Below are 123,403 nucleotides of genomic sequence, written 5' to 3'. Positions count from 1 at the left end.
CCCTTTGAGACCTCCCGATTTTTATTCATATCATTGGCTCTCCCCCCCCCCAATGCAGAGCGTATCCCTTGGGCCTCATTAGCCCCATTGCCTTTAAGGGCTGTTACTCACTTTCCCATTCTCCATCACCTCCTGCCGGGCTCCTCCTGCTGAGGGATCAGGCTCTTCCATAGGTTTCAAGCTAATACCTGCTCCCTCCGTGACACTGAGGCTTCTGGGAGCCCCATGAGTAAATCCATCCAACCTCTGTGTTTCAGCACCCAGCAGAATGAATGAGCGCCGATCCCCCAGTGTCACGGCCTGTGATTCACCCAGAGGAGCGGCAGCCCTGCCAGTCATTCAGCCGCACAATTACAGGCTTCCCGGGTGTTATTGCACTAACCCACGACTTATACTATGTCTCAGTGCTAATCCCTGCAGCGAAAGTAAACAGAGCAACTACAGGGAAAGTACTTAAAGGGAAAGTATGCCCAGTATAACATATTGGATAATGAAAGTCAATTTTATTCTAAGCAACTTTACACATTAATCAAGTATTTTAATGGCTGCTGCCATTAAAATAGGATCTGTGCCACTGTGACAGAATGCTCTGTTATACAGATAGCTAGAATCTCAGCCATAAAGCAGGGCAGGACTGCTGCTTACAATGGGGGGATCAGATAGGATCTGTGCCACTGTGACAGAATGCTCTGTTATACAGATAGCTAGAATCTCAGCCATAAAGCAGGGCAGGACTGCTGCTTACAATGGAGGGATCAGATAGGATCTGTGCCACTGTGACAGAATGCTCTGTTATACAGATAGCTAGAATCTCAGCCATAAAGCAGGGCAGGACTGCTGCTTACAATGGGGGGGATCAGATAGGATCTGTGCCACTGTGACAGAATGCTCTGTTATACAGATAGCTAGAATCTCAGCCATAAAGCAGGGCAGGACTGCTGCTTACAATGGGGGGGATTAGATAGGATCTGTGCCACTGTGACAGAATGCTCTGTTATACAGATAGCTAGAATCTCAGCCATAAAGCAGGGCAGGACTGCTGCTTACAATGGGGGGATCAGATAGGATCTGTGCCACTGTGACAGAATGCTCTGTTATACAGATAGCTAGAATCTCAGCCATAAAGCAGGGCAGGACTGCTGCTTACAATGGGGGGATCAGATAGGATCTGTGCCACTGTGACAGAATGCTCTGTTATACAGATAGCTAGAATCTCAGCCATAAAGCAGGGCAGGACTGCTGCTTACAATGGGGGGATCAGATAGGATCTGTGCCACTGTGACAGAATGCTCTGTTATACAGATAGCTAGAATCTCAGCCATAAAGCAGGGCAGGACTGCTGCTTACAATGGGGGGATCAGATAGGATCTGTGCCACTGTGACAGAATGCTCTGTTATACAGATAGCTAGAATCTCAGCCGTAAAGCAGGGCAGGACTGCTGCTTACAATGTGGGGGGATCAGATAGGATCTGTGCCACTGTGACAGAATGCTCTGTTATACAGATAGCTAGAATCTCAGCCATAAAGCAGGGCAGGACTGCTGCTTACAATGGGGATCAGATCTGTGCCACAATGATATCTTTTTCTGGAGGCTTAGGGCGCTGACCCCAGCAACCAGATATAATTTGAAATTCCAGGTTACGAAAAAAAAAAGAAAAAAAAGACAAATAACTGTAAAACTGTAAGTGGAATCCGTGCCCCATGGGGAAGGGTTCCTATGCGCTGCTCCTAGCTGACCTTGTATAGTCAGGGCTCAGAACCTGCATGGAAAGACATTTCTATATTTTGCATCGTTGGTAAAACACAGGAAAGAAAATGTTCCCCCTCCATCAGCAGAGAATGAGCCGGGCTAGCGCCTTCGCAAATACTGTTCAGCAGGGGGTTTAAAGGGAAAGTAAACCTAAAATATAATTAGCTGCCAAGCATTTGTTAAGCTTAAAGCTTTTAACTGCTCTAAAATACTTTTTATTGTAAGTCAGCAGTCAGGCAAATCCATCCCTACAGCCTGGGGTGCAACTTCTTTGCAACTTATTGACCCCCTTACCTGTGAGTGCATGGGGGTGAGCTGGGATCCCTGTGTACCAGCAACCAATAGGGATTAGTTACTCCAATGCACATTCTAGTGTCCCCCCAACCCAGCTCTGGGTTGGGATTCAATATAGGTCCTGGCATTCCCAGTACCCAGAGGCCCAAACAGCCCCCCCAGCCCAATAAATAGTGACTGTCTGTGGCACCTTACAGCCCCCCTGGCATTCCCAGTACCCAGAGGCACAAACAGCCCCCCCAGCCCAATAAATAGTGACTGTCTGTGGCACCTTACAGTCCCCCTGGCATTCCCAGTACCCAGAGGAACAAACAGCCCCCCCAGCCCAATAAATAGTGACTGTCTGTGGTACCTTACAGCCCCCCTGGCATTCCCAGTACCCAGATGCACAAACAGCCCCCCCCCCCAGCCCAATAAATAGTGACTGTCTGTGGCACCTTACAGCCCCCCTGGCATTCCCAGTACCCAGAGGCACAAACAGCCCCCCCCAGCCCAATAAATAGTGACTGTCTGTGGCACCTTACAGCCCCCCCGGCATTCCCAGTACCCAGAGGCACAAACAGCCCCCTCCAGCCCAATAAATAGTGAGTGTCTGTGGCACCTTACAGCCCCCCTGGCATTCCCAGTACCCAGAAGCACAAACAGCCCCCCCAGCCCAATAAATAGTGAGTGTCTGTGGCACCTTACAGTCCCCCTGGCATTCCCAGTACCCAGAAGCACAAACAGCCCCCCCAGCCCAATAAATAGTGACTGTCTGTGGCACCTTACAGTCCCCCTGGCATTCCCAGTACCCAGAGGCACAAACAGCCCCCCCAGCCCAATAAATAGTGAGTGTCTGTGGCACCTTACAGTCCCCCTGGCATTCCCAGTACCCAGAGGCACAAACAGCCCCCCCAGCCCAATAAATAGTGAGTGTCTGTGGCACCTTACAGCCCCCCTGGCATTCCCAGTACCCAGAGGCACAAACAGCCCCCCCAGCCCAATAAATAGTGACTCTCTGTGGCACCTTACAGCCCACCTGGCATTCCCAGGGCCCAGAGGCACAAACAGCCCCCCCAGCCCAATAAATAGTGAGTGTCTGTGGCACCTTACAGCCCCCCTGGCATTCCCAGTACCCAGAGGCACAAACAGCCCCCCCAGCCCAATAAATAGTGACTGTCTGTGGCACCTTACAGCCCCCCTGGCATTCCCAGGGCCCAGAGGCACAAACAGCCCCCCCAGCCCAATAAATAGTGACTGTCTGTGGCACCTTACAGCCCCCCTGGCATTCCCAGTACCCAGAGGCACAAACAGCCCCCCCCAGCCCAATAAATAGTGACTGTCTGTGACACCTTACAGCCCCCCTGGCATTTGCCTGAACCCACAGATCCCCAGTCCATGCCTGCACCAATCACTCCCTCTGCTAGTGGGGGTTACAGTTATACTACTACAGTATCTAGTAACTAGAACATCTGATCTTATTTTATGGGTGTTAAAGCAATGACCCAGTAACGCGGAGTTGGAGCAGACAGGTGAATCCTTGTTCTCCCTTTAGATTAGACACCTGTAGTCCCAGATAAGGCAAGTCAGCCCCAAACAGCTGACCCTCAAAGGGGCAGGTTTAATCAGAAAGTGGGTGGAGTTTCAGGTCAGACAGTGTTATGATATAACTGGGTGTAGCCTGTTCGGGTGGATGGGTCCCACTTATTGATTAACACATGTCGGAAGGTTGGTATTAGATTATAGTGTGATTGGAGCAAACGTTGGGGATAATTCCCACATTCCCAGTGATCCCTGAGCTTCTCCTTGGCCCGTGACGGCCATTAGATCAGGGAAGTCTCGTATTTTGCTCCATGGGCAGAGTGTGAAGCATAACACGGGGGCAGAACTCCTCATCTTCTCTGGTTCTCACATTTCATGCTCAGAATCTGCTGGGGGCTGATAACCAGTTGCACTATTTTTGTTCTGTGTTTTTGTAATAAAGAAGATAAGACCCTTATTTATCCTGCTGGGTAGAGATGCTAGGGGAGATTAGGGGTGGGATGCGGGAGGCTTTCCTTGTCTGACCTTGGTACTGACTGGGATGGAAACCCATAAATACAATGTTGCCTAGTAAAGAAATGATCATTCTAAGCAACTTCCCAGTCTCTATTTGTTACACATTTTCACTGATTATATAGTTATGTGCCAATATCATTGCTACTGAAAGCAGTGTCTGTCTGTTCTTTTCTATTGCTGTAAACTTACATTTCCAATAAATATTTTTTTGGGGAATTACATCCCCTTTAATCAGGGCTGCTGATGGGGTGAGAGGGTGGGGTGAGAGAGAGGGTGCCGCTGCCTTTAATATTACACAGGGCCAGAGCTAGGGGTAGGTAAGGTAGGTATGTGCCTAGGGCAAAGCTGGGGGGCATTGATCAGCTAAACGATGTATTCCATTACAAACCTGTTTGGCCTGAGAGTAGCACAGCCATTAGGCTGACTGAAAGGCCATTAGTCACTTACCTGCATTGGCAGCTACAGATACCACCTCTGCTGGTAGCACTGCCCCTCCATATTGGTCTTACTAAGCTATAACACAAGCTTTCTTCCTTGCCCCCCCCCCCCCCACATTAGCCTATGGCATGGGAAGGAGAGCAGCACAGGAACAGGACGTACAGATTCTGGGATCAAGTTTGGTCATGCACATCAATATCGGTCACTGCTTCTCCAGACAAAAATTGTTTATTGGGTCCCCCCTGTTCCACACACTTGGTTGTGACCTATGATGAGGCTGCACTTGTGTGAGCTATAATCCTCCCCCTGCCTGTCCTCACCGGATTCCCACGCAGTCGAGGGGGCTGCTCCCCCTATAGTTACTGCCTTTGTCATTGTCCTCTGCTCAACAGTTTGGAGAAGGAGGCACCATGCCAGTACAGAGGTATATCTATTGGCAGTGTCACTGCTAAATGGTATATATTATTAATAATAATAATAATAAAAATAATATTAAACACACAGCTCAGCCATTTACACATAGCACTACTGATAAGTAAAGCTACTACCAATATACATGGCAGTTCCACGCTTTGGCTGCATTGACACCATTACTCATCATTACTTTCCCGCTGATTCCCTCTTTCCAAGCCTGGTTATTTTCCCAGCTGGAGGTGTCGGATGTGCCCCAGAAAGCCGAGCATTACAGATTTAGTTCTGCATCATAGATGGGGAGCTTCTATAGGTTAAATAAATAAATATATATATAATAAAACAATGTGAATGAGGTTATGGCCAGGGACATATTTTTCTCCATTCAGGGTTGAGCTGGATATGTACCAGTAATATTGTAACAAAATGATAACTAGTACCTGTATGTTAGAACCTCCCCCTAACAATATCCGACTGCATCTGTAAAGCATTTTTGGAAATATATGTATAGGTTAATTGTTTGGTCTTGTGTTTGTATCCCGTCACTCTGTAGAGCACCGCGTCAAATGAAATCACTATATAAATAGTAATAATAATATATGATGGCCTGAATGATATATATGGATATGGGTAACTTTGGGAATTGGGCAGGTTTGGCAATGTAACCCCTATGGTGGACATATCGTATGTATCTCCTTAAATACTCTCCAGCCTGTGTCCAGTTGACCATAGAGGGTAACAGATAAACCCTTGGGGGACCTTTAGGTCAGACATGAAGTTTTGTAGATGAGCACCCCCAGTGTGAACTCTTTGGTAATGTTTCAACATGGCTTCAGCCTTTACCAATGAGTTCTGCGCCTCCACAAGGTACCAGTCTGGTTCATACCCAGGGCTGGTATTCATGCAGATTCCTACACATAATTTCTAGATGAAATACCCAAGGTCTGTTTGTGATTTTGGTTTAATCCCAATGACAAGTCACTGCAGGGGGACTGCCAAGTGGTCAGTATAAATTATGCTTGATGCCAATGTTATTAATAGGGAAAAATGTAAAAATATAGGAAGTATTTTTTCCAGCAAAGGTGGCAACCCTAGAATGTAGTAACATGACAAAGTGCGCTGAAATGCCCTCCATAGACTTGCAAGCACTTGTGCCAGGGTTCTGATGCATTTCCAAGGATTTATGGCCTGACAAATGCAGTTGCAGGAGAATTCAGTGTTAGTCAATAGGAGACCGAGCGTCATGGCCGAGAGCACAGGCTGGATAGGTAGCCTGTGTACGTTGTATTTTCCAAATTGTGACGTGGTTGGTATTTATTCTATGGTAAACCCGATTGTTATAATTGCACTGATGAAGTTAACGAGCAGTCTGTAATTTAACTCTGTCTTTAAAGTTTTATTTAAGCAATTCAGGCGTCTGGTTATGCTTATTAAGGTGTGTATTATACTGTGTATGTTTTTTATTTCGCAAATTCTTGCACCTGCAGGTGTGGCTTTTTATTTACATTGGATTATAAGGGATGTTTGTGTGCACTGTATATATATATATATACTGTAATGCAGGGGCAGTGAGTAACTAGCTATGGCAAGGGAAGGGTTATACGCTACCCCCACCCATCAGCTTCTGTAATAGGAAAAGGTGTGAGGTATAATGTCAGGGGTGGGGGTGAGTCACACAGGGGTGCGTAAGGCTGTATTGGTGACGCAAACACTAACATGAATGGGGTACGGCCCGGGGACACGGCTCCTTGGCACACCTGAGATAAGGTGAGGGTGGGTCCTGGCTTCTCTGGGGGAAAGAATGTATATGTTTAATGCAGCAAGTGTGCAAGTGTTTTACTGACATGGATATCTCCCCCCCCCCCCCCAGCTGCTGCCATAACACAGCCACCTACCTCTGCCATAGGCACAACTTGAGCAATTCTACTTTCCAGCTGTTACACCTGCCTCCCCTTTTGTCTCACCCCCTCCTGTTAAGAAAGACTAAACAGAGTGCAAATTGGGTGCTATAAAGGCGCCGCTAGTAAATTCCTCACATGTATATGTAGGTGTGGGGGGGGGGCTGATCAGCACTAAATACCTGCCCCAAGGCTTTGATCAGGGATTAGTGATAATTTCTCCATTGACATCAATGGCTCTCTTATACTAAAACATTAACAGACCAAAAACCCTGAATTTTAGATATTTGGCACAAGGGAACAGAATCATGAATTATTATTAACATTTATTTATAAAGCACCAACATATTCTGCAGCGCTGTATGGCATATTTATCATACCATACCCCCCAACTGTCACGCTTTAAGCAGAACAGTCCCGCTTTCTATAGCTCGTTCCGCTGTCCCGGATAGTTCCCTGAATGTCCCGCATTTTCGTAATAGATTACGAAAATGCGGGACATTCATAGAAGGATCCGTGACAGCGGGATGAGCGCTCCGACTCCTTGCGCTGCTTCTCTCCTGTGGCTCCTTCGGCGGCGCTCCCTGGCCCTTTTATAAGGTTGCGCCCGTGCGTAATGACGTCACACGTACACACGGGGCGCAACCTTATAAAAGGGCCAGGGAGCGCCGCCGAAGGAGCCACAGGAGAGAAGCAGCGCAAGGAGTCGGAGCGCATATGGGGGCTCTGTGTATGGGGGCCTCTGTGTTTGGGGGGGGCCTCTGTGTTTGGGGGGCCTCTGTGTATAGGGGGCTCTGTGTATGGTGGGCACTGTGTTTGGGGGGGCACTGTATTTGGGGGGGCACTGTGTATGGGGGGCCTCTGTGTATGGGGGGCCTCTGTGTTTGGGGGGCCTCTGTGTATGGGGGGACTCTGTGTATGGTGGGCCTCTGTGTATGGGGGTCCTCTGTGTTTGGGGGGCCTCTGTGTATGGGGGGCCTCTGTGTATGGTGGGCCTCTGTGTATGGGGGGCTCTGTGTATGGGGGGCTCTGTGTTTAGGGGGCCTCTGTGTTTAGGGGGCCTCTGTGTTTGGGGGGCCTCTGTGTATGGGGGGGCACTGTGTTTGGGGGGGCACTGTGTATGGGGGGCTCTGTGTATGGGGGGGCCTCTGTGTTTGGGGGGCCTCTGTGTATGGGGGGGCACTGTGTATAAAGGGTACTGTGTATGGGGGGGCTCTGTATGAAGGGCACTGTGTATGGGGGGGCTCTGTGTATAAAGGGTATTGTATATAAAGGGTACTGTGTATGGGGGTACTGTATATGGGGGGGCTCTGTGTATAAAGGGTACTGTATATAAAGGGTACTGTGTATGGGGGGTACTGTATATGGGGGGGCTCTGTGTATAAAGGGTACTTTATATAAAGGGTACTGTGTATGGGGGGGTTCTGTGGGCTTCCTTAGGTAGTACAGTATGAGGGAATAGCACATTTGCATCTGATCCCACCATTTCAACTATATAAAACAAGTATTTTTAGAAATCAATGGGGTGTGTTAATTGGGGCGTGGTCACAAAAGTGGGCGTGGCCAAAAATTTGCTGCTCTTTGTTTTTCAAATGTTGGGAGGTATGATCATACTGTGTAAAAAGTGGAGTGAAGCATTACAGGTGATGTTGCCCATGGCATCCAATCAGCAATTAGATTACAACAGTTAGAAAACCAAAGCAAAGCATCTGATTGGCTGCTATGAGCAACCTCACTGGTAATGTTTTATTCCACTTTCTACACAGCATGATTAATATAAAGTTAGTTACATACATTGGACATACAGAGTAACATATGAAGCAACCAATAACCGATACAAGAGCCCTGCCCAATAGAGCTTACAATCTAAAAGAGAAAGGGTTGAGACACAAGGTGTGGGAATAAAAAGGAGGTAAATGCTGAGGGGGCAAAGTGTACTTTCATTCTTGCTGCTGACACATTCATTAGACTGCTAGTGCTTCCGTACAATCAGATTTCTATTAGATATCAGAAATACGTGTTAATAATAACCATCATCATCGCATCCTATAACCTGACGGGAAATTATCGATGCGCTCTGCGTTCCATTGCTTCCCCCTCGCTATACCGCTCCGTCCTTAGAAGATTGATGCGGAGATCCTTCGGCTGTCGATTAGCGTGGGCTGGCGACTGGTGACGTTTCGCGTTCCTACTGGCCGGCTAGCGCTTCCTGATTGGCTGTTGCTAGGACAGGCCGCAGAGCATTGTGGGAAGATGGAGGGAAGCGTGGGGAGGTTGGAAGTGGAAGCTTTGCGAAGGAAAGAGCGGCTGAAAGAGCTACGGAACAAACGGGTATGGAGGGCGAGTTATATTGAGGGAGCTGGGATATACTGGTGTGTACTGGTGTATAGGTATGGGGAGGGGTAAGGCCGGCCGGCCAGTGAAGCTGCGTTCCCTTCTCTCTGTGGGACTCGGATGTACATTATTCTGTTCCTCAGGGATGTACAGCGTGTAGCCCTCCGGCTGTGCCATTCTGCATGGGTAGGGCTGCTCTGTGTATGGGACTCACTCCCCCGCATTAGGGGTCCGGGAACTTCCGCTACTGGATGGGCTGTTACTGGCTTTCCCAGTGCTGGCAGGGCCCTGGCACCGGAACCTTTTATCTATCAACATTCTTATTGTAGCTTTATAGCTGTGAGACAGACACAACGGGGCTTAGACTGTTAGGGGGAACACACACTGGGCTACTTAGTAGCAGCTACTTTTTCCCCAACCTTTCTTACTCGGGAGCCACAGTCAAATGTAAAAAGACTTGGGGAGCAACACAAGCACCATAAAAGTTCATGGAGGAGCCAAATAAGGGCTGTGATTGCCTATTAGGCAGCCTCTATGCACCCTATCAGCTTACAGGGGCTTTATTTGGTAGGAAATCTTGTTTTTATTCAACCAAAACTTGCCCCCAAGTCAGGAATTCAAAAATAACTCCCTGGTTTGGGGGCACTGAGAGCAACATCCAAGGGGTTGGGGAGCAACATGTTGCCCCTGAGCCACTGGTTGGGGATCACTGCCATAGACAATACTGAGAATTGCCTCTTCTAAAACACACAGAGACAATTATCAGTAAATGATCAGCATTGTCTATTTTAGTAGCCGCGACAAGTAGCTGCTACTAATAGCTCTGTGTGTCTTCACCCTTAGAGGATGATGGGAGATGTAGGCCAGAGAGCTGGGCAGCTTTGATAGGAGACTCATTGTCTCAATGAAAAGTCTGTATTGCCCTCACTATACAGAAGCAGCTATCTTTGTGCCCTGACTAATGCCCTCCTACAGGGGGTGCTGTCCCTGCTGTATTACATTGTTACGGTGGCTATACATGGGCAGATATAAGCTGCCAGTTTGAGTCCTGTAGACATTTATGGCAGCTTATCTGTCAACTCCCCCCCCCCACGTCCCCCCGATCAATATCTGCCCGAAAACCAGCCAGGTGTTGATTGGGCAGGTCTGATTAGGGGAGCACATTGGCTCGTTGATGTGATCCTTGTTCCATGGGCTCCTATTCCTGTTGTTGTAATTCAGTTGTTTGGCCCTCGGGACCAAATGAGCCTGATATTGCCCAAATGAGCCTGATATTGCCCAAATGAGCGGATCTGAACATGTATGCTCGTTTTGGGTCATTTTCACAGGCGTGGGACATTTTGGCGCCATTTTCACAGGCATTGTGGGACATTTTGGCGCCATTTTCACAGGGATTATGGGTATTTAAGATTTGCACAAGTCACTATTTGTTACCCAATAAATTGAAAGGGCAGTAAATGACATCGTTATACTTTTAGTTTTAGTTGCCCTTGAATCAAAATATCCCCAAATGTAACCCTATGACTGCACACCATTATTCCCACAACTGCCCTGCTCCCCTATACCTGAACTGGAAAGTAACTTGCTGGCTGCCATGTTTGGCCACTTGGCTTCCTGTCACAGTAAATGGCAACCCCCCGGAGCATGTGTATTTAGAGCAGGGAACAGACCGGCTCCCAGCCCTCGTTCTTGTGGCCAGGGAGTGAGGGAGAGGAAATCAAGTGGCCAGACAGGGGACAGGGTGGCTACCAACCAGTGCAGAGCAGCTCTGCCTTTCCAGTGCATGTATGGGGGGGGGGGGCATTTGTGGGAAAGGGGGGGGGGGCAGTTTCCACCAGATTCTTTAGCCCATAGCAACTAAATGAGCCATGACCTCCCACTTATTCTACTTCTGTATTGTCAAATAGGAACTGCAGAGCAAGAATGGGAAGTCAGCAGCGAAAATATTTGTTTCCATAAAAGCATTTCCCCCCCCCCCCACCCCCGCAGGAATGCTGTTTATTTTGGAAACATTTGCACGTTTATGAGTGTTACAGAAATAATATATAAATAATACAGCTGGCTGGCACGCAGAGGGTAAAGCTGCCCCGGGTTATTACTGAATGAGGCTTTGTGTTGCTACACGTGGCACAGGGGGGGGGGGCTCTATTTATCCTCCCAGAGCCCTTGTGTTGCCTGTTTTGTGCCTGATTCTCATGTCCCACAATCCCCGTGTCCCACGGAAGCAGCTTGTGGCATTGTACAAGGGCATCAGATAGTGATCAGCCGGGTGTCACGTTACTCTGCTGCCCGCTTGTGTCATGGTGCAACACAAACCAGTTCTTGGGAATACAACGTGCGGCTCGTTTGCAGATGTAACGGCTCCTTATAACCCAGTGGGGTCAGTTATTAGTTATTGTGTGAGGTCCTGCAGGACTGAAGGGGTTAAAATACATACAGGCTTCACCCCAAGGACATTAGCCACTGGGGGACCCAGTCCCCCTTATTGATTCTTAGAGATCTAAGTTCTCTGTACTTTCTGCTCCTGAGCTGCTCAGAACTCTGGGCCCAAGTTCTGAATGGAAAATGGACTCAAGTACCCCAGGGTAGGGGTAGTTCCTGTCATACATCATACCATCATATTTATGTCCTAATGGTGCTTGTATATAGGGTTCAGTTACATCAATGAGTTAAATACCAGTGGTAGGTATCTGTGGAACAGTGCCATCTAGTGGCCAGGTGTATGTGCGACCGGTGGGAGAAGTAATGCTAAGCAGTTTCCTTTTATATGTGACTGATCAGAGATTTGGTATGAGTGTTTGTATGGAGTGAACCCATCACCCACTGAGCTACTGCCACGTATGGATCATTACACAGTGGATCCCATGTAGCACCCAGTGATGCTCCCTTACAGTTCATATACAACCAGCTCCCCTTTAGCCAGTAAGTCAGTCTATGGGGCTGTAACATTGTCTCCATTCCATTTGCAGCAGAAAGATGAAGGGGAGCCTGAGAATAAGATGCGCGTGGGAGAGGAGGAAGAACCACACAGGTAAGTACATTTCTCCCTCTCTAACCACTAACTGCCGCCGCTTGTTTTTCCAGGTGATTTCCATAGCCCCTGACTAAGTGCCCCAGGGCATGAAACGTGTAGGGGTTATGGAGAGGTTTTAATGTAACTTTGAATAAAGCCTGTATGCCCACAGTGATTGCTGATTCCCATAGGAACCAATGGAGGGTGATTATGGGTGCCTTGAAGCCATGTGGTTAGGCCACGTTAAATAAAAAACTTACTATCTCTGTGAGTGCCATTACCCATAAGTCTCTTGCCTGCCATGGTGTTAGATTGCACTTACCAAACCGGCTCTGTATCCGGTTTTGGATAAATACTGTCAGTAATTGATTTTGCACGGCCCCATGGGAATGTTTCACTGACTCCTCATTCAGCTCCCCTGCTAAGGGGGCAATTGCTTGCTCGTTAGTACAAACAAAGCGTAATTGACTTAACGTGGGGTGGATGTCACATGATAGTGCAGCGTGTATAATTTCCATGATCAGAGAACAATCAGTGGTATCTGTGTATAACCAGGAATGTGATGCACTACTCACTGTACTGTAACAGAATATATATAATATACTGTACTAATTGGCTTCTCTAGCAGTTTGTCGTTCCCTTTAATATGCATTGGGCACCGCAGGGCGTTGTTGTTTACTTTGCTGTGTTTGATGTGTTCCCCCCCAAGCAGCTGAGCCCATGAATGAGCCCCTCGGCAGTCATATTACAGTATGCCCCAATGATTGGGCCTAGGGATTGGTTGTATAGATGGGACACTGATAACCCCCAGGCACTGGAATATGAAATCCTTATCCCTGTTGTTCCTTAGGGAGCTGAAGCTGAGGAATTACACCCCCCAGGATGATGATCTGAAGGAGCGGCAGGTACCACAGGCCAAGCCAATCTCAGGTGGGTTATCTTTCCACTAAATCATATATATCCCACTGGGGGCTATACATGTATCATATTATGGATGATGGGCCAGAAGGTACTTTATTGTTATTGTCATTTAGCAGTGAATTGGCAAGTTGTGAGTGCAGCCCTATCTGCCCTTGGGTCCGGATCATTACCTGTGTAGGGAATACTGTCATGGGAAGCCATGTTTAAAAAAAAAAACAACCCATCAGTTAATAGAGCTTCTCCAGCAGAATCCTGCATTGTAATCTGTTTTTAGAAAGTACAGATGTTTTTATATTTAACTCTTTAAACACCTGCACAATTTCTCTCACTTTAGGGGCATTTCCTGGGGGGGGGGGTTGAGTTTACCTAGGAAAACCTTGTTGTCTTTGTTTTCTTTTTTCAGAAGACCTGGAGCTTTAAATCTGCCTGAGTTTTTGTGTATTTCCACTCCTGGAACAAGATTTAGAGCTCTAAATACAAAAGAAAAAGAAAACTGATATTTTTCATGATACAGAGATTTATGCCAGAAACATATTTTGTTTTATGGACTTAATTTCAACTGATTCAGAAAGCCTCATGTCTCCCAAACACGCCAATACCTGATATGTATCGTTTTATAGAGATTTCTGATCTTTAAAAGTACCCATTCTACCAAAACCAAAATGGGTAATAATGTCTTTTACCAAACAGCAATGCTTTTTTAAACTTAACGGTTTCTACAAAAATGTTTGAAAATTCTAGACCCCCCCCCCCCCGGGCAAATCAAAAATGGGCACCCATGTCTTTCTACTCCAAACTCCGGAGTCGCAATGCTTTCCAAAAATACCTGAAAATCGCCCCAAAGCTTCCAATTATCTCCCACAGAACATTAGGTACCAAGAAAAAACATCCTAAATATGAAAGCCAAGGGCCCACTGAACAGATTATCTAAGTACCTGGCATTTAGAGACCCCAGAAGGAAGTTGGTACATACATATTTCATGGCAGTATCCCTTTAAGACAGATAATAGCGTGACAGCATTGAAGTCTATAATATGCATTTTCCTAATCTAACCCTGTGTCATTGCACCCTCTAGTGGAAGAGAAGGTGAAGGAACAGCTTGAAGCAGCCAAGCCAGAACCAATCATTGAGGAAGTAGTAAGTACACTTTGTTTTGTCCTTGGGCAATAAGTTGTTCATTTCATCCCTAACGGCACAAAAGTTCAAAATCTCTGGAACCTAGAAGTTGTAGCTGCTTACTTCCACTGATATGACTACACCTTAGAGTGAAGACACACAGAGCTACTAGTAGCAGCTACTTGTCACAGCTACAGAAACAGACAATGCTGATAGTTTACTGATAATTGTGTGTTTTAGCAGAGGCAATTCTCAGTATTGTCTATGGCAGGGGATTTTCTGGCGTTTAGTAGGCGTGACAAGTAGCTGCTACTAAGTAGCTCCGTGTGTCTTCACCCTTAAGCTTGACTGGTCTTTGTTGTTTGGGGGTCTCACCTTTTTATGTTTTTATCTCTACAGGACTTGGCCAACTTAGCTCCCAGGAAACCAGACTGGTACGTACATGTCACGCTGCCACCTGATCTGCAGCATGGTATTTACTATTTTCCAAACACAGGGGTAGTATGGCAGCATTCGCACTGTCCCTCCTGCAGTGCTTAGTAAACTTCTACACTGTATTGCTGTATGCCCATTTTGATTAGTTGGCAGTGGTGCTATTTATATTTAAGGAAATTAATTTCTATATTTTATTGGGCATTCCAAAGAATGTAGGGTATAATTTGCCTTGAATAGACATTCTCCTTTTTATTCCCAGGGATCTTAAGAGAGATGTAGCCAAGAAGCTGGAAAAGCTGGAGAAAAGAACCCAAAGAGCCATTGCCGAGCTGATAAGTAAGTCCTGTGGGTTCAACCCTTAGTAACGCAGCCAGTCTCTGCTTGTTCACACGAGAGGCTTTTGCTAGTGGAACACAGTGAGCTGGGCAGTTGCCCCCATCAGGGATCCACTTGGGCTCATAGGGTCTTGTACAAAGTAGGACAATTTGTGCCTTGGATAACATAACTACATTTTGCTTCCCAGGGCCCCATGAATGGTTACAATGGCTGCTGGGGGCCATTTCTTTTTACATTTTACCCAGTATGTGGCCCAGGTTCCCTAGAGCCACTGGCTCTGTAAATATGCACCCTGGTCGCATTGCTTCATAGACATAGGGAGCCCGGGGGTGCCCAGTGGGTGGAAGGGACCCCTTCTCAGGTTTCTGCCTTATATGATGTTGGCCATTGAACATGTGTAATAACATGGCAGAGACAGATTGTTTCCTGCAGTGACATGACTGCGTCTATACAGGGATTCTGTTATGCACTACCTTAATGTATAAGTCTCCTAGACTGTGGCACTGCCTTCCACTCTCCTGTTTGGTATAATATGGAATCAGAACATCCCTGCCCTGAGCATTGCCTGGCCGTTGGCTTCTGGTTGGTCCCCATTGCAGAATATGGTGCTGAAGGTTCTATTCTGTCTTACAGGGGAGCGGTTAAAAGGACAGGAAGACGACTTGGCTACAGCGGTGGGATCAGCAAATCAAGAGGATGAAGATTCAGACTAAACCCCCCGTGTAGTGGAAAAAGGACTGAAGCACCTAATTTGTGGTACAAAGAGGTGCAAATGAGATTTCACTGAATCCAAGTACCACTCAGTACTTACCCCCCAGGTACAGGCCTCTGTACTGCAGTGCTGCTCTCTTTCCCATGGTCAGGTAGGGCTTCAAGTCTTGGTTCCAACTGACCATCTGGCAGAATGGTAGGTGCAAAGGAAAGCAGTGCACAGCTGGGTGTTAGCTCTTTGGGTGCTAGAGGGAACCATTGTCACCTTCAGTTGTGTGAGGAAGGAGTTGCATTTGTAGCCTTGAATGTGCCCCTTTCATTTTGAGCAATAGAGTTATTTGTATAATGTTTAAGGGGAAGGGAGATGTTTAAGATTTTCTTACATTTTTTAATAAACAGTTAAAAACCCACACAAACCTGCGTTCCGTCTCCCTTAGTATAGAGCAAGGGCTGAACGTTTTATTGTGAATTAGTATTAAAATAATAATATAATAATAATAATTGCAGATCAGAGTCCTATGATTTGTTACTATGGCACTGGTGGAGCTTTCTATTGGGCCCGAAACGTGGGGGAAACTGTGGCCTAGGGAAGTAATAAGTCCAACTTACATATATAAATACAAATGTACTGTGTGCATAGTAACCTGGGCTTCCTACTTAGGCACCAGTAAGTGGCGCCACGTTCATTAGTGAGCAACACCGCATTCCCATCTGCATTGCTGGGCGCTAGCCAGTACTAGGGACAGTCTGCCTGCAAGCGAGTGGCCAATCAGAGTGCCTTCTAGTTATTTGGGGGTGACATCCTATGGCCATCAGACATGGCTTATGCCCTGAGCATCACCACATGATTCGCTTCCCACAAAGCTTTGGAATATCGATGCCGTGAATGAGCCGGATCGGGGACTGGTCTTGCTCGGTCCCTGGGTCGGATACATTTTCCATCACTGGAGTGGTCCAAATCTGTAGGAGAGAGAGAGATACCGGTAAAGTCCGTTTTCTGTCTGTATAATGGATACGGCATTCTGGCCCCTTGTTTTGCTTCCTGCTGTCAGGGGGTCCAAACAGGGTCAACTCCCCAGGGCCCCATATGAAGTAGGAAAGTCTCCTGAGCAACCATGGTATGTAGTGCAGGGATTCCCACCATTCAGTGGATAAGTGGTACAAACCATTACAGATATTGTTGGCCCATGGTAGTGTCCCTTTAACTGGGCAACCTAAGGCATGTGGCACCTTCAGGCTGGACTACAACTCCCATCAGCCTCAGTTGGCTTGATCTAGGTGTCCTTATACATATACAACATTGCTACATGTAGATTCAGTTGCTATAGCAATTCTGGGAGATATGCACCTTGATGTTGCTTGGCTTGCCTCTCCCCAGCTGCAGGATCCCCCTCCTGTCTGCTGTGTGGCTTTTGTGCCCCGCTTCTGTGCGGGACCTGTTCCGCTTGGGGTAGACATTATGGCTGGGACTTGGAGCTGAGCTCAGAGTAGTGACGAGATCTTCCTTGAAAATCTTCCAGCGGTTCTGTTCCAGGAAGATCCGGCACAGCTCATTGTCACTGCAGGGGGGGGGGGGGAACATGAGTCACACAGGCAGAATGAGACCCCCTGCTGGGTCAATATATGAATATACCATTAAGCCTTCCTTAGTCGCTCAGGTCTGCATGCAATAAACAGCTCTGCTTAGCTGATCTGGGCAGCACTCTCATCACTGTTCTACTTCTAATTAAAACCTGCCCCCCCCCCCCCCCCCAAAAGCTTCTCCTAGTCACTAACACATGAACGACAGACTGTATTTATTTCCAATTATTGCCTTCTTGGCTATAAGTTATAGGTTCAGCTGTCTTAACCCACAAATCCTGTATAAAGGATAACCCTAATGCATGGAGCTGGGCAGCAGGACTGGATTTAGACAACTTGGGGCTAATGCAGCAGGGCAGGGGCCCCTCTGATGCTGGATTGGGCCGGGGCTAATGCTCTTTGCTTTGCGGCAAGTCTCTGATTAGCTAGAACCTACAGCAATGTTTTCATTAACCTTCATTAAGGGGGCCATAATAAATGCACCAAAGCAGGGGGACCATGTTATTGCCTGCCCTGTACAGACGAGATTGGCTCCTACTCACCTGGGATATGGGAGAATGTCCTCCTTCAGTTTCTTCAGGGTGACAAGGTCGCTCAGTTCTGAGAACTTGTCCAGTTTGACGCGAATCACCTCTGCCCCCTGGCTGATAATCACCATTGACCGGGGGTCTTTGTGATATAAGTTGGACAGGCACGTCAGGCTCTGTAATGGGATTATCAGTGATTTTATTATATTGATGATGTGTAACACCCTGGTTAATCATTATTCCCTATATACCTGCACTACATGCTCATTATTTACACACACATAGGGCCCCAGTACAAATGTAACCCCATGGCCCATAAGGCTTTAGTAAGGCCTAGTATGTTAGTGATTTATTTCCATTCGCCTCTGTCCCCCCCTGCTGCCATACTGCCGTACTCCTACGCTGCAACCATTCCTTATCCTTCTTCTTTCTACCCCATTTATCTCTCTGTACATATGGTACGTTCATGCTACATTTCAGGTCGGCTTGCTGTACCCTATACGGCTTTACTACTCACCGGTTCATGAATCGGCCGGCTGTCTCGCTCTAAACAGGATTCAATGTAATCCACATCCACTCCTCTCTGCAAAATGATATCTGACATTATAATAAATAATAGTAAAGCTCTCAGGCACCTTCAATCTCATGTCTAATTCCTAGTGTGATTCATTTCAGGCCCAGTAGTAGAAGACTATAGAGAGATAAACAGAGTAACTGGAATGGCAGCAGACAATGAACCTTACAAAATACTGGCCCGGGTGGATGGTATCAATACGCAGGTAGACTCCGGCCATAAGGCTTCTAGGTAAGTCCAGGTTCCCCGAGGCATCAGTAAGCACTCTGTGTATGGCTCTGTCCTCCATGGAAGGGGGTCTGTAATCAGATGGGAAATTCACTATTAACCAGACAGAATACAGTTGAAGAGGTTGGCAAGTGCCCAGGGCTCGTACAAACCAGGAAGTCAGAATGGGACTTACCTTTTTATTTCTAATTTTGTTCTGTTTAGGGCAAAAAGTATGTTCATTACAAGCCCCATTCATTGCACTCACGGTGAACAAGAGGCCACAGGAAGGTCAATCACTGGTAGCCTTTCAGGGAAGCAAGGAACCAATAAAGGATTTTTTATTAAAACCCAAAGGAAATAATTTCAGATGGTCCCTGGGGGACTCACCTCTTGTCTGAGATGTCTCCATTCTGTGCAGTGAGGTTTGGTTCTTCTCTCTGACTGAAGGAGGTTCCATGAAACCTGCTGCCTCGATGAGACTTCCCTGGAGTGAGAACAAGGAGATGTGTATTCCCATCCTCTGGGATCCAGTTAATGGCACTGTGGGTCCATTTACCAGTATATAACTCCCTCCAATGCATTCTGCATTCCCCCCTGTTGTTTTTTTTTTCCATGATTCTCCCCCTTTGTCTTTAACTCCACTTCCCTTACACCTTCTCTCCATTTCTCAGTAACTTGTCTATGGGATGGTTGTGCCCCAGTCCTTGGATCACTAAGTTGCCATTTTGTTGTTATCCAAATAATGGACAAGGCATTACAAATATGGAAGCTCTTGTTGACTGGTTTAAACAAAGGTTCTCTGGGGGCAGTAAACAATGTCCTCACACTGAATGTCAAAAATATCAGGGGTTTAAATGCCCCTTTATTTGTAAATCTCACCTATTTCACTGTGGTGGGGGCCCAGGATGGGTTTGCCAGTGTGAGCTTCGTGTTGCTTGATCCACTTCAGAAAGGAAGGGCATTGGCTGAGATGCACCAATCGCAGGACCTCGCAGCGCCCCTGGGTACAGAACACAAGGACTTCAGTACAATTCACAGAGTAAAGGCAAAGGCACATACTGTTCCTACCGAGCTGGTAACTGCCAACAAAGAACTGGCCAACTGAGCAAGCTGTATGGCATATGTCGGCCATTAGCATTGTTTGGCTGAGTAAGAGGCACGGATAGGACGAAATAGTGATTTTCAGCTGGGCTGTATTTTTATATAGACACCCAAGAGCCCGTGCCTAGGGAGGCAGGTTTAGGGGGTGGCCAACAGGTTCCTGCATAAAAAAAAACACTTGCCTTTATATGGCAGCAGAGATCAATGATTGGCGCAAACCATTTGGTAAAGGTAGAGGCAGGCAGTGGTCCAGTGTCTAGGGCAAAACCCTGATTTCCAGGATGTCCAGCTAGGCTATAGTCCTCTAATCTGACCAAGCTTCCTGACCAAACTGATTTCTGACCAATCAGTTGCATCCAACCTCAACAATTTCAAGTTGCCCTCAAAAATATCAGTGGCCAGCAAGCAGCTGGCTAACTCTGATTTCCATTTTGGCTAATCAATTACAATGCAGTTATCTGAAACTTTAGTTGGGTTCCTTGTACATTGGCTTATGGCCAATAATTTTAATCATGGTTGAATGAGCGTCCATTTGGCCAAGTTAAGAACCACGCATGGGAAATCCAGAAGAACCAAGAGGAGAGCTGATCTCTCAGCGTTGCTTCCTCTTGGGTGACTGGGCAAAAAGTTACCTTTGTGACAAAGATGATGTTTTTGGTCTCGTGTGTGTCTTTCACCATAACTTGGCTATGATGACATTCCTCGGCCTTGCAGTGATCGGCCAAGGTCTCTAGAGATTTATCGGACCAACTGGAAAACAGGTCCAGGGATCTAGGAGAAAAGGTTTCTTTGACACTTGGGTTTTGTAATAACCTGGGAGAAGAAAATCAAGGTTAACCTTCCCCTTTTGTCCCCCACTGGGACAGGTAAGTCAGTCTGCCTACTAGCGGAGTAGTTACCAAACACAGCGATGATTCTCTGACCTCCCTGTTCCTGGGCTGCTCAGGCAGTGGGTGTAGCTGTCACTTAAATGAGCTGCCTGGGTTTTCCCAATGAAGTGACCTCTGTAGGTCAGGGAAGGCTACCCCCATAAACACCCAATGAGGTTGGATCATAAAGCCCTGAATGCCAGCTGGGCGGCTCATCTACCTGAAGTGCTGGAACCTGTATTTTAGCTCCTTCTGAAGCTCTTGGTCCAGCTTGTTCTCGAAGAATTCCATCCTGTCCACCACCAGGAACTCGGTCTCCTCCATGCAGACCACTGTTGCGTTTCTCCTCAGGTCCTTCAGCAACGCTACTTCCTACAGAAATGCAGAGAGTATGGTGCTTAGCTTTCATGCTTCTCATAGGGCCACAGATGGGAGTGGCTGTATATTTACAGAGGTTAATGCTATATTCATACCCCAAAGCTGGCCCCCTTGTGAAGCAGGATGGGTTCTGGATCCAAAAGGGCGCTGCTGCCGTCCACGTCCTGGGTTACAGCAATGACCCCAGAAAACACAAAGTAGAAGCTGTCCCCTCGGTGTCCCTTTCGCACAATGACTCTGCCCCGTCCAAACCTAGAGAATCATGCAGGGTGTTGTTTTACAGGGTCTTTAAGCTTAAGGGTGAAGACACACAGAGCTACTAGTAGCAGCTACTTGTTGTGGCTACTAAAATAGGCAATGTTGATCATTTAAGGTCCCCATACATGGGCAGGTCCACTCGCTTGGCGATGTCGCCAAGTGAGCAGATCTTCTCCCGATATCCCCTACCTATGGTCCCCGATCCGACTAGATTTGCTAACCTGCCCTAACGAGATCTGCCCAATTTCAGGCCAGATATTGGTCGGGCAGGCCCATCGGTAGTGCCCATACACGGCCCGATTAGCTGCCGAAACGGTCTACGGGTCCCATATCGGCAGCTAGAAATGGCCCGTGTATGGGGACCTTTACTGATAACAGTCTTATTCTGTTTTAGCAGAGGCAATTCTCAGTATTGTCTATGGCAGGGGATTTTTTGGTGTTTAGTAGCCATGAAAAAGTAGCTGCTACTAGTTGCTCCGTGTGTCTTCACCCTAAGGGCACAGTGATTTGCTGAAATCGCCAAAGTTGCCTTGAGAGGAAACTTTTGCGATTTCGGCGCCGCGTATACCATCCCACCGGCGATTTACATTCTAGCCGGTGGGATGGCATTTCGGGGACATCGCCCGTGGCAAGGGAGATTTGACGCAGGCGACTAATCTCCCCGTCTGCCATGGCCCTAAAGGGTAAGTCTATATTTGATAACTGGACTAATTTGGCAGTTCCAAGATTCCTCCCAGCACAAAGCTCTTATCTTCGTTACTTTCGCCTCCCCCCTGTTGCTGCTCTCTTTCTCATGGTCTTCTTGCAAATGGGGCTGAAATGCAATGGAAAGAGCTGCCCCGGGTTTTCCCAATGCACTGATCTCTGGCTGCCTGGGGGCCTAAATTTCCATCAGCCTGCTTAAAACTCCCCACAAAGATGATTGCAATGGAATAGCCCTTCTTTCAGTGAATTAGTGTCGAACCAGCCTCTCCTTGACCATAGGAAAGAGAGCAGCCCAGAATCAGGAAGTACAGAGACATAAATGGAGGAGATTTCATTCAGTTACCCATTGGGGTAAGAATTACTTTGAAACACTGACTTGGATTTGTGGTAGAGGGAAGCACCATCGCTGTGGGTTATCGGTGCTGTCTGCACAGACATGGGGGATATTTATTATAGTGTTTAAGCCGACATCACCGGTGAAGTTGCCCATAGGAACCAATCAGATCTTTGCTTTCTAACTTTATGTGAATGTTCAAACCAAACTGCTGATTGGTTGCTACTGGCAATTGTACCCCATGGTGTATAACTCACTTCTAGTGCTGTAAAAGCCAATGCCACACAGAAACAGCCAATTACAGGCTCAGCACTTGGTGATGCTCAGTTATGGGGCAGATAAGTTGCCCGGCTCCGGTATTTACCTCCGGTAATAGACGACTCGTGCCAACATGAGCTGCATTTGGCTGCTGTATCTCCGGAAGCTGAGAATTCCCATCATCATGCTGCGGATAAAGCGAATGTCCTGCTCTGATCTCTGCTCCGGCCGGCGCAGCGCCACCTCTATGGCCTTTTCTGGGAAGGTGAACTGCATCAGAGGGAGGGTTAGTTCAGCAGCGCTGTCAGGGTGCAGTGTATGTATATCTTTATTTATAAAGTGCTACTTATGTACGCAGCGCTGTACAGTAGAATGGGCTATTACTGGCCGCCCACAGCCTGACTTCCATTGCTCACTGCTGCAGGTTAGTCAGCTGACATCAGGGAGCGCAGCCCGGGACTCACTGCAGGAGTGAGCAATTTGCAGCAGGAAAAATCATTTAATAAGTAAATTATATTTATTAAACATCCTTGGGCTTCTGGCTAAATATAAACAGTCTTTTATACAAACCTCATGGGATCAGTTGGTCTCGAATGTCTCACCTCATACTGGCTCTTAAAGAGACTGCTGTCAAACGATAGACTGCCCTTGTTCTTCCTCTTCCCCTTCTTGCTGGTCTCCTGCATGGGAACCCACAGTCTCTTTATATCTACAGATATTACTGTATAATCTGTCTGTCTGTATCTCTCTGTATGTCTGTCTGTATCTCTCTGTATGTCTGTCTGTATCTCTCTGTATGTCTGTCTGTATCTCTCTGTATGTCTGTCTGTATCTCTCTGTATGTCTGTCTGTATCTCTCTGTATGTCTGTCTGTATCTCTCTGTATGTCTGTCTGTATCTATCTGTATGTCTGTCTGTATCTATCTGTATGTCTGTCTGTATCTCTCTGTATGTCTGTCTTTATCTCTCTGTATGTCTGTCTGTATCTCTCTGTATGTCTGTCTGTCTGTATCTCTATCAGTCTCTCTGTATGTCTGTCTGTATCTCTTTGTATGTCTGTCTGTCTGTCTATCTGTATCTCTATCAGTCTCTCTGTATGTCTGTCTGTATCTCTATCAGTCTCTCTGTATGTCTGTCTGTATCTCTATCAGTCTCTCTGTATGTCTCTCTGTATCTCTATCAGTCTCTCTGTATGTCTCTCTGTATCTCTATCAGTCTCTCTGTATGTCTCTCTGTATCTCTATCAGTCTCTCTGTATGTCTCTCTGTATCTCTATCAGTCTCTCTGTATGTCTGTCTGTATGTCTATCAGTCTCTCTGTATGTGTATCTATTTATTATCTATCTCATACTAACCAATACTTTTTGTGGGACAGGCCTAATTTGCAGGCCAGAAAGTGGGTGGGTTGATACAAATGAGGGGCATATCTAGGCATGACTGGGTATGGGGGGGTGGAACAGGGCCATGGTCTAAAACTATCTGTTTCCTATAAAACCCAGATGTTGGGCGGGAAGTATAATTTATGGGGACAGATCTTACCTGTTCCTTCATTGCCTCTTCATTATAGGAAGCGTCTCCTGAGGCAAATCTGGGGACCCCCACGTCCCCCCAGAAGGTGCAGCCCAGCGCCTCCTCTGCCCTGTGTATGAAGCGCTTAGTGACGGCCTGTAGCAGCGCCACCCTATGCACCGCATTGCGGAACCTCTGGGTACAGGCGGGAGAGAGGGGGGAGAGTTAACGCATTCATACACACACACACAATTCCAAGCAACTTTTCACTTGGTCTTTATTATATATTTTGTATAGTTTTTGAATTATTTGCCTTCTTCAGACTCTTTCCATTTTTGAAATGGGGGTCACTGACCCCGTCAGCCAAAAACCTATTGCTCTGTGAGGCTCCAGTTTTATTTATTTAGGTCTTCCTCTATTCATATTCCTGTCTCTCTTTCAAACCACTGGTTGCTAGGTTAAATTGGACTCTAGCAACCGATAGCTCCTGAAATTCCACCCTGAACTGCTGAACAAAAAGTAAAATAATTCATAAACCGCAAATAATAAAAAATGAAGACTAATCGTATATTGTCCCAGACTGGCATACTCTGCATTATACTACTAGTTAATTTAAAGGTGAACTACCCCTTTAATAACCAGGGGAGACTGTGTTTGTGTTACAGATTGGGAACCGTTTGTAATGAGTAAGTATTTCCCCAATGAACCATAACGGATTAAAGGTATAGAATTGCCAGGTACTAGTCTCATAACTGATCGTGGTTACTCAGTGACCAAGCTGCGGCCCTGGTTGCCATGGATACGAGTGTCCCTCGGATTGAGAGAGCCTCTGGGCACTGCCTGCATCCCCTGCAATGTTTCCTCTCCGGCCCCATAGCAACCGACTACTGATTAACCCACAGCCGGGTCAGGGGACAGGCCAAGGTCACACTGACTCAGCTATCCAGGGAATCATCCTCAAGGGGAAGTGTAACCTTTGCCTGATTTTATTTTATTACAGACGGTGCCAGTGAGGGAAGGATATACAGACACACAGGTAGTGCCCTGGCAGGAACCAAACCCGGGACCCCAGCACCCCAGCACCATGCTCCTCGCTGAGCCCTCCTTACATACAGGTGACACTTGGGCTTCAGCACTTGTCTGACCACTAATGTTTTTGTATTGCTACAGGCAGTGGCGCATACCCTGTAATTAGGGGCAGCAGATTATGTGGATTCCCCATGTAGGCACCCTGCAGCCTTACAGCCATTACAGCCATTAATCTGTGTCCCAACGAGTCCCCGTCCTGTCATTAAGCCCTCAGCCCGCTGCGATGGTAACAAAGGGCTGTCAGGGAGCTAATTGATTACGATGACTGAGTCATTTTTAGATGATGTGACTGACCTGCCTTTCTGGGGCAGAGGACACCCAGAAAAAACCCGGTGGTCCCCAGCCCTTGGGGGGTCCCACTCGCCTAGGCACGCTCCCTGCTCTTTGGGCACTCTATCCCCCCACCAGGGTAGGAAAGGTGGAAGAGACATATGCCTAGGGCACAACCATGGGGGTGCTAAGCACATACCTCTTCCTTCATACCCATAATGTGGCCCCTCATTTCCCACTGGTGCTCCAGTGGGCGCTACCCCCACACCCCTACGGGGTCACCATGAGTGAAAGAGCCTGTGCAAGCGGTGGCACTACGGGGGGGGGGGGGTGTGCACTGGAGTGGCACCAGGCTGGCAGGTTGGCTAGGGCCCCTGGACAGCTTGGCCCCCACAAGGAAGAAGGAAGAGGTACAGTGCACGGGGTGGCGAGTGGGTTTGCCAAGTGAAGGGCAGAGTTCTCGACTTGGGTGGTGGCAGCCCCAGTGGGCCCTGGACAACTCACTCTGGCACTGTGTAAAGTACTGCGCTCCAACAGGGTGTCAGTGGGACAGGGATGGTGGAACCAATGTGGGTGCAATGTTAGGCTGTTGAATAAGCACATACAGTGCCTGTCAGTTACATAGTAAATGTCTAACTGGGTGTAGAACTGACCCAAAACTGAGTGTGCGCCAATGCTATTCCCAAAGGTACCTGCGCCTGTGCCAATGAGCCCCCCTCAGCCTGCTCTGGCAGATTGTGCCCATGGACACGACTGATTTGTGCCAAGAGATTTGGACACTAATGCCCAATACTGATGCCACATGTCACTGGCACAGCAGTGTCCCCATCCCTACCCTGAAACCGTGCTCTGTAAACTGTGATTTATTAAAGGCAGGCGTTAAATTGCACCAGTATTAGTGTCTCACAGATACTCATTGGGCCTCACAAATACTAATTGGGCCACACAGATACTCATTGGGCCACACAAATACTCATTGGGCCACACAGATACTCATTGGGCCACACAGATACTCATTGGGCCACACAGATACTCATTGGGCCACACAGATACTCATTGGGCCACACAGATACTCATTGGGCCACACAGATACTCATTGAGCCACACAGATACTCATTGGGCCTCACAGATACTCATTGGGCCACACAAATACTCATTGGGCCACACAGATACTCATTGGGCCACACAAATGCTCATTGGGCCACACAGATACTCATTGAGCCACACAGATACTCATTGAGCCACACAGATACTCATTGGGCCTCCCAGATACTCATTGGGCCTCACAGATACTCATTGGGCCACACAGATATTCATTGGGCCACACCAGTGGGTTCTGAGCCTATACACCACCCTCTATGGCAAAGGTAAATATAGAATAAATAATGGTATTTTCAATGGGAAGAAAAAGCAGGTTGGTTGGACCACCCGGCCCCTTACCTTGTGTGCCGCCCCTTGCGCCATAGTGTGGGCTCCGCTGAGTGATGTCCCAGGTAGTGACCCAGTAGCCTCCTGCTCACATTACTGACCTGCCTGCTGAATGAGGCTCGCACACTGCCTTGGAGAGTGAAACTGCCCCTTCAGGTCCCGCAGCCTGACACTTCCTGATCAGCCCAGCGCTCTCTCCTCTGCACAGATAGTAAGTGCCCACGAGGACTCCTCGTACCCAGCAATGTGTTTGTACTGCTCCAGCTTCACTGGTTCCATCTATAGCAACGTGACAATATCCACACACAGGGCAGGGCATTTTTTCAGCCAAATACATTCTGTATAGTACTGCGTGAATAAATATATGTCTAATGGCAATATTAAGAAACAAATATATCATTATTTTCCTTGTGCCTTATTTCCCTTTATTTTCTGTAAAAGTGTTACTAGCATGTTCAGTCTTACCTATACTGCCATTGTATCTCAGCCCCCCCGACCACAACCTTCTTTAGAACCTTCCACAGCCCTCCTCTTGTGTTACACTCCCCCTTAAGATGTCAGAATAAGTCATGGCATAGTGGCCCATGGGTGGGCCATAGAAGGGATTAAACAATTATTTTTCAACAATTATTTTTAATTCTACATCACGTTATGAGAAGGAAAGGTGGCCCCAGAAATAATGTTAGGGTATGTGCACTACCACTTCACTATTAACTACAAGAGAACTGGGGGACCCCAAGGTTCCTGTGCTCCTCTCCTTCCATTGCTCATGTGTGGGATGTGGGCATAGCTTCCATCGCATAGGCCACTTGGTCACAAACTGTTGGGCTCACCCCACGGGGTGCTTTGATAATCTGTTGGGGCGCTCAGCCTGAAGGCCAGTTAGGGGGGGATTTGGGGTGAGTGCTTATTTGTGCCCTGGGTACCCCTGGAACTATAGCGGGGTGACTGTTACCCCAATGTTTCTATATATCTGTAACCTTGTTATGAGCTAAGGGGGCCCAGCCTGAAGGCCAGTTAGGGGGGGATTTGGGGTGAGTGCTTATTTGTGCCCTGGGTACCCCTGGAACTATAGCAGGGTGACTGTTACCCCAATGTTTCTATATATCTGTAACCTTGTTATGGGCTAAGGGGGCCCAGCCTGAAGGCCAGTTAGGGGGGATTTGGGGTGAGTGCTTATTTGTGCCCTGGGTACCCCTGGAACTATAGCGGGGTGACTGTTACCCCAATGTTTCTATATATCTGTAACCTTGTTATGGGCTAAGGGGGCCCAGCCTGAAGGCCAGTTAGGGGGGGATTTGGGGTGAGTGCTTATTTGTGCCCTGGGTACCCCTGGAACTATAGCGGGGTGACTGTTACCCCAATGTTTCTACCTTATAAGCATTCTAATATCCTGGAAAGAAAAAGATAAACTCTCTAACTATATACATTATGTCCCCCTATACTAAAACATAATTCAGCAGGAACAGCCCCCTAAGTTTGCTCATAGCCTGTACAGAGAGATACCATAAAACTATGGCAGCATAGGGATTCCCCTGTACTAAGCACAATTCAGCAGGAACAGCCCCCTAAGTTTGCTCATAGCCTGTACAGAGAGATACCATAAAACTATGGCAGCATAGGGATTCCCTGTACTAAGCACAATTCAGCAGGAACAGCCCCCTAAGTTTGCCCATAGCCTGTACAGAGAGATACCATAAAACTATGGCAGGATAGGGATTCCCCTGTACTAAGCACAATTCAGCAGGAACAGCCCCCTAAGTTTGCTCATAGCCTGTACAGAGAGATACCAAAAAACTATGGCACATAGGGATTCCCCTGTACTAAGCACAATTCAGCAGGAACAGCCCCCTAAGTTTGCTCATAGCCTGTACAGAGAGATACCATAAAACTATGCCAGGTATTTATACAATGTTCAATTAGACAAAGTATTTAAGGGTACAGTTACTCTTGATTAGAGCACCAATACATTCAAAAGCTCTCCTACTGTTCTTATTTACATAGGGAACAATAAGCCTTCAGTGTATTGCAAAAGGCTAAGAGAGTAAATACAGGGTAATATAAATACCAAACACCTATGGGTCATTAGATCCATTCAGTACTTGGTGGAGATGCATTTTCCATTTAACTAATTACTGCCCGGCAGGAAAGCTTGTTTCTCAATACTTGTGCTCAACAATTATTTTTAATTCTACATCACGTTATGAGAAGGAAAGGTGGCCCCAGAAATAATGTTAGGGTATGTGCACTACCACTTCACTATTAACTACAAGAGAACTGGGAGACCCCAAGGTTCCTGTGCTCCTCTCCTTCCATTGCTCATGTGTGGGATGTGGGCATAGCTTCCATCGCATAGGCCACTTGGTCACAAACTGTTGGGCTCACCCCACGGGGTGCTTTGATAATCTGTGGGGGCGCTCAGCCTGAAGGCCAGTTAGGGGGGGATTTGGGGTGAGTGCTTATTTGTGCCCTGGGTACCCCTGGAACTATAGCAGGGTGACTGTTACCCCAATGTTTCTATATATCTGTAACCTTGTTATGGGCTAAGGGGGCCCAGCCTGAAGGCCAGTTAGGGGGGATTTGGGGTGAGTGCTTATTTGTGCCCTGGGAACCCCTGGAACTATAGCAGGGTGACTGTTACCCCAATGTTTCTATAAATCTGTAACCTTGTTATGGGCTAAGGGGGCCCAGCCTGAAGGCCAGTTAGGGGGGGATTTGGGGTGAGTGCTTATTTGTGCCCTGGGAACCCCTGGAACTATAGCAGGGTGACTGTTACCCCAATGTTTCTATAAATCTGTAACCTTGTTATGGGCTAAGGGGGCCCAGCCTGAAGGCCAGTTAGGGGGGATTTGGGGTGAGTGCTTATTTGTGCCCTGGGTACCCCTGGAACTATAGCGGGGTGACTGTTACCCCAATGTTTCTATATATCTGTAACCTTGTTATGGGCTAAGGGGGCCCAGCCTGAAGGCCAGTTAGGGGGAGATTTGGGGTGAGTGCTTATTTGTGCCCTGGGTACCCCTGGAACTATAGCAGGGTGACTGTTACCCCAATGTTTATATATATCTGTAACCTTGTTATGGGCTAAGGGGGCCCAGCCTGAAGGCCAGTTAGGGGGGGATTTGGGGTGAGTGCTTATTTGTGCCCTGGGTACCCCTGGAACTATAGGGGGGGTGACTGTTACCCCAATGTTTCTATATATCTGTAACCTTGTTATGGGCTAAGGGGGCCCAGCCTGAAGGCCAGTTAGGGGGGGATTTGGGGTGAGTGCTTATTTGTGCCCTGGGTACCCCTGGAACTATAGCGGGGTGACTGTTACCCCAATGTTTCTATATATCTGTAACCTTGTTATGGGCTAAGGGGGCCCAGCCTGAAGGCCAGTTAGGGGGGATTTGGGGTGAGTGCTTATTTGTGCCCTGGGTACCCCTGGAACTATAGCAGGGTGACTGTTACCCCAATGTTTCTATATATCTGTAACCCTGTTATGGGCTAAGGGGGTTGTCAAACAATACAATGGCACTCAGGGCTACAAAAGGGACTAGCCCTTAATTCCAATTTTTTATTGCGGTGTGACCTGTATAGGGTTATATCACCTTTAATATATTCTACTTTTGTTGTATGATGCAATTAACAAGTAACCAATTAATTATGGTGATTTCATTAATGGGTTGGGATTTAAAATGCTGTTCACTACACCGATTTGTATGCTTGATAAAGGGGTTGTGTTGCCCCGAAACGTTGCACTACCGCAATAAAAAATTGGAATTAAGGGCTAGTCCCTTTTGTAGCCCTGAGTGCCATTGTATTGTTTGACAATTCTGGATTTTTGGGAGGGTGCCGATCCCTCTGGCAGTGAGCACCGGGCGCTTAATTTATGGAGAGTTAAGGGTGTGCGAGAAAGGTCTCTGTTGTAGGCTACGTGAGTATTCGGCGTGACCCTCCCAGCACCCCGTTGATAGTATCTCCCTATCATGTCGTTTGCGGACATAGCTGCTACTACGGATCGGAAGGCAGAAACCTTCGGGTTTACGGAGACAGAGAGGAAGCGAATTATGAATGCAGCACAGGACTTGCCAATCGCTTCTGCACCGACTGATATTGAGGTGCTCCGTAAGCTGGAACAGCTAAAACGTCGGAACATCGCATGGGCCCTACATTCATCGGCCCTAGCTGAATATGCTAAATCTCAGCGAATACCGCGTGGCTTGAGGATTATGCTGCAGCCCGCACTGTTCAAAGAGGATCAGGATTTCGTGACCAAGTGGCGCTGTATACTAAATCGCTGCAGTCTGGACCTTATTGCGCTAACTATGCAGCAACTACAACTTAAAACTAAAGATTTAAAACAACAAATATACTCCACCGAGGAGGAGTACAAGGTGCTGTCGGGCGCTACGATAGGTAATTCGCTGCAAGAACTAGAACAACGATTGGAAAAGTTACAGCAGGAGATCCTCCAAACGAAGCTGCGGAAGTTTAAAAGAGATACTTATGATTATGAGAAGAACGAGATCTACACGTGGAAGGAAGGTAGACGGGCCTTCCGCAGACAGCGTTCTTCTTCCTCAGCGCACTTGGAGAAATCATCATTACGGTCATCGGAGCCTGAACAAGCCTCACCCGCCTCGTCACAAAGCTCTGCGGTTTCTTTTTTAGGATCAGGAAAACGCAGGGGAAACGAAAAGTACGGAGAGGTCGGGGGAGAAAGTTCAGCAACAGCAGGGAGCAGACGCCGGGGAGTTCGTCGGTATCGCAGGTAACAACGATTGTTAATCTTTCTTCATATGAACTTACGAAGAATGAACTCTCTGTGCTTGATAAGGGATTGAACTTTGTTCCAACGTGTGTATCTGAACCTTTTTCATTTACTATTGACTTGTTTAAATTTATTCGTTCCCTTAAATTACGGGCTTATTTTGATACGAAAGACAGTGCCTCCAAACCTGATAGTTTTTTGGTTGCTTTAAAGAATAAGTTGGGTAAAAAAAGTTCTTTTGTCCCCCCAGGTATCTTTACAGCCATTGACACCTTTGAGGCAGTAGTCGCGTTAGAAACAAATAAGGTTTCACATAAGAAGGATGCTTATTTAAAAAAGAGTGGTTCTAATATTTCTTATGCCGAAAGGCAGGCTTTGAAAGCTTTACAACAGAACACTACTATCACCATTACAAAGGCAGACAAGGGCGGAGGTACTGTAGTATTAAATAAATGTGATTATGAAGCAGAAGCACTCCGTCAGTTGGAGAATGAAACACATTACTGTAAGTTAGAAGGGGATCCTACAGTAAGGTATAAAAATGAACTTAATATCTTTCTTAATGCTGCAGTAATGGAAGGGGTAATTACTGAGGAAATATACCAACTAATATTTCTACAATTTCCTAAGATACCAAACATTTATTTTTTACCAAAGATTCATAAAAGTCTTATTAATCCACCAGGACGCCCAATTGTGTCTAATATAGGGTCACTATGGCAACCACCGGCAATATATGTTGATATGCATTTACAAGAGATATTACCCATTTTAGAGCCCTCTTTGAAGGATACTACTGATTTTTTGAATAGACTGAGTGACGTTAGCGTGCCATCTGGCGATTTTTTCCTCTGCTCATTGGACGTGAAGGATCTTTTCACGTCCATTCCCCATGAAGAAGGGATAGAATGTATACGACAATACTTAACAGCGGCAAACCTACACATGTATAAAGTGAATTTTATTTGCGATTTATTGCAGATGGTTTTGACGCGTAATTATTTCAAATTTAAAGATGAGTATTTTTTACAATTGCCCTGGGTACTGAGTGCTTATTTGTGCCCTGGGTACCCCTGGAACTATAGCGGGGTGACTGTTACTTAATGGGGTTGAACCTCAAAGAAGGAGTTAAATTGAAAAAAATCTGACAACAATTAACAAAGAGCTTTTAGGCTGATGCCACACCAGGCGTAGGGCTGATTTTTTCGGCAAGCGGAAAAACGCTTGCCGAAAATTCAGCCCTACGCCTGCTACTTGTGCCTGCACCCGAATGAATGGAATACGCTCGGGTGCAGGCACATGTAGCCGATATACGCACGAAAATGCGTGAGAATGCAAAAATCAGCCCTACGCCTGGTGTGGCATCAGCCTTATGGCCACTAACTCTTCTCCTTTAAATGTGGGAAAGGTGGCAAAACAGAAAGAGAGGGGGCAAAGGAGGAAAGAAGCACAGAAGGGGGGAAGATGGAGGAGAGGGGATCCCATTGCTAGTAGTGCAATTTAGCACCTATGTCTTTTAATTAGCCCCGGGTTCTGTATGGCCGTAACTGTCTTTTTGCATATATTTTGGCACAGGACCAAAGAGAAATGTCCCATTTACATTCCATGTGATTCTGACAGTTTCCAGGCACGCAGAGGGGATCAGTCAGTGTAAATGATAGAAACAGGGCAGAAATATAAACATAGGAACTAAATGAAAGCAACAAGTTCTAATGTGAATGCCCTGAAGCCCAAGCCAAGTGGCAGCTTAATGCGACTCTGACACGCAGTCCTTCAGTAAAAGGATATCACTTTAATCCTAACATTCCCCTCAGGGCATGGGGCTGCAACTTTCATTTTATTTCTGTATAAACATTGCTGGTAAATTCGGGGAGCCGGACAGAGCCTAGGGGCAGCATGATTCCAAGTGGCTGTATCTACACTGGGGTCTTTCTGAATCTCCTGCCCACCCAGTCCCTAGCGGTGTGTGTCAGTGTCGGTCTGGGCTGGTGGGGAACCGGGAAAAAACCCAGTGGGCCCTGCCGACCTAATCCCATACCTGCCAACCTTTTTGATAACAGAAAGAAAATATTTGTGACCACATCCCCATTTGACTAAATTTGGCAAGTTATTTAAAGGTTGAACACATTTCTGGGGGTTTTGGGGTCCTGTTTTATGTGTTATTACAGTTTTTCTGAAAAGGTGAAATTGCCCTTTAAGCTGCGAGTCTCAGTTCCTCCAAGAGACCTGTTTAGCTTAGTTACAATTGTATCTCAGTGCAGGGGGGGCTTTTTACCTTTCTCCCTGGTCTCTCTGCCAAAAGCTACTTATTTAATTAAAAAAAAGTGCAGGTGTCACACTTTAAGATTTCTGGGCTCTCTGCCAAAAGCTACTAATGTTAGACCAGGCGTATATTTTCGGCAAGCTAAAAACCGAAAATCCCGCCATACGCCTCCTACCTGAATGGAATACTCTCGGGTGCAGGCACATGTAGCCAATATCCGCATAAAAACAAGAGAGAATGCAAAGTCTTGCGTTTTTATGTGTATTTCGGCTACATGTGCCTGCACCCGAGCGTATTCCATTCAGGTAGGAGACATATGGCGGGATTTTCGGCAAGCGGGACAGTGGGCTGACCTGTAAAAGAGGGACTGTCCCGTGAAAACTGGGCCAGTTGGGAGGTATGTAGTCCCACTCCCAGGACTTCCATCATGGCTTAGTTATCAGCTACTATAATAATTAAGCCAGGTTGATAGAAAAAAATCTCAGTATTTAAATGTTTTTCATTTACTGTCCTGATCATTATTCAGGTTTCTCAAGGCTGAAAACCACATAGACAGTTGAGACCCAAACAGGCCTAATGAAAACAGAAAAAGCGGCTAACCCAGCTCACCCTATTTTTATTCCCCACATACAACCCAGCTCACCCTATTTTTATTCCCCACATACAACCCAGCTCACCCTATTTTTATTCCCCACATACAACCCAGCTCACCCGTTTATGCCCTACATACAACCCAGCTCACCCTTTTATGCCCTACATACAACCCAGCTCACCCCTTTATGCCCTACATACAACCCAGCTCCCCCCTTTATGCCCTACATACAACCCAGCTCACCCCTTTATGCCCTACATACAACCCAGCTCCCCCTTTATGCCCTACATACAACCCAGATCCCCCCTTTATACCCTACATACAACCCAGCTCCCCCCTTTATACCCTACATACAACCCAGCTCCCCCCTTTATGCGCTACATACAACCCAGCTCACCCTTTTATGCCCTTCATACAACCCAGCTCCCCCCTTTATGCCCTACATACAACCCAGCTCCCCCTTTATGCCCTACATACAACCCAGCTCCCCCCTTTATGCCCTACATACAACCCAGCTCCCCCTTTATGCCCTACATACAACCCAGCTCCCCCCTTTATGCCCTACATACAACCCAGCTCCCCCCTTTATACCCTACATACAACCCAGCTCCCCCCTTTATGCCCTACATACAACCCAGCTCCCCCCTTTATGCCCTACATACAACCCAGCTCCCCCTTTATGCCCTACATACAACCCAGCTCACCCCTTTATGCCCTACATACAACCCAGCTCCCCCCTTTATGCCCTACATACAACCCAGCTCACCCCTTTATGCCCTACATACAACCCAGCTCCCCCTTTATGCCCTACATACAACCCAGATCCCCCCTTTATACCCTACATACAACCCAGCTCCCCCCTTTATACCCTACATACAACCCAGCTCCCCCCTTTATGCGCTACATACAACCCAGCTCACCCTTTTATGCCCTTCATACAACCCAGCTCCCCCCTTTATGCCCTACATACAACCCAGCTCCCCCTTTATGCCCTACATACAACCCAGCTCCCCCCTTTATGCCCTACATACAACCCAGCTCCCCCTTTATGCCCTACATACAACCCAGCTCCCCCCTTTATGCCCTACATACAACCCAGCTCCCCCCTTTATACCCTACATACAACCCAGCTCCCCCCTTTATGCCCTACATACAACCCAGCTCCCCCCTTTATGCCCTACATACAACCCAGCTCCCCCTTTATGCCCTACATACAACCCAGCTCCCCCCTTTATGCCCTACATACAACCCAGCTCACCCTTTTATGCCCTTCATACAACCCAGCTCACCCTTTTATGCCCTACATACAACCCAGCTCACCCTTTTATGCCCTACATACAACACAGCTCCCCCCTTTATGCCCTACATACAACCCAGCTCCCCCCTTTATGCCCTACATACAACCCAGCTCCCCCCTTTATACCCTACATACAACCCAGCTCCCCCCTTTATGCCCTACATACAACCCAGCTCCCCCCTTTATGCCCTACATACAACCCAGCTCCCCCTTTATGCCCTACATACAACCCAGCTCCCCCCTTTATGCCCTACATACAACCCAGCTCACCCTTTTATGCCCTTCATACAACCCAGCTCACCCTTTTATGCCCTACATACAACCCAGCTCACCCTTTTATGCCCTACATACAACACAGCTCCCCCCTTTATGCCCTACATACAACCCAGCTCCCCCCTTTATACCCTACATACAACCCAGCTCCCCCCTTTATGCCCTACATACAACCCAGCTCCCCCCTTTATACCCTACATACAACCCAGCTCACCCCTTTATGCCCTACATACAACCCAGCTCCCCCCTTTATACCCTACATACAACCCAGCTCACCCCTTTATGCCCTACATACAACCCAGCTCCCCCCTTTATGCCCTACATACAACCCAGCTCCCCCCTTTATACCCTACATACAACCCAGCTCACCCCTTTATGCCCTACATACAACCCAGCTCCCCCCTTTATACCCTACATACAACCCAGCTCCCCCCTTTATACCCTACATACAACCCAGCTCCCCCCTTTATGCCCTACATACAACCCAGCTCCCCCCTTTATGCCCTACATACAACCCAGCTCCCCCCTTTATACCCTACATACAACACAGCTCACCCCTTTATACCCTACATACAACCCAGCTCCCCCTTTATACCCTACATACAACCCAGCTCCCCCCTTTATACCCTACATACAACCCAGCTCCCCCCTTTATACCCTACATACAACCCAGCTCCCCCTTTATACCCTACATACAACCCAGCTCCCCCTTTATGCCCTACATACAACCCAGCTCCCCCCTTTATACCCTACATACAACCCAGCTCCCCCCTTTATACCCTACATACAACCCAGCTCCCCCCTTTATACCCTACATACAACCCAGCTCCCCCCTTTATACCCTACATACAACCCAGCTCCCCCCTTTATGCGCTACATACAACACAGCTCACCCCTTTATACCCTACATACAACCCAGCTCCCCCTTTATACCCTACATACAACCCAGCTCCCCCCTTTATACCCTACATACAACCCAGCTCCCCTCAGATCCACTTTTGCCACTGCCCTCTCACCATAGGGTTTCTGTCACCCACTTGGGGCAAGTATCTCATTTTACCTCTAAATGCAGTTTTTGGATAGTAAGTTCTGGGGAACACAGCTCTCTCCACCTCTTGTACGTTATTTTAGTAATTGTCTGTATGTTCCATAGTGGGCTATATAGCCATCATTGGGTTGGGCAGAGCTGGCACACATGTTGGCGCTTTATGGATACGTAGCGCTACTAATCATAACAAGAAAGTGCAGCTTTGCGCTATTTTCATATTCAGTCTTTTCAGAAAACACATTGATAACGTTTTTCAGTGAAACGGCTCTTAAACAAGACAATAATAATTGCACACATCCCCTCTTACTCCTCCCTTCCCTGAACAAACATGGCGACCGATGCCTGTGTTTTTGCCATCACCCAATATGGCGCTCGGCCGGGTGCTATCCAATAGCCTTGAACTGCGGTAGTGACGTAGTTTGTGCGCTTCCGGCTTCCGCTTTCCTCTCTGGAGGTCAGAGTAAGCCGGCTGCGTGTTCCATGCTGCCAGTGTCGGTAAGATGGAGCGGGGAGCGATGCGCTTGTAGCCCTATAGCCTGTGCCTCCCTGGCAGCTGCCCAACTGCATCTCCCGCTTCTGCTGCGGGGAGTGATGGGAGTTGTAGTGTAGCAGCCGCAGGGCCGCACACTGAATATACCTGATAGGGTTATTATATCTGAGAAAATGGGGGTGGGGAAGGTAATATCACTTAGTTCTTACCTTCTGTTTTTCACATGGGTGGTTCACCTTCACTTTAGCTTTTAGTATGTTACAGAATGGCCTATTCTTAGCATCTTTTCACTTGGTCTTCATTTTTTATTCTCTATAGTTTTTCAATTATTTGCCTTTTTGCAGCTTTCAAATGGGGGTCACTGACCCCAGCGGCCAAAAAAACTGTTGCTCTGCAAGGTTACAATGTTATCGTTACTGTTTATTATCTCTTTATGTAGGCCCTCCTTTATCCATGTTCCTGTTTTCCAAGTCACTGCCTGGTTGCTAGGTTAGATTGGGCCCTAGAAACCAGAAATCTGCTGCATATCAAACTGCTAAATAATTCAAAAAACACAATGAGGACCAATAACAGATTGTCTCAGAATAGCAGCGTCTGCATCATACAGAAAGTAAGGGACCAAAGCTTCAAAGTTACAAATGTGGAAATAGAGAAGGGTCTCAACTTGGGTGCAGAGTAAGCAGGATAGTAGGGTGTTGCACCTTGGGCACCCAGGCATTAGTGCATGTAATTGCCATTAAAACAATGTATGTCCCCTGGTTCTGTCCCTTAAGTTGATGGGGAGACAAAACAATTAATCGCATCTCTGGGTCCCAGGCTGAAGCTTCAGGGCAAAGACACACTGAGCTACTTAGTAGCAGCTACTAAATGCCAGAAAATCCCCTGCCATAGACAATACTGAGAGTTGCCTCTGCTAAAACACACGTAGGGACAGTTATCAGTAAATGATCAGCATTGTCTGTTTCTGTTGCCGTGATAAGTGCTACTAGTAGCTCTGTGTGTCTTCACTAATACTAATAGCAGCCATGTCAAATTCAGTGTTGTATCTTTCATTGCAATCACTGGCCCAAACGGCTGCCACACAATACCTGCAGCACATGGGCCTGGCACCTGTCTAGTTGCCCAGGATAAAAAATAACTGCTGCAGACAATGTGAGTGTGTGGTGCCGACTCCTGAACCCCTTAAGTAATTAGGGGTGTCTGTGTTCTATGATTGCTGTATGTGTGTGGGAGGCAATAGGTGGGGATGCACCGAATCCAGGATTCAGTTTAGGATTTGGCTTTTTTTCAGCAGGATTCAGATTCAGGCAAATCCATTCTCCTAGCCTATGGGAATCCTTAAAATCACGTGACTTTTTGTCACATAAACACGGAAGGCGATCTTTAAGCCTTCAGTATCCTAGTTTACATATGTAATTTTGGATTTGGTTTGGTATTTGGCCGAATCCTTTACAAAGGATTCAGGGTTCGGCCGAATCCAAAAATAGTGGATTCAGTGCCCCCCTAGCAATAGGGGTCCCGGACACATTGGATGCATTCTCACATGCACCAGGGAAGGGATTTATGTTGCTCCTGTGCTGGGTTCTAATTCAGCCCCCAACAAACTGCCTGACCTGCTTCTTTTTGGCATTGGGTGGTCTCACTTCCCTTATGTGCAGTTTAATTACTGGGTTACTTAATTCTAACACTTTATTCTGTGTGCAGAGAGATGCAGAAGTGACCCCCTGTGTGCCCCGCTGGGTTACCAACAAGTAACATGGCAGCCCGACTCGTCCAGCGCTGTTCCCGCCTCCTGGCTGCCTCTACTGCCTATGCACCCGCTACTCACACTCACATCCATGAATGCATGAAAGTGTGCCATCCAGCCCAGCCGGTATTGCCATGCAGCTCCCTCCACAGCTCCAGCCTTTGCAGGCACAAAGACAAAGCCTTGACCAAAGAGCAGACAGTCAGTTCTGTGCCAGAGCATGGCAAGTTTGAATCCGTGCTGGAGTCGCTCTCGAGCGTAGAGGAGTTGCTGCAGCTGGGAGTGGATCGGGAGATCAGCGGCAATCAGGCAGCCATGATAATCACCCAGGTTTCCAAAGTACTGATGGAGTCCAAAGCCCAGGGGGGCAGCGTGGTGCAGGATGAGCGCTTCCAGCAGCTGCTAGTGCAGGCACATAACCAGGTACTATTGCTGCCTGTATCTCTGCATAGCGCAGCCTTGTCAAATTCAGTTGGGTCGCTTCCATGATCCCCACTGGCCCAAGTGGCTGCTACAGAACGTTTGCTGCTCATTGTGTCCCATGTCTCTTGCTGTGAGATATGAAGGCTCCATGGGCTGCTGACATTTTAAATGAACTCTAATCACCACTTCTCGTGGATTTCTATTGGTTTATTTCCCCTTGCCAAAACAGTAACACCAAAAAATTAGTGTTTAAAATAATTATTATTATTAACATTTATTTATAAAGTGCCAACATATCCTGCAGCGCTGTACAATAAGTGGGTTTCATACATTGGACATACAGAGTAACATATAAAGCAATCATTAACCGATACAAGAGGTGAAGAGGGCCCTGCCCAAAAGAGCTTACAATCTACAAAGAGCTTAATTAAAATATAATGCACTGGTACAACTGGGGTGTTTGCTTTAGAAACTTTACTATAGTTTATATAAATAGGTTGCTGTGTAGCCCCGGGGGCAGCCATTTAGGGCTCTGGCACACGGGGGAGATTAGTCGCCCGCGATTTAACTCCCTGTTCGCGGGCGACTAATCTCCCCGAGTTGCCTACCCCTGCCATCCCACCGGCGAACGTGTAAGTCGCCGTCGGGATGGCAGACGCGGCGGGGCGATTTGCGCGAAATCGCGCCGCCGCGTCTGCCATCCCGCCGGCGACTTACACGTTCGCCGGTGGGATGGCAGGGGTAGGCAACTCGGGGAGATTAGTCGCCCGCGAACAGGGAGTTAAATCGCGGGCGACTAATCTCCCCCGTGTGCCAGAGCCCTTAAGGAGAAAAAGGAGAAAAGGCACAGGTGACATACCAGATTAAACACCATTGTATTCTACAGGAATAGCAGATAATAGATAAGCTCTGTAGTATGCAATGGGGTTTTATCTGTTATCTGCTAAGTAGCCTGTGCCTTTTCTCCTTTGAATGGCTGCCCCCGGGGCTACACAGCGGGGTATTTATATAAACTATACTAGGGTTTCTGTAGCAAACACCCCAGCTGTACCAGTGCAGGAATGGCTGCCCCCGGGGCTAAACAGCAGGGTATTTATATAAACTATAGTAGGGTTTCTGTAGCAAACACCCCAGCTGTACCAGTGCAGGAATGGCTGCCCCCGGGGCTAAACAGCAGGGTATTTATATAAACTATAGTAGGGTTTCTGTAGCAAACACCCCAGCTGTACCAGTGCAGGAATGGCTGCCCCAGGGGCTACACAGCGGGGTATTTATATAAACTATAGTAGGGTTTCTGTAGCAAACACCCCAGCTGTACCAGTGCAGGGCAGTAATATATTATACTGTTATTACTTTTAGCATGAAGACACACAGAGCTACTAGTAGCAGCTACTTGTCACGGCTACTAAAACAGACAATGCTGACCATTTACTGATAATTGTCTCTGTGTTTTAGCAGAGGCAATTTGCAGTACTGTCTATGGCAGGTGATTTTCTCGTGTTTAGTAGCTGTGACAAGTAGCTGCTACTAGTAGCGCTGTGTATTTTCACCTTATACACATTTCATGTTTTTTAGGAAACCTAAAATGATATTATGGTTGCCTAAGTAGATAGGCAGACTGATACAGAATATCAATATTTAATAATCTTACATCCCTGTGTTCCCCTATTGCTCAGATCTCCACTATCTGGAACGGGAATCTGGTGTCACTGCTGAAGAGACTGTACATACTGGGCATAAGGGAAGACAACAAACAGTTGCAAGCGGTGGAGAATGAGGTCCGGTGGCGCTTGCGGAGGCTCAGCTTTAAGTCTCTCGTGCAACTGTCTGACCTGTACGTCACATTCACTCGCAGCCCCGAGCAGAAGCACCTGGTTAGTGACCTGGTGAAGAACTTGGAACTGCGGTGGACGGAGATTGAAGATGCAAAAAGCGTGGTTACTTTAATGACCCGGGTGGGCTTCATCTCGAAGGCCCTTATGGAAAAGCTGGAGGACAAGGTATGAGAGCTATGATATCTGGGGGTCCTTGACCAACGTCCTAATGTGCAGTTATTCACGGGGGTTCAGATAGGTCTAAAGGCTACATAGTTGTAGCTGCTTTTCCCAATCTATTCATGGGATGGGCTTTTAGGCAGGAACTTTATTGTAAGGCTGTTTCTCGACATCTCTGGGAAAGGAGATTCACTGTATCTGACACACTTTGTGTTGCAGGCTTTAGAATACGCAGAGCAATTCACCCCTGATGAGATGAGGAAGGTGGCGCTGGCTTTAGCAGCACAGAACCGACGCACAGTTCCCTTGCTCAGGGCCCTGTCTTATCATCTGGTACAGCGGCACATTGGCCTGAGTCCTGCTGTAGTGGTCGACTTGGCATTCGCCTATGGTAAGTCACTGCCAGAGGTTCTTGGAATATAATATATAGGCCACAGTATACCCCCAGGCATCTATTAAAGGCTGCAGTCTGAATAATACAGAGAGCTGAGTATTACTCGTGTATTATAAGGGATAATGTACCCCCTACTGTAAATGATAAGGATATTAGCAGTCACTGAGGGGTTCTGTGCCCATATAAAGGCACAAGGCTGCAGGCTGAGATATACAGGGAACTCTGAGTATCACTCATGTATTATAAGGGATAATGTACCCCCTACTGTAAATGATAAGGATATTAAAAGTCACTGAGGGGTTCTGTGCCCATATAAAGGCACAAGGCTGCAGGCTGAGTTATACAGGGAACTCTGAGTATCACTCATGTATTATAAGGGATAATGTACCCCCTACTGTAAATGATAAGGATATTAGCAGTCACTGAGGGGTTCTGTGCCCATATAAAGGCACAAGGCTGCAGGCTGAGTTATACAGGGAACTCTGAGTATCACTCATGTATTATAAGGGATAATGTACCCCCTACTGTAAATGATAAGGATATTAGCAGTCACTGAGGGGTTCTGTGCCCATATAAAGGCACAAGGCTGCAGGCTGAGTTATACAGGCGAGGGAACCTGCTATTTTAAGTAAATGAAGATATGTACAGATACTACTGTAATACAATGGTCATTTTGTAATTATCACCACTGTATTAAGAGAATGTGGGTGCTGTGTGCTAATGTGTGTGGCTTTAATCTTAGCAGCCAAGTCAAATTCAGTACTGCCTGCCCCCAGGCTACTACTGGCCCAAATGGCTGCAACATTAACTGTGGCTCATGGGCCTCGATTTCCTTTTTAATGTGGAAGTTGAGGATAATATGTGCTACAGACATGTATGTTTGTATCTAGGAACTGTACTGTTCTGCTACACAGGGAGTCTTGACCTGACCAATAGGCACTAGGGTGCCCGACATGCTGCACTATATGAAGGTGAAACAGGTCATGTTGGCCTTAAATTTATTCTGAAATAAAAATAAATGTTTCTCTCTCACTTGCCAGGAAAGCTGAACTTCCACCAGACACAGGTTTTTCAGAAGATGGCCAGTGACCTTCTGCCCAAGGTGCCAGAAATGAGTGCCAATGACATTGCCCGCTGCGTCAAGTCATTTGCCTACCTCAAGTGGTCCAACCTGCCTCTGTTTGAAGCCTTTGCACAGGTGAGTCCTACCTGGGGCCTTGTTAGCATAGCCCTTATTCTCTAACAAGTTAATATGGCACCCATTGCTGTATGAAACCATATTAAGTACAGATGCATAGCCTCCCAGAATGTGCTTAGCCTGGACATATGCCTATGTTGGTATAGTTTTTGGCATCTCTGTACAGGCTATGAGCAAACTTAGGGGGCTGTTCCTGCTGAATTGTGCTTAGTACAGGGGAATCCCTATGTTGCCATATTTTTATGGTATCTCTCTGTACAGGGTATGAGCAAACTTAGGAGGCTGTTCCTGCTGAATTGTGCTTAGTACAGGGGAATCCCTATGCTGCCATAGTTATATGGTATCTCTCTGTACAGGCTATGAGCAAACTTAGGGGGCTGTTCCTGCTGAATTGTGCTTAGTACAGGGGAATCCCTATGCTGCCATAGTTTTATGGTATCTCTCTGTACAGGCTATGAGCAAACTTAGGGGGCTGTTCCTGCTGAATTGTGCTTAGTACAGGGGAATCCCTATGCTGCCATAGTTTTATGGTATCTCTCTGTACAGGCTATGAGCAAACTTAGGGGGCTGTTCCTGCTGAATTGTGCTTTGTACATTACAATACATATGTTGGAAATGTTTTGCAGGCAAGCATCGACCAGTCGGAGAAGTTTACTGTACCTCAGCTGTGTAACCTTGTCCTGGCATTTGGCCGCCTGAACTTCCAGCCCAGCAAGCGGGAGGAGTTTTACAGCATGGTAACTGTCTCTCTTGTTATGAATGGGACCTGGGGATTGGGCCTTTCACGTTAGCTCTGCAGCCATGTCAAATTCAGCGTTGCCTTATCCCTGGCAGCTACTGGCCCAAGTGGCTGCAACAGCAACATGGTAGCTCATGGGCCTCGCTTTCCCTTGTAGCGGAATTCGAGGATAAAATTGTGCTACGGACAGATGTTTGTGTTGTGTTAGAGCCGCGTTTTAAAGGGTCAGTCCAGTTGGACTCATTTTCTCCTCACTTCTCTAGATGCACCAGAAGCTTCACGCCGAGCTGGACCTGCTGGATCCCTACCTCCTAGTGGACATCGTATGGTCCCTGTGTGTCCTGCGACAGGTCGACTCCTCCTATATAAGCAAAGTGCTAGAGCCGGGACTGTACAGCAGGTTCTTCAGTAAGTTTTATTGGATCTGCACTCCAGATGCCAGGGCTGGGTAATTAAAGGGAAAAAAATATGCTCCATATATAAGCAGGACTTTATGTTCTGGGTACCTGCACGTAGGAGACATTCTAATGTTGTTTATTTCTCTTTCCCATAGCCGACAGTTCCCCTAGATCTGCTAATTACAGGCTGAAGCTGGCGCACATTAATGCCACGGCGCTTCTGGAGCATCCGGAGTACACAGGCCCTCACCTCCCCAATGAGTCGATAAGCACAACCCATGCGGTTACTGCCAACAGGAAGTTGTCCCCTCTGCAGAGCGGCCTGCAGGAAGTGCTCCGAGAACTGTTCCCTGTGGAGGGGACGTGCCGCTGCGGAGTGAATACAGTGTATGGCTGGTATATTGGTGAGAGTCCTTGATACGTCTGTCAGTAGGTCTCAGCATGATGGGTGAACTGCGGGCAAAAATGCCAGCTTTGCAGGGGAGCACACAAATGCGCCAAACAGCTTTAATACTCAACCCTCATAATTTATTTGGCAATTATATGGTTTTAACTATAATGATTCAATGCAGCCTTGTCAAATTCAGCATCCCCTGAACAGTGGGCGATGCTGGCCAAAATGGCTGCTACAGAATCCCTTCAGCTCATGGGCCTCACTCCTTGATCAGGAGGCTGTGGGGATAAGTTTGCGCTGAAGACACTATGTGCTGTGAGTATGGTGCCCGTACTGACCTGGGCAGAACAGACACTGTGTGCTGTGAGTATGTTGCCCGTACTGACCTGGGCAGAACAGACACTATATGTGCTGTGAGTATGGTGCCCGTACTGACCTGGGCAGAACAGACACTGTGTGCTGTGAGTATGTTGCCCGTACTGACCTGGGCAGAACAGACACTATATGTGCTGTGAGTATGGTGCCCGTACTGACCTGAGCAGAACAGACACTGTGTGCTGTGAGTATGGTGCCCGTACTGACCTGGGCAGAACAGTATGGTGCCTGTACTGACCTGGGCAGAACAGACACTATATGTGCTGTGAGTATGGTGCCCGTACTGACCTGGGCAGAACAGACACTATATGTGCTGTGAGTATGGTGCCCGTACTGACCTGGGCAGAACAGACACTATATGTGCTGTGAGTATGGTGGAGAAGAACAAAAGATCCTACCCGCACACCCTAGCTCTCCAAAAATTTTTTTGCTCGGTGCACACTGCTTGGAGGGATCGGCACCCTCCCAATTCCAATAGCCACAAAAAAGCACTGGCACTCAAAGCTGCAAAAAAGGGACAAACCCTATAAAAATCTTTAATGCGGAGGCACCTCCGCATTAAAGATTTTTATAGGGTTTGTCCCTTTTTTGCAGCTTTGAGTGCCAGTGCTTTTTTGTGGCTGTGAGTATGGTGCCCGTACTGACCTGGGCAGAACAGACACTATATGTGCTGTGAGTATGGTGCCCGTACTGACCTGGGCAGAACAGTATGGTGCCTGTACTGACCTGGGCAGAACAGACTCTATATGTGCTGTGAGTATGGTGCCCGTACTGACCTGGGCAGAACAGACACTTTGTGCTGTGAGTATGGTGCCCGTACTGACCTGGGCAGAACAGACACTGTGTGCTGTGAGTATGGTGCCCGTACTGACCTGGGCAGAACAGACACTATATGTGCTGTGAGTATGGTGCCCGTACTGACCTGGGCAGAACAGACACTATATGTGCTGTGAGTATGGTGCCCGTATTGACCTGGGCAGAACAGACACTATATGTGCTGTGAGTATGGTGCCCGTACTGACCTGGGCAGAACAGACACTATATGTGCTGTGAGTATGGTGCCCGTACTGACCTGGGCAGAACAGACACTGTGTGCTGTGAGTATGGTGCCTGTACTGACCTGGGCAGAACAGACACTATATGTGCTGTGAGTATGGTGCCCATACTGACCTGGGCAGAACAGACACTATATGTGCTGTGAGTATGGTGCCCGTACTGACCTGGGCAGAACAGACACTATATGTGCTGTGAGTATGGTGCCCGTACTGACCTGGGCAGAACAGACACTATATGTGCTGTGAGTATGGTGCCCATACTGACCTAAAAGTTGCCCTTTAGTCGCCCCTAAACTATGCCAATAGTTACTTGGGACTGCTGGGAGTAGTAGTTGTGCAGCCCCATAGAACTTCTGTATAGTCTCACATTGATTTTTTACTTGTATTCAGTGGTTGCTATAGGCCACTAAATTCCTGGATATGTTTGTTCTTCCCCCAGACGGTGAGGTTGTTCTAGACAGTGACAACAAACCCCTATCCCTAATGGATCTAGAAGCACCGCACCTTCCGCACTCGCAGGGGAAGAAGCCTTTGCCGGAAGGAACCCGGAGGTACGTTGTTATGGATGGGAAATCAACTGCCCCTGTGTATTGCTGGCAGGGTGACGCCCACCCACAGAGGGGTATTAGTGAGGTACCAAATGGGCCCATTAGTCAGAAAACCTTGTGTCAATGTATAAAAGTCAACTGAAGGTGACTGAAACAGACACCCTATCTCTAGCATCATGTGACGCCCCCCCACCAATCAGCAAAGCAGGGAACAGCAGCACAGACCTCTCTAGGAATAAGTGTTTGCTGATTTGCATCATTTGAAATCATGGGGGATCATTTATAAACACAGGGCACCTAGCTAGTAATCCATAGCGACCAATCAATGATTAGCTTTTTTCAGCCAGCCGCAGGAAGAACAATGAAAGCAGGCATCTGATTGGTTGGCATGGGTTTCTGCCTAGAAACAAATTTGCCCAGTTTTATAAGTGCCCCCCACAGTTTCCCTGCATTTTTTTCCAGATATGTTAAACCAAACCAATATCTGCCAGCAGTGATAGAACATTCCAAATGGGCAGAATTTCCATAATTCCAGCCTATATTTGCCACAACCTTCATCCACCCCAGAAATCTACTTACCTGTTACATCACCAAGGGCAGTTGTTGTTACGCGGCTGCAGCACAGGATGTAAGGATTGCCGGCTTAGCTCCTTATATCTGCAGATTAGTCCCTGCGCCGCTCAGACGGGTCTCCTTGTTACTAACATCCTGCCCTGATTCTTGCTGCAGGCTGCACTGCGCAGTTTGTCTCACCCTCTGGCCTTTTCTATGTTGCTAGGTTTGCCTTTGTGGCCTGGGATTTCCCCAATTTTAACTCTCGCAGTAAAGATCTGCTGGGCCGCTTTGTGCTGACCCGACGACACCTGCAGGCTGCTGGCTTCTTGGTGGTGGAGGTGAGTACTGCTCTTGGTTCTGCTGCAGGGAAATTGTCCAACCCTGCAGCATCTCTTGACGCTTCTCTGCTCAGGTGTAGCCCCCACAGCTGAAGAACTGAGCAGACAAGTGCCTGGAGATGCTTCCTGCATCTGTAACTTGAGCTTTCTCCATTCAGCCTCTGCCAGGACAAAATGGGGCACTCCGGTTACACATTCATGCTATAAGCAGTGTATAGCGTACCCCTTTAAATAATGGCCGTACATTGAGCATCATTATTTAAGACTGATGCCAACTTTCAGTTTTGTCTCCATCTCTCTGTGCCATGCCTTACCCATCTGTACTTCTTGCCCCTGGGCTGCTCTCTCACCCAGTGGGCCCCACCGACCCAGACCCGAGATCCCGCCTGTCGCTTCCCTGTTGCCAGCACTCTGCTGCAGCCTTCTCTGGGGGCGGGGGTGGTCTGGGTTAGCAGCCTTGGTGGCCCCACTGCTAAAAAGATAGTCAAGAAGTTTATCTGTAGCATTGCGTTACATACACTTTATAGAGATACATGTGGTGGCACAACAGCACTTTCAATACAGGCCAAGCCACACCCTTTTTGTAACCATGGGAAAGAGAGCAGCCAGACAACTGTGATCAAGGGAAAGAGAGCAGCCCAACACCAGAGTATGTTGAATTTAGAGCTCGGTACTTTGGGGTAGGTTCCAGGTGGGCCCAATAAATGTTCCCAGGCTACATGCCAAACCCATGAGGGGAAATGGTTTTTAACCCTTTGAGTATCCAGCAGTATTTGATGACTCTCTGCCTCCCACAGGTGCCTTACTATGAATGGCTGGATCTGAAATCCGAGTGGCAGAAGTCGGCCTACTTGAAGGACAAGATAAACAAAGTGGTGGCTGAGGAGATGGCCAGATGAGCCCCACACAGGCCAGGAAGGATGTATTGTGTAAATATGGATGCCCTTGTACTGCCGGACACATTGGCCCCTTTCTGCCAGAGAGGCCCCCAAGGACTGGGACTGAAGGGCTGTATATATTTTAGCAGATTCTGTATTTTATTTGAGAGAGATTGTTGGTTCCTTTGTGGGAACGCGCGGCTGCCTGACATTCACAGCAGCTATGTACTAAAAAGAAAAAAAATACAAAAACGGTAAAAGAAAACAACTGCCCATTGGAGTCTTTACCTTCAACTGTTGTTGGGGGGGGGGGGGGAAGCTTGGAGCCAGAAGAGAGTGAAATCAATGTAAAGTGCAGAGCTGATTGCACGGCCTTGGGTTATGTGTAATGTACCCTGATAGGCCATTCACATCCCTGCTATGGGACCCCTCTCTGTGTGACTACTAATTGCTCCCTAATGCTAGCCCAGGGTTAATACTAGTAGCCCTGTCTCTTTCCCACTTGCTAAACAGGCAACCAGCCCTTCCTTGAAAGTGTCTTTTGTATCTGCCAACATCACTGCTTTTAAGATTTGTGGGGCCTGGGCTTTACCTGGTGGGCTTGGGGTATATTTGTACCCATAACCGTGCAAGATTGGGCAGCTGGGCACTAGGTACATACAGGTGCGGGGGCAGAATCTCCCCATTCAGACTGGCTCAGCACAGAGGCATCAGGCAGTACATAAGCAGGATAATATTGCACATATACGGTATGTATCTTCTATAAAGAAGCTCCCCATCAAGGTGCACCAGTTTTGGGGTGCCCAACATCAGTAGCAGCATGATCCCACTCTGGTTCTAAGGAAAGCAACATGGCAGCTCCTACTATCTCCTCCTACTGTGCTGTCAAAGGGAAATCATATGGCAGCTCCCAAAGGAAGCAAATGTTTTTAGAGATAACTTTCCCTTTAATAAAGGAATTGAATGCTCCATTTCACACAGCAGAGGTAGCGTCCCGCCCAGAACCGCTATTCTGAAGCCCTCAACTCCGACCCGCAACCTGCATTTTTACCCACTACCTGACCCGGACCTGACATGTATACCAAAAAACCTACCTGCAGGTTACCCACTTTTTGCGGGTACCCGACCCAGTGCAGGACTCTAACAGTGGGGTCCCTCCGAGCTGGGTGCTCCCACCCTCTTATTTCCCTGGCAGAATATTAATGGCTGCCCACGTTGGTGCTTTCTCGCCCGGTGCAAGAGGTTACACAGAGTTGCATCACTTCACTAGGCTCCCTGCTTATTCCTCGCCCTCGCTGCAGTCTAAAGGGTAAATAAGTACAACACCTTTTGTGCCCTGTGCCTGCTTAATGGGGCGGTTCTAAGTAAATTGGTCTTCATTATTTTTTTTTTTATAGTTTTCTAATTATTTGCCACCTTCTAAATCTTTGCAGCTTTCAAATGGGGGTCATTCACCCCGGCAGCCAAAAAACTATTAGCTCTGTGTGCCTGCAGTTTTGTTGTTGTTACTCTTTATAACTTCTTTTTCTATTCAGCCCCTCTCCTATTCATATACCAGCCTCTCATTCAAAACACTCCCTGGTTGCTAAGGTAATTTGGACCCTAGCTACCAGATAGCTGCTGAAACTCCAAACTGAAGAGATGCTGAACAAAGAGTGAAATACCTAATAAAAAAATGAAGACCAATTGCAAATTGAATATTACTCTCTATAGCACACTAAAAGTTAACAACCCCTTTAAAGGTATCCTTTCGAGTGGAAAGCAAGGGTTAAATTCCAGTGGTAGGAGGGCAGCAAAGCACTCAAAGCCCCTCTATAGGCGTCATAGTAACCCCCCCCCCCCCCAGCCCCTGTTGGTGCCTTAATCATCAATAATTGCTGGACCCACTTGCAACAGCATGGTCCAGGGGGTTATCATTTAAATAGAGGGGCAATTTGTGTGTCTGCTGAGCTGGAAATTACCCCCAGTGCCCTTGGCAGGAATGGATCAGCCCTGTACTATCATGTATAAAACTTATCCTAGAATTTAGTAATGGGGGTTAAACTTATATTTTTTTTGTGGGGGGGGGGGGGGGTGCTTTGACCTTCAATTCCAACACCTATAATATTTCCTAGTGCTCATCTGTTTGTCCCTACTTCCTCTCTGGCCAATAAACAGCAGCGCTTTTTGCTTTATGGCAGAGGGTTGGAAGATGCACCAAAGCTGCCCGTATGAGGGTGGATAAAAGCTGTTTACTTGCCCCTACAGGGCATTAGTGTATCGGCCCATGTGTGGGGCTTTCCTGCCTCACTGCCTTGTTAAGCATTTGGTTTCCATGGAGACAGCTAGAATGCTAGCAATTATTAAAAGATAATTACTTGGCTGATTAGTGAGTCAAACAGAAGTTATTTCTGGAGAATAAACCATTTCTGTTGCAGCCACATTGCTCCCAGCTTTTAAGGAAAAGGAGACGGGGGTAAATATTTCTCTGGTTTGTATACTTTTCCCCATTTCAAGGTATTCTAATCTGTGCGGGCTCAATTAAGGCTCTAATTAATGAGTTGTATCAATATATCTTGTAAGAATGGGGCAACTTACCAATGTTTTGGGGCCCAGTAATATCTAAGGGCAGATTATGGGGGCAGATTTGCTGAGAATCTGCCCTGTGTAACACTAGCCTAATCTAGTTACGCCGCTGAATAAATCACGACAAAGAACTAATGAGCCAACGTACAAAGGCGCTTGGCTAATGCCAGAGATTATTCTAATGCCTCACTTTAGACCCGGTGTCACCTATTAGACTCAAAAGGGCAAATTCAGGCATCTAAATATAATTTGCCCCTGGAAAGGGCACATCCAATACCATGTGACTGTCCCTGGTACCATTTGCCCCTGGGAAGAACTGATCACTTTATCACATGACCTTTCCTGGTGGTACCATTTGCCCGTAACTATTCGACTACCCTAGGAAGAACTTGCCCCAGGGAAGAATTAACCCATAACTACATGACTTTCCCTGGTACCACTTGCCCCAGGGAAGAATTAACCCCTAACTACATGACTTTCTCTGGAACCATTTGCCCCTAGGCAGAACTGACCATGTAACCATGTGACTGTCCATGGTACCATTTGCCCCTGGGAAGAACTGACCACTTTATCACATGACCTTCCCTGGTAGTATCATTTGCCCATAACTATTTGACTACCCTAGGAAGAACTTGCCCCAGGGAAGAATTAACCCATAACTACATGACTTTCCCTGGTACCACTTGCCCCAGGGAAGAATTAACCCATAACTACATGACTTTCCCTTGTACCACTTGCCCCAGGGAAGAATTAACCCATAACTACATGACTTTCCCTGGTACCACTTGCCCCAGGGAAGAATTAACCCATAACTACATGACTTTCCCTGGTACCACTTGCCCCAGGGAAGAATTAACCCATAACTACATGACTTTCCCTTGTACCACTTGCCCCAGGGAAGAATTGACCCGTAACTACATGACTTTCCCTGGTACCACTTGCCCCAGGGAAGAATTGACCCATAACTGCATGACTTTCCATGGTACCACTTGCCCCAGGGAAGAATTGACCCATAACTACATGACTTTCCCTGGTACCACTTGCCCCAGGGAAGAATTAACCCATAACTACATGACTTTCCCTGGTACCACTTGCCCCAGGGAAGAATTAACCCATAACTACATGACTTTCCCTGGTACCACTTGCCCCAGGGAAGAATTGACCCGTAACTGCATGACTTTCCCTGGTACCACTTGCCCCAGGGAAGAATTGACCCATAACTGCATGACTTTCCCTGGTACCACTTGCCCCAGGGAAGAATTAACCCCTAACTACATGACTTTCTCTGGAACCATTTGCCCCTAGGCAGAACTGACCATGTAACCATGTGACTGTCCATGGTACCATTTGCCCCTGGGAAGAACTGACCACTTTATCACATGACCTTCCCTGGTAGTATCATTTGCCCATAACTATTTGACTACCCTAGGAAGAACTTGCCCCAGGGAAGAATTAACCCATAACTACATGACTTTCCCTGGTACCACTTGCCCCAGGGAAGAATTAACCCATAACTACATGACTTTCCCTTGTACCACTTGCCCCAGGGAAGAATTAACCCATAACTACATGACTTTCCCTGGTACCACTTGCCCCAGGGAAGAATTAACCCATAACTACATGACTTTCCCTGGTACCACTTGCCCCAGGGAAGAATTAACCCATAACTACATGACTTTCCCTTGTACCACTTGCCCCAGGGAAGAATTGACCCGTAACTACATGACTTTCCCTGGTACCACTTGCCCCAGGGAAGAATTGACCCATAACTGCATGACTTTCCATGGTACCACTTGCCCCAGGGAAGAATTGACCCATAACTACATGACTTTCCCTGGTACCACTTGCCCCAGGGAAGAATTAACCCATAACTACATGACTTTCCCTGGTACCACTTGCCCCAGGGAAGAATTAACCCATAACTACATGACTTTCCCTGGTACCACTTGCCCCAGGGAAGAATTGACCCGTAACTGCATGACTTTCCCTGGTACCACTTGCCCCAGGGAAGAATTGACCCATAACTGCATGACTTTCCCTGGTACCACTTGCCCCAGGGAAGAATTGACCCATAACTACATGACTTTCCCTGGTACCACTTGCCCCAGGGAAGAATTAACCCATAACTACATGACTTTCCCTGGTACCACTTGCCCCAGGGAAGAATTAACCCATAACTACATGACTTTCCCTGGTACCACTTGCCCCAGGGAAGAATTAACCCATAACTACATGACTTTCCCTGGTACCACTTGCCCCAGGGAAGAATTGACCCATAACTACATGACTTTCCCTGGTACCACTTGCCCCAGGGAAGAATTGACCCATAACTACATGACTTTCCCTGGTACCACTTGCCCCAGGGAAGAATTGACCCATAACTACATGACTTTTTCTGGAACCATTTGCCCCAGGGAAGAATTGACCCGTAACTACATGACTTTCCCTGGTACCACTTGCCCCAGGGAAGAATTGACCCGTAACTACATGACTTTCCCTGGTACCACTTGCCCCAGGGAAGAATTGACCCATAACTACATGACTTTTTCTGGAACCATTTGCCCCAGGGAAGAATTGACCCGTAACTACATGACTTTCCCTGGTACCACTTGCCCCAGGGAAGAATTAACCCATAACTACATGACTTTCCCTGGTACCACTTGCCCCAGGGAAGAATTGACCCGTAACTACATGACTTTCCCTGGTACCACTTGCCCCAGGGAAGAATTAACCCATAACTACATGACTTTCCCTTGTACCACTTGCCCCAGGGAAGAATTGACCCGTAACTACATGACTTTCCCTGGTACCACTTGCCCCAGGGAAGAATTAACCCATAACTACATGACTTTTTCTGGAACCATTTGCCCCTGGGAAGAACTGACCACCTTATCACATGACCTTCCCTGGTGGTACCATTTGCTTCCAGGAAGAACTGGCTGCCCTTGGTACAGTCTGTGCCAGTGTGGGATGGGGACCCCAGGGGCCACCAGAAACCCCCAGACCAAGGGGCCACTCTCCCAACTATTTTTCATCCACTCCTCACTCAACCTCTTTATTTTCCTAGTTTTTTTTTCTTTAGGTACTATAATCTATTCTTCTTTATATTTAGTCTATTTGTTCCCATAGAGATATAGGAAATGCCCATGAATTAGGCCAAATGGTTAGAAGCAGGAGGGCCCCCCGGAAGTTTTCCTGGTCTCCCTGCGGGCCAGTCCAACACTGGGTCTTGGAGGGGGGGCAGCCATCAGAACATTATATTCTATACATTTCTCCTCACTTACAGTTTGGAGCAAAAACCCCCCAAGCGTGGTGGGGGGGCAGTTCCCAAAACCTGACAAGAAGGATTAACCCCTTTCCTGCCAGGAGAGTGGCACTTTATCCTGCAAACTTAGGGTTAAATAGAGATAACGTGAGTTTATTATGGGGTTCCCGCAGTGGCACACACCCTGCCCTGCCAGTGACATCACACTCCCTGCCCTGCCCGTAACGTCACAGCCTGGCAGCGCATCAGTCGGAGAAGCTGCGCTAATCCCTGGGAGGCCAGTGCGCAGGCGCGCCGCTCAGCGCAGGAGGGATGCGGGGATCCGGCTAATGCTGCCTGTCTCTCCCATCCTTGCAGCCTCCAGCGTTTTGTCTCCTCAGCCCCCGGGTACGGGCACCATGCCAGGGGAAGCCGCCCAAGGGGAAGGGGCGCCGCACAAAGACGCCAGGGCGCTGCTGCAAGCTGAAGCAGGTGAGATATGGGGGTGAGGGGGCAGTAAGTGGGGGTATTTATAGTGGGCTGTTGGGGTGGGGGGTCGGTTTGGGTATAGAGGAGTCAGGGGAAGCAGAGATGGAACAGGCTGGCCCCCTGGCACAGGCAGCTCTTTGTCAGGCTGGGGGGGGGGGGCACATGTGTCTGGGGCCCAGGGGATCACTTGGCTACATCTAAATACCCCCAGAACTCTACATCTGCCCCTCTTTCCCCAGTGCTTTATCATCTGAAACATCCACTTGCCCCCTCCTTATTGATTGGCCGCTTCCCTAGTCACATGCCAATGGCAACCTTCTCCTTCTGCGTAGTGCCAGCTGGGCACCCTGCCCATTCCCTGACCCACTGCCAGCTGGGCACCCTGCCCATTCCCTGCCCCACTGCCAGCTGGGCACCCTGCCCATTCCCTGCCCCACTGCCAGCTGGGCACCCTGCCCATTCCCTGCCCCACTGCCAGCTGGGCACCCTGCCCATTCCCTGCCCCACTGCCAGCTGGGCACCCTGCCCATTCCCTGCCCCAGTGCCATCTGGGCACCCTGCCCATTCCCTGCCCCACTGCCAACTGGACACGCTGCCCATTCCATGCCCCACTGCCAGCTGGGCACCCTGCCCATTCCATGCCCCTGTGCCAGCTGGGCACACTGCCCATTCCCTGCCCCACTGCCAGCTGGGCACCCTGCCCATTCCCTGCCCCACTGCCAGCTGGGCACGCTGCCCATTCCCTGCCCCACTGCCAGCTGGGCACCCTGCCCATTCCCTGCCCCACTGCCAGCTGGGCACGCTGCCCATTCTGTGCCCCAGTGCTGACACAGCAAGGCCCAACCATGATGCTCCATTAGACATGTGACCCCCCCAACTATTAGTGAACTACACCTCCCAGAATCCCCTGTAAGATCAGTACAACTGGCGGATGTGTGGGTTCACATCCCTGAGGAAGAACTATACAGATAGAATGAACTGTACCTTCCCGGCCGTTCCTTCCATACAGAGAAGTCTCATTTCATTTAATGCTGCAGAATATTCCTACATTTCCAAATCCTTTCCCAAAATCCCCCTCCGTTGCCAGGTTGCTATAGTGGGGAGCAGGGCTTGGGCTTGGGCTGGCTGCATGGAGTCGGGTATTTGTGCTGTGTCAGCCCCGAGCCTGACTGTGTTATGGCCGCCTTGCTCTTCCCTCTGGGTGACTTTGCGCAGGTCACCTGAACGCTGGGGCATAAATGGCATTTTTTGGTTTATATTAAATCCTATTAACCCTTGGTAGCACAAATAATATGCACTGAGTTGTGTGCTAACATGGCACTGCAGGGAACCGGATAGCCAGCCGGGCCAGGGTACGTGCTATATCCTCTGCAGTGAGAAACTCCAGTGCTGAAGGGGTTAAACACGGTGTTAGCAGGTGGCAGTGGCGCCAATGATCGCATGGCTATTGCAGGTGGGATAAGTGGTGCAAATGGTCACATGACTGCGATGCTGGGAGTATAGCAAAAGGGAAATTCATTAACTCCCCACTAAACAATATGAAACCATTAGGTGGGGGTGCAGGGAGGGGGGACCCTAACATTCATGCAAAGGCAAGAGAACTATAGATCTATAGGTAAACAAGGCAGGGATTGGTTGTCCATATACTACAAATACGCACGCTGGCCCACCCTGTCATGGGTGGGATGCTGGGAAGCGTCAGTGGGGCAAGTGATCACATGACTGATACAGGAGGAATGCTGTATGGTGGGCTAGTCACTGTTACTAGATCCCATTCTGTATCATGCACTGATTAGTGTTACTAGATCCTATTCTGTATCATGCACTGATTAGTGTAACTAGATCCCATTCTGTATCATGCACTGATTAGTGTAACTAGATCCTATTCTGCATCATGCACTGATTAGTGTAACTAGATCCCATTGTGTATCATGCACTGATTAGTGTAACTAGATCCTATTCTGTATCATGCACTGATTAGTGTAACTAGATCCCATTCTGTATCATGCACTGATTAGTGTAACTAGATCCTATTCTGCATCATGCACTGATTACTGTAACTAGATCCCATTCTGTATCATGCACTGATTAGTGTAACTAGATCCTATTCTGCATCATGCACTGATTAGTGTAACTAGATCCTATTCTGCATCATGCACTGATTAGTGTAACTAGATCCCATTCTGCATCATGCACTGATTAGTGTAACTAGATCCTATTCTGCATCATGCACTGATTAGTGTAACTAGATCCTATTCTGCATCATGCACTGATTAGTGTAACTAGATCCCATTCTGTATCATGCACTGATTAGTGTAACTAGATCCTATTCTGCATCATGCACTGATTAGTGTAACTAGATCCCATTCTGCATCATGCACTGATTAGTGTAACTAGATCCTATTCTGCATCATGCACTGATTAGTGTAACTAGATCCCATTCTGTATCATGCACTGATTAGTGTAACTAGATCCCATTCTGTATCATGCACTGATTAGTGTAACTAGATCCCATTCTGTATCATGCACTGATTAGTGTAACTAGTTCCCATTCTGTATCATGCACTGATTAGTGTAACTAGATCCTATTCTGCATCATGCACTGATTAGTGTAACTAGATCCTATTCTGCATCATGCACTGATTAGTGTAACTAGATCCTATTCTATATCATGCACTGATTAGTGTAACTAGATCCTATTCTGTATCATGCACTGATTAGTGTAACTAGATCCTATTCTGTATCATGCACTGATTAGTGTAACTAGATCCTATTCTATATCATGCACTGATTAGTGTAACTAGATCCTATTCTGCATCATGCACTGATTAGTGTAACTAGATCCCATTCTGCATCATGCGCTGATTAGTGTAACTAGATCCTATTTTGTATAATGCGCTGATTAGTGTAACTAGATCCCATTCTGCATCATGCACTGATTAGTGTTACTAGATCCTATTCTGTATCATTCACTGATTTGTGTAACTAGATCCCATTCTGTATCGTGCACTGATTAGTGTAACTAGATCCTATTCTGTATCATGCACTGATTAGTGTAACTAGATCCTATTCTGTATCATTCACTGATTAGTGTAACTAGATCCTATTCTGTTTCATGCACTGATTAGTGTAACTAGATCCTATTCTGTATCATTCACTGATTAGTGTAAGTGGTTCTAGTCACTGGATCACTTGCTGAATCATGCTCTTCACTGTTAGTTGATCCCATTTTTTAATCAGAGTTGCCCAGCCTCTTGCTCTTGCTGTAGCACACTATTGTCTTACTAAATACCTGTGTAATGCATTAGTCAGTGTTACTGGATCCCTGTCTGTATTATGTGTTTATCAGGGTCACTGGGCCTTTTTTATCTGGAACTGGATCCCTGTCTGTAGTAGACTATGGTTCACCTTTATATTATGCATTAAGTAGTGTAACTGGATTTCTCTGTGTACATCTTACTAATAGGTGTACCCTTCTGCCCCATTCTGTTATGTACTAATTAGTGTTACTGGATCCCTATTCTTGTCATAAGCTTATCATTGTCACTGGATCCCTCTGTAGCTGGCACTCAGCAGTGTTGCTGGATCGGTTGGTATATAAGGTGCTGTAACTGGGTATCCTGCTTTATCCTACCCTAATGCCGGTACTGGGCCTGCCTTACCCTCGGTACCATGTTCTGATCAGTGTTATTGGATCCCTCTGCATCATCCACTAATTACTGTAACTTGTTCATTGTCAGTGTTGTGCACTAATTAATATCACAAGATCCCATTCTGTATTGTGTACTAATCAGCATTACTGTATCTTGTATTTACACAATGTTACTTCTCTGTTAATGGATCAACCTGTATCAAGCAGTAATGGATCCATGTCTGGATCATATGCTAAGCAGGATTACCAGATCCCTCTCAGTGTCACTCATTAATTTGATTTCTGTTTGTAGACAACACAGAGTAAACTATTTATGTTACTGGTTCATGACCGGCATTGCCACTGATTCCCTCTGGGGAAGGATTCTGGATCCCAGTTACTGGTTCATGACCGGCATTGCCACTGATTCCCCCTGGGGAAGGATTCTGGATCCCAGTTACTGGTTCATGACCGGCATTGCTACTGATTCCCCCTGGGGAAGGATTCTGGATCCCAGTCTCCATGTAATGCTGCTCACCCATGAGATCATGCATTGCTAAGTATTACAGGATGTCCCTTTGTGTCACGCAGTAATCGGTAACTTGGTCTCTCTTGTGAATGGGATCACTTATAAGTACAGGATCCACTTTGTCAAAGTTACAGATCAATTGAAAAATCAGGGGATGTCTTGATAAATGTAATCAGTGATTATTGAATCAATGCTGTCCTGCTAGCTGGATTCTGATTTTTCACTTGATCTTGTTAGTTATTATAAATGAATCACTGAATTGGACCCTCCTCCTACTCTGTATCATGTACTAATGGGTGCCACTAGATCCCTTTCTGTATAATGCAATATTAAGCATTACAGTATCAATAACAGATCAATGCACCTGGGCAGTAACTCCAGGCAACCAATCAGATGATTGCTTTCAGTGTTCAACTTGCAGCTGGCTTGAAATATCTAACCAATGATTGGTTACCATGGGTCACTGCCCAGGTAAAAAATTGTCCAGTGTTTATAAATGGAACCCATCTGTCATGTACTAATGGGTGCTACTAGATCCCTTTCTGTATAATGCAATATTAAGCGTTTATGTATCAATAACAAATCAGTGTTACTCAGTCGGTGTGACTGGATCCCTTTCTGTATCGTGCATTAATCATTGCTACTGTACTATACATTAATTAGTGTGACTGGATCCCTTTCTGTATCGTGCATTAATCATTGCTACTGTACTAAACATTAATTAGTGGGACTGGATCCCTTTCTGTATCGTGCATTAATCATTGCTACTGTACTAAACATTAATTAGTGTGACTGGATCCCTTTCTGTATCGTGCATTAATCATTGCTACTGTACTAAACATTAATTAGTGTGACTGGATCCCTTTCTGTATCGTGCATTAATCATTGCTACTGTACTAAACATTAATTAGTGTGACTGGATCCCTTTCTGTATCGTGCATTAATCATAGCTACTGTACTAAACATTAATTAGTGTGACTGGATCCCTTTCTGTATCGTGCATTAATCATTGCTACTGTACTAAACATTAATTAGTGTGACTGGATCCCTTTCTGTATCGTGCATTAATCATTGCTACTGTACTAAACATTAATTAGTGTGACTGGATCCCTTTCTGTATCGTGCATTAATCATAGCTACTGTACTAAACATTAATTAGTGTGACTGGATCCCTTTCTGTATCATGCATTAATCAGTGCTACTGTACTATACATTAAATAGTGTGACTGGATCCCTTTCTGTATCGTGCATTAATCATTGCTACTGTACTACATTAATTAGTGTGACTGGATCCCTTTCTGTATCGTGCATTAATCATGGCTACTGTACTACATTAATTAGTGTGACTGGATCCCTTTCGGTATCGTGCATTAATCATGGCTACTGTACTACATTAATTAGTGTGACTGGATCCCTTTCTGTATCGTGCATTAATCATTGCTACTGTACTACATTAAATAGTGTGACTGGATCCCTTTCTGTATCGTACATTAATCATTGCTACTGTACTACATTAATTAGTGTGACTGGATCCCTTTCTGTATTGTGCATTAATCATGGCTACTGTACTACATTAATTAGTGTGACTGGATCCCTTTCTGTATCGTGCATTAATCATTGCTACTGTACTACATTAAATAGTGTGACTGGATCCCTTTCTGTATCGTACATTAATCATTGCTACTGTACTACATTAATTAGTGTGACTGGATCCCTTTCTGTATTGTGCATTAATCATAGCTACTGTACTAAACATTAATTAGTGTGACTGGATCCCTTTCTGTATCGTGCATTAATCATTGCTACTGTACTAAACATTAATTAGTGTGACTGGATCCCTTTCTGTATCGTGCATTAATCATTGCTACTGTACTAAACATTAATTAGTGTGACTGGATCCCTTTCTGTATCGTGCATTAATCATAGCTACTGTACTAAACATTAATTAGTGTGACTGGATCCCTTTCTGTATCATGCATTAATCAGTGCTACTGTACTATACATTAAATAGTGTGACTGGATCCCTTTCTGTATCGTGCATTAATCATTGCTACTGTACTACATTAATTAGTGTGACTGGATCCCTTTCTGTATCGTGCATTAATCATTGCTACTGTACTACATTAATTAGTGTGACTGGATCCCTTTCTGTATCGTGCATTAATCATGGCTACTGTACTACATTAATTAGTGTGACTGGATCCCTTTCGGTATCGTGCATTAATCATGGCTACTGTACTACATTAATTAGTGTGACTGGATCCCTTTCTGTATCGTGCATTAATCATTGCTACTGTACTACATTAAATAGTGTGACTGGATCCCTTTCTGTATCGTACATTAATCATTGCTACTGTACTACATTAATTAGTGTGACTGGATCCCTTTCTGTATTGTGCATTAATCATGGCTACTGTACTACATTAATTAGTGTGACTGGATCCCTTTCTGTATCGTGCATTAATCATTGCTACTGTACTACATTAAATAGTGTGACTGGATCCCTTTCTGTATCGTGCATTAATCATTGCTACTGTACTACATTAATTAGTGTGACTGGATCCCTTTCTGTATTGTGCATTAATCATTGCTACTGTACTACATTAATTAGTGTGACTGGATCCCTTTCTGTATCATGCATTAATCATTGCTACTGTACTATACATTAATTAGTGTGATTGGATCCCTTTCTGTATCGTGCATTAATCATTGCTACTGTACTACATTAATTAGTGTGACTGGATCCCTTTCTGTATTGTGCATTAATCATTGCTACTGTACTACATTAATTAGTGTGACTGGATCCCTTTCTGTATCGTGCATTAATCATTGCTACTGTACTACATTAAATAGTGTGACTGGATCCCTTTCTGTATCGTACATTAATCATTGCTACTGTACTAAACATTAATTAGTGTGACTGGATCCCTTTCTGTATCGTGCATTAATCACTGCTACTGTACTAAACATTAATTAGTGTGACTGGATCCCTTTCTGTATCGTGCATTAATCATTGCTACTGTACTAAACATTAATTAGTGTGACTGGATCCCTTTCTGTATCGTGCATTAATCATAGCTACTGTACTAAACATTAATTAGTGTGACTGGATCCCTTTCTGTATCGTGCATTAATCATTGCTACTGTACTAAACATTAATTAGTGTGACTGGATCCCTTTCTGTATCGTGCATTAATCATTGCTACTGTACTAAACATTAATTAGTGTGACTGGATCCCTTTCTGTATCGTGCATTAATCATAGCTACTGTACTAAACATTAATTAGTGTGACTGGATCCCTTTCTGTATCATGCATTAATCAGTGCTACTGTACTATACATTAAATAGTGTGACTGGATCCCTTTCTGTATCGTGCATTAATCATTGCTACTGTACTACATTAATTAGTGTGACTGGATCCCTTTCTGTATCGTGCATTAATCATTGCTACTGTACTACATTAATTAGTGTGACTGGATCCCTTTCTGTATCGTGCATTAATCATGGCTACTGTACTACATTAATTAGTGTGACTGGATCCCTTTCGGTATCGTGCATTAATCATGGCTACTGTACTACATTAATTAGTGTGACTGGATCCCTTTCTGTATCGTGCATTAATCATTGCTACTGTACTACATTAAATAGTGTGACTGGATCCCTTTCTGTATCGTACATTAATCATTGCTACTGTACTACATTAATTAGTGTGACTGGATCCCTTTCTGTATTGTGCATTAATCATGGCTACTGTACTACATTAATTAGTGTGACTGGATCCCTTTCTGTATCGTGCATTAATCATTGCTACTGTACTACATTAAATAGTGTGACTGGATCCCTTTCTGTATCGTGCATTAATCATTGCTACTGTACTACATTAATTAGTGTGACTGGATCCCTTTCTGTATTGTGCATTAATCATTGCTACTGTACTACATTAATTAGTGTGACTGGATCCCTTTCTGTATCATGCATTAATCATTGCTACTGTACTATACATTAATTAGTGTGATTGGATCCCTTTCTGTATCGTGCATTAATCATTGCTACTGTACTACATTAATTAGTGTGACTGGATCCCTTTCTGTATCATGCATTAATCATTGCTACTGTACTATACATTAATTAGTGTGATTGGATCCCTTTCTGTATCGTGCATTAATCGGCAGCAGGGTCTCCTCAAGTTTTGCTTTGCTGGTCATGGGAATCCTGACCATTTAGTTGTATGGGCCCTCAGATTTCTGATGGTGTCCCCATTATTAGATACTAGTTCAACTTTGTTCCGCCTGTCTGGATTAATAGATCTCCTCTATACTTTGTACCCAACAGTATGACTAGATCCCATCTGTACCAAAGACAAATATCAGTGTTACTCGATGGCCTCTATACTGTGAGACTGTCAGTGTAATTACTGTAGATCCTATAGTAGTAGTATTAGAGGCTTCCCTTGGGTACCATGAGTCTGTGTTACAGGCAGATTATGATGGAGGCCTGTGGAGGCTCCTCCCATTTATGGGCAATTTATAGAATAGGGTGCAGGGCTTTGGGAGGGAGACAAAGACCAAAAGGCCTGTAAAATGCTAGCCAGCTGGCAACCCCATTAGTGCAGCGTAAGCCTTCCAAGCCACTTAGAATACATACTAATTATAGCTTTAAATAGAGGGCCAATTTATCTGGGGGAGGGGGTAACAAAAAAAAACTATAAATGAAGACAGCAAAATCTTAGAAATCACCATTAATGTGACTAAAAATGACACCCATGTACAAATAATAAAGCATTGTATGAAAGCAGGCAAGCATTTAATCAGGGAATCCATTTTATAATCATATGATTGTGTAGAATATTTCCCGCTTATATCTGAGAGGAAAGGGTTGCAGTGCTGGGAGATGCCATTCACAGCCATTACTCAAACATAAGCAAAATGGCCGCCAAATACTTCACACCTCACATACTGAGTGGAAGAAGACCATTTTGAATTTGTTTGAATTGCCAGGCAGAGGAGAAAACATGCAGGATATGGCTTTCCCTTTATCTTGTGCCTTAGGGAGTTCTGGAAATGAATGAAAAGCCTACTAATGGTGATACAGCCTATCCTGCATCACTTCCTGTCAGGGGATCCACACAAAATGGTGGCTCAAGATGTAAAAGAGCAATATTTACTCATATGTATATGCCAGTTATATAAGGTTCTTATGATATAAATGATCTGTTGTTTAAGGCACAGTTTTCCTATAAAACCAGTAGGAACATTGGTATCATGAGTCAGCAGTGACAGCAATGTGATGGAAAATGGATTCAACCTACTCATTAGCAAAGCATTATGGGAGCTTTTGTTACCACATAGGCAGAAGGCAAATGCTTATAGAACCTGCATGTCCTTAGTCCTGTATCATTTCTATATTAAATATGCTCTAAAACATATACAAACAAACACAAAAAAAAGAAAGCAGTTAACCGTCGCATTGCCATGCATTGGAAAGAATACAATTGCACATGTACAGAGTGACTGCAGTATTATATCATTATTTTTTAGCTTTCCAAGGTCTCGTCCTTTCCCGTCCAGTCGAAGTCCTTTGATAATTGCATCTTTATGCTGTGCGTCACGCCATGATTTAGCATTGGCCTCAGCAAATGTAGCTAATCCTTTTGTGTATATCAAAGGCACTTGTCAGATACCAGGAAAAAGAATTAAAAGCATAAATAGACCTTATTGTTTGTTATCTGATTTGAAATTCTGTGTTTCTGTAGGTCTCTTATAATACATAGGTTCTTACCCCAGTCCTCGTGACTCAGCGGCAGTCAGTTGGATCGGTCCGTGGGTATAATGCTAATTCTCCGATACCACTATGGGATTATTCAGAACACACACATATAGGTAGATTTTAGCTTTAAAGGGATTTGGGCAGTGTCGGACTGGGACCCCAGGGGCCCACCAGAAAACCTTAGACCATAGGCCCACTCTCCAAACTATTTTCCCTCCTTTCCCCACCCAACCTCTTTATTCTCCTAGTCTCTTTTATTTACATGCTAGCATCTATTCTTCCATCTATTTCTCCTCTTTCTTCCCATTCAGAAATAGGGAATGACCATGAAACAGGCCAAATGGTCAGGAGCCTGGAGGGCCCACTGACACCTGGGCCCACCAGGAGTTTTCCTGGTATCCTGGTGGGCCAGTCCGACACTAGATTTGGGGCAGTGCCAACTGATGACACAGTACCTTAATAGCTCAGTATCTGCTTGAAAAGTCAAAGGCTGCCTCTTCCTATAATAGACTAATATATATCATTGTCCTTTGCCAACTAATGAGATTTTTGCTTGTTGTTTTTTTAAATGATAGGTTGATAGAACAATTAAAAATGAAAATAATTATTCTTACAGGGTTATCACCATCTGCTTCCACTGCCTCAACTCCTAGTGGTGACTCCGCAACACCCAAAGTGTTAAGCCCGATGCGAGATTGTCTGCTACTGAGCCCGGAACGTGATGCAGAAAGAGACCTGGATCCCACATATCTACAAGGCAAGGAGGTAGACAGGCCTCAGCCTGAAGGGGCAAGCAGCGAAACACCTCCAGGGGGCTCCACAGCTATTCAGCACCTGGCCTTCGAGGTGTCTAAAGAACCTGAAGAGCATGAGACTAAAGATATTCTCAGAGAACGAATCAGCACCAAGGTAGTAAAGCCGGACATTCTCGATACCAGAATTGTGATGGGTGAAGAGACTTCTTGTAACAGTGAGGAAACGGGCACTGTAAATAAACTGCTTAGCCTTATTAGTGAACGTGAACCTGTTTCGTCAGATACTTTGGAAGATGAGGTGATCTCATGTAATCCAAAAGCGGAACTTTCTGGACAGATTTTTGAGCAACTTGGCCTAAAACACATTTTTGTGTCTGATTCTTCTGAGGAAATGCACTCGGAATATAATGAGTCTAGAAAAGATTATGCTCTGAAGGAAAGTTTCTTTTCACAGGGTGAAGCAGTAACTGATGTGCCTTCATTATTCCCAGAACCCACCAAAGAGTCACCCTGCAGTTTGGCCGAGTGTGAGATGCAGTCTTCGCAATGTAGGCATGCATACAATTTAGATTCAGACAGATACACCACTGCTCCTTCCACTCCAATAAAAACCCTCTATTCACACCTCAAGCACCATCCATGTTCAAAAGACAGCCTTGGAGATGACCACAATGACCCAGAGAATGACAGTTTGTGCTCTCCTCCAACGTCCCCCTCTGGATCTTATATTACTGCTGAAGGTAGCAGCTGGGCTTCTTCAGCTGCGTCTGGTTCCCCATCATGTTCTCCAAATTTGATGGCTGAGGGAGAAACAATGGAAACTTCCACTGCTTATGCTGACCCATCAACTGCACATGAGGAAGGTATTTGTGAAGATCCATGCTGTATGTCTCCTGACATACTAGAAGAAGAAGATATCCCAGAATTCTATGATGATAATTTAGAAGCTGAAGACATGTATCCTGCCAACGAAGAGGTCAGTAATGGCGATCAAAGTGATGTTCAATGCAGTGAAGAAGACGAGGAAGATGAAGATGAATGGGAAACTGATTTTGCTCCATCTTTTACCAGTATTCCACTGTGTACAGAGTATGTTAACACAGTTGCTTCAGAATCTTTCTCACCAACGTCTTATGAACATGACCAGGAACCACTGTCAGTGGAAAGCTGCTCTTCAGAAACTCATGAATCCCTACAGGCATCGAACACAGATGAACTGCATTCTGAGATATCAGGTGTCATCCCACAGTGTGTTGAAAATGAGCACATGATTCCTGCTTTCATGCTACCATTTCATGGAAGTTTAATATTTGCTGCAGACTCAATGGAAATCACCTTGTTCCCTCAAGGAGAGTCAGCAGAGAGTGAGGTATTGTATGGAGAAGAGGATGATGACAGTACATCTGCCTCCTTTCTTCATTCATTGTCAGAGACATCTATAAATGAAGGGGTAGATGAATCCTTTGCTTATCAAGATGACACATCAGAGTCCTCAGATTCTGCATCTTATGATGGAGAAGAGGATGAGAAACGTTACAGCACAGAAGAGTATGCTGTGGCAAGTGATTCTGCCTCCCAAACGGCAGAGGGTCATATAGAGACCAAAAACAACTCTTCAGATTCTAGCTGTGAGAGTGAGATGGAGACATCTTCTGACCTGACTGATAATGATGGTGAAGGTGGAGTTCTTGGACTTGCCTTGGAAACTGAAGATGTTCAAAGAGGAAAAGAACACATGGTTAAATCCAGATTTGAGACTGCTAATGAAGTTTCAAATAGCAGTGAAGAAAAAGAAACAGATTCACAGTCAGACTCAAAAGAAGCCCCTGAGGAAGGTGCAAGTGAGACTAAAGACTCAGATACAAGCAACGTTAATGAGCACATTTCTGGCTCTCACATTAGTAGCTCTGTCCCTGAATCTCAGTTTATAAGTGCTACACAGCAAGAAGAAGAGAAGGAACTGAGGTCATGGTCTGAAAGCCCAATAGGACAACAGTCTTCATCATCATTGGGAACAGATGTCCCAAATGCTGGAATTGATAATGTTGGTGAATGCCTGATCGCATGTTTTGATACTGATGAAGAGCTGGATTCTTTACCCCCTCTCAACACAGTGGCACAGAGTATTAGGGAACACAGTCAGCAGCATGAGCAAAGTGGAAGACAGTCTTCACTGGCTATTAATGTGACTGAAGATGCATATCTGTTCGCAGCTGAGGATGAAGATGGTGGATCATTTGATAAAGGTGAATTACAAAGTAATGTGGATGTGGCAGATGCCTCCAAGACAGAAGCTACTTCAGTATCTTGTATTCTGGAGACAAATGACACAGGAAACCAAGACAGGGCCTTTTCAAAGGTAGAAAAAGCTTCTGAGCCAGAAAATATCTTGCCTCAAAATGCCCAAAAGAGCAGAGCAGAGGAACTGACTGAAGAAGAGTGTTTATTTGCCTGCTATGACTCTGGAGATGATCAAGAAGATGTCAGTTCTCTTGACCGGCAGGCTATACTTGCTCAGATATACAGACAGCAAACAGAAGTTGAAGTCAATTTTATCATTAACCAAACACCCTGTGTCTCAGATTCTATCATGTCTGCAGGTTTTGTGGAAGATACAATGGCAGGAAAATCCTACCAAGACCCCAAAGAGTTATTGGCAGAGCCAACTTCACTGGGTTATAGTCATGGCCTTTATAATTCTCAATCAGAATCAGATATGAAAATGGACATTCAAGCTTCTCCTATAGGTTTGCCCTGTGAGCTGACAGAGGAACAAATAAAATCCACATCTGGGACTGATGATAACATTACATTACAAAGCAAGCCTACATTCCCCAGTCACTCTCAGTCAGAGGAAAGCAGACCAGACATGAAAGGAAATATTGAGGTTTCCAGTGAAGAACAAAAAGCAGACTCTGAAGGTATACAGTCAACATCTACTGAGAAAGGTCCAACTAAATTAGAGGTTGAGCCATTAGATTCAACAACTATGTCAACAGAGCTCTGTGTAAGTAATGTAATATCTCCAAATAAAATGGACAAATGTCCTTATGCTTCTAAGACCGAAGAGTGTGGCAAATGTTCTGACCAACATTCTGAGGTCTGTCTAATTACCAGCTCCTTACATCAGCAGAATATATGCAATGAGAGAAAGGTACAATCTGAAAACAGGAGTCAAGCAGAACATAGAGCTGCGATTGTGGGTGTTGAACAGCATGTCTCCAAGAAACCCCCAGATCGAGAGTATGCTGAAAAAGCTATACCAGTGCATAGTGGTACTGATAGCTCAGTACTTATTCAGGATGATAATGTACCCACTTCACAAGTACCTCACAAACACCTTACTAGTACCTCACACGTAGGCAATGAAGTCTTACCTATATCTAATACTCATTTGGATTACAAAAAAGAAGAGGGTGATAAAGATACACAAAAGACTTGTTCCCTGGCCAGTCAGCCTTCATGTAGGGAAGTAAGGGGTAACATGGAAATGAATAAAGAGGATGGTCCTGAAGAACTGCCAGATATAAAGTTGGCTTCAGAGGATTGTGCTAGGAGTACAAGAGACACAAGCAGGACACTAGAAGATGAGAGTGTGTATAATCAACAGGGTGAAGAAGATGCTGATAACACTCACTCGTTCACAAGTAGTAATGCTTTACAGTTGGAAGATACTCATGATAATCCAGTAGATACCTATGTTAATGTTTCTAAAGGGTCAGAGGAACAGAGAACAAAGGAAGAAGACAGTTTAGGGTTAATGGTTGCAGATCAAACCCAGGAGGTAGACAAAAAAGTCTCTGTATCCTGTACCAGAGATTCTCAAAAGTGTTCAGGTGACTTCTTGGAGACAGCCGAAAAACTAGGAACAAAGCAAACAGAGCTGTTTAATGACATCCAAGAAATGGCACAATTACTGCAAGGGTCCTTTGGCAAACTGAACCCTCTGGATCTCAGTGTTAGGTCTGCCAGTACTGAAAAAAATATTCCAAAACCTAGAATCAGCTCTAAAGAAATGGATGCAAATGGCAAGTTAATGTCTGAGATACCAGTAGTCGAGCAGAGTCAGGGAGGAAAATGGCAGCCTTCAAAGGCAGTCCGTGTTTGTTCACAAGAAGGGGGATCTGAGGTGCAGAAGAACAAATGTCCATTGAGTGAGGAGGATAGCCTTGAGATGGCTTTAGCTGGTCCCACTAGTTCACAGAATACTTATCTTCTTCCATCTAATGGAGGTGAGGCATGGAAGGGTAAACGAGACAATGATGACGATCAAAGTACGTCAGTTGAAAACATGTCTTTGGAATTTAAAGACAAACCTGCCCAGTCCTGTGTATCGAGAAGCAACAAGGGCCCAAGTTATGGATCAACGGAGGAAGTGAAATCCACTTTCCTTAGTAGGACACAAGACGAGAAGGTTCGTTGTGAGATGCCGCACCCTGTTAGGTTGGTGGACTCTGAGCATAAGTATCATCATGGGAGCCCCAAGACTGAGTCTCTTACCCACAATCCTTCAAACAATAGTAAGCTTGCTGAGTATATCTGCTTTAGTAAAGTGCCTCCACCAATCTGCTCTATGCCTGACTACATCGCCCAGGAGAAGAAGAAAGCTGAACAGATGGCATCTTCCATGGACACCGCAAGGGAACCTGAAAAATTGTCCTCTGGAAAGGATCACAACAAACCCTTATCAGGTAACAGAACTGTTTGGTACTTTTTATTGTTTAGGGAGCAATGGGTCTTCATATAACCAGGTCTTGCGTTTCCAAACCTAACCTCCTTTTATTTAAATGTCATGCCAGTGCTAATCTACTTTAACCGATTTGGGGCAGAATGTACCAACTTTTTGTGCTCCATTCTGATTGGCCATTTCAGTTTAGTACTTACACCTGTATGTGTTGTTTCAGCTTTCCCTCAACCCAGTTGCAAGCCCACCGATATGATTACCAATAAGTGTCACGGAGGTAACTTTGAAGAGCCTGTGGGGAAGAAAAGCCTTCTCACTTTTCATCCATCTGATCCCAGCTCTTCTAGCGAGAGCGAGCTGACTTCCTGCGGGCCGGAGATGCACTCGCTCAGGGAAACGTCGGCAGTGACTCTCCTTGGGATCACCAAGCCAGGCCCCAGGCAGAGGGGCTGTGAGTCGCTTAGTCACAGAGGTAAATAAGGCCAGCAATTACATACCCAACCCATATAGACTTTGTTCAACTGAGAGGCAAAGGATACTAACTGGTATATCAAGTCATGACCTTATTCTTAAAGAAGTCAGTGGAGTAAGGAAAAGAGAAAGGATCTTATTAGATTTTATGGTAAGAAACATGGATCAGTTTTTCCTATCCATGGATGATATTCTTGGGAGTATTAACCCTAGTTGAAATTTAGGGTAAATAAACCACGTACGGGGGGACAGTTAACCTTCTCTTGCAAATGAATCCATTAGAGTAAAGGTTACAGGTTAAGCAGTGAGGATAGTGACGCTTATATCATAGCACAGGCAGAAGTTAGCACTAGTTTAGTGACCCCTAAAAGCCACTTAGCAATTTGCTTTAATGGGTCAAGTTTGATCAACCCCCATGTTATGCTGCTGGTAGATGTTCTGCTCTCTCCTCCCTTCCATTGGGTGTTCCTAGATGGGCATGGTTCTTTTTGGCAGTGTCACCCACTGGAAAGGAGACTTAAAGTCCCCATACATGGGCCGATAGTAGCTGCCAATATCAGTCCCTTTGAGCGATTCGGCAGCTTATCGGCCCGTGAAGGGCAGAAACAAGGGGCCTGCCTGACCGATATCTGGCCTAAAATTGGCCAGATATCGATCGGCCAGGTTAGAAAATTCAGTCGGATCAGGCACCTCATCGGCTCGTTGATGCGGTCCCCGAACCGGCTGCCCCGTTGACGCCAATATAATTCGATCGTTTTTCACCTACACGCTCCCCGATATTGCCCACCCGTAGGTGGGGATATCGGGTGAAGATCCGCTCACTTGGCGATCTTACAAAGCGAGCAGATCTCAACGTGTATGGGTGCCTTTACACCTTATCTTATCTTTCCTTATCTGAAGACTCAGGCTGGTTTTGCTAAATTCTGAAGAAGCAAGGACCAGCAATAAAACATTGTTGGTGTCTGCAACCAATAGCAGAACTGCTGTATTCTCTGATGATACTTGACTTGTCCCACTCAATGTCATGTTGGATTTGGCAGTTTTGCATGTTGCTACCATCTCAGCTGCTCCCATTGGTCATAAGAACCTGCTAATATTCTTGACAGGTTCCTGCAATGACACGGAGAGTAACGATGAATCTCTTCCGGAACTTGAGGAGCCAGATGTAACAGAGCCACGGACTTCATCCAGTCAGGTACTTTTATTCCTTGAATAACCAACCTGCATCTTCAATATTCCCTATAATTCCTAGCAGCACCAACAGTTTTTATCAGCAACAGCAGAGCAGGAGGGATCTGAGTTGCCTGCCTTGATTAGATTAGGTGAGTAGATAAAACATTCATTGGCTTCTCGGGAGACAGTTATTTGCTGGCGGGTGAGAAATTCATTGTCTTCCAGGGGTCTGTTCTTCTAGTGGGTGAGACATTCACTGACATTTGTAGAACCATTTATCTGTTTGTGAGTGAGACATTTTTCTGAGTTCTTTAAGTCGGCGAGACATTCTTTGATTCTGGGGATCTATCTAACTGCTAGCCTGTGAGACTTTTTGGGGAACCATCAAACTGCTAGAGGATAAGGCATTCATTCACTTCTGGGGAACCCTCTATCTGCTAGTGGGTGAGACCTTCTTTGACTTCTGGGGAACCACCTTTCTGCTAGTGGGTGAGACCTTCTTTGACTTCTGGGGAACCCTCTATCTGCTAGTGGGTGAGACATTCTTTGACTTCTGGGGAACCCTCTATCTGCTAGTGGGTGAGACCTTCTTTGACTTCTGGGGAACCCTCTATCTGCTAGTGGGTGAGACCTTCTTTGACTTCTGGGGAACCCTCTATCTGCTAGTGGGTGAGACCTTCTTTTACTTCTGGGGAACCCTCTATCTGCTAGCGGGTGAGACCTTCTTTGACTTCTGGGGAACCATCTATCTGCTAGTGGGTGAGACATTAATTCACTTCTGGAGAACATCTATTTGCTAGTGGGTGAGATATTATTTGACTTCTGGGATCTACCTGCCAGTGGGTGAGACCTTCTTTAACTTTTGTTCATTGACTGCTGAGGAACCATTTGTCTGCTAGTGGGCGAGGTGTTTATTGACTTCTGGGGAACATCTCTTAGCACCATCTACAACATATAACTGGCACAACTGAGTCTATGAATAAAATGCATTTAATCTTTCGGATACCTTTGGGCGTATGGCTGAATGCAATTGTTCATATATCTGTGAACTATAGGAAGGACCTTCCCTGTGCTCACTATACCTGGCTGCACTGAATGTACCGACGTTTCCCTCCCCCGCCCATTCTCCTGGTTTGCACAGATTTTAGATCTTATTTTGGATTTACTGTTGGCCTATTTATATTATGTTCTTCTCCTCCATCTGCTGAATGTGTATGAGACATACAGAGTCCTTGTGCCCTTAGCAATCCCCTGCTGCTCCATTTCTGCAGGCTCATACACAAACCCATGGCTTCATCTGCCGTTTGCTGGTGCCTCAGGATGCGGCCCCATCTGGGATATTATTTATTTATGATGTACTAACATGACCCTACAGTGTGGGAATGGGATAACAAAGCATCTGAGTGGACAAATGTAAATTTAAATGTGTAGATTTTTAGCTCATTATCTAAGGTGGGGGCGGGTTGCAGTATCTGCTCTGGTCTTGTGTGAATAGAGATCAGAGTTTTCTTGGTCTGGCTGTGAATGGCGGGGGGGTCTTCATGGAGGTATAGTAGGGAGAGATGGTGCCTATAGTAGCAGTGGGGGGATAATAGCCTCTGGGAAGAGACTGGGGCTGTGGGATAGCAGGTATAGTAGGGAGAGATGGTGCCTATAGTAGCAGTGGGGGGATAATAGCCTCTGGGAAGGGACTGGGGCTGTGGGATAGCAGGTATAGTAGGGAGAGATGGTGCCTATAGTAGCAGTGGGGGGATAATAGCCTCTGGGAAGGGACTGGGGCTGTGGGATAGCAGGTATAGTAGGGAGAGATGGTGCCTATAGTAGCAGTGGGGGGATAATAGCCTCTGGGAAGGGACTGGGGCTGTGGGATAGCAGGTATAGTAGGGAGAGATGGTGCCTATAGTAGCAGTGGGGGGATAATAGCCTCTGGGAAGGGACTGGGGCTGTGGGATAGCAGGTATAGTAGGGAGAGATGGTGCCTATAGTAGCAGTGGGGGGATAATAGCCTCTGGGAAGGGACTGGGGCTGTGGGATAGCAGGTATAGTAGGGAGAGATGGTGCCTATAGTAGCAGTGGGGGGATAATAGCCTCTGGGAAGGGACTGGGGCTGTGGGATAGCGGGTATAGTAGGGAGAGATGGTGCCTATAGTAGCAGTGGGGGGATAATAGCCTCTGGGAAGGGACTGGGGCTGTGGGATAGCAGGTATAGTAGGGAGAGATGGTGCCTATAGTAGCAGTGGGGGGATAATAGCCTCTGGGAAGGGACTGGGGCTGTGGGATAGCAGGTATAGTAGGGAGAGATGGTGCCTATAGTAGCAGTGGGGGGATAATAGCCTCTGTGAAGGGACTGGGGCTGTGGGATAGCAGGTATAGTAGGGAGAGATGGTGCCTATAGTAGCAGTGGGGGGATAATAGCCTCTGGGAAGGGACTGGGGCTGTGGGATAGCAGGTATAGTAGGGAGAGATGGTGCCTATAGTAGCAGTGGGGGGATAATAGCCTCTGGGAAGGGACTGGGGCTGTGGGATAGCAGGTATAGTAGGGAGAGATGGTGCCTATAGTAGCAGTGGGGGGATAATAGCCTCTGGGAAGGGACTGGGGCTGTGGGATAGCAGGTATAGTAGGGAGAGATGGTGCCTATAGTAACAGGTATAGTAGGGAGAGATGCTGGATCAGTACAATAGGAGATAATGGTCGGTATCCCGGAGAAGCAGTGTTATATAACAAAGAAGGCTGACGCTTTGCCAGGTGTAATGTAGTGGGTTAATCCTGACAGTGAATATAAAGCAGCTCCTTTTATGCACCAGCTCACAAAGAGGCGCTGTGTTGGCCCCTGTGGGCCCTATAAGCACTCAGCCAAAAAGTAATGGGAGCAGACAGCTAAGGCTGGGAGGAAGGAGGGCAGGCAGGCAGCGAGGGCTGGGAGGAAGGAGGGCAGGCAGGCAGCGAGGGCCGGGAGGAAGGAGGGCAGGCAGGCAGCGAGGGCCGGGAGGAAGGAGGGCAGGCATGCAGTGAGGGCTGGGAGGAAGGAGGGCAGGCAGGGAGGGCTGGGAGGAAGGAGGGCAGGCAGGGAGGGCTGGGAGGAAGGAGGGCAGGCAGGGAGGGCTGGGAGGAAGGAGGGCAGGCAGGCAGCGAGGGCTGGGGGGAAGGAGGGCAGGCAGGCAGGGGGGGCTGGGAGGAAGGAGGGCAGGCAGGCAGGGAGGGCTGGGAGGAAGGAGGGCAGGCAGTGAGGGCTAGGAGGAAGGAGGGCAGGCAGGCTGGGAGGAAGGAGGGCAGGCAGGCAGCGAGGGCTGGGAGGAAGGAGGGCAGGCAGGCAGGGAGGGCTGGGAGGAAGGAGGGCAGGCAGGCAGCGAGGGCCGGGAGGAAGGAGGGCAGACAGGGAGGGCTGGGAGGAAGGAGGGCAGGCAGGCAGGGAGGGCTGGGGGGAAGGAGGGCAGGCAGGGCTGGGAGGAAGGAGGGCAGGCAGGCAGCGAGGGCCGGGAGGAAGGAGGGCAGGCAGGCAGGGAGGGCTGGGGGGAAGGAGGGCAGGCAGGCAGGTAGGGCTGGGAGGAAGGAGCGCAGGCAGGCAGGGAGGGCTGGGAGGAAGGAGGGCAGGCAGGCAGCGAGGGCTGGGGGGAAGGAGGGCAGGCAGGCAGCGAGGGCTGGGAGGAAAGAGGGCAGGCAGGCAAGGAGGGCTGGGAGGAAGGAGGGCAGGCAGGCAGCGAGGGCCGGGAGGAAGGAGGGCAGGCAGGCAGCAAGGGCTGGGAGGAAGGAGGGCAGGCAGGCAGCGAGGGCCGGGAGGAAGGAGGGCAGGCAGCGAGGGCTGGGAGAAAGGAGGGCAGGCAGGCAGCGAGGGCCGGGAGGAAGGAGGGCAGGCAGGCAGCAAGGGCTGGGAGGAAGGAGGGCAGGCAGGCAGCAAGGGCTGGGAGGAAGGAGGGCAGGCAGGCAGCGAGGGCTGGGAGGAAGGAGGGCAGGCAGGCAGCGAGGGCCGGGAGGAAGGAGGGCAGGCAGGCAGCAAGGGCTGGGAGGAAGGAGGGCAGGCAGCAAGGGCTGGGAGGAAGGAGGGCAGGCAGGCAGCGAGGGCTGGGAGGAAGGAGGGCAGGCAGGCAGCGAGGGCCGGGAGGAAGGAGGGCAGGCAGGCAGCGAGGGCCGGGAGGAAGGAGGGCAGGCAGGCAGCAAGGGCTGGGAGGAAGGAGGGCAGGCAGCAAGGGCTGGGAGGAAGGAGGGCAGGCAGGCAGCGAGGGCTGGGAGGAAGGAGGGCAGGCAGGCAGCGAGGGCCGGGAGGAAGGAGGGCAGGTAGGCAGGGGGGGCTGGGAGGAAGGAGGGCAGGCAGCGAGGGCTGGGAGGAAGGAGGGCAGGCAGGCAGCGAGGGCTGGGAGGAAGGAGGGCAGGCAGGCAGCCAGGGCTGGGAGGAGGAGGGCAGGCAGCAAGGGCTGGGAGGAAGGAGGCAGGCAGGCAGCGAGGGCTGGGAGGAAGGAGGGCAGGCAGCAAGGGCTGGGAGGAAGGAGGGCAGGCAGGCAGCAAGGGCTGGGAGGAAGGAGGGCAGGCAGGCTGGGAGGGCTGGGAGGAAGGAGGGCAGGCAGGCAGCGAGGGCTGGGAGGAAGGAGGGCAGGCAGGCTGGGAGGGCTGGGAGGAAGGAGGGCAGGCAGGCAGCGAGGGCCGGGAGGAAGGAGGGCAGGCAGGCTGGGAGGGCTGGGAGGAAGGAAGGCAGGCAGGGGGGGCTGGGAGGAAGGAGGGCAGGCAGGCTGGGAGGGCTGAGAGGAAGGAGGGCAGGCAGGGGGCTGGGAGGAAGGAGGGCAGGCAGGGCAGTGAGGGCTGGGAGGAAGGAGGGCAGGCAGGGGGGGCTGGGAGGAAGGAGGGCAGGCAGGCTGGGAGGGCTGGGAGGAAGGAGGGCAGGCAGGGGGGGCTTGGGAGGAAGGAGGGCAGGCAGGGGGGCTGGGAGGAAGGAGGGCAGGCAGGCTGGGAGGGCCGGGAGGAAGGAGGGCAGGCAGGGGGGGCTGGGAGGAAGGAGGGCAGGCAGGGGGGGCTGGGAGGAAGGAGGGCAGGCAGGCTGGGAGGGCACAGGCTGATGCGGAGAAGCAAGTCAATGTCTTGCGATCATTCAAAGGGAAATTCACCCCTGAACAAGCTCTGCAGTTGAGATGAGAGGGATGTGGCAGCTTTGCAGTTATTTATTTCATACAATCCTGTCTCTCTATCATTGTGTTTGTGCCCGGCCGGTCTGTGCCACCGGGGCCCCAGGGATGCCCTCGCCCAGTAATTAGCGCCATACACGGCTATCCCAGGGGCTTGTACTGAGTATTGTTACTAGGGCTTATAGACTGGGGTAACCATTTCACTGCCATCAGTTAGGCTCAGGGTCAGAAATCATGGGGCCCCTGGCATTGTAGAATGGCCGGGACCCCACCTAGAGGGTAGAATAGTTAATGGAACCCTCCTGCCGTTGTTGAACTACATTGGCTATCCCTGGGACCGTACAGCTGTACTGTAGTCACTGATTAACTCTATTGATATTGCCCAGCAGCCACTGGGAATATTGGCAAATAGCCACTCGCTATCACTGGCACTACTGGCCAATAGTTATAGGTTATTACTGGGAATATTGCCCAATAACCACTGGCTATCACTGGCACTATTGGCCAATAGTTACTGGTTATCGCAGGGAATATTGGCCACTGGCTATCACTGGCACTATTGGCCAATAGTTACTGGTTATCGCTGGGAATATTGGCCACTGGCTATCACTGGCACTATTGGCCAATAGTTACTGGTTATCGCAGGGAATATTGGCCACTGGCTATCACTGGCACTATTGCCCAATAGTTACAGGTTATTACTGGGAATATTGGCCAATAACCACTGGCTATCACTGGCACTATCGGCCAATAGTTACTGGTTATCACAGGGAATATTGGCCAATAGCCACTGGCTATCACTGGCACTATCGGCCAATAGTTACTGGTTATCACAGGGAATATTGGCCACTGGTTATCACTGGCACTATTGCCCAATAGTTACAGGTTATTACTGGGAATATTGGCCAATAGCCACTGGCTATCACTGGCATTATTGCCCAATAGTTACAGGTTATTACTGGGAATATTGGCCAATAACCACTGGCTATCACTGGCACTATCGGCCAATAGTTACTGGTTATCACAGGGAATATTGGCCAATAGCCAATGGCTATCACTGGCACTATTGGCCAATAGTTACTGTTTATCACAGGGAATATTGGAAAATAGCCACTGGCTATCACTGGCACTGTTGGCCAATAGTTATTGGTTATCACAGGGAATATTGGCCAATAGCCACTGGCTATCACTGGCACTATTGGCCACTGATTATGATGAATGATACTGGCCCGTAGGCACTGATGACCAATGTTAATATTGGCCAGTATCCACTGGTATCACTGGAAATATCGACTCGCAGGTACCATATATCACTAAAATAATTGGCCAGCAGTCACAGTCCCTACCAGTGTTAGCCCATTTCAGTGGCCCAGTTGCCAGTGTGCAGTCTGTGAGTTACAGTGGAGATGCTGATGGGATGGGAGGCTGCAGATGGGGCGGCCATACTGCACCAATAGCCGGACAAGCCTAATCTGTCGATGTTGTTGCAGAACCAGCTGGCTCACTGTGTGGCCCCGGGGGAGGAATCGATCAGTAAAGCCAAGCAGAGCCGCAGTGAGAAGAAAGCCAGGAAGGTGAGTGAATAATACATGAGGGCTCTCTGTGCCCTGCAGCTGGCATGGGGGGGCGCCCAGCTCTGTGTGGCATCTCCTGGAACTGCATTGCGCCTACAGGCACGGGCCAGAATAATGGCTAAATACACTGAGGCTGAATGCCAAGCAGCCATATTGTGATACTCTGGGCCTAGCGGAACATGACTGGATGTTATTCACAATAGGAGGCTGTGTGTGTGCCATTGTTTCCCACTGTGGGTAATGCCATGTTGATCCTCCTTCCCCCAGGCCATGTCCAAGCTGGGCCTCCGGCAGATACACGGGGTCACGCGCATCACCATCAGGAAGTCCAAGAACATTCTTTTTGTCATCACGAAGCCCGACGTGTTCAAGAGTCCCGCGTCCGACATCTACATTGTGTTTGGGGAAGCCAAGGTGAGCCGCGCAGTGTTCCCTTTATGGCCACTTGGGGGAGCCTACTGGGAAATGTATTGCCCTTTATATGGAGCTGCCACTATGGCAAGGTGCCCACACAGTAGGAACAAGTGGGTGCCATTATGCCATGCTGCACAGATCTGATTGGTAGGTCTCAGTTTGCAAGTTGCCTAGTTAGCTCTGATTGGTAGGTCTCAGTTTGAAAGTTGCCTAGTTAGCTCTGATAGGTAGGTCTCAGTTTGCAAGTTGCCTAGTTAGCTCTGATTGGTGGGTCTCAGTTTGAAAGTTGCCTAGTTAGCTCTGATTGGTAGGTCTCAGTTTGCAAGTTGCCTAGTTAGCTCTGATTGGTGGGTCTCAGTTTGAAAGTTGCCTAGTTAGCTCTGATAGGTAGGTCTCAGTTTGCAAGTTGCTTAGTTAGCTCTGATTGGTAGGTCTCAGTTTGCAAGTTGCTTAGTTAGCTCTGATTGGTAGGTCTCAGTTTGCAAGTTGCCTAGTTAGCTCTGATTGGTAGGTCTCAGTTTGCAAGTTGCCTAGTTAGCTCTGATTGGTAGGTCTCAGTTTGCAAGTTGCCTAGTTAGCTCTGATTGGTGGGTCTCAGTTTGAAAGTTGCCTAGTTAGCTCTGATTGGTAGGTCTCAGTTTGCAAGTTGCCTAGTTAGCTCTGATTGGTGGGTCTCAGTTTGAAAGTTGCCTAGTTAGCTCTGATAGGTAGGTCTCAGTTTGCAAGTTGCTTAGTTAGCTCTGATTGGTAGGTCTCAGTTTGCAAGTTGCTTAGTTAGCTCTGATTGGTAGGTCTCAGTTTGCAAGTTGCCTAGTTAGCTCTGATTGGTAGGTCTCAGTTTGCAAGTTGCCTAGTTAGCTCTGATTGGTAGGTCTCAGTTTGCAAGTTGCTTAGTTAGCTCTGATTGGTAGGTCTCAGTTTGCAAGTTGCTTAGTTAGCTCTGATTGGTAGGTCTCAGTTTGAAAGTTGCCTAGTTAGCTCTGATTGGTAGGTCTCAGTTTGCAAGTTGCCTAGTTAGCTCTGATTGGTAGGTCTCAGTTTGCAAGTTGCTTAGTTAGCTCTGATAGGTAGGTCTCAGTTTGCAAGTTGCCTAGTTAGCTCTGATAGGTAGGTCTCAGTTTGAAAGTTGCCTAGTTAGCTCTGATTGGTGGGTCTCAGTTTGAAAGTTGCCTAGTTAGCTCTGATTGGTAGGTCTCAGTTTGCAAGTTGCCTAGTTAGCTCTGATTGGTAGGTCTCAGTTTGCAAGTTGCCTAGTTAGCTCTGATTGGTAGGTCTCAGTTTGAAAGTTGCCTAGTTAGCTCTGATAGGTAGGTCTCAGTTTGAAAGTTGCCTAGTTAGCTCTGATTGGTGGGTCTCAGTTTGAAAGTTGCCTAGTTAGCTCTGATAGGTAGGTCTCAGTTTGAAAGTTGCCTAGTTAGCTCTGATTGTAGGTCTCAGTTTGCAAGTTGCCTAGTTAGCTCTGATTGGTAGGTCTCAGTTTGAAAGTTGCCTAGTTAGCTCTGATAGGTAGGTCTCAGTTTGAAAGTTGCCTAGTTAGCTCTGATAGGTAGGTCTCAGTTTGAAAGTTGCCTAGTTAGCTCTGATTGGTAGGTCTCAGTTTGCAAGTTGCCTAGTTAGCTCTGATTGGTAGGTCTCAGTTTGAAAGTTGCCTAGTTAGCTCTGATAGGTAGGTCTCAGTTTGCAAGTTGCCTAGTTAGCTCTGATTGGTAGGTCTCAGTTTGAAAGTTGCCTAGTTAGCTCTGATAGGTAGGTCTCAGTTTGCAAGTTGCCTAGTTAGCTCTGATTGGTGGGTCTCAGTTTGAAAGTTGCCTAGTTAGCTCTGATTGGTAGGTCTCAGTTTGCAAGTTGCCTAGTTAGCTCTGATTGGTAGGTCTCAGTTTGCAAGTTGCCTAGTTAGCTCTGATTGGTAGGTCTCAGTTTGCAAGTTGCCTAGTTAGCTCTGATTGGTAGGTCTCAGTTTGCAAGTTGCCTAGTTAGCTCTGATTGGTAGGTCTCAGTTTGCAAGTTGCCTAGTTAGCTCTGATTGGTAGGTCTCAGTTTGCAAGTTGCCTAGTTAGCTCTGATTGGTGGGTCTCAGTTTGAAAGTTGCCTAGTTAGCTCTGATAGGTAGGTCTCAGTTTGCAAGTTGCTTAGTTAGCTCTGATTGGTAGGTCTCAGTTTGCAAGTTGCTTAGTTAGCTCTGATTGGTAGGTCTCAGTTTGCAAGTTGCCTAGTTAGCTCTGATTGGTAGGTCTCAGTTTGCAAGTTGCCTAGTTAGCTCTGATTGGTAGGTCTCAGTTTGCAAGTTGCTTAGTTAGCTCTGATTGGTAGGTCTCAGTTTGCAAGTTGCTTAGTTAGCTCTGATTGGTAGGTCTCAGTTTGAAAGTTGCCTAGTTAGCTCTGATTGGTAGGTCTCAGTTTGCAAGTTGCCTAGTTAGCTCTGATTGGTAGGTCTCAGTTTGCAAGTTGCTTAGTTAGCTCTGATAGGTAGGTCTCAGTTTGCAAGTTGCCTAGTTAGCTCTGATAGGTAGGTCTCAGTTTGAAAAGTTGCCTAGTTAGCTCTGATTGGTGGGTCTCAGTTTGAAAGTTGCCTAGTTAGCTCTGATTGGTAGGTCTCAGTTTGCAAGTTGCCTAGTTAGCTCTGATTGGTAGGTCTCAGTTTGCAAGTTGCCTAGTTAGCTCTGATTGGTAGGTCTCAGTTTGAAAGTTGCCTAGTTAGCTCTGATAGGTAGGTCTCAGTTTGAAAGTTGCCTAGTTAGCTCTGATAGGTAGGTCTCAGTTTGAAAGTTGCCTAGTTAGCTCTGATTGGTGGGTCTCAGTTTGAAAGTTGCCTAGTTAGCTCTGATAGGTAGGTCTCAGTTTGAAAGTTGCCTAGTTAGCTCTGATTGGTAGGTCTCAGTTTGCAAGTTGCCTAGTTAGCTCTGATTGGTAGGTCTCAGTTTGAAAGTTGCCTAGTTAGCTCTGATAGGTAGGTCTCAGTTTGCAAGTTGCCTAGTTAGCTCTGATTGGTAGGTCTCAGTTTGAAAGTTGCCTAGTTAGCTCTGATTGGTAGGTCTCAGTTTGAAAGTTGCCTAGTTAGCTCTGATTGGTAGGTCTCAGTTTGCAAGTTGCCTAGTTAGCTCTGATTGGTAGGTCTCAGTTTGAAAGTTGCCTAGTTAGCTCTGATAGGTAGGTCTCAGTTTGCAAGTTGCCTAGTTAGCTCTGATAGGTAGGTCTCAGTTTGCAAGTTGCCTAGTTAGCTCTGATTGGTAGGTCTCAGTTTGAAAGTTGCCTAGTTAGCTCTGATAGGTAGGTCTCAGTTTGAAACTTGCCTAGTTAGCTCTGATAGGTAGGTCTCAGTTTGCAAGTTGCCTAGTTAGCTCTGATTGGTAGGTCTCAGTTTGCAAGTTGCCTAGTTAGCTCTGATTGGGAGGGGTCAGTATTCCAGGCTGTCAAGCAAGATCTGTTTGGTAGATTCCTGGATGTCAACATACTCAATAGGTGCCACTATGCCAAGCTCCCTACACAGATCTGACTGGCGGATCCCTGAATGCCAGACTGTCCAGATCTGATTGGTAGTTACCAGTATGCCAAGCTATCAAGAAAGATCTGTTTGCCAGTTTCCAGTTTAACAGGTTACACAGACAAATCTGATTTGGAAAGCCAGTATGCCTGACTGGTGAGTGTCTGAATGCCAGGTTACCTGGACAGATCTTATTGGAAGGTGCCAAGCTCTCAAAAAATATCCTGCTTGCTAGTTTCCACAGACATATCTGATTTGAAGGTGCCCATATGCCAAGCTCCTTTACTTTATGCCAGGCTGACTGGAAAGATTCCAGTTTGCAAGGTTTTGGACAAACAGATCTGATTGGACGGTGCCAGTATTTCAGGCTCCCTGCACAGATCTGACTGGTGGGTGCCTAAATGCCATGCTGTCCGGACAGATCTGATTGGACGGTGCCAGTATTTCATGCTCCGTGCACAGATCTGGTGGGTGCCTAAATGCCATGCTGTCTGGACAGATCTGATTGGACGGTGCCAGTATTTCAGGCTCCGTGCACAGATCTGACTGGTGGGTGCCTAAATGCCACGCTGTCTGGACAGATCTGATTGGATGGTGCCAGTATTTCATGCGCCGTGCACAGATCTGACTGGTGGGTGCCTAAATGCCACGCTGTCCGGACAGATCTGATTGGATGGTGCCAGTATTTCATGCGCCGTGCACAGATCTGACTGGTGGGTGCCTAAATGCCACGCTGTCCGGACAGATCTGATTGGATGGTGCCAGTATTTCATGCTCCGTGCACAGATCTGACTGGTGGGTGCCTAAATGCCACGCTGTCCGGACAGATCTGATTGGTAGGTGCCAGGCAGCCTTTTCACAGTTCCCTTCTCTTACAGATCGAAGACTTATCCCAGCAAGTGCACAAGGCAGCGGCTGAGAAGTTTAAAGTCCCCATGGAACACTCCCCCCTTATCACGGAGACCACGCCCACCCTGACAATAAAAGAGGAGAGCGAGGAAGAAGAGGAGGTAAAATAAATAGACCTATATCACAACAAAAGGCCTTCTGATTGGTTACCTACAGCTGAGCAATCAGATCAGATGATTTAGCCACACACCCACAAATCGCATTGATCTGATTGGCTGGCACAAGGGGCCCCTGAGCAGGGAATGACAGCAGTTTGCCCATGTACCCTCCTTGGGTTCCTTATGGGTTTGTTTCTCTTCCCGGTAGAACCACAGGGCACTTTAACCCTGTGACCACCACTGACTGATGAAACTGTCTCGCTTTACTGCAGGTGGATGAGACCGGCTTGGAGGTGCGAGATATTGAACTGGTGATGGCGCAGGCCAACGTATCACGCGCCAAGGCCGTACGGGCGCTCAGGCACAACAACAACGACATTGTAAATGCCATCATGGTAAGGAGGCAAATTGTTAGTTGTTTTCATTTACACCCCTGGGGCAAGAAGGAGCATTAGTAGAATAAATCAGTATAGTCTGAGAGTGTGGCCCCGTGCTGTGCCCAGGCCTGAGGGGTGAGGAGCCCAATAACGGGGGCTCAGACTGTAACCATAAGAGCTGTTGTACCCCAGAAACTGCATCACTATACACTGCAAGCTGAACAGGCAAATCCTATTCTGGTTTATTGGGATGAATGTTTTATTTTGCCTTTAATGCCCCTGTGTTTGTATCCCCCCTGCAGGAACTGACCATGTAGCAGTCAGCGTGGCCGCAAGAGCTCGTGCCCTCCAGCTCCTCACTGTATAGTCGCACAGTTACCCATAAACTCCGGCTCCATGTTAGACCTGCATTTATTCCTACTAGGCTGCACCTACAGCGCTGCGCAATAAAACTGCCTGATAATCCCAAGGGCTTTGTGGCCTCTCATTCATGGAGAATTGTGTGGGAGGGGCATGATCCTTGGGCCCAGCACCTTGTGGGAGGGGCATTAGCCTGAAGCCCAGCACCTTGTGGGAGGGGCGTTATCCTTAGGCCCAGCACCTTGTGGGAGGGGCGTTATCCTTGGGCCCAGCACCTTGTGGGAGGGGCGTTATCCTTGGGCCCAGCACCTTGTGGGAGGGGCGTTATCCTTGGGCCCAGCACCTTGTGGGAGGGGCGTTATCCTTGGGCCCAGCACCTTGTGGGAGGGGCATGATCCTTGGGCCCAGCACCTTGTGGGAGGGGCATTAGCCTGAAGCCCAGCACCTTGTGGGAGGGGCGTTATCCTTGGGCCCAGCACCTTGTGGGAGGGGCGTTATCCTTGGGCCCAGCACCTTGTGGGAGGGGCGTTATCCTTGGGCCCAGCACCTTGTGGGAGGAGCGTTATCCTTGGGCCCAGCACCTTGTGGGATGGGTATTAGCCTGAGGCCCAGCACCTTGTGGGAGGGACGTTATCCTTGGGCCCAGCACCTTGTGGGAGGGGCGTTATCCTTGGGCCCAGCACCTTGTGGGAGGGGCGTTATCCTTGGGCCCAGCACCTTGTGGGAGGGGCGTTATCCTTGGGCCCAGCACCTTGTGGGAGGGGCGTTATCCTTGGGCCCAGCACCTTGTGGGAGGGGCGTTATCCTTGGGCCCAGCACCTTGTGGGAGGGGCGTTATCCTTGGGCCCAGCACCTTGTGGGAGGGGCGTTATCCTTGGGCCCAGCACCTTGTGGGAGGGCCGTTATCCTTGGGCCCAGCACCTTGTGGGAGGGGCGTTATCCTTGGGCCCAGCACCTTGTGGGAGGGGCGTTATCCTTGGGCCCAGCACCTTGTGGGAGGGGCATTAGCCTGAAGCCCAGCACCTTGTGGGAGGGGCGTTATCCTTGGGCCCAGCACCTTGTGGGAGGAGCGTTATCCTTGGGCCCAGCACCTTGTGGGAGGGGCGTTATCCTTGGGCCCAGCACCTTGTGGGAGGGGCGTTATCCTTGGGCCCAGCACCTTGTGGGAGGGGCGTTATCCTTGGGCCCAGCACCTTGTGGGAGGGGCGTTATCCTTGGGCCCAGCACCTTGTGGGAGGGGCGTTATCCTTGGGCCCAGCACCTTGTGGGAGGGGCGTTATCCTTGGGCCCAGCACCTTGTGGGAGGGGCGTTATCCTTGGGCCCAGCACCTTGTGGGAGGGCCGTTATCCTTGGGCCCAGCACCTTGTGGGAGGGGCGTTATCCTTGGGCCCAGCACCTTGTGGGAGGGGCATTAGCCTGAAGCCCAGCACCTTGTGGGAGGGGCATTATCCTTAGGCCCAGCACCTTGTGGGAGGGGCGTTATCCTTGGGCCCAGCACCTTGTGGGAGGGGCGTTATCCTTGGGCCCAGCACCTTGTGGGAAGGGCGTTATCCTTGGGCCCAGCACCTTGTGGGAGGGGCGTTATCCTTGGGCCCAGCACCTTGTGGGAGGGGCGTTATCCTTGGGCCCAGCACCTTGTGGGAGGGGCGTTATCCTTGGGCCCAGCACCTTGTGGGATGGGTATTAGCCTGAGGCCCAGCACCTTGTGGGAAGGGCGTTATCCTTGGGCCCAGCACCTTGTGGGAGGGGCGTTATCCTTGGCCCAGCACCTTCTGGGATGGGTATTAGCCTGAGGCCCAGCACCTTGTGGGAGGGGCGTTATCCTTGGGCCCAGCACCTTGTGGGATGGGTATTAGCCTGAGGCCCAGCACCTTGTGGGAGGGGCGTTATCCTTGGGCCCAGCACCTTGTGGGAGGGGTATTAGCCTGAGGCCCAGCACCTTGTGGGAGGGGCGTTATCCTTGGGCCCAGCACCTTGTGGGAGGGCCGTTATCCTTGGGCCCAGCACCTTGTGGGAGGGCCGTTATCCTTGGGCCCAGCACCTTGTGGGAGGGCCGTTATCCTTGGGCCCAGCACCTTGTGGGAGGGGCGTTATCCTTGGGCCCAGCACCTTGTGGGAGGGGCGTTATCCTTGGGCCCAGCACCTTGTGGGAGGGGCGTTATCCTTGGGCCCAGCACCTTGTGGGAGGGGCGTTATCCTTGGGCCCAGCACCTTGTGGGAGGGGCGTTATCCTTGGGCCCAGCACCTTGTGGGAGGGGCGTTATCCTTGGGCCCAGCACCTTGTGGGAGGGGCGTTATCCTTGGGCCCAGCACCTTGTGGGAGGGACGTTATCCTTGGGCCCAGCACCTTGTGGGAGGGACGTTATCTTTGGGCCCAGCACCTTGTAGAAAGGTTGTCATCCTGAGGCCCAGCACCTTGTGGAGGATTATCTTCCTAGAGCCCAGCACTGCGAGGTATAGGTGCTATTCTGAAGCTCAGGACTGTTATGTATGGTTAGCATCCTGGGTTAACCTGAGGCCCAGCACCCTGTGTGAGGGGCATTATCTTCAGGCCCAGCACCTCATGGGAGGGGTGTTACACTGAAGCAGAGAATCATATGATGGGTGCTACTTGAGGCATTGCACTGTGTGGGAAAGGCAGATTCTTGAGAACCAGCACCTTGTGGGAGGGGCATTATCCTGACAAATTATCACAGGAAAAACCCCACATATTTAAAATTTTGTAAAAATGGCAAATTCCCCAAACTTATGCACAAAAAGCAGCTGAAATGTTAGTAAATAGTGACTGCTCAAATGAGTGCTTTAGTGCATCACTAGGGGAGAGTAAGATAGAAACTCTCTCAGCCCACATTTCCGCTTGGCTCTCTTTCTATCACAGTGTCTGACAGCGGCTGTGCGGCCATATGTACGGCTCAGCTGGAGAAAGGGCTACCTGTGTGCAGGGCAAGTCTCTCTTGTATAAAGCTAATTGTAATTTCCAGTTTGTCCAGTAGGTTGCGGCAAGTATGGGAAATGTCAGTTGCTCAAGGGTAAATCATAGCAAAGTGTGCCCAGTGGATTCTATACCCAAATGGGACTCATCAGCTAAATCTGTCCCACACCAAGTGTAAGCAACTGCTGCAGGATACATGGCAGCTTCATTAGCAACTGCTGCAGGATACATGGTAGCTTCATTAGCAACTGCTGCAGGATACATGGCAGCTTTATTAGCAACTGCTGCAGGATACATGGCAGCTTCATCAGCAACTGCTGCAGGATACATGGTAGCTTCATTAGCAACTGCTGCAGGATACATGGCAGCTTTATTAGCAACTGCTGCAGGACACATGGCAGCTTCATTAGCAACTGCTGCAGGATACATGGCAGCTTCATTTGCAACTGCTGCAGGATACATGGCAGCTTCATTAGCAACTGCTGCAGGATACATGGTAGCTTCATTAGCAACTGCTGCAGGATACATGGCAGCTTCATTAGCAACTGCTGCAGGATACACGGCAGCTTCATTAGCAACTGCTGCAGGATACACGGCAGCTTCATTAGCAACTGCTGCAGGATACACGGCAGCTTCATTTACAATAGGGGAATCAGTGCAGAGTTCACCCATGGGTCTTGCACCCTGTAGGGAGAGCTGCTGGCAGGGTTCTACCCCCCCCCCCCCCAGGCAGAGAGACTTACATATTGCCCCATCCTTAGGAAATGTAGGCAGGAAAGCTCCAATCCACTGTAATTAATCCTCCTACCTCCACTAGGGGGTAGATGTTTGGGCTGTGCCCTGTTGCCCCCGCCTTACCCCCTGCATTTAGCAATGGGCAGAGTATTATGCAAGGGGCAGTTGCCCACACCTCCACTCCTTTCTCTTAGGGGTGGGGTTTCTGGGTTAGCTAGGGCTCCCTGTAGGGCTGGGGACTATATATTTTTTCTATATACTGCCCCCTGTCTGTAGCCAGGGGAGGGCGTGTAATTCTTCAGTTAAGTCTCTACTCCACACATGACATTACCGTTCCCTACAGCATAATGAATACAGTGCAGAGCCAAGGGCGCCCCCTACCCTTCAGTTAAGTAGAACCATCTCCCCCACTGAAGGAAGTGCCATAATGTTAATGGCTGGCCAGGATGCTTCAGATGCACCCACATATCTGTGCTCCACTTGGTACTTACCATAAACCCAGAACATGCTGTGTACCGAGGAGCTTGCAATCAAACAGGGAAGCCAGATTTGGGGGTACAAAAAACAAACACACAGAAGCCTTTAGATGCACGCATGTATTTACAGGTAAAAATACTACATACAAAAAGTATCCAATCATAAAGGGTAAACAGAAATGATGCACAAAGCTGCAAAAATAAAAAGACACGGCAATTCCTATTGGCTCCCGACACTCGCACAACTACACACACCCATCAGTAACACAGTCAGTGCGTCTCACAAATAAACCAAATTGCCCCACGGGTCTCCCCTGCTTCCTGCATGTCTGACCTTGTAACAGAATGGGGGGGGGGGGGGGGGACGGTGCAAAGGATTCTAGGACAGCAAAAACATCACTGCTGGACAATGCAAGGCCTGATGGGAAGATTATATTGTACTGTCCCGCAGTTACAGCCCCTTCCACTGCCACCCCCTCCCTGCCTTTAGTTAGTGCCCCCTACTCTGTGTTCTATAATGATACACACCATGCAGTTCTGTGACTTGATGCTATGCTCACAGTTCCATAGTTACAGTCCCCTCCCCAATTCTCTTCCTGACACCCCTACACACTGAACGCTGCAGCCCCTTCAAAGAGATGAGAACCAGCTGCAGAAATCAGATTCTTTACTTCCCCTTTAAACAGAACTGCTGCCATGGAAGGGGGTGATGCTAGTCCCAATTCATATATAAGCAGGGGCAATAAGAGAGGCCGTGGCCCCCCAGCTGGAAAGTCAGTAGGTATCTGCTTCCTCTGGAAGAGACCATAATACATATCCAGGGGTGGCTCTGCAATGGAAAGAGATACAGGTCTATCCCTAAATAAACAGGATACAGATGTAACAGGAGAACCCACGCGCCAGATGCACTCATAGCTGGAATGTGGGTGTGGCTGCCTGGGGCCGAGCCGGAGGGCTGCATTGCACCGCACCGAGAAGTCAGGGGATATAAATATCTATACAGTGACTGGGGGGCAATGGCAGGAAGTTGGGGCAGGCCTCGTACGCAGATAAAAACACTGCAACAAAATAATTATACAAAAATGAAAAATAAAACCTCGGTTCTGTAACACAAAATGTCTTGGCACTCCGGCGCGAGCAGCGTGTGGCAACACAATGCATTGTGGGTGTTACGTGTGTAGCAATCCATGGCGATGCCTGTAAACAGCTTGTGTTTCTATGCAAACCCCTCTGCCCATATAACATGGAGCCCAAGTAAAGATGGCCGCCTCCACGAAGGGCATTGGCTAACCTATCCCCTGTCCCTGGTGATCCAGGAATGTATTGGAACAGGGATTGGACACCTTTGGAGCAGCAGCTTCTGCCATATTACAACTCCCAGCACTCCCCTGGATCTAGGGGTTGTGTATCTGTGACAGACAGAATATAAAAATAGGTAATGATCCCCAGAAAAGAAGGGGCGGGGGGAGGGCAATTACCCCCAGTGAATATAAGCGCAAACCTTGGCCCCTAGGCCAGTGCTCCACATTGCTCAGGGCACATTTCCTGTGAGTGCCATGCCACCATCTTCCAGGATTTCCCAGGCAGCCCCTGCAGCTGCCAATGAATGACCTTTCACATTTGCAGTAAAGCAACAGCAGAAACGCACTTTCCTGCATTGCTGGCAAATCCTTAGAGATGGCGGCACGGCACAGAGAGGAAAAGAGCCAGAGAGATGCCCGCTGCTGTCTCCTGTGTGTTTGTTGTACAGCCCTCACTCGTATATCTGTACAGGATTAGTGTTGCCTTGATGGGAAGGAAGCCGCTGGGACCGTCACCGGGCGTTGGTCCAAACGCTTTCAGCGCTGCTCGCGGCTTTGTGTTCTTCACATTGTGGTAAATGTTGACTTCTATTGATGCATGAAAATAGTACGGTCCGAGTGTAACAACCGCCAGCCCAGAGATTGTACTGGTCCGTCCGCTGACGTACGAAATGTCCATCGTTTCCGTAGAAATGGCGGGAAACGCAGTTTAATTCCTGCTTTGGGTCACGTCGGAGGCAAGTCCACCTTGCGCTGAGCTTCGGCCCAACCAAAACTTGGGCACGTATGATGGCGCCAGTGCTTGGGGATACAATCTTGGCTTTACATAGAGAACGCGATAAAAAAATAGAACGACGTGGCAACTCGGCCGCCATCTTTTGCTTATTTGGTTCTTTATGCTGGTGAGGAAACCTGACCGGGTCCATGCCCAGCCAATCACGAATAGTTTACAGCGCCCCCGTGAGAAGGGTCTTGGTCCATGCAGCAGCCAAGGGCTTCAATGTCATTACTGATGTCAGAAATCATCCGGTCCCACTCGTCCCCTTCAGAGGGCCCCGACTGGTCATCCGAGCCCCCCGCTGCACCATTTCCATTGGTCGTGGAATGGGAGGTGGAACTCATTGTCCGCCTGTACCGCCCAAAGCTGTCTGTGATGATACCGCGCCCGTCTTTTACCCCTATGGTTTCTAGGAAGTTCTCAAAATGTTGGCTATCCTTCTCTGGGATGAAGGGGCGGAGCCCTGCATAAAAAAAAAAAAAACACACTGTCTGTTAACACTCATGAACCTCTATGGTATTTTTTTTTTTTACTTACACAGCACAGAATATTTATGTCACTTCCTCAGGCTGCTCTCCTCCCCGTGGTCAGGATGAGAAATGGGGCTTGGATCCAAATGAAAGAGGTGCCTAGTGTACATTGATCATTATAGCATGGCAGATAAAGAATGGACTTCCCCTAATGTTCAAACCGATCATTTACACGGGTCAATAAGAAAAGCATCCAGCCAAGCTCTGTTCCCAACTGACCACAGGAAAGAGAGCAGCCCAAAAGCAGTCAGTAAGCAAAGACAAAGCTTTGTACCATGACAAACTGAAGGCAAAATGAACAATATAAAAAATAAGTCCAAGTACATAGTAAGAAGCAAACATTTTTGCAGATGTGTGCCCCGCCCCCAGCGCCTCATTACCGAGCAGCAGAAACTTCCTGCTGTCCCCATACAGCTGCCGTAGGTTAATGCAGAACTCGTGAATTGAGGAGCCGTTGCGGTATTCGTGAAGCAGCATCGCAAACTGCTGGATCTCCTGCGACGAGAGCTTAGTCCTCAGCTGGAAATACAAGGAGAGAGGGGTGGGCAGTGGTGCACACAGTAGGGGGCGCTATTATGCTGCACACATACAGCGAGGCTTCTTACCGTCATCATGTAGTCCTGCAGCAGCTCGGCGGCAGTGGCACTCAGCTCACTCTCACTGGCCGTCTTGTTAGGGGAATGGAGATTGGAGAGGGAGGTTGGGGAATTACCATCGGCGTCCACAGACTCAGGGAAAGAACTGCAAAGGGAAAAAAGAAAAGCTACCAGTGTTATCCCTCTACAGGGCACACTAAACATAACTTCCTTCTAGAATGTTCTTTGGAAGTGGCTTTATTAACTCTGGGGACTGGCCAACTCTACTGCCCCTTTCTGCTCACTGTCAGCCGAGTGATAAATCTGAGCAGCAAAGCATCAGGAGGCACTACTCTACTCAGTAAGGATGAATGGCCAGCCAAGCAGAACAGCAGGGGGCGCGCAACTGCTTCATATTCTTTATTTCGCCATCTTGAACTCCCATTGCTTCCTAATGAAACCTTATGGCATGTGGGAGTTGTCAGCATCTGAAAAATACCGATTCCCGGAGATGACTTACAAGGTGCTGGCTTCCAGCTCATACGCTTCCTTCACATCCACTTTGGTGGAAGAGTCATCTGCAAAAACCAGAGAAAGCTCATTATTATCCTTTATTTATAAAAGAAAATATATATCCTTCATTTATATAGCACCGACACATTCCACAGAGAATATAAATCATTCCCATCAGTCCCTGCACCAATGGAGCTTACAATCTATCACCGTTGCATACACAATGGGGTCGATTCTATTGGAGCTAACCTGCCTGTATGTTTTTGGGGTGTATGAGGAAACCCACACAGGAAAAGAAACTCCTTGAAGAAATTGCCCTGGCTGGAATCAAACCTGCTACCCCAGCGACCCTGACCACTGAGCCACCGTACTGCCCAATGTCAGACATAAAACCTAACGTTTTATTATTACACGGAGCACAGACACATGAGAAGGTGATGCAGGATCTCCCTACTGGAGGGAGTCATTGGCGGAACTCCAGGCTTACCGCTGTGTAAGGACATGTGGCGCGTGGGAGTGGAGGCCCCGTCAAATATTGCTCGGTCTAGAAAATCTATGGTGGATTCCGTGTAAACGATCTGGAAGACTTGGCTCAGCAGTAAACATAGCTCCTCGGCAGCTGCCTGTAGGGAGGGGACAGCAGGACAATCAGAAGGGGGTTCCCAGAACTCCCCTCCCACCCATCGTACAGGGAAGCCCCCCCATACCTTGTTCTCTGTAGCCAAGATAACAAGGCAGCAAGCGTCCACCGGCACCGTCCCGCACTCGGACAGGGACCCCGATGTGATCCCTTTGGCGCTTTCTGCAGAGAGGCTTTGGCTTGGTGATATCCCAGGCTCCTGAGCTAAGAATGGAAAGGAAACACACAAGCTGACTGGCAGGTTCCATCACCAGGGCTCACAGAGAATGCCAGCGCCCCCTAGTGGCACCAGTGATAATGACCTGTTTTCAGGACCACCAAGTGCAGACAATCATCCCGGATGTAAGAGACGGCTGCGATGTCGTGGATTGGAACCCTGAGTATAATGTCCTCTCCGTCTCTCCATACCACCTTGACGTTGTAGGCGGACAGACTGATCAAGGCATCCTGCTCCGGGCTCAGCTGTGCTGGAAGCTGATGCAGCCTCTGTAGGTACAAGACACAAAGCACTGAGCTCCTCGGGGGGGGGGGGGGGGGGGGGGGGGAAGGGTTACAAAACAAAGCTAAAGGCTGCTGGGAGTTGTGGTTCCAGAACAGCTGCATTTGGGACTTAGATAGCCGCCCCCCCCATCACTGAGGGTCCCTAACCATGGCCATATGTTTAGCACATACCAACCTTCGCATTGTCCAACAGCTGGAGGATCTCTGTGCGGCTGGACGGGTTCAGGTAGCCAGGAATGGATGTCAGCTGCCCCAAATACTGTAGGAAAGAAGAAGAAATAAATGTACCCCCCTACAATAAGTTTAGGTCCTCCTTATACTTTACCCAAGTGTATATTTACTGTGCCATTTATCTACATATTCTAAAAGTGTATTGTTGCCCCCAGCAGCTCCCCATCTTGGATTTTGTTAGGCCCCATTTTATGTGCCAGTGGCACTGCACATGCTCAGTGGGCGCTTGGGCCGCTGCAGAGAAGCAGGGACGGGTCGTGGAAACTCATCAAATCTTTAGCAGAAAGCAAGGTTGCATCTGTCATAGAGGCTGATGCTACAGGGCTGATTGCAGACTGCGCTGGTTTCTGAGCTGCCATGTGAATATTACTATTACTAATCAGTATAGTGACATTTATACTGTATGTATGTACCATATGCTGGGAGTCAGCAGGAGAAAAGACAGGGAGCTACTGGGGGCAGCTTCAGGGGCACATACCATCCCAGCTAATGGGCAGTGCAGAAGACCAGAACATGGTGTAGCATTTCTAGCAATCTTTAGTTCTCCTTTAATCCAGAAGGAACAATCTAACAAATTACAAACTACCTCCCCCCCCCAGCCTACCTTTACTTCCTTCTCAATGTAGTCGTTCAAGAGCACGTCGGGCTCCACGCGGTGGTCGGCCTGCGACACGGACACCGTATGTAGCGGCCGCCTCTCCGTTACCTTCTCCTGCGCTTTCTTGTCCCGCCCTTTCTCTCCCTTCAGGAAAACACGCTTGAACGGCGACACAATTCCAGGCTGCTGGCGATTGAGACGGAGAGAGTAAAACAGGGGCCCCTGGGTAATAGGCCAGGCTGCTAGGGCCCTTCCACCAATACAGAACCCTGACTCAAAGGGTAAATGCACCTCGCCAGGTGTTTATGGTGCTGCACTCTATAGGCCACGTGAAGCAGTGTGGAAGAGAAAGAGTCCAAACCTCTACCAGCCTGCCTGGCAATAATCACACAGATGGGTGGGCACTGCCATACTGCATAATCTGTGCAAGGGCCACTCGTTAGTAAATCTCCCCCCTTACCCAAGGTTACAGTGTGGCCTTTACACAAACTTTCTCTTTAGATCTCAGACAGGTTGGTTTGTGGGGAGTCAGTCACTGCACCGCACCCAGGAAGTGGCACACACAGGGTGAACTGAGAGGCCCGGGTGCTGTGTAGGGGGCACAAAGGCACACAAGGTGCCTGGTTAACCCTTTCAGATACAAACCAATCCCACTCTGACCACTGGAAAGAGAGCAGCCCAGGAACAGGAAGTACAGAGAACCAAAGCTCCGCACTGGGAATAAATATAACTGACTCTAACTGGACAGGGCAGATGCAATGTGAGCCAATCAGAAGCAGCAGAGGAGAGGCGCTACATTGTTGAGCTGTCAGGGATACGAGCGCACTCCTACCTCTCCGTCCATCAGTGGGTCCAGCCTGCGAGAGCGTTGGGTGGGAAGGGTGGAACCATGCAGACGGATATATATAGTGCAAGAGTCTCAACATCTGTTGTTGTGCTGTTCCGACTGCCGACACACACTGGTTGCAAAACAGCGGGCGGAAGCCGAGGAACCACAACTTCCTCCTCAGCAACTGATGCGCATTCGCATGTGTAGCTGCAACTGATGCGCGGAGGGAGGGATGCTTCATACGCAGGTTAGTGGCCACGCAAGAGGTTTGGAAGCCACTCAGATTCTAACGGCATCATTAAAGGGGAACTTCACCCAAAACTGTTATTTTGCATGATGAAATATGTAGCTCTAAACAACTTTGAAATATACGTCTGACTGGCATCCATATACTCTGCACTGCTGATTCTGACTCCTGAAACTGGCCTGCAGGAGAACTGACAAATTCAGGAGTCAGAACTGTAGAACAGAAAGGGATAAATGTGGCTTTCAGTTGCTGAATGATTTTCCCTTTGCAAACTTAGTTTCCTGAGCCGCCGATTCCATTAAAAAAAAACAGTAAAACCCAGATCTAAACGTCAGACTCCTTCATTTATCCTCGCCAGGAAAAGCCTGGTGGAAAAACCGCTGCTTTCATAACTTACTGATATCCAGCCTTGCCCTAAGGATCTGTTTCCTGCGTGTGGGCTGAACCCCACCCACTATTCAGTTCAGAGGACCCAGCAGAACAGCATCTCAGGGAACAGATAAGGCTTTGCACTGCACCATGTTCATAATGGAGAGCTGGAGCAGCGCCACCTGCTGGACACACACAGGCACAGCAGCCAGATGGCACAATGTATCAGATACAGTGCTTGGTTATTAAGAGCTATCTGGGGCTGGCCAATGAACGGCTCCTGTGACCGTAGGAAAGAGAACAGCCTTGTAGCAGGAAGTAGAGAGCATGTGAGCTTTGTACCTGGATAAATACTGGGGTGGGGGGTGCAAGGAACCTAGAAACCTGCTTTTATGTATAGCAACCCCCAGACAAACGTTACTGAACTACAACTCCCAGCAGTCAGTGCTAGCTCAGCCCCAGTAGTGCTAACTGTTGGGGCCCTGGGTGTTACAAATCTCAGTGGGACTCAACAACCAAACACTGGACATAAAGGCATCTGGCAGCATTTCAAACCAACCAATCAGCTATCAGCCTTTTTTTTCAGCCAGCTTCAGGGAGTACAATAAAAGCAAGCAATTGATTGGTTGCCAAGGGTTACTGCCACCACCAGTGGGTGGTGGTGTTCATCTGGGGGGAAAAAAACCTGGACCCCAACATAATTAATCACAAGGAATAGGGATAATAGTATTACTTGGCCAGTACATAATGGGCCCTATTTGGGGCCGCAACACCACCCAGAATGAATGAGAGTGGTACCTACCATGATAGCCATGCAGCAGATGTTTAACCATGGCCGGCGCTTCCCATACTCTCCCACCTTGGCGCCGAGGGCAGGAATGCGGCCCCCCGATACAGAGAGGTTGGGCAGGAGCTGGGAGGTGAGAGGCTGCCCTGTCGCTCTCAGAGTAGGAAAAGCCCATTCCCAGGAACTGTGCAAAGCCTCAGGGAGTTGCCGGCAGGATTTGAAAGACAAATACACAGGGAGGCTCCACCCTGACAGGCAGAGGAAACCAAGCACCGGCTACAGACTGCACGGCAGGACTCGCTCAGCCTCAAACTTACCCTTTAATCCCACTACTAACAGACCCCCAGGGCATTGCCCAGGGGCTATAGGCTGCGTCCCACACAGTGCTTAAAGGGGATGGGACACCATAAACCTATGGCAGCATAGCAATTCCCCTGTACTAAGCACAATTCAGCAGGAACAGCCCCCTAAGTTTGCTCATAGCCTGTACAGAGAGATACCATAAACCTATGGCAGCATAGGGATTCCCCTGTACTAAGCACAATTAAGCAGGAACAGCCCCCTAAGTTTGCTCATAGCCTGTACAGAGAGATACCATAAACCTATGGCAGCATAGGGATTCCCCTGTACTAAGCACAATTAAGCAGGAACAGCCCCCTAAGTTTGCCCTTAGCCTGTACAGAGAGATACCATAAAACTATGGCAGCATAGGGATTCCCCTGTACTAAGCACAATTCAGCAGGAACAGCCCCCTAAGTTTGCTCATAGCCTGTACAGAGAGATACCATAAACCTATGGCAGCATAGGGATTCCCCTGTACTAAGCACAATTAAGCAGGAACAGCCCCCTAAGTTTGCCCATAGCCTGTACAGAGAGATACCATAAAACTATGGCACATAGGGATTCCCCTGTACTAAGCACAATTCAGCAGGAACAGCCCCCTAAGTTTGCTCATAGCCTGTACAGAGAGATACCATAAAACTATGGCAGCATGGGGATTCCCCTGTACTAAGCACAATTCAGCAGGAACAGCCCCCTAATTCTGTACAGATAAACAGAATACAATGTGTACCAGTAAGGGTATTTCTGTTCAAGCACATTACAACAAAAACAGCCCCTTACCTTATACCCTGAACAGGGGGATACCAAAAATCCGCAGTGCCGGACAAGGGCAGCACAGGTTCACAAAAGAACCTGACGTCAAATGTCTACCAAGTACCAGAGCCTGGCAAAATTATTTATACCAACCACGACTGGCCAATGAAAGCGACTACAGGCATGCGGGAATGCATACAGCTCTGCACTAAATCTCCGGGCAATGTCTGACGAGGAACAGAGATTTCTCTACATGTCGGTGGATTGTGCGGCAGCCATGCTGAACCCCCAGCGGGCCCAAACAACATACAGCAACCCACAGCATGCCGGGGTGCAGCATTCTACAGCATTAAAGGAGAAAGCACTGCCGACTGTGACATCTGTGTTCCCAGTGAATAAGGTAAGTATGATAAATGTATGTGACACGTCCCTGTAAATGGTTCTGTGTGACATGTACCCTATCACAGGGGGCTAACTTGCTTTGTGGGACACTAGCTTTACCATACCTGAGTAAACAGCCCTAGAAGCTCTCTGTTTAAGATAGCAGCAGCCATTTTAGCTTGGTCTGACTTCACTTCCTGCCTGCATCTATGGGCTCAGATTACAGCAGAGAGGGGAGGGAGAGAAAGGAGCAAACTGAGCAGCCTTGTGCTGTGCCCTGAAGTCTGACACAGAACATCACGGATACAGAATAGAAGGAAATAAATATTATGTTTCTTTTGATAGAGTATAGTGCAGTGTTTCTGTGAGTGCTTATGGCTGCATTTACACAGACCTTTTTGATAAAGCTTACCGAGTTTTTACCTTTCCTTCTCCTTTAAAGGAGAAAGAAAGGTAAAAACTATGTAAGCTTTATCAGAAAGGTCTATGTAAATGCAGCCATAAGCACTTACAGTAATGCTGCACTGAGTCCTCTGTGAAAAGATTTCTTGTGTCTGTAATTCATGTGCCACAGACACGCAGCTCTCTCCTTTCTCCCCTCTCCTGCTCCCCCCTCCCTCAAGAATGCTAAGAACTCACTCCCACCCCCCTTAGGAATGTGGATCTGAGCCAATCAGCAGGAAACTGACTCAGTCTAACTAACTGAACATTTACACTTGGTCTGGATGTCTGCGCAGGAGTGAGGCATTATGGGAATCCTCTTCACACAGCTCAGCGTTTTTTTCTTCCTGTTTGGCTTCTGATCATCTGAAGGGGAGAAATATGGGGAGACTTAAGGGCACTATTGAGACAACGGAAGGTATGCCTGCAGCTTGGGATTAACTCTTTACTAGCCTTTCCTTCTCCTTTAAGGCATTCTTTAGGGGGTAGAATATTTAGGCCAGGGCAGCTGGAAGCTGTGAGAGTGGGTATATGAGCTGTGCAAATACAGAACCTTTTTACAGGGAGGTGTCACACACATTTATCATACTTACCTTATTCAGACAAAGCTCACAGGCGTCAGTCTCAAACCCCGTCTCATGTGATTTCTCCAGATAAGTGATACAAGTTCTACTTTCCCTTTAACAATTATGGATCTTTACAAGTCATTTAAATCCGGATGCTCCATGAAGAGACCTGGAAACAGGCTGGGGATTACTGGGAGGTGTGAGGAGGAGGAGAGAGGAGGAGTTGGGCGCCCCCCGGCTGATTTGGCCGGTAGCAGGGCAGGTAGAGAAGAGCAGAGTTCCAGACGCACCATATTTCCCAGCTTCCTGTTTGGAAGGGTCTTGGCGTGGGCTCTGGAAAGAGGATTCTAAGGACACAGAAACAGCAGAACAATGGGAATCACCTGCCAGGAGTCCGTTAAAGGGGATATAAACCCCATATTAGCCAATTAGAAATCTAATTTTAAGCGACTTCCCAATACAGTCGGAAAAAAAACCATTTTGCTTGATTACTATCATTGTAAAATCAGAATAAAACTTTAATAAAAATAGCCTTTATCTGTCATTACCATTTCCTTATATTATAATAGATTGCTTTATTATCTGCCCCTAATTATTATTGTTATTAACATGTAGTTATAAAGTGCCAACATATTCTGCAGCGCTGTACAACCAGCAAAGCATCTTTGCTCCCGGCACAGGTATTTCCCTGTAATCAGCAAGTACACATTCAGGGTTTCAGTGCCCCTTTAAGCAAATCTCTCTGACAAATAAACAAGGCAGCCATTAAAGAACATACTTTCTGGGTTTGGAAAAGACATTACACAAGGCTGAGGTCTGAAAATAAATATTTATGTGAAGTCCTAGTTCTCGTAATACTCGGAGTTCCCTGTATAACTCAGCCTGCAGCCTTGTGCCTTTATATGGGCACAGAACCCCTCAGTGACTGCTAATATCCTTATCATTTACAGTAGGGGGTACATTATCCCTTATAATACATGAGTGATACTCAGAGTTCCCTGTATAACTCAGCCTGCAGCCTTGTGCCTTTATATGGGGGGCACAGAACCCCTCAGTGACTGCTAATATCCTTATCATTTACAGTAGGGGGTACATTATCCCTTATAATACATGAGTGATACTCAGAGTTCCCTGTATAACTCAGCCTGCAGCCTTGTGCCTTTATATGGGCACACGATCCCTCTAATATCCTTATAATTTACAGCCGGGGGTACTTTATTTGCTGGCTATGAATATCCAATAGCAGGTTATGTGTCATGATGCAAAATAATATTATGGCCGACTGGGTCCCCCCCCGTCACATTCCATATGGTGTGTGAGTGGGCAGATGGCCAGTGTCTGACACCATTATACACAAAGCAAAAGCCAGAGGAAGGGACTCATATTTCCCACAATGAATGAGACATCCCATAGAGACGGTTCAGTGACCAACACAAGGAAGCAGGTGTAAGGTTTCCAACCACAGATACAGAGAGGTGAAGGGGGTTTATTTGGCTGCAGGAAACTGCGCTGTTTTTATAAACAGAGTTTAGTGATGTCACTAAGTGCTTAGTGATGTAATCTGTCACATGCCTCACTGAAATGTGTATATTATAACTTATTGTACTCCTAGTTGTAAAACACGAGGATATTAGAAGTCTTATAATATAGGGGGGTACACTATTCACTATATATTGGGTATATTACTTGTAGATTGTAAGCTCTTTTGGGCAGTTCTCTCTTCACCTCTTGTATCGGTTATTGATTGCTTTATATGTTACTCTGTATGTCCAGTGTATGAAACCCACTTATTGTACAGCGCTGCGGGGTATGTTGGCGCTTTATAAATAAATGTTAATAATAATAATATTAACTGACTGTTAAGGCCACAGGGCTGAATTTAGAGAGAGATCCCACACCAATCAAAATAGCCAATAAAGCCCAGATTGATATTTTTGTTGCAAACACACAGATGAGAGCAGCGAGCCCTCGGCCACATAGGAAGGCTCTATGAAGCTGAGTGGCTGCTGGCAGGGGTATTTGGCTGAGGAGCTGAGCTTTAAGAAGGGGCCCTTTGATTCGGTGCCGAGGAGCACAGAGGGGAACTGTCAGAGTAGCGCTCGGCTTCGCTCCGCCACCTCCACAAGCCCAAGTTAAACAAACAGGGGCAGCCGGGAACCTTCCCGATCCGGCAATAATCTCTCCTCCCTACACATGAGCAGGACACGCGAGGGGGAAACGCAGAAACACATGAAAGAAAAAAAGGCGCTGAAATTCACTTTTAGGGACCCAATGCCCATTTGGAAAGAGAATTTATATGCGCGTTCCAGGTTCCACCAGCAGAACCTTTCTCCTCTTGATCCTCTGCAGTGACGCACAGGCGTGGCGCCCCACCCAGGGCCGGGCTAGAGGTGCATATGGGCTTCAAGTACCCAGCAGGGGTGCAAATGCAAGTACCCTGCTGCTTAAACGGGTGGTTTAAAAAGTTAACTTTTAGTATGTTAAAGAATACCCTATTCCTAGCAACTTTTCAATTGGTCTTCATTATTTATTTATTTTTTAAATCACTTGCCTTGTTCTGACTCTTTCCAGCTTTCAAATGGGGGGCCACTGACCCCAGCAGGCAAAAACTACTGCTCTGTGAGGCTCCAGTTACATTGTTACTTTTTATTTCTTATTTATGTAATCAGGCCCTCTTCTATTCATATTCCAGTCTCTCATTCAAACTACTCCCTGGTTGCTAAGGTAACTTGGACCCTAGCAACCAGATAGCAGGGTTGTTAATGCCAAGATGAACAAGCCCTTTAAGATAGAGATAAAGTCATGGAAGGCCCATGCCAAAGGAACCTGAAAGCACAGTGGGCACAGATTTGTGGCAAGGCATAGAGTGGTATGCTGCCCCCCAGGCACATTTGCCCTTAGGCCTGGGTGAGAGATTCTAGCCCAATGGGTTACAAGTTGGTCAGTACAACTGGGTGTGAGGGCTAATGGTTGCAAGCTGGGGAGGGAAGGCAGATGGGCCAATAGAAATGTGCCTCTGGTGGCCTTTGCAAGGTTTGGCCGGGCAGCCATCAGTGCAGTACAGCCCCTAACTGTACTGGAGTCACAATATAAGGTACATTCCTGATTGCTGCCCCAAGCAGGGGCTATATCGTATGCAGCAAAAGTCTGCTGGCCCCAAGGTGTGGCACAGTGGCCCCTATGCCTTCATCATGTCCTAATTAATGTCTAACAAAAGACCAACAATCTGTAAATCATCTTGTTGATTTGCAACAAATTAAAGGGGTTGTTCACCTTCAGGTTAACTTTTAGTATGTTACAGAAGGGTCTGTTAGAAAGTTTTCAACTGGTCTTCATTTTTTTATTTGCTATCATTTTTGAGTTATTACCTTCCTCTTCTGACTCTTTCCAGCATTGAAATGGGGGTCACTGACCCCGGCAGCCATAAACTATTACTCTGTATGTATGTATGTATGTATGTATGTATATACAGTGGAGGAAATAATTATTTGACCCCTCACTGATTTTGTAAGTTTGTCCAATGACAAAGAAATGAAAAGTCTCAGAACAGTATCATTTCAATGGTAGGTTTATTTTAACAGTGGCAGATAGCACATCAAAAGGAAAATCGAAAAAATAACTTTAAATAAAAGATAGCAACTGATTTGCATTTCATTGAGTGAAATAAGTTTTTGAACCCCTACCAACCATTAAGAGTTCTGGCTCCCACAGAGTGGTTAGACACTTCTACTCAATTAGTCAACCTCATTAAGGACACCTGTCTTAACTAGTCACCTGTATAAAAGACACCTGTCCACAGAATCAATCAATCAAGAAGACTCCAAACTCTCCAACATGGGAAAGACCAAAGAGCTGTCCAAGGATGTCAGAGACAAAATTGTAGACCTGCACAAGGCTGGAATGGGCTACAAAACCATTAGCAAGAAGCTGGGAGAGAAGGTGACAACTGTTGGTGCGATTGTTCGAAAATGGAAGGAGCACAAAATGACCATCAATCGACCTCGCTCTGGGGCTCCACGCAAGATCTCACCTCGTGGGGTGTCAATGATTCTGAGAAAGGTGAAAAAGCATCCTAGAACTACACGGGAGGAGTTAGTTAATGACCTCAAATTAGCAGGGACCAGAGTCACCAAGAAAACCATTGGAAACACATTACACCGCAATGGATTAAAATCCTGCAGGGCTCGCAAGGTCCCCCTGCTCAAGAAGGCACATGTGCAGGCCCGTCTGAAGTTTGCCAATGAACACCTGAATGATTCTGTGAGTGACTGGGAGAAGGTGCTGTGGTCTGATGAGACCAAAATAGAGCTCTTTGGCATTAACTCAACTCGCTGTGTTTGGAGGAAGAAAAATGCTGCCTATGACCCCCAAAACACCGTCCCCACCGTCAAGCATGGGGGTGGAAACATTTTGCTTTGGGGGTGTTTTTCTGCTAAGGGCACAGGACAACTTATTCACATTAACAGGAAAATGGACGGAGCCATGTATCGTGAAATCCTGAACGACAACCTCCTTCCCTCTGCCAGGAAACTGAAAATGGGTCGTGGATGGGTGTTCCAGCACGACAATGACCCAAAACATACAGCAAAGGCAACAAAGGAGTGGCTCAAGAAGAAGCACATTAAGGTCATGGAGTGGCCTAGTCAGTCTCCGGACCTTAATCCAATAGAAAACCTATGGAGGGAGCTCAAGCTCAGAGTTGCACAGAGACAGCCTCGAAACCTTAGGGATTTAGAGATGATCTGCAAAGAGGAGTGGGACCAACATTCCTCCTATGTGCGCAAACTTGCTCATCAATTACAAGAAACGTTTGGCCTCTGTGCTTGCAAACAAGGGTTTTTCCACTAAGTATTAAGTCTTTTTTTGTTAGAGGGTTCAAAAACTTATTTCACTCAATGAAATGCAAATCAGTTGCTATCTTTTATTTAAAGTTATTTTTTCGATTTTCCTTTTGATGTGCTATCTGCCACTGTTAAAATAAACCTACCATTGAAATGATACTGTTCTGAGACTTTTCATTTCTTTGTCATTGGACAAACTTACAAAATCAGTGAGGGGTCAAATAATTTCCTCCACTGTATTTATGTGAGGCTCCAATTGTATTGTTACTTTTTATTACTTATTTTTCTATTTAGGCCCTCCTCTGTTCATATTCCTGTCTCTCTTTCAAACCGCTGCCTGGTTGCTAGGTTAAATTGGACCCTAGCAACCAGACAGCTGCTGAAATCCCAAACTGGAGAGCTATTAAATAATGCTAAATAACATAAAACCCGCAAGTACTAAAAAATGAAAACCAAGTACAAACAGTCTCAGAATAGCAGCCTCTACACCATACTAAAAGTTAATTTAAAGGTGAACATCCCCTTTATCAGGCATTTAACGTCCCACCCAGGGGGGAATATATAAATTCAGGCTCGCCCCAGATAGAGGAGATAGGAACTAGGAAACAAGACCATAACTACTCCCTGAAACCTTGCGCTCTCGATGGAATGCAGAAAATGTGAAATCTCTCCATAAGTTAAATATGTAGGAATTACCCTGTGCAAACCCTACGGGGATCACAAGGGGGGTTTATTTAACTTTACATTATGAGTGTATTTAGCGAGCACTGCTTATGGCACACATGGCACATTCACTGCCCAAGCTACGCCCGGACGTGGTCGGCCAGCTTGTCATTTGTGTCAATTGAACCCACGTGCATGTGAGGGTCCCAGACCACCAATACAGAAAGCTCATTATACATGGAATCTGCTGAGTCACGCCTGTATAATGAGCCCCTCGCTATGCTACATATGTACTAACTATACATGGAAAGAACCAGCGAGCATAAATAACTGCTAAACAGAACTAAAGGGTTGTTGTGCACCTTTGAATTAACTTCAAGTATGAGGTAGAGAGTAATAATCCAAGATAATTTGCGATTGGTCTTCATTTTTTTATTATTTTTAGTCTTTTCTTTTCAGTTCAAGAGCTCTCTAGTTTGGAGTTTCGGCTGTTATTTGGTAGCTGGGGTCCAACTTACCTTAGCAACCAGGCAGTGGTTTGGATGAGAGACTGGTATATGACTAGGGCAGGGCCCGAATAGTAAAAAAAAAACGTACAAAAAGCAACAACAACAATAAAACTGTAGCCTCACAGAGCAATAGTTTATTGCCTGCCGGGGTCACTGACCCCCCCATTTAAAAACTGTAAAGAGTTGGAAGAAGTAGGCAAATAATTAAAAAAAAAATAACGAAGACCAATTGAAAAGTTGCTTAGAATTGGCCATTCTATAACATACTAATAGTTAACTTTAAAGGAACAGTAACACCAAAAAATGAAAGTGTATAAAAGTAACTAAAATATAATGTGCTGCTGCCCTGCACTGGTAAAAGTTGTGTGTTTACTTCAGAAAGTCTACTATAATTTATATAAATAAGCTGCTATGTAGCCATGGGGGCAGCCATTCAAAGGAGAAAAGGCACAGGCACATAGCAGATAACAGATAAAACACTATTGTATTCTACAGAGCTTATCTGTTATCTGCTATGTAACCTGTGCCTTTTCTCCTTTTTTCCAGCTTGAATGGCTGCCCCTGGGGCTACACAGCAGCTTATTATATAAATTATAGTAGTGTTACTGTAGCGAACACACCAGTTTTACCAGTGCAGGGCAACAGTGCATTATATTTTTATTACTTTAAAGCTCTTTCATTTTTTGGTGTTACTGTTTCTTTAAAGGAACAGTAACACCAAAAAATCAAAGTGTATAAAAGGAACTACAGTATAATGTACTGTTGCCCTGCACTGGTGCAACTGGTGTATTTGCTTTAGAACATTACTATAGTTTAGTAAATGAAGCTGCTGTGTAGCCATGGGGGCAGCCATTTAAAAGAGAAAAGGCACAGGTTACATAGCAGATAACAGATAAGTTCTGTACAATACAAGGGTGTTTTATCTGTTATCTGCTATGTAACCTGTGCCTTTTCTCCTTTTTCCAGCTTGAATGGCTGCCCCCATGGCTACACAGCAGCTTTTTATATAAACTATAGAAGTGTTTCTGAAGCAAATGTGCAAATTTTACCAGTGCAGAGCAACAGTGCATTGTATTATGATTACTTAAAAACATTTTTATTTTTTGGTGTTACTGTTCCTTTAAGGTGAACCATCCCTTTCAGCGCTGCCTGCAGAGTTCAGTGCAGTGATCTTTCCTGCCAAAGGGCTGCCGTACTCCCTGCCCAGTACAGCGGCCTTATGACAAAAGGATATTTATTTAAGGATATTTTTTTGCCACATTTGTACCATATGCTCTCCTTACTGGGCTCATGGGAAACCCACCGGGGAAGACCCTACACATGGACGAGTAAATGAGCTGCGTGTAAGGAATGCCACAAATGTTACTACATGCTGTGCGTACGTGCAAAAGTGTAGTTGCTGTGAAAAGCTTCCCACATGCTGTAACTATTTAAAAGGAGAAATAAACCCTATCATTTTTTTCCTATTTGGCGTAACTGCCGGGGAGGGTAAAATCAGATCTTACGCTGATAAAGATGGCACCATCCGCTAGAGAAGAGGTACAGGTATGGAACCGGTTACCCAGAATGCTCGGGACCTGGGTTTCTGGATAATAATTTGTATCTCCATACCTTACGTCTACTAAAAATATAATAAATAATAAATATTATATAAACCCAATAGGACTGTTCTGCCCCCAATAAGGGGTAATTATATCTTAGTTGGGATCAAGTACAGGTACTGTTTTATTATTACAGAGAAAAGGGAATCATTTAACCATTAAATAAACCCAATAGGGCTGTTCTGCCCCAATAAGGGGTAATTGTATCTTAGTTGGGATCAAGTACAGGTACTGTTTTATTATTACAGAGAAAATGGAATCATTTAACCATTAAATAAACCCAATAGGGCTGTTCTGCCCCCAATAAGGGGTAATTATATCTTAGTTGGGATCAAGTAGAGGTACTGTTTTATTATTACAGAGAAAAAGGATATCATTTTAAAAATCTGAATTATTTGATTAAAATGGGAGTCTATAGGAGGCTTCCTGTAATTTTTAACTTTCTGGATAATTGGTTTCCGGATAACGGACCCCATACCTGTACATGGGTTTAAGATGCAGATATAGGGATGGGAAGGAACTTGGGAGCAGGGGCCCCAACCTCAACTTGGCGGACCAAAGATATGCATGAGGGGCTCTCAGCTGGCCCAAACTGACTTACAATAGCAATAGATGAAGTTCTGATCACAAACAGTAAAGATCTCAATGGAACTGCATTTGATGGGTTGGAACTTCTGTATGTGCCTAACCCTCTAAATCTGCAGTCCCAGTTAGCTAGGGGCCCAAGACAGGCACCACCGCTTATCAGAACTTGTGCTCTTCTAACGCAAACTGTTTGTCAGGCTGAACACATGCAGCAAACACAAAAATTCCCATTCGTTTAACTGTAGCACTGCCTCGCATTAAAGGGGAAGCTCAGATTTGAGTTAGGGTGGCCATACACGGGCAGATTTTAGCTGCCGATATCGGCCCTTTAGACTGATTCGGCAGCTTAACTGCTGCGTAGGGGCACCAACATCTGGCCTGAAATTGGCCAGATCTCAATTGGGCAGGTTTGATCTTTCCATCGTATCGGGGACTGCATCAACGAGCCAAATGCGGTCCCCAATCCGATGGAAAAATCAAACCTGCCCAACGGCGCCTATACCCACCATGTTAATTCGAATTAGCCCGATATCGCCCACCCTTAGGCCGAGTATGGCCAGCTTTAGCCCTTAGTATAACACAGATGGCTGAATGCTGCCAGGCCAGTTACCATAGGTCAGTGATGGCCATTAGCTTCCCAGAGTAATAAGCTGAACTACAATAATCTACACAGAACCTTACCTAGGATAAAGCATACCCACTAGCAAGCCTGGACTGGCAATCTGTGGATGCCATTGAGAGTCACAATTTAGTGGGCTGGTGGGGGGGCTGTATGCCGGTTTCCCATATGGCCCTAGCTTAGGAGAGGGATGACAGTCTATGGAGAGCGGCGGCTCTGACCTGCATCAACCGTGAAAGTTGGTATCAACAGATACCGGGTGAGACGTCCGACACCCAAGAAGTGATAATGAATCCTATAGTGTAATTACGGCTTCTACTTAGGCACACACTGTGTGGGACAAGTTTCCCTTATAGATAAGGCAGCCGACTGAAACAACAGCAGCTCCACATGTTTTGTCTATAGAACATTTTTTCCCCTGGGAAAAAACACAGTAACCACAATGTCATTCTCGCAAATCATTGCCCGTACCCCATAATGTTTATTACTGGGCTATACAGGCTAATTGTTACTGCACCTGATGAAAGGGCATGCCTCCGAAACGTTGTGTGGTTGTTTGACCAGATAAATATGAGGGGCTTGTCCCCCATTTGCATCACTTTGTGTGCCGGTACCTATTCTTTTCTACTGCATATGACGACTCCTGCAATTCAGGGCAGTGCTCTCTGACCCAGGGCGGGGGGTGGCCGTGATCCTTGGCACAACAGTGAGGGGTGCCATAGTGGGAGAATGCAGCAGCAAAGGGTGGTCTGCAGGCCGAGCAGGGTGCTGGTAAGTTAGTGCGTGGACTCGGAAGGAAGAATGGGGGGTACTGGTCTGTAAAAGTTAACTTTTCGTATATTAGAGTAATATTCTGAGGCAATTTGCAATTGGTCTTCATTTTTTTTTTTTTTTTTTTTTTTTTTCAAGTATTTCACTTTTTGTTCAGCAGCTCTCCAGTTAAGAGTTTCAGCAGCTATCTGGTTGATAGGGTCCAAATTACCTTAGCAACCAGGATGTGGTTTGAATGAGAGACTGGTTTATGAATGGGAGAGGGCCCGAATAGAAAAATAAGCTATACAGTAACAATAACAATAAAACTGTAGCCACATAGAGCAATAGCTTATTAGCTGCCGGGGTCAGTGACCTCCATTTGAAAGCTGTTTTGAAAGAGTTAGAAGAAAAAGGCAAATAATTTAAAAAAAAACTATAAAAAAAAGAAGTAGTGAAAACCAATTGAGAAGTTGCTTAGAATTATCCATTGCATAACATACTAAAAGTAAACCACTCCTTTAGATAACCCACAATGCAAAGTTGTAAGAAGAGACTATCCAGTGACATGGATGCAGCTTACATGCCATTTACAAGTGTGTGCAAGTTCTGAAGCAGTCTGTAAGCACACCCAGCACCTAGCTGGTCCCCATTGTTTACATGTAGAATGACCTTGCTTGGAGGCTGTTGCTGAGAAACAACCCCTAGAGACACCGGGAGTCACATTTCAGCAACAGCTGGAAAGAGAGAGGGGATACACTTGTTACAGTGTAACACCTTCATTAATCATCATTTTAAAGCCATTTTAGCAGATTTCTTACCTTTTTACCTTTCTTGCCATCATCTTCCATCTCTCACCTGCGGAGTCTCCTCCTCCTGCGGTCTTGGGTGGCAGATGACAAGGAGGATGGGGTAGGGGATGCTGCTGTCACCCGTGTTATGGGATTCAATGACATCCCTGCAGCCCCAGCAGCTCCAGGTATGTTTATGCCTAACTGGAGCAGTTCCTGGGGTGGGAAGTACAGCTCAAGAGTTAAGGAGAAAAAGGAGGGACACGGGGGGGCAATGGAATGGGATACAATGGACAAGAGGAGAGGTTCTACAGGTGGGAAAAGAACGGGAATATTAGGTGATGCAGACTGATGCCATATATATATATAATATTAAGGGAAAATGGAATGCTGCACACTACGGGGAGAGTAATAGAACAGGCAAGAAGTCTAAAGGGAATGTAATGATTATACAGGAACAAGAGAGGGAGGTTTCACTGGCAGAGAGAAGCAGATTCCCTGCTGGATACAGAGCAGAACTAGTGACAGGTGGAGTAGGAAGTACAGGGAGAAAACAAGTGCTTAACAGCTAAATAACCAGCCGGGCACAACTCCTGGGAACCAGCCGGGCACAACTCCCAGGCACCAGTAGTTAGGTACTTCTATGAGAGCAGGGTAAACAGGGAATGATCCAGTAAAGGCAGGGAGAGGTGGTACAGTAACAGAATGAGCAACACAATTAACAAAGGGGCTGAATCCTAGCAAATGAAATCTAAAGAGGATGGAGCATACAGGCAGACGGAGGGGGTAGGCAGGGGCAAAAGGGGCACACTGGTGGTAAGGACAGATGCTATAAATCAAGGGATAGATAGCGGAGAAGCAGGAAGCCCTGACAGAAGGGGTAGGCACGAATGGGGGGCAAGTACCAGAAATAAGGGGGTAGATAACACTTATGAGGAGCAGATGCCAGTAATGAAGAGGGCAATATCTGACAAGCAGGCAGTACTGACAGAAGGAAGGGGCTGGTACTAACGAGGGCAGAAATGAAGGGGGTGGATAACAGAAATGGGGTGGTTATTAGATTTAAAGAGTTAATGAGGGGTAGGTAGCAGAAATAATGCAGGCAGTAATGACAGGGGGAAGGAGTTTGCACTGAGGGTAGATCTAAAGGGGTACAACAGCAAGGGAGGCAGTTAATAGATGTGAAGAGCTAAATGACACTTATGAGGGGCAGGTAACAGAGTGAAGGGGTAAATCCCACCACTTAGGAGCAGGTACTAAGAGTACAGAGACACAGCAAACAGCTGGGCACAATGGCAGAGAGGTAGGTGAGAGGAGTTTAGGGGCAGGTACTAATGATAGAGGGGGTGGGGGCAGACAGGGGTATGTAGGAAAGTTTAGAGGGGCAGGCAACACTAATGAGAGGGGTGGGGGCAGACAGGGGTATGTAGGAAAGTTTAGAGGGGCAGGCAACACTAATTAGAGGGGTGGGGGCAGACAGGGGTATGTAGGAAAGTTTAGAGGGGCAGGCAACACTTATTAGAGGGGTGGGGGGCAGACGGGTATGTAGGAAAGTTTAGAGGGGCAGGCAACACTAATGAGAGGGGTGGGGGGCAGACAGGGGTATGTAGGAAAGTTTAGAGGGGCAGGCAACACTAATGAGAGGGGTGGGGGCAGACAGGGGTATGTAGGAAAGTTTAGAGGGGCAGGCAACACTAATTAGAGGGGTGGGGGGCAGACAGGGGTATGTAGGAAAGTTTAGAGGGGCAGGCAACACTAATGAGAGGGGTGGGGGGCAGGCAGGGGTATGTAGGAAAGTTTAGAGGGGCAGGTAACACTAATGAGGGGGGTGGGGGGCAGACAGGGGTATGTAGGAAAGTTTAGAGGTACAGGCAACACTAATTAGAGGGGTGGGGGGCAGACAGGGGTATGTAGGAAAGTTTAGAGGGGCAGGCAACACTAATGAGAGGGGTGGGGGGCAGGCAGGGGTATGTAGGAAAGTTTAGAGGGGCAGGTAACACTAATGAGAGGGGTGGGGGGCAGACAGGGGTATGTAGGAAAGTTTAGAGGGGCAGGCAACACTAATGAGAGGGGTGGGGGGCAGGCAGGGGTATGTAGGAAAGTTTAGAGGGGCAGGTAACACTAATGAGAGGGGTGGGGGGCAGACAGGGGTATGTAGGAAAGTTTAGAGGGGCAGGTAACACTAATTAGAGGGGTGGGGGGCAGACAGGGGTATGTAGGAAAGTTTAGAGGGGCAGGTAACACTAATAAGAGGGGTGGGGGCAGACAGGGGTATGTAGGAAAGTTTAGAGGGGCAGGTAACACTAATAAGAGGGGTGGGGGCAGACAGGGGTATGTAGGAAAGTTTAGAGGGGCAGGTAACACTAATGAGAGGGGTGGGGGGCAGACAGGGGGTATGTAGGAAAGTTTAGAGGGGCAGGTAACACTAATGAGAGGGGTGGGGGCAGCTGGAGTACAGACAGAAGTAGCCCACAGGCAAGCAGAGGGGCCACAGACAGGTATTAATGGCAAGGGCTCACTCAGCAGCTCCTGTACCCTCAGTTGCCCGACTCTTTCCTACTCCCAGCCAGCAAACTTCCCGCCGAACAGCAGCAGCCGCTGAGCGCCTACCCCTCTGTACAAGTCTCCTGCCATGTTGGGTGTAGGCTTCCCAGCATGCCCCGCGAACTAGTGCTGTGCGTGTGTGTATGAGGGGCGGGGCTGGGAGGACTGACATCATCACCAATCATAGAGACTGAGGGGGGAACGGAGCTGTAGGGCCGGGGCGCTCTATTCCCGAGGGCCCACTCTAAGTGAGAACGATCTATGGTTTGCCTGAGAGAGGGCGGAGTTTTATTTAAACCTTGGCGGCCATATTACTGGAGGCAGGAGTGGTGGAATCGGTAAGATATTGGCGGTGTCTGCATGTTGCTTGGTAACTGACATCATAGAAAAGATGACGTTATCTCAGCCCAGTGTAGCCCTGGCACCCTCTCTCCTTACCCAGTGTGCACCCACTGACCCGGTTATACTATCCCATATCTATCCATGCCCAGGGTGCTGCTGGCACCTACTAACCAGGCTATCCATTCCTAGGCTACCACTAGCACCCACTGGCCCTACTATTCCAGCCTAGGGTACCACTAGCACCCACTGACACTGGCTCTCCCAGCCTAGGGTACCACTAGCACCCACTGACACTGACTCTCCCAGCCTAGGGTACCACTAGCACCCACTGGCCCTACTATCCCAGCCTAGGGTACCACTAGCACCCACTGACACTGACTCTCCCAGCCTAGGGTACCACTAGCACCCACTGACACTGGCTCTCCCAGCCTAGGGTACCACTAGCACCCACTGACACTGGCTCTCCCAGCCTAGGGTACCACTAGCACCCACTGACACTGGCTCTCCCAGCCTAGGGTACCACTAGCACCCACTGGCCCTACTATCCCAGCCTAGGGTACCACTAGCACCCACTGACACTGACTCTCCCAGCCTAGGGTACCACTAGCACCCACTGACACTGACTCTCCCAGCCTAGGGTACAACTAGCACCCACTGACACTGGCTCTCCCAGCCTAGGGTACCACTAGCACCCACTGACACTGGCTCTCCCAGCCTAGGGTACCACTAGCACCCACTGACGCTGGCTCTCCCAGCCTAGGGTACCACTAGCACCCACTGACACTGACTATCCCAGCCTAGGGTACCACTAGCACCCACTGGCCCTACTATCCCAGCCTAGGGTACCACTAGCACCCACTGATGCTGGCTCTCCCAGCCTAGGGTACCACTAGCACCCACTGACACTGGCTCTCCCAGCCTAGGGTACCACTAGCACCCACTGACGCTGGCTCTCCCAGCCTAGGGTACCACTAGCACCCACTGGCCCTACTATCCCAGCCTAGGGTACCACTAGCACCCACTGATGCTGGCTCTCCCAGCCTAGGGTACCACTAGCACCCACTGACGCTGGCTCTCCCAGCCTAGGGTACCACTAGCACCCACTGACGCTGGCTCTCCCAGCCTAGGGTACCACTAGCACCCACTGACACTGGCTCTCCCAGCCTAGGGTACCACTAGCACCCACTGACGCTGGCTCTCCCAGCCTAGGGGACCACTAGCACCCACTGACGCTGGCTCTCCCAGCCTAGGGTACCACTAGCACCCACTGACACTGGCTCTCCCAGCTTAGGGTACCGCTGGCACCCACTGACGCTGGCTCTCCCAGCCTAGGGTACCACTAGCACCCACTGACACTGGCTCTCCCAGCCTAGGGTACCGCTGGCACCCACTGACGCTGGCTCTTCCAGCCTAGGGTACCACTAGCACCCACTGGCACTGGATCTCCCAGCCTAGGGTACCACTAGCACCCACTGATGCTTTGGATTTACCTGTATGGGGGTATATTTGGGCTTTTTTGCACCTTACTTTATTCTCTATTATTGCTTGTTAGTGTGCCCTCCATTGATTTATATTGCAGTCTCTCATGCTCCACCGTGGTTTCTTTTCCACAGAGAATGTCCACGCTGTTTCCATCCCTGTTCCCCCAAGTGACAGATTCCCTGTGGTTTAACTTGGACCGTCCTTGTGTGGATGAGAATGAGCTACAGCAGCAGGAGCAGCAGCACCAAGCCTGGGTAAGTGTGTATATTTCATGGTAGGTCAACCACTACAGTTAGTGGCAGCAAAGTTATTTATGAATCATTTATGAACCAGGTATCTTTGTCTTTGGGGTAAAGCGATATCTTAATTCTTTTGAGGTTTGCTGGCCTCCAATTGGGAAAAAAAAAAGTAAAAGTACAATTCAGCAGGAAAAGCCCACCTAAGTTTGCTCATAGGCTGTACAGAGAGATACCATAAAACTATGGCAGCATAGGGATTCCCCTGTACTAAGCACAATTCAGCAGGAAAAGCCCCCCTAAGTTTGCCCATAGGCTGTACAGAGAGATACCATAAAACTATGGCAGCATAGGGATTCCCCTGTACTAAGCACAATTCAGCAGGAACAGTCTCCTAAGTTTGCCCATAGGCTGTACAGAGAGATACCATAAAACTATGGCAGCATAGGGATTCCCCTGTACTAAGCACAATTCAGCAGGAACAGTCCCCTAAGTTTGCCCATAGGCTGTACAGAGAGATACCATAAAACTATGGCAGCATAGGGATTCCCCTGTACTAAGCACAATTCAGCAGGAACAGCCCCCTAAGTTTGCTCATAGCCTGTACAGAGAGATACCATAAAACTATGGCAGCATAGGGATTCCCCTGTACTAAGCACAATTCAGCAGGAACAGCCCCTAAGTTTGCTCATAGCCTGTACAGAGAGATACCATAAAACTATGGCTGCATAGGGATTCCCCTGTACTAAGCACAATTCAGCAGGAACAGTCCCCTAAGTTTGCTCATAGCCTGTACAGAGAGATACCATAAAACTATGGCACATAGGGATTCCCCTGTACTAAGCACAATTCAGCAGGAACAGCCCCTAAGTTTGCTCATAGCCTGTACAGAGAGATACCATAAAACTATGGCACATAGGGATTCCCCTGTACTAAGCACAATTCAGCAGGAACAGTCCCCTAAGTTTGCTCATAGCCTGTACAGAGAGATACCATAAAACTATGGTGGCATAGGGATTCCCCTGTACTAAGCACAATTCAGCAGGAACAGCCCCCTAAGTTTGCTCATAGCCTGTACAGAAAGATACCATAAAACTATGGCGGCATAGGGATTCCCCTGTATTTAGTGCAGTTCAGTGAGGATGAGTGTATATATGAGTGATGGGCTTTTGAAGTGAAACCTTTTTCTCATTACAGCTGCAAAGCATAGCCGAAAAAGACAATGGTTTGGTGCCTATCGGCAAGCCGGCTTCAGAGGTATGAAATGTTTAACGCAGTTTGCTTTCCCGACTTTGACAAACTGTATTGCAGTTGGGAGGCCGTTACACCCTTGAGGCTTTAGTAGCTGCTTTTAGAAATCAGAATATTCTTAAAGGACATTTAAACCCCACCCCCCCCACAAAAAATGTCATCAGTATTAATCAGGTTAATAGTAAGGCTGCAGCATCCCCTTAATCACTTATTATTCCTCCTCCTCTTACTCACTCACCCCCCTCCCTTAGGAATTTACTTTGGCTGTTGGCTGCTGAGCATGCTCAGATCTTCTCCACTCAGATTACTGAACACACCCTCCAGTCTAGCAGCCAATGGAGAGATGGCATTGCTGGTTTCTATAGAAACTCTGCTCTAGTTGCTGGAGAAACATGTTTGTGTCTCAGGGAAAATGGCCGCCGGGTCAAAGCTGCTATTTGTGTTAGGAAAATGTGGTGGTGGAGGAAACGGAGGGGATATACAAAGCATAAATGGTACGTTTTGGGTGGGGGAGATGTGCCCAGTGTTTATACATGGTAGGAAAATGTAGGGTTTACATTTATATTAATGGTTGAATATATAGTTTATGTATGTGAGTGTATAGATTGGTAAGTATAGGCTGTGGGTGCTGGGTTTACTTGGAAGGGTTGAACTTGATGGACTCTGGTCTTTTTTCAACCCTATGTAACTATGTAACATGCCCTTTAAAGATATACTGCCATCAGAATAATAAGTGTGTTCTAGATTAGTATGATATGAGAGCTCATCTTTTTGTGCCTTCTCTGGGTTTCTAGCCATACGATGAGGAGGAAGAGGAAGACGACGAGGATGATGAGGACAGCGAAGAAGATTCGGAGGATGACGAGGACATGCAGGACATGGATGAAATGAATGATTATAATGAGTCTCCAGATGATGGTGAGATAGAGGTGAGTAGGGGAGGGGACTCCTCACCGGTAAGGAAGTTATACATGGAGCCAATTTGTTAGCCCCACCCCCCCCCAGCCTGTGCTACAGCTCAGTGTGCCTGATATACTCCCGTACTGTCGGCTACTGGCCAGTTGTACAACATTGGTCACAACGAATTGGCTCTCCCCAGTGTTTTTCACTTTGTAGGAAAGTCAATTGTATACAGTCATATGCAATTTGCCCAGAAATATAAAAAAAAAATCTTAATTTTACTGATCTGTTAATTTTATCAGCCCACTGGTCAAGCATCCTTATAATATGGATTTTGTGCCCAACCAGTGACCTCTAGTGTACACATTATTATTATTATTAACATTTATTTATAAAGCGCCAACATATCCCGCAGCGCTGTACAATAAGTGGGTTACATACATGGGACATACAGAGTAACATATAAAGCAATCAGTAACCGATACAAGAGGTGAAGAGAGCCCTGCCCAAAAGAGCTTACAATCTACAAGGGTTGAGACACAAGGTGTGGGAACTAATGCAGGTTATTGGCCAGTGGATTGTCCCATTGTGCTTCTTAAACATGAAGGTTTTTGTACAGGTTTATCCATTTATAAATCAATATTTGCGCAATGACCATTTCTATCTCTGATTCTGTGTACTTCCTGCAGAGGGCTGCTCTCTTTCCCATGGTAAAGAGCTGGGCCTTGGACATGGCTAAATAAAATCCACTCTCTGAGCTCAGGAAATCAATATAAAGTTGTTTCTTAGAGCATGAAGTTCCTTTAGTGCACAAGTATCACTGCAGTGGGAAATCTTTGTACTGGTTTTCGGTCAAAGCCCTATCCTCCCATCGTGACCATGGGAAAGAGAGCAGTCCAGAAGAAGGAAGTACAGAAAAATTCAAAAGGGGAGGGTCCAACAGGTACTATTATTTATAATATCCCCTGAAAGATATTGCATGGCAACCCCTGATAATATGTGCCTGGGCCGTGTCATTTGCTGATTTTAGTTTCTCTCCTTTCTACAGGCTGATATGGAAGGAGCTGAACAAGACCAGGATCAGTGGATGATTTAAGCAGCCTCGTCAGGAAAAGAAATCCTGCACTCACTGGTGCCATATTTATATTTCTGTGAAATGTGACTGTTAATGACAGAAATGAACTCATAGACTGAATACATGAAAACGCTTAATGGAGGATTTTGATTGGTCATTGCCAACTCTGTGCTCGGCACGGGCTGCAGAAAGAAACCTCTGTGTGTTTCTCCTGGGTACATCCCATAATCACAGAGTGAGCTTGCCATTTAACTGCTATTGCTTCCCCTTTCCATAAACTGCTTTACTGCTAGAAGTGGGGGTGTCTGTAGGCAGCTCCCCAGATGCAGTGGAACCAATGGGAGTGGGAGCTGGAGGGCTGTAGGTGGCACAGCCTGGGCTTGAGATCCTTTGTTTGTCTGCGGATGGGTTTGCACTGTCTCTGCCAAGATAATAATGGGTTTTCTTTGAGCAGCCAGAAAGCACTGAGGTTCATTGGGAATGTGGATCCCATGAGACCTGATATATGAGTATTTACATGTACTGCGAATAACCTCTAATAAACTCTTTTTTTATTTAATACCTAACAATGTTGTGCCACCTCTCTAGTTACCAAGTACCCCCCATGGTGTAACCCAGGAACTCCCAGCCCTCTGAACAATCACTTAATCTTTAGCTTCCGGCAAATTGACTGCCTTTCTGCTGGTTTTCATATGATCTGTGCGACTGTGACAGAATGCTCTGTTATACAGATAGCTAGAATCTCAGCCATAAAGCAGGGCAGGACTGCTGCTTACAATGGGGGGATCAGATAGGATCTGTGCCACTGTGACAGAATGCTCTGTTATACAGATAGCTAGAATCTCAGCCATAAAGCAGGGCAGGACTGCTGCTTACAATGGGGGGATCAGATAGGATCTGTGCCACTGTGACAGAATGCTCTGTTATACAGATAGCTAGAATCTCAGCCATAAAGCAGGGCAGGACTGCTGCTTACAATGGGGGGGATCAGATAGGATCTGTGCCACTGTGACAGAATGCTCTGTTATACAGATAGCTAGAATCTCAGCCATAAAGCAGGGCAGGACTGCTGCTTACAATGGGGGGATCAGATAGGATCTGTGCCACTGTGACAGAATGCTCTGTTATACAGATAGCTAGAATCTCAGCCATAAAGCAGGGCAGGACTGCTGCTTACAATGGGGGGGGGATCAGATAGGATCTGTGCCACTGTGACAGAATGCTCTGTTATACAGATAGCTAGAATCTCAGCCATAAAGCAGGGCAGGACTGCTGCTTACAATGGGGGGATCAGATAGGATCTGTGCCACTGTGACAGAATGCTCTGTTATACAGATAGCTAGAATCTCAGCCATAAAGCAGGGCAGGACTGCTGCTTACAATGGGGAGATCAGATAGGATCTGTGCCACTGTGACAGAATGCTCTGTTATACAGATAGCTAGAATCTCAGCCATAAAGCAGGGCATCACTGCTGCTTACAATGGGGGGATCAGATAGGATCTGTGCCACTCTGACAGAATGCTCTGTTATACAGATAGCTAGAATCTCAGCCATAAAGCAGGGCAGGACTGCTGCTTACAATGGGGGGGGATCAGATAGGATCTGTGCCACTGTGACAGAATGCCCTGTTATACAGATAGCTAGAATCTCAGCCATAAAGCAGGGCAGGACTGCCTTAGAGAAAATTATGCATCAGACCCAACAATGTCAGTGTGTGTGATGAAAATGAAATAGATATGAAAATGATGAAATGATAACTGAGGCACACAAGCAGTTCAAACTGTTTCCTGTAGGGGGAGATAGCACCTAAGGAATGTGAGACTTGCAGCTATTCCTTTTCCCTTGTTGGTTCAGCTAATAGTTTGGCTACAGCCAAAAAGTAATATATTACTGCCTTACTGAATGAAAGGCAAAGGGGGACATTCTAGGAGACTGACAGATACCCCCGGGGGGGGGATGTATGATGGAAGCAGAGGCCTGGGAGAGAGATGGGTAGATAAAGAGGCGTATGATCCTGTGTAACACGTGTAGATCCCGCTGGAGATACAGTGAGTGTCAGTTTATAGGCACACAGCTGCCTCACCAAGATCACTTTCCTCTCCCCCCCCCCATTATCTCCCTCATTGCCCCCTCCCTGTAATGTCTCTCATCTGCTTCTGCGCTCTCACATTGTATTATCTGGCCCAACCATTAGTCTCTTTTATCTACATTAAAGGCCCCTGTATTTATACAGCACATATTTAAGGGTAAGTATCCCTCCTTTAGAAGAGGCTTCTGAAACATCAATAAACTCACTGAAAAATCATTTCCTCTGTGCGGATCATAATGGGGTCTATGCTGGACTGTAGGGAAGGGCCACATCAACCGCAGGCCAATGGGAAGGCCCCATACATAGGCCAATACACTGCCAAATCTTGGTGCTTCTAAAGAGTTTTTAGCAGTTGCAGGTCTGGACTGGGATCCAAAATAGGCCCTGGCATTCCCAGTACCCAGAGGCACAAACAGCCCCCCAGCCCAATAAATAGTGACTGTCTGTGGCACCTTACAGCCCCCCTGGCATTCCCAGTACCCAGAGGCACAAACAGCCCACCCCCCAGCCCAATAAATAGTGACTGTCTGTGGCACCTTACAGCCCCCCTGGCATTCCCAGTACCCAGAGGCACAAACAGCCCACCCCCCAGCCCAATAAATAGTGACTGTCTGTGGCACCTTACAGCCCCCCTGGCATTCCCAGTACCCAGAGGCACAAACAGCCCCCCCCCAGCCCAATAAATAGTGACTGTCTGTGGCACCTTACAGCCCCCCCTGGCATTCCCAGTACCCAGAGGCACAAACAGCGCCCCCCCCAGCCCAATAAATAGTGACTGTCTGTGGCACCTTACAGCCCCCCTGGCATTCCAGTACCCAGAGGCACAAACAGCCCCCCCCCAGCCCAATAAATAGTGACTGTCTGTGGCACCTTACAGCCCCCCTGGCATTCCCAGTACCCAGAGGCACAAACAGCCTCCCCAGCCCAATAAATAGTGAGTGTCTGTGGCACCTTACAGCCCCCCTGGCATTCCCAGTACCCAGAGGCCCAAACAGCCCCCCCAGCCCAATAAATAGTGACTGTCTGTGGCACCTTACAGCCCCCCTGGCATTTTCAGTACCCAGAGGCACAAACAGCCCCCCCAGCCCAATAAATAGTGACTGTCTGTGGCACCTTAAAGCCCCCCTGGCATTTTCAGTACCCAGAGGCACAAACAGCCCCCCCAGCCCAATAAATAGTGACTGTCTGTGGCACCTTACAGCCCCCCTGGCATTCCCAGTACCCAGAGGCACAAACAGCCCCCCCCCCAGTCCAATAAATAGTGACTGTCTGTGGCACCTTACAGCCCCCCTGGCATTCCCAGTACCCAGAGGCACAAACAGCCCCCCCAGCCCAATAAAAAGTGACTGTCTGTGGCACCTTACAGCCCCCCTGGCATTCCCAGTACCCAGAGGCACAAACAGCCCCCCCAGCCCAATAAATAGTGACTGTCTGTGGCACCTTCAGTCATTCACCAGCTGTTTATTTGTTATCGTATTCCAATTAGTGGCTCGGCGTGATGATTTGTTAGGAGACGATGGGACGAGGAGGGGTGGGACCGATGACTGACGATGGCTGCCTGATCCAAACATGAGTACAGTGCTAATCCACTGAGACACAGGGGGCACGCCTCTGGTGGTGCAGGGGGCATCTGCTTTCAATTTCTATTACATTTGCTAATATATGCAATTCAGCAGGAACAGCCCCCTAAGTTTGCTCATAGCCTGTACAGAGAGATACCATAAAACTATGGCACATAGGGATTCCCCTGTACTAAGCACAATTCAGCAGGAACAGCCCCCTAAGTTTGCTCATAGCCTGTACAGAGAGATACCATAAACCTATGGCACATAGGGATTCCCCTGTACTAAGCACAATTCAGCAGGAACAGCCCCCTAAGTTTGCTCATAGCCTGTACAGAGAGATACCATAAAACTATGGCACATAGGGATTCCCCTGTACTAAGCACAATTCAGCAGGAACAGCCCCCTAAGTTTGCTCATAGCCTGTACAGAGAGATACCATAAATCCATGGCAGCATAGGGATTCCCCTGTACTAAGCACAATTCAGCAGGAACAGCCCCCTACATTTGCTCATAGCCAGTACTGAGAGATAGTACATCTGTTCTGCAGGGCACATACCCTCTACCTGTACTATACCTACTTCCCAAGCAACACAATCTATTGAACGTATCATTGCATAGTGAAGGTGCCACACAGTGGCCAAACAGTCTGGATACTGGGCAACAAGGTGACTGAATTGTGACAGAGCGGCACAGTTTTTTGCATTGTAGTTACATGTGTGTATAGAAGGAACGGCAGGAGAATGGGAGAAATATATCTATTTAGGAAAAGCCATAAAGATTTAATGATGTGTATGGATTACCCCACAAGCTGTATTTAGGCCCGGACGGCCTCAAGCAAAATCCACATTCCTAGACTGATAAACACGGCTTTATGTTCGGCAAAAACCAGACTCAGCATCCAGATGCCCAGGTGTCAGATCTTCCCCGAAGCCAATTTATGTTTCCCATCATGCCTCCTGTGTGGCTTTAACCCCCAACCAGTTCATACACTGCCCAGAAAAGGTCCAAGGGAGGCTGTTTTTGCTCAGGGCAGCTGTGTGCAGCCATCTCTAAAGTGGGCAGAACTAGACCCAACTAGTCAATCAGTTCATCAGCTGATTAGAATGTCAGCAGGGTTAAGGTGGCCATATGCCATTCAGCCATTCAACAGCTTATCTGCCTGTTTATGGGGCTAAACTACTGGACTCTCTTTTGACCAACCTCTAGCCAATCATAAGATCTACACTCTTTTTAGACCAACCCCTAGTCAGTCATAGGATCTGTGCTCTTTTTAAACCAACCTCTAGCTAATTGTAGGATCTGCTCTCTCTTTAGACCAACCTCTATCCAGTCATAAGATCTGCATTCTCTGTAGACCAACCTCTAACAAAACATAGAATCTGCATTCTCTTTAGACCAACCCCTAGTCAGTCATAGGATCTGTACCAACCTGTAGCCAATCATCGAATCTGCACTCTCTGTAGATCAACCTCTAACAAATCATAGGACCTGCTCTCTCTTTAGACCAACTCTCTTTAGACCAACCTGTAGCCAATCATTGAATGTGCACTCTCTGTAGATCAACCTCTAACAAATCATAGGACCTGCTCTCTCTTTAGACCAACTCTCTTTAGACCAACCTGTAGCCAGTCATCGAATCTGCACTCTCTGTAGATCAACCTCTAACAAATCATAGGACCTGCACTCTCTTTAGACCAACTCTCTTTAGACCAACCTGTAGCCAATCATAGCACCTGAACTCTCTTTGGCCAACCTCTAGCCAATCGTAGGGCCTGCACTCTCATTAGGCCAACCTCTAGCCAATCGTAGGGCCTGCACTCTCATTAGGCCAACCTCTAGCCAATCGTAGGAGCTGTACTCTATTGCTGACCGTACATGTTAAGATTTTGAAAGGATCTTTTCATTATCGTAAGACCAAGATTATCCTAAAACGATCATTTACAAGTACAATTTGTCCATCAATGAAAACAACCATTTTGAATGATATCTTACATACAGGCATTTTCATGCTTGAGGTGCAACTAAACGCACCAGCCAATCGATTCCGTTATATTGTGCCTGGTTTAGAGATGTATTTTATGGCATTCACATTCCAGCACTGTGACATGCGTCATTTTCTTGCGCTTGATGCGCATTTAGAAGGCAATAGAATACAGGGTTGCATTTGGAACTGACAAAAAACAGACATATAAATTCAATATATACATTTTTACTCACTTAGAATGTATATAAAACAGTCTGTGTGTAAAATCCCATAGACCAACCTCTAGCCAATCATAGGATTTGCACTCTATTTTGACATACTTCTAACTAATCATAGGATTAACACTCTCTTTGGGCAAACCTCTAGCCAATCATAGAATTTGTATTCTCTTTAGACCAACGTGTAGCCATAGGATTTTTACTCTCATTAGACATAGTGTTGGCCAATAATAGGCTTTGCTTGCCCTTTACACAAGGGATCCCCAACCTTTGTAACTCATGAGCCACACTCAGATATAAAAAGTGTTGGGGAGCCACACTAGCAGGAAAAGGATTCCTTGGGGATGGCACATAAGGGCTGTGATTGGCTATTTGGTAGCCCAATGGGGACTGTTGGCTGCAGGGGGCTCTGCTTGGAGTAAAACTGTGTCTCTGTGCTTCCAAAACTTGCCCCCAAGTCAGGAATTCAAAAATAACTCCCTGGTTTGGGGGCACTGAGAGCAACACCCAAGGGGTTGGGGAGCAAGCAAGCAAAGGATTTGTATTCTCTTCAGATAAGCTGGTAGCCATTAATAAGGTGGGCATACACTTTACAATTATGACCATTGGTCGCTGGAAAAATCATTCGTTTTCTCTACTAATATTAAGAGCTGAATCGAT

General features: G+C 47.4%; 6 protein-coding genes, 1 long non-coding RNA gene and 5 other non-coding genes across 24 annotated transcripts; 9 read left to right on the top strand and 3 right to left on the bottom strand.

The window, feature by feature from the left end:
• The first annotated feature begins 9,081 nt into the window (after nucleotides 1-9,081).
• ccdc12 (coiled-coil domain containing 12) lies at nucleotides 9,082-16,112 on the top strand. Its single transcript, NM_001103063.1, has 7 exons — nucleotides 9,082-9,160; nucleotides 12,133-12,194; nucleotides 13,027-13,106; nucleotides 14,174-14,235; nucleotides 14,614-14,648; nucleotides 14,909-14,985; nucleotides 15,619-16,112. Exons 1-7 carry the CDS (start codon nucleotides 9,083-9,085, stop codon nucleotides 15,696-15,698), a joined length of 474 nt encoding a protein of 157 aa, NP_001096533.1. The 5' UTR covers nucleotide 9,082; the 3' UTR covers nucleotides 15,699-16,112.
• Nucleotides 16,113-16,118: 6 nt separating this feature from the next.
• On the bottom strand, nucleotides 16,119-27,722 carry cnbd2 (cyclic nucleotide binding domain containing 2). Of its 2 annotated transcripts, XM_031903920.1 has the most exons (14): nucleotides 26,799-27,721; nucleotides 24,030-24,194; nucleotides 23,094-23,171; nucleotides 22,598-22,761; nucleotides 21,032-21,188; nucleotides 20,779-20,930; nucleotides 20,322-20,460; nucleotides 19,468-19,588; nucleotides 18,976-19,072; nucleotides 18,548-18,677; nucleotides 18,322-18,387; nucleotides 17,820-17,980; nucleotides 17,045-17,255; nucleotides 16,119-16,656 (listed from the first exon to the last, which is right to left on the bottom strand). In XM_031903920.1, the coding sequence occupies exons 1-14, from the start codon at nucleotides 26,820-26,822 to the stop codon at nucleotides 16,534-16,536; spliced, it is 1,788 nt and encodes a 595-aa protein (XP_031759780.1). In that variant the 5' UTR covers nucleotides 26,823-27,721; the 3' UTR covers nucleotides 16,119-16,533. The 2 variants fall into 2 exon arrangements, with proteins under 2 accessions (XP_031759780.1, XP_031759781.1); XM_031903921.1 differs by lacking the exon at nucleotides 17,045-17,255 and having other exon boundaries at nucleotides 16,540-16,656; nucleotides 26,799-27,722.
• A 9,771-nt stretch (nucleotides 27,723-37,493) lies between these two features.
• On the top strand, nucleotides 37,494-48,803 carry tbrg4 (transforming growth factor beta regulator 4). Of its 2 annotated transcripts, none has more exons than NM_001004904.1 (11): nucleotides 37,494-37,507; nucleotides 39,207-39,672; nucleotides 41,349-41,672; nucleotides 41,886-42,057; nucleotides 43,101-43,258; nucleotides 43,885-43,995; nucleotides 44,261-44,405; nucleotides 44,551-44,799; nucleotides 46,659-46,770; nucleotides 47,546-47,660; nucleotides 48,458-48,803. In NM_001004904.1, exons 2-11 carry the CDS (start codon nucleotides 39,259-39,261, stop codon nucleotides 48,557-48,559), a joined length of 1,902 nt encoding a protein of 633 aa, NP_001004904.2. In that variant the 5' UTR covers nucleotides 37,494-37,507; nucleotides 39,207-39,258; the 3' UTR covers nucleotides 48,560-48,803. The 2 variants fall into 2 exon arrangements, with proteins under 2 accessions (NP_001004904.2, XP_031759171.1); XM_031903311.1 differs by lacking the exon at nucleotides 37,494-37,507 and adding an exon at nucleotides 37,518-37,690.
• Nucleotides 38,521-38,655, top strand: LOC116411841. The gene has a single exon (XR_004223389.1). It is a non-coding gene; the product is annotated as a small nucleolar RNA SNORA5 (small nucleolar RNA).
• LOC116411843 lies at nucleotides 39,702-39,837 on the top strand. Its single transcript, XR_004223391.1, has one exon. It is a non-coding gene; the product is annotated as a small nucleolar RNA SNORA5 (small nucleolar RNA).
• LOC116411842 lies at nucleotides 42,801-42,936 on the top strand. Its single transcript, XR_004223390.1, has one exon. It is a non-coding gene; the product is annotated as a small nucleolar RNA SNORA5 (small nucleolar RNA).
• Nucleotides 44,053-44,189, top strand: LOC116411840. Its single transcript, XR_004223388.1, has one exon. It is a non-coding gene; the product is annotated as a small nucleolar RNA SNORA5 (small nucleolar RNA).
• On the top strand, nucleotides 44,963-45,098 carry LOC116411839. Its single transcript, XR_004223387.1, has one exon. It is a non-coding gene; the product is annotated as a small nucleolar RNA SNORA5 (small nucleolar RNA).
• LOC116411502 lies at nucleotides 45,075-46,653 on the bottom strand. 2 transcript variants are annotated; one of them, XR_004223150.1, is made up of 3 exons: nucleotides 45,810-46,653; nucleotides 45,403-45,502; nucleotides 45,075-45,371 (listed from the first exon to the last, which is right to left on the bottom strand). It is a non-coding gene; the product is annotated as an uncharacterized LOC116411502 (long non-coding RNA). The 2 variants fall into 2 exon arrangements; XR_004223151.1 differs by having other exon boundaries at nucleotides 45,075-45,323.
• A 5,797-nt stretch (nucleotides 48,804-54,600) lies between the features above and the next one.
• nacad (NAC alpha domain containing) lies at nucleotides 54,601-84,280 on the top strand. 2 transcript variants are annotated; one of them, XM_012964219.2, is made up of 9 exons: nucleotides 54,601-54,839; nucleotides 65,380-70,209; nucleotides 70,423-70,674; nucleotides 71,780-71,868; nucleotides 78,449-78,532; nucleotides 78,800-78,946; nucleotides 83,306-83,437; nucleotides 83,707-83,829; nucleotides 84,114-84,280. In XM_012964219.2, exons 1-9 carry the CDS (start codon nucleotides 54,698-54,700, stop codon nucleotides 84,126-84,128), a joined length of 5,814 nt encoding a protein of 1,937 aa, XP_012819673.1. In that variant the 5' UTR covers nucleotides 54,601-54,697; the 3' UTR covers nucleotides 84,129-84,280. The 2 variants fall into 2 exon arrangements, with proteins under 2 accessions (XP_012819673.1, NP_001106399.1); NM_001112928.1 differs by lacking the exons at nucleotides 54,601-54,839; nucleotides 65,380-70,209 and having other exon boundaries at nucleotides 70,505-70,674.
• Nucleotides 84,281-88,420: 4,140 nt separating this feature from the next.
• On the bottom strand, nucleotides 88,421-111,698 carry ccm2 (CCM2 scaffold protein). 8 transcript variants are annotated; one of them, XM_031904137.1, is made up of 11 exons: nucleotides 111,576-111,698; nucleotides 109,087-109,272; nucleotides 93,989-94,168; nucleotides 93,329-93,412; nucleotides 92,955-93,138; nucleotides 92,720-92,856; nucleotides 92,500-92,635; nucleotides 92,020-92,077; nucleotides 91,530-91,665; nucleotides 91,305-91,443; nucleotides 88,421-90,857 (listed from the first exon to the last, which is right to left on the bottom strand). In XM_031904137.1, exons 2-11 carry the CDS (start codon nucleotides 109,114-109,116, stop codon nucleotides 90,553-90,555), a joined length of 1,389 nt encoding a protein of 462 aa, XP_031759997.1. In that variant the 5' UTR covers nucleotides 109,117-109,272; nucleotides 111,576-111,698; the 3' UTR covers nucleotides 88,421-90,552. The 8 variants fall into 8 exon arrangements, with proteins under 8 accessions (XP_031759997.1, XP_031759998.1, XP_031759996.1 ...); XM_031904138.1 differs by having other exon boundaries at nucleotides 111,592-111,693; XM_031904136.1 differs by having other exon boundaries at nucleotides 109,087-111,698.
• A 102-nt stretch (nucleotides 111,699-111,800) lies between these two features.
• anapc15 (anaphase promoting complex subunit 15) lies at nucleotides 111,801-117,452 on the top strand. 2 transcript variants are annotated; one of them, NM_001113848.1, is made up of 5 exons: nucleotides 111,801-111,938; nucleotides 113,556-113,678; nucleotides 114,858-114,917; nucleotides 115,706-115,840; nucleotides 116,860-117,452. In NM_001113848.1, exons 2-5 carry the CDS (start codon nucleotides 113,559-113,561, stop codon nucleotides 116,905-116,907), a joined length of 363 nt encoding a protein of 120 aa, NP_001107320.1. In that variant the 5' UTR covers nucleotides 111,801-111,938; nucleotides 113,556-113,558; the 3' UTR covers nucleotides 116,908-117,452. The 2 variants fall into 2 exon arrangements, with proteins under 2 accessions (NP_001107320.1, XP_012819698.1); XM_012964244.3 differs by lacking the exon at nucleotides 111,801-111,938 and adding an exon at nucleotides 111,943-111,970.
• The last annotated feature ends 5,951 nt before the right edge of the window (nucleotides 117,453-123,403 follow it).

This window comes from Xenopus tropicalis, chromosome 6 (assembly GCF_000004195.4).
Source record: "Xenopus tropicalis strain Nigerian chromosome 6, UCB_Xtro_10.0, whole genome shotgun sequence".
Lineage (NCBI taxonomy): Eukaryota > Metazoa > Chordata > Amphibia > Anura > Pipidae > Xenopus > Xenopus tropicalis.
This window is presented reverse-complemented; position numbering and strand designations above follow the sequence as displayed.

Coding starts and splice junctions, on each gene's coding strand:
- ccm2 (XM_031904136.1), bottom strand. CDS start 109,116: ATGGAAGATGATGGCAAGAAAGGTAAAAAG. Junction 93,139..93,328: donor AGCTGTTGGACAATGCGAAG/GTTGGTATGTGC, acceptor TTGTACCTACAG/AGGCTGCATCAGCTTCCAGC. Junction 90,858..91,304: donor CAGGAAGTTTCTGCTGCTCG/GTAATGAGGCGC, acceptor TTTTTTATGCAG/GGCTCCGCCCCTTCATCCCA.
- anapc15 (NM_001113848.1), top strand. CDS start 113,559: ATGTCCACGCTGTTTCCATCCCTGTTCCCCCAAGTGACAGATTCCCTG. Junction 114,918..115,705: donor TCGGCAAGCCGGCTTCAGAG/GTATGAAATGTT, acceptor CTGGGTTTCTAG/CCATACGATGAGGAGGAAGA. Junction 115,841..116,859: donor CAGATGATGGTGAGATAGAG/GTGAGTAGGGGA, acceptor TCCTTTCTACAG/GCTGATATGGAAGGAGCTGA.
- ccdc12 (NM_001103063.1), top strand. CDS start 9,083: ATGGAGGGAAGCGTGGGGAGGTTGGAAGTGGAAGCTTTGCGAAGGAAA. Junction 14,236..14,613: donor AACCAATCATTGAGGAAGTA/GTAAGTACACTT, acceptor TTATCTCTACAG/GACTTGGCCAACTTAGCTCC. Junction 14,649..14,908: donor GCTCCCAGGAAACCAGACTG/GTACGTACATGT, acceptor TTTTATTCCCAG/GGATCTTAAGAGAGATGTAG.
- nacad (XM_012964219.2), top strand. CDS start 54,698: ATGCTGCCTGTCTCTCCCATCCTTGCAGCCTCCAGCGTTTTGTCTCCT. Junction 70,210..70,422: donor TCACAACAAACCCTTATCAG/GTAACAGAACTG, acceptor GTGTTGTTTCAG/CTTTCCCTCAACCCAGTTGC. Junction 78,947..83,305: donor TTGTGTTTGGGGAAGCCAAG/GTGAGCCGCGCA, acceptor CTTCTCTTACAG/ATCGAAGACTTATCCCAGCA.
- tbrg4 (NM_001004904.1), top strand. CDS start 39,259: ATGGCAGCCCGACTCGTCCAGCGCTGTTCCCGCCTCCTGGCTGCCTCT. Junction 44,800..46,658: donor AGTGTATGGCTGGTATATTG/GTGAGAGTCCTT, acceptor TTCTTCCCCCAG/ACGGTGAGGTTGTTCTAGAC. Junction 47,661..48,457: donor CTGGCTTCTTGGTGGTGGAG/GTGAGTACTGCT, acceptor TGCCTCCCACAG/GTGCCTTACTATGAATGGCT.
- cnbd2 (XM_031903920.1), bottom strand. CDS start 26,822: ATGGCGCAAGGGGCGGCACACAAG. Junction 20,461..20,778: donor TACAGGTTCCAGCACTTCAG/GTAGATGAGCCG, acceptor CTTTTCTCCTAG/ATCCCTGGACCTGTTTTCCA. Junction 19,073..19,467: donor CCCCCACCACAGTGAAATAG/GTGAGATTTACA, acceptor TTCTCACTCCAG/GGAAGTCTCATCGAGGCAGC.